At 37.6% G+C, this 144,179-nt stretch overlaps 2 protein-coding genes across 4 annotated transcripts; both read left to right on the top strand.

The window, feature by feature from the left end:
- Positions 1–10,565: 10,565 nt before the first annotated feature.
- Positions 10,566–27,098, top strand: ZRANB2 (zinc finger RANBP2-type containing 2; the record flags this gene model as incomplete). Of its 2 annotated transcripts, XM_079698607.1 has the most annotated exons (10): positions 10,566–10,643; positions 13,092–13,144; positions 13,235–13,343; positions 14,405–14,487; positions 19,586–19,662; positions 19,955–20,089; positions 21,252–21,421; positions 22,973–23,059; positions 25,012–25,170; positions 26,826–27,098. In XM_079698607.1, 10 exons carry the CDS (start codon positions 10,588–10,590, stop codon positions 26,887–26,889), a joined length of 993 nt encoding a protein of 330 aa, XP_079554733.1. In that variant the 3' UTR covers positions 26,890–27,098. The 2 variants fall into 2 exon arrangements, with proteins under 2 accessions (XP_079554733.1, XP_079554732.1); XM_079698606.1 differs by having other exon boundaries at positions 10,588–10,643; positions 13,092–13,343.
- A 13,913-nt stretch (positions 27,099–41,011) lies between these two features.
- Positions 41,012–118,225, top strand: PTGER3 (prostaglandin E receptor 3; the record flags this gene model as incomplete). Of its 2 annotated transcripts, none has more annotated exons than XM_079698377.1 (3): positions 41,012–41,905; positions 76,410–76,589; positions 118,006–118,225. In XM_079698377.1, the coding sequence occupies 3 exons, from the start codon at positions 41,012–41,014 to the stop codon at positions 118,099–118,101; spliced, it is 1,170 nt and encodes a 389-aa protein (XP_079554503.1). The 2 variants fall into 2 exon arrangements, with proteins under 2 accessions (XP_079554503.1, XP_079554504.1); XM_079698378.1 differs by lacking the exon at positions 118,006–118,225 and adding an exon at positions 115,379–115,474.
- Between the last annotated feature and the right edge of the window lie 25,954 nt (positions 118,226–144,179).

Raw genomic sequence — 144,179 nt, 5'->3', positions numbered from 1 at the left:
AATACTTGTTCCTTATTATGCATTTACCGTCAAGCATTTTACATGCGTCATCTTGTTTGAAATTCACACACATATGTAACATTATCCCCATTTGACTCTGATAAAACTGAAGTCTGGAGAATAACAATAAGAATAATCACAGCAGACACTTACATGGCACTTACAATGTGCTAGACACTCTTCTCTCAAAGAGTTTAAAATATAGTACTTATTTAATTCTGACAAGAACAAAATGATGTATTATTATTCCTACTATACAGATGAGGAAACTGAGAGGTAGCATTTTGACCTTTACTGTGAAAGTGAAGAATTGGTCCCTCTATGTTTTTTAAAATTACTTCTCCCGTATCCACCCTGGGGCCATGTCAGGTCGGGGAGGGGAAGCCACTGGTGCAGGGCCAGTTTTGTCAGCAGAGCAGAAATTCCAGTCCCCAAAGCAAATGATTTTAACCACTACTCTAAACTGTGGAACAATTTAAAGTAGTCATTCCTTGTTTATTGCAGCAAATGTCAGCAACATGCTTTAACTATAATAGCATTCATCACAATCAAACATTTTATTGCATACCCAGTAATATAAATTATGCACATTTGGTATGCAGTGGGAGGGAGTCAAGCCTGCACAATTTCACACTGGTCAGGCTTGTGCATAGTTTCAATGAGGGCAAAAAAAAAATTCCTTTCTTCATGTGTTCTACAAATATTGAGCGCTATGTTCCAGGTACTAACGTTAAAGAAATAAATAAGATTTATTCACTATCTATGAGGAATTTGGGACATATAAAACAAATAGGTAATTACAACCTAAAGGGATAGTTGCTAAAATAGAGTTTTGCTTTCTAAGCCAAAGCCAAAGCCACAAACCACTATGTGTTACCTTGCCACACAGCCCCAAAAGAGGTTACATACAGGATAGAGCTGGCAGAAGAAGAGGAAGGTAGAAGAGCATTCCTCCTTACTGATAGGGAAAGATGGTTAAAAATACTGTTATAAAATGGTAGAGATGACCAGTTTGCAGGGCAGAAATAGAGAACAAACGTATGGACGCCAAGGGGGGAAGGTGGCGGGGTGGGGGTGGGGTGGGGGTGGGATGAACTGGGAGATTGGGATTGACATGTATACACTAATATGTATAAAATAGATAACTAATGAGAACCTGCTGTATAAAAAAATAAATACAATAAAATTCAAAAATTCCAAAAAAATACTGTTATAACAGTTGCAATCATATTTAAAGTTCCAATAATGTTTCTGTGTGAACAACTAGAGGTAGAATTCACTTTCTCTCCCCATCCCTTACCCACTCCCCCATCCCCAGCCCCAGCCCCCTTTAATTCCCTCCATCTATCAGCTCTCATTGTCTCTCCTTGACTTCTTTTTGTGAGTGGCTTCTCTCTCTATATTGGCTCTCACACTCCCATTTACCAGCTTCGAAACTCAAATGGAGAGAGAACTTCTCTCTCCCAACATTCCTAATCAAATCCTAGGTAATAATTCTGACTGGTCTTTCCTGACTCACATATTCATTCTTCAACCAATCACCATGACCAGGCAAGCTAACACACAGGATTGGATTATCAAATCAGACTCACAGAAATCAGATTTTTACCTAGCATCAAGCTTTACTAAAAATTCCAAGAGTACAGGCAATCAAGAGACAAAGATAAAGCAGTGAAAGGTCTGGGGCATTCTTGCCAGGTCCTTCCTATCCACTAGCCCAGAATAATAGACAAGACCTGTGTGAAGCTTTGCAGATTGTTATTTCACAGAGTGAAGCATGTAATTTCTAAAACATCTCCATTTTATACCTCAGAGAGTTGTGTAGCTTACATGACATTCTCTTGGGAGGCCATGTCCCATAAATCAATAGATTCCAGATCTACTTACTGTAAGCAATCCTTACCAAGGGAGAGCCTACTTAGGGCATTCTGCAGATAAGGCTCCTCCTCCTGTCTAAAATCATTACTCTATTTACCTGGAAGTCCAGTTGAGGAGATTAGACCAGATCACCTCCCTTCTTTGTTTTTTCCTAGTGCTATCTCTCAGGTAAAGTAAGGGAATGTCACAGGCCAGCTACTTTACTTCTTCCTCCCCTTCAGGAGACCAGGCATTCTGATTGGATGGCCTGGGACAAGAATCCCACACTGGGCTTGGGGTTAAGGGGAGCACGATGATTGACCTTCTCCCCCAGAAGCACCTGGAGTATGAGATTGCAACAGGAAAGCACATTAAGCAGATATAAACTGTGACTGCTTTGGTCCAGTCTACTATCTGTCCAGATAACAGACTTTTAAGATTTCTAGCAATGTACAACTTTCCTGATCCAAAACTTTATTTTTCTCTAGATTCTAGCTGTGAAAAACTCTCCAGTTATGTCCTGTGGCTCAATGAATGAAGGCAAAAGGACAAGTAGTGACAGCAAAGAATGGGAACAACTAGACCCAATCTTGTGGTCTGTGGGAAAGTCAAAGAAATGCCTAATAAAGCCTCACAAGGAATCTTACAAAGAATATCTCAAGCAAGTATTTTCCATCCAATTCTCTTAATGTCCTCACATCCATTTGCCTACAGAAATTCTAATACAGCAACTGAATTTCTTTAACCTTAGGCAGGGGGCACAAGCAGCTACCCTACTGACCTAATACTCCAACAGGCAATTTTTGTTTGGCTAAAACAGTATTTATTTTTAGGTTAAATTGGAATGTCTCTGAATAGTCTGTCACAGTCTCTTTCACTACCTAGTGTCTTTCACTGGCCTGCTCTACTCATTTATGCTACTGTCTTGTCCCTGTAAACATTTGAGGTTTTTTGAGCCATGGTTTAAGGTCTTGACTTGGCTAAACTGAAAATTCCTTTGAAAAGAATGTATACTTAAATTGTTTTTAGTTATTTACATCAGTGTAATGCCCATAATACTCTCTAATTATGCCCATACTACACTTACAACACTACTTCCTATCTCTTTACACATCTGTATTCATTTGCAGTCTGTGAGTTCCTTAAAGAAAGAGGCTGTGATATCGTCCTCTTTGTAGCTACATCTAGCCTTGCCTTGTTGAGTGAATGAATAAAGTAATGAATGAATATGCTGTTAGCATCAAGCATCCCATTCCTCCTGTGACATGGGACACCTGTGAAGTCCTGTGTCAGCTAAAACATCTTATCTTTGTCATAGATTGATGGCAGACTTTAACAAATTTTTATTCTGATGATTTTTCCCACAAATTTGCATGTAATCTCAGTAATTACCCACTTTTTTTTTTAAACACAGGTGGTGTAGAAAGTACTGCATTAAACTTGCAACTGACACCTTATACTTGCTTTGCCTTTCAGCCTCCAGCAGGGCCAGCCTCCTTGACCTAATTAGATTTTCCACTCCCACATGGCTAGTAAATACTATAATTAATTTATAAAGGACTCTGAAACACCAGCTGGCAATAATTTCCTATTGCACAGAACAAAAAGAGTATTTAAATTGTAGGATATCTGTGAAATATATATGTGTGTATACTTACATCTTTTAATCCACTGAATTTCCAGGAATATCAAATTGTAAAGTGTACTAAGTAAACAGTGTTTAATAATTTCTTGTCATTTCTTTCAGCACATTAATTTTAAATTGTAGAAAGAAATCTGTGCGACCAAAAATTCCTAGAGACGTATGTTTGGCGTATGTGAGATTTGCATGTCTATGAATATTCACACACATCCCAAGCACTATAATAAACTATGTTGTTCTTAAAAGAATGTGAAGGAGAAAAAGGTGGACAGTTAGTTTAAGGATTTCTCAATGCCTTGAGATAGTGACAAGTGTAGTGACCATCTGCTGGAGTATTTGCCTATTCAAGAGCTGTGGTAGGCAGAATTTTTAAGATGGCTCCTAAGATTCTTGCTCCCTGGTACACATGCCCTGTATTATACCCTACCTTTGAGAGTGGGCAGGACCCACTCTCAAAGGGAGTCACTCCTTTAATTAGGTATACTATAGAGCAAAGGTGATGGAATCATTTCTCCCAAGATTACATTATGTTATACAAGACTACATTTGTGGTGATGGTTGTAATAGTAATGGTAGTAGCAGGAGCTGCAGGAACAGACTGTAAAGAAATCCTCCTGCGGGCTTTGGTAAAGTAAGCTCCATGTTGCAAGAGGGCTGTGTGATCAGGGCCTGAGGGCCGTCTCTCAGAGCTGAGAGAAAATCCTGGCTGACATTTGGCAAGAAGACAGGAACCCCAGTCCTCTAGCTACTAGGAACTAAATTTTATCAACAACCTGAATGAGTTTGGGAGATGACCCTTAGCCTCAGATGAAACGGCACCCCCAGCTGATACCTTGATCACTATCTGGTGAGACCCGAAGCAAAAATAAGCCATACTCAGACTTGACTAACAGAAACTGACAGATAATGAACTGTGTTGCTTTAAGCTGCTAAATTTGTAATCTGTTAACATAGCACTAGAAAGCTGATATGAAAACCAACTGCCACCCCACAAGTGCAAGTCCCAGAGCTTCTCGGGGACCTGGTGGATCCCATGCACAGTGAGAGGGGGGTATTGTCGAGAGGGTCCTAAAAGGGAGAAAAAGGGACTGAGGCCAATAAAATCCTGGTACAGATTTAGGGTGTCCTGCCCAGAAGGGCCTGCTAACCTGGCCAGTCCCCAGCAGACAATAGAACATTTTAGGGCTTCCATTTCCAGGACCCACACAAGACTAGGTTCTGCCTCCCAGGCCCTGCCAGATGGTCCCAGGTACCACAGAGGACTTAGAACATTTGGAGGAAGGTTCTCCAAAGTGTCCCCCACACCCCATCCCCCAGAGGTGTAGGGCTGGGTTAAATAGTCCCTATTGCTCAGGTCTAAGGGTGGTAACTGCATCTGTTTGTCCTGGAACTAAGTAGCAGGGGAAACTGGTCCGTAAAAAGAAAATTATGTGTAAGCAGAGACAGCTACAAGAGAGGAGAAAGCATGCTGCTTGGATGAGAGGTGACTTCTTTTAGTCTCCTTCTGAATCTGTGCTGTATTCTTGCCTTCCTATTCCATAAAACACCTTCTCTTTATAATATTAATTCCCTTCCCCCTTTCATGATTTAAGCGATTTTATTTTTATTTTTGTTACTTGCAAGCATACAGAGCTCTAACACAATATTCAAAGCCAGATTCTTAGCTTTGTAGATTTGGAAACTCAAGTTTATCATTTCCACCAGGGCACATTATTAACCTCTTGGGGATCAATACGTTAAGAGGACCCATAAAAAACTAATATGCACCTCAGAATGTCAATTTATCAATCTATAAAGAGAGCTATATCTAGAAAGAAAAACTTGTATGGAGAATTCACTCTGGGTATTTCACCATGGTAGGTTAAATGCACTCAGGAGACGAAATTACCAATCACAGGGTTGTTTGGTGAGCATACACAGTTGTCCCCTGGTGCCCTCGGGGGTATTGGTTCCTGAACCCTAGGCAGATACTAAAATTGGTGGATGCTCAAGTTCAATAGTTGGCCTTCCCGTCCACATCCGCAGATTCAACCAACCTGGGTTGTGTAGTAGTGTGTTTATTGAAAAAAAAATTGTGTATAAGTAGACCCATGCAGTCCAAATTCTTGTGTTCAAGGCTCAATGATAATTAGAAGAGAATGAGTAGTCTTGAGGGATTTTTCTTTCAAGTTAGGATAATTGAAATTCCTTCTCAACTCTAGGAATATTTCTCTTTGAAAAATTAGTTGTAGTCCTTGAACTCAAATAGCTTTCTATTCTGGTCATTGCCAGATATATTCTTATATTTTGTCTACTGTTATCCTACACTTATTTCAAGTCACCTTTCTGTTAACATATGATTCTCCCAGAAAAATTTTACTAACTATAGTTGATGAACTTTTTGGAACGTTAACTGCATGTTATTCACCACCTCTGGCTTCTATTGCCTGTGAGCCTTTAATTGAATAATAATAACCATTATTTATTGAGTTCTGTTTATCAGGCACCTAAGTGAGCTTTCTCACTTAATCCTTCTAGCAATTCTAAAATACTGACACTATTACCATCGTCTCTGTTTCCTAGATGAAAAAGCAAAATACAAATAGTTTAAGTGATTTGCCTAAGCTCACATAGTTAACAAGTAGTAGAGCTGAGATTTGAACCCAAGAAATCTGACTCCAGAGTCATCATGTATTACAACTTATGGCCTTTCACAAGGTCCTTACAGTTTCTAAACCTTGATTTCTTATCTGTAAACAAAGCTAATAATATCTTTCCTAGGGGCTCCCCTGGCAGTCCAGTGGTTAGGATTCCATGCTTCCAAGGCGGGGGTGGGGTGGGGTCGGGGTACGGGTTCCATCCCTGGTCGGCTGGTCAGGGAACTAGGATCCCACAAGCCGTGCAGTGAGGCCAAAAAAAAAAAAAAAAAAAACTTTCCTAAAGACTGCTGGGAGTCTAAATGTGACAATGGATGTAAAGCTCTTAGCACACTACCAAATATACAGTAAACAGCTATTATTAAAATAATTCCCTCAGGAATATGGATTGGATTTGGGAGATTCCTGTTCACCTTAATATCACAAACACAAACCAGATTTTAGAGTGAGTTAATTCTATTTTCAGATGGCTGATCTAAACAATCACATGCTAATCCTTCCAACCTCAATTCCAAATGATACTTTATTACCCAATTTCTAATTCTGAGTGCCTTCTGAAGGCCACAGCCACCCAGCTCTCCATCTAGCACATATTGCTCTAAAACTCAGTCACAACTTCACACACTCCCCAACTTTGCCTAGGGTAACTGCTGTCCTAGTTACCTAAGAAGTGACTTTCACTTTCCACAAATTCCCAGATTAAAATTAGAGAATTACTTAGTTATGAGTATTAAGTTCACAGATTTATTTATTTATTTAAATTCCTTGTTCTTCTGAGTAAGACCTACTTATTTCAAGAACAAACATTTTATGGTTGCTTGTTAAGTTATAATTCCAGATATTTTATAACACAAGGATTGATATATTATAAATTTTTAAAAAATTCTGGTCAGTTAAAAAAACATTATTTTAATATATTTCAATTGTAACTCATGCAGTGAATTTAAGATTTGGAACTTTATAAAGTTACTTTTCATTGGTTTTGAACAGTAGATTTTTTTCCTGCATGTGTCTGAACATACAAGAACAAAATCTGCTTGATTTTTCTGTATTTTAAGAAAATTCTCTTAGTTTAGAAATGTAAACCTCAGAAGTTAGATCATTGCCACCTCAAACCCCCAGTTAACTGTACAACCGAGAACAGATCTTTTCTTAATAGCTTTGTAACACATCTTAATATGAGTTATGGCGGATTCGACATCCCAACTGCAAGAAACCTCAATCGCCATTAGGGCCAGAAGTTATCCATGTATCAATCATACCCAGGATGTCACAGGGGGGTCTGTGATCACTCCCTTTGCCCCTAAAGTTAGTACAATATTTAGCCAGGATCTACTGAATGAGAAGGATAGGTGGGATATGTTGAAATGGGCAAACTTATTTATTTGTTTACACTTATTGAAGTTTTAAGAAAATGCCTAAATCATAAGTGCCACAGTTAAATGAATTTTTATAAAATGAACATACCTATGGAACCAAAACCCAGACCATGACAAAGAATATTACCAGAACTCCAAAAAGCTCTTCATGTCCCCTTTCAGTCATTATCTCCTCCCCACTCCCTAGGGTAACCATCATCTTAGATTAGTCTGGCCTGCTTTTGAACTTCATGTTAATGGGTCATATAGCATGTGCTAGTGTGTATCTGGCTTTTCCAATTCAATATTTGTGTGTGTGTGTGTGTGTGTGTAAAAGCCATACTCTTCAATGTGGTTGCGATTTGTTTATTGTCATTGCTGTATATAGAATTTCACTGTGTGAACATATAACAGTTTATTTACCCAGGCTACCATTCATAAGCAATTAGGAACTTCTAGTTTGGGGCTATTATGAATAGTGCAGCGATGAACTGCACTGCATTATATACATCTTTAGTGAACATATGTGCCTTTCCGTAGGGAATATACTTGGGAGTCGAACCTTATGGTCATAGGGTATGCATATGTTCAGACTTAATAGATTCTGACAAACATTTTCCAAAGTAAACGATCAACTGACACTTCCACTAGCAGTGTATAAGAATTCTATTTGTTCAACACCCTCTCTAACACTTGGTATTGTCTAAATTTTTCATTTTAATCATTCTGATGGATGCATAGTGGTAATTCGTATTTCCTTGACTTACAGTGTCAGCCAAAATGGAGTAAGACCACTACCACCTATCTTTCCTACTGATTACAACTAAAAGTTCAGGGCAAAATACAAAAAGCAACTACCTGAGGACTCTGAAAAGTAAACAAAAACAGGCAGATTGGGGAGGAGAGTGAAAACTTAGAAAAATGCCCTGTGTGTTTTTTTTTCTACTTTCTCTCACAGCTTTGACCTGAGGTCTGGCACCCAGTGAAACTGTGGTTTCACAAAGGAAGCAAAAACAGACAGAAATCCCATATTTCTAGCCAGATGAATGGGGAAAGGGAGCTTCTGTGAGCTAAAGTCTGTGGGGGAATACTTGGCTTTTTTCCTCCGTTTTTCCCTCTGGGCTTGACCTGAGAGTTAGGGCCTAGGCTTGGACAGCTACAACCCCAAGAAAAACCCTGTCTTTCTAGACAAGGAAACTGGGAACAGGAGCTTCTGTGGTCCAAAGAATTTGGAGGGAATTCATGTTTTGTTTTGTTTTGTTCTTTTCTCTCACCTCTTTGCTCCAGTGTGGGCCCTAGTCAGATGCTGTAGCTATGGCACAAAGCTAAAACTCCAAGAGAAACCTCATATTTCTAGCAGGAAAAGGAGACCCTTCAAAACAAAGAATATGAGAGGAATATCAAAAAGGGGCGAGCTGGAGAAGGGAACTCCTTAATTCTATGTATGAATCCACATAAGTCCTGTGCTCACACCTGAACTGACCATCTGCAGGGCAGACAAAAAGCTGCACAGCAAAAGATATGCTAACTGAACTACAATTTAAATTACTACCCAAGTTCCAAAATATTCCTGAGTGTTCTATGTATAGAACAGACTCAAAGAGCACAATAAAACCTTTGAAAACTGAACTGATATGGAACCAGCACCCACAAGTGAGACTCAACTTGAGATTCGAACTGAACTGGATTGACAGCCTCCTAAAACAAAACAAAACAAAAATCAACATTCCCCAAAGACTTTTATCAGGACCCAGAGTCTATGCAACATAAAATCAAAATGTTTTGGAGAAAAATCACAAGTACTCGGGAATTCCCTGGCAGTCCAGTGGTTAGGACTCCGCACTTTCACTGCCAAGGGCCTGAGTTCAATCCCTGGTTGGGAAACTAAGATCCCCAAAGATGCGCGGCAGAGGGGTGGAGGATCACAATTTCTCAATATTTAAAGAACTGGAAAAATATGGACAGCTTTTAAGGAAAAATCAACAGCTACCAACTGCTAAATAACCAAGATGTTAGCTACCAACTGCTAGATAACCAAGATGTTACAATTACCAAAGACTTTAAAGCAATTACAATTAGAGTAGATGAAGACATTGTCTCTAGATATATGCTGTACTCTAGAAAAATTCTTGCATTTTTGTGTCCGAATTAATGACAAAACCTGTGAACCAGAAGGGATAAACTGTCACAGAAAGTAACATTACCAGTGTAGAGCAGTAAAAGTAAGTACAGCTACCTACAAATGTATGCAACAACCTAGGATGATTTAAAAGCACATTGCTGAACGAAAAAAAGTTGCAGACGATTACATAACAATAAACTATCCTTGTAAAGCTCAACCGTTTATCAAAGTTAACATACATGTACACAAACTAAATTTTTAAAAGCAAAGGAATAAACCCAAAATACACGAGAGTGTTACCTCTGGAGGAAAGCAAGGGAACAGAATGGGAAAAGACAGGTAATTTTAACAATACTGGCAATATCCTAGTTCCAAAATTGCTGGTTGGTTCCCATGTGTACAATGCTTATCTGGTATACCTATTTACGTACCCCAAAACAATAAGTGTCTAAACGACATCCTGTGTCCATGGTGACAGAACAGAGTTCTCGAGCCTTTATTAAAATAACTTCTCCAGAAACACGAAAAGCCCACTACACCTCAACCTCTTAACGCAGGCAGAGAAACCCGCCTTTGCCAGCGGATCACCGTCACTTCCGCCCCCGCCTCCCTAGCTCCGCCCATCTGATCAGAAGTACTTTCCTTTCGGGTCCTCCCGCCTGTAGGGGGCTCTCGAGGCTTCTAGTGCCACGGAGGCCTCCCGCCTAGGCTGTCCCGGCGGCGCCTGTTAGTTTAGCTCAGAGAATTTATTTGCATTGTAAGTCTTTCGGCTAGGAAAAAATCTCACAGGCATATTTTTCTGGAAAATAACGTTCAAACTCAATCCCGGCCGAGTGTTCTCACTGTCAAACCTTGTCGCAGTGGTGGGAAGGAGTCAGGCAGCGTGGGGACAGCCCCGGAGTGCCAAAAGTCCCTGGCCCTCTTCCTCCTGTGAAGACGCAGCTGCGGCTGACTGTGGTGGCGGCGTCCAAGATGTCGACCAAGAATTTCCGAGTCAGTGACGGTGACTGGATTTGCCCTGACAAAAAGTGAGTTTATGAAGGTTTCCGAATTGGAACGGGGTTGATCGGTAGAGGCTTTCTCGAGTCGACTGGGCATCTTCCGTTTTTACGGTCTCTGGTACCACCAACCGGGTGGAGGCGGCGAATTGCTGGCTCCCGGGCGGGAAGGAGGCTCTTAGTCTCCTCACTATGAGGTCTTTCGGGAGCTCGGGAGCCTTTGTTTTGAGTATGTCTCCAGCGTTTCCTAGATCATGTCTCTCCAAGTCAGCCCGTCGTTTTCTGGAGGGAGATGGCCGCCCTTTTGCCCCACACTCCACCCCCCGCCCCCGGCCAAGTTTCAGCTGTAAGGAAATCTCCCTAACCGTGGCTACCTCGGTGTCTGATCTCCCCCACGTGACTTTTCCCTGCAGAACTTGACTCTTGTTCGCGGAAAGATTTCTTTTCTTGAACTCATGTTTTTGCTTCTCATAACTCACCTTTCTTTTCCTCCAATTTAAACTTTCCATACTGTTGATACTTTTTCCTCCCGAACACTATCCTCTTTTGGTTGGTGACATTCTGATTTTTTCTTTATTGACCCTTAATTACCCCACAAAAATTGGACCTTTCCCCTCGTTAGAGCCGAAACACATGAGGCTTGTGTTTTTGCCTGCTCAGCCCTGGAGAATGCCTGCTTCAAAGAAGCACGTGTTTTAGTAGCTCTGCTGAAACCAGTGTGCTCTGTTAAATCGTTAGTACTATTTTATTGACGGGTCCTCAAGTAGGTCTACCTATTTGGAGAGATAAGAAAATTACTACGGAAGGTAATTGTCAAAAAAATGGAATGCACAACTCGTTCCAAAAAAAAACCATTTGATTTCTTGTCTCTAAGCTAGCCACAGATAGCATGTGGAGTTCATGGTAGTAAAGAATAAAAACTTTGAAGCAAATAAACCTAGGTTTAATTCCAGTCCTATTGCTTATGGATCATGGAACTTTAAATAGGTTATTTAACTTTGCTTTAAAAAAAAAAAAAAAAAACCTAGGGTGGAAGAGCTCCCTTATAGTGATATAACATAGACTGTATGTGTAGAGCAATAAAATGTAGCAAATACTGATTGATAGCTATGGATAGTAGTTTTAAAATCAAATGTCAAAGGAGAGTAAGTCCTTATTTCCCCAGCATTTGTCTTCTATTCATATTTTAAGGAGTTTAAGTGAAACATCATGTTTTTTTACATAAAAAATTGATGGCTCTCGAATGCATAAAGATTAAGATGACTTGAAGGGTCTCAAGTCTAACCATTTTGAATAGAACAAACAAGTGACTTTTGTGTTGTTGGTTACTTGTAGAATAATGTGCTTTTGACAGTGTCATTAATGACAGTATATTCAAATATTTGAGGTAGGTTTTTGTAAGAGCGTGCATTTCAACTCAGTTACAAATATATGAACAGGGTAACTTCTACAATGTGTATAAATCCAGAAAACATTTTCAGAATATATTTTCAATGCTTATTGGAGTCATAAAGATATTCTTTAGGAGGAAAAAAACAACCTAAAAATTAATTGGAGTGCTTCAGTTTAGTGTCCATTCTATATTTCACAACTTTATTTCATGCTAGTATAACACCTAAAAAATAATCAGCATTTTAAAATTTAATCTGTACATGTTATTCAGAGCATTTAGCATGCTTTTACTGACATGCAGATGCACTGTGAAGACCATGTTAGTGAACCCAGTAAGTTTTTTGGTTTTGTTCGTTAAATATCAGTATAAAGTGATAGGTCACTTGATGTGTTGAGATTATTGGTTGTAGTTTTTCAACCAGGTTTCAGAGGTTGATAAATATCCCCGAAAACTCAGTTTTCTTTTAATTATTGAACCTGTTTATATTTTTAATCAGCACAACCTATCTCCCTTTGTTTTTTACCATCCCACCTCCTATTTCTAACAAGAGTATTTTATTAAGATCTGTGAAGCCGTATCTGACTTAACTCATTTTCTCCCCCTTGGTTCACCCTTAGGATTTTGTATTTCTTATAATTCTTATTGTATAATCTTATTTTCTATACGAAGAATTACTTTAAAGTTTTTTTGAACCCCTGGTGCTTCATCAGTAATTGTTCAAGTGGACTCACATCTCACTTAAGCTTTGTGAGGGGATTTCATTATAATTAACGATATGTGCTAATAGGACACTGAGGCACAGAGATCCACAGTGACTTACCAGGATCACATAATTGGTAAGTGAAAGACTGGAGTTTCTTATTCTCGACTTGTGACTTCAAATCTTGTATTTTTTCCACCTAAATTGTGAGGGTTGGTTTTTGGGGGTTTTTTTTGTTAACATTGACATTAACATGAAAAGAGATGGTGGTAGAAGTTCTGGACCCAGGTATATAGCGAGGGCACATTAAAAAGTTGTGTAATAAGATTTTTAAAATTATATGTTTAGTAGATGTCTGTATAAATATTTTTTACTTTATTTTCAGATGTGGAAATGTAAACTTTGCTAGAAGAACTAGCTGTAATAGATGTGGTCGAGGTAAGCATTTAAGGAAGCTTCCTTTAAGACTGTGTATACAGATCATTTCTTTATTTTCCCAGATTCATACTTCATTTTTCTATTCTTCAGAGAAAACAACTGAGGCTAAGATGATGAAAGCTGGAGGCACTGAAATAGGAAAGACACTCGCAGAAAAGAGCCGAGGCTTGTTTAGTGCTAATGACTGGCAGTGTAAAACGTATGTGTTTCAAATTATCGTCCTCACTTTTTCCCATAATAATATATCTAGCCACTACTTGTAAATATTACCTACTCTCACTAGTCACATTGACAAGCCAAAGTAACCTTTAAACTAAAGGTCTGTTGATTATTATTAAGTCTATATCTGACATATAGTATAAAGAACTTTTAAATTGTATTGTTTAATGGTAATATCAGTTGTTACTAAGATGAATTATGTATACCAGTAAACAGATGCTTAAGGTGAGCTAACATTCAAAAAAAAAAAAAAAAAAAAAAGAGGGAAGGGTATTTAAAAGCACTAAAACATTTCTTTCTGTTAAAAAAAATCTCAAAAACTTTTAGCCTGTATCATTAGTGTGAAATATACCACAAAATTTATTTTGCCTGTTTGCACAGTAATTTTAGAATCATAAGTTGCATACCATAGATAATTATTCCTAATTAGGTAGGTTTCTTAATATTTTTGGTTTTCACATGCTGTATTGATTTTTCCAATATCCATCTTTTCTGTTAAGCAGATGAACCAAATACACATGAAAGAAGACTGAATCAGAAGAGGGTCTTACACAAATTTCTGGTCTTACAGATACTAAGTTAGTATTAGATAACTTTCCAGCAAGATTAGTTGCTGAATTTGGGATCCAGTGCTTGAACTCATTATGCAAAACAAAAATTTTTTAACATTATTTGGAAGGTATAACCTAACTCTTGAGGTGAATTTGGAGACTGGGAAATTAGTAGAACCTTTCGTTTAAAGTGGTATTTTTCCCCCCTATGATGGCAGACTCTCTATAGATATAATTAGTCATTGATTTCTCATAAAATGACAATGGCAGTCTTCATGCTGTATAGGTTTTGCTTCTCTGCTTAAGTAGTTGAGTCTGTTGGAACCATACTCTCTCCAGAATACGTACATTGGTACATTTTCTTTGTAGCATCCTTAGTACACATTCCTTTATGATAGTGAGTTCACCCTACTTTTTATTTTAAAATTTTAAAAATTTACTATTTGTCTTATGTTATAGTCTACTAATTGGATATTTTTCACTTTTAAAGTTGCAGTAATGTGAATTGGGCCAGAAGATCAGAGTGTAACATGTGTAATACTCCAAAGTATGCTAAGCTGGAAGAAAGAACAGGTAATATTCAAACACAGTCCAACTAAATGATTTTAAAAGAACTAAACATTGAAATTAATAATTGTACCACTTCATAAGAGCACAGTAAATGAAGATTGTTTATTCTGCCCTTTTTTTGCGAGGGGGGCCGCTGCGTTGGGTCTTCATTGCTGCATGCGGGCTTTCTCTAGTTGCGGCGAGCGGGGGCTACTCTTCGTTGCGGCGCACGGGCTTCTCATTGCGGTGGCTTCTCTTGTTGCAGAGCACAGGCTCTAGGCACACGGGCTTCAGTAGTTGCGGAGCATAGGGTCAGTGCTTGCCGCACGCAGGCCCTAGAGTGTACAAGCTTCAGTAGTTGCGGAGTGTGGGCTCAGTAGTTGTGGCTCGCGGGCTCTAGAGCGCAGGCTCAGTAGTTGTGGCGTGCAGGCTCAGTTGCTCGGCATGTGTGATCTTCCTGGACCAGAGGTCGAACCCGTGTCCCCTGCATTGGCAGGCAGATTCTTAACCACTACGCTAGCAAGGAAGTCCCTGCCCTTATATTTTTTTACCTTGTTTTTTTTCCCCTCATCCACAAAGTCATCTTTTGTTTGATAATTTCACAATTTACAAAGTACAGTGTCAGGAGGCCTTATCCTTACAAGTAGTCGACATTAGGATAGTTTTAGAAATGCTTTATTCCTCACTCTTTCCTCTGCTGGTCTAAATGTTTGTTATTAGTAATGATAGGGTAGTACCATTTTTTTAATTCATTTGATATCCTAGTATGACAAAAAAGAGCATGGGGCACCATTTAAAGTAATTGTCTAAAGTTTAGGCAATAATTATCAAATTTGGCTATACATTAGAATCATTTGAGAAACTCTAAAAATCCAGATTCCAAAACAGAGCTATCAAAGCTCTTTTGGGGTGAGTCCCAAAAATCTGCAGGTGATTCAGATAGTGTTTGGTAATCATTGGCCTAAATAATAACCTATCATTGGCTCTGTGTGTTGTCAGTGGTGGGGTGAAAATATTTGCTAAATAGAATATAGTTTTCCCATTATCATCAGTTAGTGCAACCACATTATCAGTGTACTTCACATCCGATTTTATCATTCAGCAACTTGTACAATCAAAGGCTCCATTCTATATATATAGTCACCTTGTCAGACCTCGACTTAGTAAACTATTTCCCTGTTTTCTTTTCCTCTCTGACTTTAGACAATTCCATGCTCTGTATAGACTAAGACCTTTTAAATAAGGGTCTCCCTTTATTTCCTTCCCTTACCTCTTTAAGGTTTACATTTTTTCCCCTGTATTTTTAATCTATCCCCCCCACCCCCTCTGGTTGTTTATTCTGTCTCCTTTTTGGTTTTATTTTCGTGGCCACAGAATGTTTGGGTTCTTCAAGGTCCAATTCCTGAGCTCTCTTTTTTGCTCTATATTTTCTAGGCATTTTCTTCTAAGCCCTAAGTTTAAGTGAGCATTGGCACACCAGTGAGAACCAAATTTATGTCTCTAGCTCAGACTTCTTTGACCTGTATAGTCAGCTGCCTATTCAACATCACCATGTAAATGTCAAACTCATTATATCCAAACTGAATTCATGATTTTCCCCCAGGACGTGGCCCTCTTTTAGTGATCTCTTTCTCATGATTAGTACCACCCACCATATGCTTGTTACATAAACCAGAAACTTAGGTGTCCTTCTTAATAACTCCTTCATCTCTCCTGTACCCCCAAAAGCCTTTTCCATCATTACCCTAGGCAGAGATACCACTATATCTTGTTTCTTGGAAAAAGAGCCATCTTGTTGGTGTCTGTACATACTCCCCTCCTGCTCAGTTGCAGCCAGGGGTTTTTTGTTCCAACCTAAAACTCCATTTGTGTAAAACCGTTTTGATTGCTTTTAGGATAAAGTCCAAAATCTTCTAACAGTTTTAAAAATTGTAATTCCTAAAAGCCTTTTATTTATTCACATTCTCTTTGACCTATTTTGTGACTTCTTTAAAAGTTTCACTAATGCAGGAGCTATAGTCTAACAACTGAAGTTGTCAAAGTTTGTTTGATAACCTCACTTTCCTTTACTCATTATCTTTTTTCTGTCATTCTGGTGTCTTGACTCTTTCCCATTTCCCCATATATAAGTAGTTGTCTTTTGCTGGTCACTGTTGAAGATGTGAGCTAATACATACTGTTGCTCTCTAGTTTCTCTTTACTATTTGTTCTGTTTACTAATTAATCAAAATACAGAATAATAGAATTTTCAAGGTAGTATCTCAGTTCTTCCTTTGAAGTACATGTTATATTCATCCCCTTCTCTCTTCATTTCCATTGTCACAACCCTAATTCAGGCCAGTTTTAAATCTGTGTTTGATCCTTTACTGGTCCTTGCTCATATTTTTCATATTTTGAGACAAATTTTAAGATATGATTTTTATTTTAACACTTGCTAAAAACATACAGAGGTTCTTGGTTGCTTGTGTCATCTAAATTGTATTATTTTTAAAAAAAGCAAAACTCATTCTTTAAATGGTACCAGAATTGTGGCATTTCCTATACTAATATATTGAAGAAGTATTTTTTGGCCATTGGGCAAGGTTCTGGGGATACTTCAGTGAGCAAAACAGACATGTAAAGGCAAGGATTAATGAAGTCTTTGAGAGAGCAATGTTTAAGCTAAGAAGTGAAAGTAGCAAGTTGAGAGATCATTCTAAGCAAGAACAAACAGTTTGTGTGAATCAGGCCCTGAGACTTGAAAGAATTTAGCATATTGGATGAATTCCTAGGAGCTCCAGAAATCACTTCAGAAATAGGCAAAGGCCATGTAAATCATGGTAAGGAGTTTTATTTTGTTCTAAATATAATGGGAAGTAACTGAAGGATTTTTGCCAGGGTGACACGTCTAATTTTCTTTAAACATTACTGGTTTATGGAAAAAGAATTAGGGGGTGGGAGTGGCAAGAGTGGAAGCAAGAAGACCAATTTTTACAATATTCCCTGAAGAGCTTCAAACCAGTAGAATGAAGGAAACACACATAAAATTTAAGCCAGTTATTCCTGTAACTCACTTATTATTCAGTAGAAATGATGCTGAATTTTTTTTTTATGATAGAGCTGCTATATTTCCCACGTATAGGGAAAGAGTTCGTGAGGTGTATTTGTTGTATGGGTTCAAACAGCATACCTTAATAATCTCTTTATTGTTAGCAGATTGTTTAGGTTCTTTTTCTATGGCCTATGTGAGAGAACATGAAAATAGCTTTGTATTTGCTATCAAACTCACTTTAAAGTAATTTTACTTAATACCTATGCAAAATCTACCTATATGAATTACAGTTCACTTTCTAAATCTTGGTATAATTGATTCTTTAGCTCCCCATATTTGCCGTACCATTTTTTAGCTTTAGATTACTGACTAAACAAAGACCTGTACTAAAAGCTTATTGATTTTAAATAGGATTGTTTTAATATGTTTACATTTCCACATATAAATATTTATATTTACATAAATATATATCCAGTTTATCAGGCATTTTTCTGCACTGGCCTTAAAAACAATCATTCTGTTGTATCGTATTTTTCCTTTTTTTTCTTATGTGAATCATTTTCCATCTAGATCCCATGAATTTTTTTGTCTTAATTTTTCACCAACTTCGAAGTATTTTGAGGTTTAGGTCTTTACTATTAGTCATCTCTTACAATTTATTTATCAAACTACTCGTACCTTAGTCTCAGGACATACCGATAGAATATTAAACATATATGTAGAGACAGGAAGTTGTATTGTTGAATTATAACTTTCTACAGTGTTTATATTCCAAAATTAACATTGAATTTGAGCTGTTTTGAGGTGAACATATACCCAGTTGTACTTGTTTCTGTTTCTATATATTTGATACTCTGAAAAACTAGAGCCACGATTTTACTAAGGAAAAGTTGTTATTGGTATTTAAGACACTTTTCATTTTTGTATCATATGCATAGAAACAAAAGGAAATTCTTGTGTATTACAGTTGGAGTCTGTTTTGTCTCCAGAACAAGGTAGGAGGAGGAGGAAAAAAGGGATGATATCAAGTGATATCCAAGGATAAACACTGATACATTGCAGTTTTCACTGGTACAAAGTACAGTGAAGAAAGGAAGGATTTTGTATTAATGTGATTTTTTTTTTAAGAAAGTTAATTTTATTACATTATTTTATTGGGGCAATTACATGCTCTCTACTGTTTGTGGCTTTTTTATGAAATGATGAGAGGGTAAGTGATGAGTTTTTTTTTTAATGTCCGTGATTGACAGATTTAAAGTCACAAATCTTGAATTTTTAAAAATACTTCTTTGTCTGTAAGTTTATTTAACGTTTTGCTGGTTCATTAAATCCAGGAATCACTCTTTATGTGCTGGTACTGTTCTGAAATATGAGGTAGTTAGATTACATTACTTTTAATCACATCTCGATCTGTCAGTCTAAATTGTAGACGTTAGTTGTGACAGCAAACAATAATGGTTTGCTGATCCTGATTGCTTTTTAGTAGCATATTTTCAGTTGAGAAGTTACTGGCTTCTTCAAAAACCTGAGTGACTTTTAACTGTATTTAAAACCAATTTGGATGTCCTTTATTGTGTCATTATATTTGTCTATATAATTAAAAATTTTCCAAGCTCTAGCTACATTTTAGCCCAGCAAAATTTCAGTGCATCAAAAGATTTCAGACCATTTTCAACTAGTAAACAGTAAAATTTGCTAGTTGGTTCTTATTGAACCCTCTTTTCCCAGAAGAATTAGGATAAACTACAGAGGAAAGTCCTTTTAAAACTTGGTTATAGCAGAGGTTTAAGGAGATGTTTTCCACCCATATGTTCCATGCATTACTAAAGTCATATAGGACATTTTGAAAATGAGAAGAGCTATAAGTGTAGCCACGGGACTTTTCCAGCTATGGTATGTAACTTTTAGACTGTTCTCTATAGTGATTTGGTGGTTTTTTGGGTTTTTTTTTTTTGAGACCAGTAATTTATTAAAGTGTAGACAAATGTCTTTGATAAGATTTTCTTTTTTTCTGTTGCTTGTGATTCTGACATGTTTTTGTTACTTTGATGAATTGTTATAAGATAACAGTATATGCCCCCCTCTTTTTAGGATATGGTGGTGGTTTTAATGAAAGAGAAAATGTTGAATATATAGAAAGAGAAGAATCTGATGGTGAATATGATGAGGTAAGCATACATTAGTGTGCAGGTTGAAAGCAACTTAGAGAAACATGTTAGAAAATACCTTGCAAAAGGAAAACATTAAATGTATCTCATTTTTGTAAGTACACTTTGAGTCTTTTACAGCAGCTTACCATTTTGTAGGAAATCCTAATGGACTTAAACATATAATTGACATAAAAATGTATATTAACCAACATAAAAATGTATATTAACCTAAATATATAAAAGTAATTTCTTTGAAAAAAAGTATTTAACAGTTTCAGCTAACAGAAGTATTATGAAACTTTTTCTTTAGTTTGGACGCAAAAAGAAAAAATACAGAGGGAAGGCAGTTGGTCCTGCATCTATTTTAAAGGAAGTTGAAGATAAAGAATCTGAGGGAGAAGAAGAGGATGAGGATGAAGATCTTTCTAAATATAAATTAGATGAGGTAAATTATTTCCTTATATTTCCCCTTTGTCTTACTCAGGCTATGGGATAACATATGAATGTCTTTGACAACCTTTGGCCCATGGTGAAGATGTGTTCTCCAATGTAATCATTTGTTTCCACAAAGATTTTGAGCTTCTGCTCTGCCAGGCATTATTCTGACTCCGGAGATACAATAGTGACTGAGACACAACCACCCTTCTTTTAAGGGAACTTAAATTCCAGAGGGGGAATGACATAAATGAACAAGATAATTTAGATAGCAGTACTGTGGTGTAGACACATGGTGTGATAGCAGAGCATTAGAAGAGCTGCTTTGGTTTTAGTGGTTGGGGGATTTCTGAGGCAGTGGAATTTGAGCTGAAATTTGAGTGACAGAATGATATGAAGGAGCCTGCTGTAAGAGCTGGGGTCAGAGCACTTTTAAGGCAGGGAGAATAGCAAATAAAGTTTCCCCTAGCAGGAAACAAGCCAGCACCATCCAAAAAATCATACATAGGCTAGTGTGGTTAGAGCAGAGGGGAGAATGTAATGGGGGGGGGGTCAGCAGCCACATTAGGTCTGGTGATGTTTTTTCTGTGGGGCCTGAGTGTAAAATTTTATGGATGAATAGATCCAGATTAAGGGTACTCTGGGGACTGAGCATAAGATGCCCTTGAATGCAGCTGAACAAATCAATGCGAAACAAGTTTTAAAAACAAACAAATGTATATTTATCTGATCTGTGTTTTAGAGTGATGACTGTCAACATATTGAGATACTTGGGAGGCAGAATGGATTGCAGTTAGGGAGACTACCTAAAAGGTTATGGTAGTATACTAAAGAATGAAGTTCTGAACTAAGACTAAGGGAGCTGGATTCAAGAACTTTTAAGGGAGTAAAACTGAAAATTCTTGACAGCTCATTTGGAAATACACTGTGATGAAAAAGAAAATGAGTATGACTTCTACATTTACTTCTTTTACTGTCTGAGACAGTCATTAAGTCTCTTTAGCTGAGGTGAGGAATTAGTAGTCAGATTTCAGGACTGAGAATGAATTTGCTGAGGCGTTAGCTATATAATAAATCCATATGGAGATGTCCAGTACACAGAACTATTCATCATTCCTAGATAGCATGGATATCTAAATGTCTAAATATAATTGACTCTGAGTTTTCGTTAGGATGAGGATGAAGATGATGCTGATCTCTCAAAGTATAATCTTGATGCCAGTGAAGAAGAAGATAGTAATAAAAAGAAATCTAATAGACGAAGTCGCTCAAAGTCTCGGTCTTCACATTCACGATCTTCATCACGCTCATCCTCCCCCTCCAGTTCAAGGTCTAGGTCCAGGTAAACGGGTACAGGTCAAGGGTAACACCAGTCAAAATGTCAGTATCTAACTTCTTTACTTATAAATTTTGTTTTTCTTGACTAAATAAGCTTTCCTTTCATTTCAGAGTTTTCATTCAAGTCATCTTTTTATAAGATAATTTTTTCTGTCTTAGTGCCATGAAGTTATTGTCCAGTATTTTCAGAAATACAAAATTTTAATATGAAACTACCTTAGTCCATTTTAACACCATGCCTTTTATTAAAATAGACTTTAAAATTCAATTAAATCATTATATATAGTGATATTGAGTTATCTAAGGAGATGGTTTACATTTAGAAATTTTAAAGTAAATAAAGTAAAGATTTATATTTCCACTGATGATTTTAAACACTAGTACAAAAATTTTCTAGGCATTTAAGTTGTTGCTTACTACACAGTGTTTTATTTGGTATATGTGTTTTGAATAAAGAAGCAAATTCAGCTGTATTCTATTGTCTTAATGCTCATACTTTAGAGCTGTCCAGGAATAAATCAGAAGACTTAATTTGTGTTGTACTTGAATATTATTTTGTTAGTAATGTAAAGTTTTAATTGAAAAGTCCCTCGTTGTGCAAGCAACAATAAAAATGAAGTTTTGGTTGAGAAAAAGCAATACCTTATGTAAGCAATCTTCCCTTGAAGAACTCCTATTTAGTTAGGTGAAACTATGTGCAATGAATTTTAACTGTATTTGGGAATAAAATATTAGCTAATTGAGTAATTAATAATTAGATAATTGTTAATTGAGTACTGTAAAGCCTGAAAGCTTAAAAGAGTGATTATAAAGATAATTTTAAGGTAAAAATTATTGTTTTTCTGCAGATTATTATTTTCAGGGACAAATTAAGTGTATAAATTAAATGAAATTTATTTCATTTGTTGACTTTTTAAATTCACATGGACCATTATCTCCCCTATGTCTTTTTTCAGTAATATATTTATGTAAAACAGTGACAGGATTGTCAATGTAGTTTCTCTTTAATTCTCTAACCTTTGAGTAGACAGAAAAACCTGTGGATTTAAAAACGTACACATATCAACATTTAAGCTTTATGCTAGATAGTGACTAAGAAAATAGAAAGATTTTTAAATTGGAAAAGTGAAATTGATGGAAATATTTCACAGAAGTTAAATATAAACTGCAACATCCAGTATTCCTGGATGTGTAAGTCCCGGGATACTTTTAAATATTTGTGAACATATAAAGTATTCAGTGTTAATAAAGTGATAATGCTGGACGTTTTTATTTGTACAATCTCGAATGATTTTTAGAGAAGTTTTGTCAAACTTGGAAAGTAATAGTTGATTATTTTCAAAAATTATCTATTACCTTAAGTTTTGGCATAAGTATTAATACAGAATAAAAGTTTAAAATAAACCTTAAAATACTGTATTTTGAAAATATATGTCCCAAATAGTATTCTTAGTATATGAAAATGAATTCTAATACATATTTTTCTTTCAGTGTTCGTATCACAAAGCTTAATTAAGTGGTCCTGGAAAAAAAAAATCCTTCCATGTTGTTCCAGGTCCCGTTCAAGAAGTTCTTCCAGTTCGCAGTCAAGATCTCGTTCCAGTTCCAGAGAACGTTCGAGATCTCGTGGGTCGAAATCAAGGTGAATGAGGTAGCATCTCTCTGTAAAGCAGAGAGAAAAAATATTTAAAGGCTGCAGAAGGCGTTGCTTTTTTTCCTCTTATTTTGCTTCTACTTGTCAATTTTATTTTAGCATTAGAAAACTAATGCACTTGCCTCAGCTTAATTTTCTCACCGTGAGACGTTTCCATTGCCAGCAGTGTGCCAAGACATTCCCATGATTGAATTAACATGGTTATTTTGCATTATGCAAGGTTTGCTATTTTTGTGCTAAACTGTGATGAAGTAGGAAGATGGAGCCAAGTCTTATCACCAAATGTCTGTTCATTAAAGTTATTTTGCAGTAGTAGTTAAAATAAATTGAGTTATGCAAATAAAAACTTTACTCCATATTTTAAAAGGAAGAAAAATAACTGCCTCAAAACATTTTATTTTGCATGGCAATTGTTTCAATATTTATAGAAACAATTTTGTCATTTATATTCGGTGAAGTTTCTGGAGGGTTTTATTTTCATTTATCTGTAATATAACACAGAATATTGTACACAGTATGTATAGTATGTAAGAAATATAGACACTTTTTAAATTCCACAAATCAAGAAGTTTGGTTGGTTAGTCTAAGTAGGGTGTGATGTTAAAGTAAGCATTCTTGTTAACTTCAGGTTGCATTTAGTTAGACGTGCAGAGGGAAAATAATTTGTAGAGAAGCAAGTGAGAAACTAGCTTTTAGCCTCTTGAAGTTTTTTCTAGTCTTGGTCAAAATATACTGCCTTTCTTTTTAATTTAATTTGTTTATCTATTAAAGGCAGCTAACGTGAATAAGAGAACAACGAAAATTCCACTTGTGTGGAACTACACTGAAGTGTAGTGGTAGCTATTTTGGTAAAAATAATTGCTTAATAGCTTATTTTAGAGCCAATCTGTAGCATTAGAGGGCAACTGTAATTTGAGAACATTAAGGAGAAAAGAATGGTATGCGCACTTGTATTAAGCCAATACAAAATAGAGAGCAAGTGAGATTATTGTTATTATTATGTATTATCAATGTTTCATTTCTTTTATTTGAGTGCTTCTTAGGTGAAGATCCTTAAGTCCTAGTTCCCTTTGGGAAGCACTTTAATTAAGGTTTACAGAACAGCCTTCATATTCTTTTCAAACATTTTTTTCATTGCTTATAACTTTCCAAAGAATTCTCCTTTTGGGCTTTCTGATTTTATTTTAAGCCCAAAGGTGAATTTTTTGGGAAGTTTGAGCTAAATTACTTCAACCAAAATATGTAAATGAAGAAAAAAATTGTATTTAAACATTTGCGCATTTACCTCTGCCTGAAACATGTGAATGTCAACACTTCATACTTCATGGATAGTAATCCTTCATAAAAATAAATATTGTTAATATAAATCAAGTTTTAAAGTTATTTATTTTATTTTCCTTTGAATACTTAGCGATTTAATAGCTACCGTTCTTTGTCATTTTGTCCCCCTATTCCTGCTTTTTCTACAGCAGCTTAACTAATTAGTTGCATAATTCCACAGCGAATTGTTATGCTTACTTTCCTCAGGAAGTTGTATGATACATATTTTTTTCCCCAAATGGAAGGATGTAGTTTCTAGACATAAAGTCATGCAAATGCCCACCTGTTAGCTTTGCTATTTATGTATACTTTAAAATGAAAGCCTTAAATTTTAAAAGAAGTATTTAATTCTACTTTAATACATTAAGCTGGTTTTTAATTGTAAGTAATGAGCACTTATCTTAGAATTTTTTAAAGTGATGAAATTAAAGTAAATTATTTAAGTAGAATTATTTCATGGTTGAACCAGAAGTCTTCTGTTGAGTAAGCAGTAAGTATTCTTTCTTATAAAATTTTTATAGTTATAAATTCTGTTTGTTTATTTTTGGAGCTATTAACTAAACCATCTGCCTGATTTCTTCTTTTAATGAAATGTTTGATTTGTTTCTCAATCAATGAAGATCCAGCTCCAGGTCCCACAGGGGCTCTTCTTCCCCACGAAAAAGATCTTACTCAAGTTCATCATCTTCTCCTGAGAGGAACAGAAAGAGAAGTCGTTCTAGATCTTCTTCATCTGGTGATCGCAAAAAAAGACGAACAAGATCACGGTCACCTGAAAGGTTTGGGTTTCTGTAGAAATAAGAATGGGTGTTCTTAAGTGTGTTTAATAGAGTAACTGAACTTCTCAGTCAAGGATTAGATTTTCATTATCTCCTTCATTCCCACTTTAAATTATTCTTTTCAACTTTGGACTTCAAAAAACAGATAATTACTTTGTTTATCCTTTGTGCTTTGATCAGGTTGTTTAGAAAAGATCAAACCACTCTCTTCCACTATTTGATCATTTTGTTTAAATTTTTATTTTCATATATAATTATTATAGCCAACTCTCGGTTATTTCTGTCTCTTAAGATTTTAATTCAGAAGCTGTGTGTTGACGTAATTTAGAGGTTGATTTTTATCAGTATTTATGCTCTTGATTTTACATTAAATATTAGAAACCGTAGGATTCTAGGGCATCTAATAAGAAAATTAACTATTACAGATCATTGGAAATCTGTCCTAATTTAAATATGTATAAATGCATTTCCACAAGAAATTATTGTTTCGTGCCCTTTATAAGGAAATTGTTCTTGTAGCTAATACATTTTTCATCTTTCAGTCCAAATCCTTTTTTCCCTTTTTTTTTTGTAGAGAAAGACCTTTACTAGATTACTTAATCTGTGTTGACATTTTTAAAAGTGGGAAAGTGTGTCATCCGTCAGCCTTTTCTGCAGCAGACTAATTAGTTATTCGGATTTATTATTTTTCTCTTGGTTCTCAATGTCTACATAGTCATTTTAATGGCTTCCTTAATAATCTTTGCAAATTTTTATATCCTTTCAGCTTGTGAAAGTAAGGATTAGATAAAATCTGATTCTTGCTGTGTTCAGTGCTAGGATTACCTCTACTTGTACATAATGACTGGTTTTGCATCTTCCCATTTTGTAGTTTAGATATTAAGGTTACACACAAGTAGTCTCATTTCTGTGCATTTGTTCCTTTGTAAGAAAATTACTCCATACTTCAATGAAACTCATTCTGTTGCTTTTTTTCCACGTCTGCAAATTTTTATCTTAGCCACATATAATCCCCCTAGTTTGTTGTCATCTAAACTTAATGAACATGTTCTCTATTCCATAAGCCAGGTGATTGGTGAAAACACTAAACAACCCTGAGCCCAGGGCCAACCCCTCGGAACACCACTACTTTACCCAGGTTGATATATTGCCTTATTCATATTAGCTGCATGAATATAATCCTGTAACTAATTTGTACAATCATCTTGTGTGACCTAGATTTCCAAAACATAATTATTTATGGATATATATTTGCATACACAGAAGCCTTGCTATATCTATTTTACATATAGATTACCACATTATATACAGTGTATCACAGAGAACGATTAAGTCACGCTGCCATCACCAAGTTTATATGTCTTTGTTGTAGTAATCTGTAGTTTTATACAATTTTGCAAGGCTTTCTTTCATTACCTTAAATAATTGAGAGGTGGCTATATTGAGAGATTTTTAAATTATGATTGCACTGCTACTGGGCTCATCCAAGGTCTAAGTACTAGTTAATTTTATGTGTATAAGTTTATATCTCAGATTTTAATTATTCCTCTTACCAGTGTAATGAGGTTTAATTTTTCATATTCTCAAAGTCTTACGAATGCTGATATTCAGCTCCAGCTTACCAAATTACCTGCTTTCTCCGTTATGTCTTACAGGCACCACAGGTCACCTTCTGGATCATCCCATTCTGGTTCCCGTTCAAGTTCAAAAAAGAAATAATGAATTAAAATTTACATCTTAAAAAAAAAAGTCTAGTACAGTGCATGAAGCGAAGCATATTTTTTAAGAAGTTGGTGTCTTACTTGGTCAGAAGTGCTAAATCTGCTAGTAGAGGTGCATGCCTTTCATTGCTTTTCAGAACAATACAGTTGTGTTTATTTGTGAAATTAAAAGTAAATGGTATTTTAAGCCATAATGTCCCAAAATAGATGCTTTGTTTATCATTTGTTATTTACAACCATCTCAGCTATAACAAAGTACTTTGTTTTTTAATTTGAACTCTTGTTTTTCTCATCTCCAAATATGAGCATTACCTAGGCTTGTCTGGACTTTGGGCATGGAAGCAAGACCGTGGTAAAGTAGTTGGAAACAATCTGTTTATGTTAATCCGGGAAAAGGAGTCAACCTGTTTATGTTAACCTATGTCGAAGTGATTCTTATTAACTAGTTGTAAAACAGTCAACTGGAAATTTTTTTATTTTGAAATTCCCTATGTTAAGGGTGCCTTAGAATCATTGTTTCTCTTTTATCCAGTTTTACTTTTTGCACCACCAAGTTTAATACAGAAAAGTTTTGTGAATTGGAGAGGAGAAAGGTGTTATTTATTTCTCCTTTTCTGACACGTAATTTTGAGCAAGAATGCCAAACAGTTCATCTCTACTAATATGGTTGATGAGAAAAACATCTTATTTTTAAATGTTTAATATTTTTAGGAGCTTTGTGTGATATCCTTTAAAAATCTAGTTATCACATTATAGGGTAGACAGTTAAATCATAGTTAACGAGGAACAAATTGAAGAACGTTTTTGAAGTATATTTCTCTTTGGGTGAAAGACAACAGACGTGAATTTAAGTGAACATTTGCTTTGAGATGTTTAACTTTAAACACATTGTGTAAAATTTTCTTCTGAGTTATAAATGAATGCTTATTTCCTCATGACATAAGCAGAAATAATTGTTCCTATTCACTTGAAATTACTTATGGCTTAAAATACTTTCAAGGTTTATTTCTCAAAATTAAAATCTGGTCATTTGAGCTCTGTTCTGTCTTCTGGTTTTAAAAATGGTTTCTCTTAACAGTATCTTCAGTGACAGTGCAAGGTAAGTATATTAAGGGAAGTTGACAATTGTGCTTGGGAACTTATTGTCATGGGGATCAGTATCAGTATCCACATTTTTTGTTTTGGGTGGGGGGTTTGTTTGTGTTTCCTTAATATTAATGTCTACTGCAACTAAAAATTAAAATGTTTTAAGGTACTTAGTAGACAGAACAAAATTATATTTGTTTTTTATTTTGAAATGAGTGATTTTTCTCTTCAACTCATCTAAAGATGAAAGCGAAATAGCTTACCTAGAAATATTTTGATAATATTTTTACAGTGAACTTCCCCTGCTTTTTTTATGTCTTAAAATTTTCTTTGCTACATTTACTGTAGGTTGCACAAGAACTTTACTCTCTTGTAATTGTGCCTCAGACTTCTTGAAAGTCCACCTTCTAAATTGCCCAGATGATCTTCTAGATTCTACATGTTATCGTTGGTTTATTCTTGTGCTTTCTGTATTTAAAACTTTGGCTGTACTAATAAGTAAATGCAAGGTTATAAATTTAGCTAATAGTAGTTTACAGACAATTCAAATGATTATGATTTTATTTGGTTTAACTAAGCTGTACTAGTTCATTTCATAAGGAAATGATGCTGTAGACAAATGTAAATAAAGCTTGTGAGTCAAGCATCAAGTGGTGTTTGTTAGAAATAAATTAGAATTTTTAAGCTCTGATTTAATGTTCATTTTTAAGCTTTTTACAGTCTGGTTTGTTACTTTTGATTGTGCATCTTAAACTCCCTATATTCACTTACCCTTTATGTAAGGTCACCTTATTTTTATATATGAATGCTTGGTTTAAAACATCCCAAAGCCATGATCACTATAACCTTGGGCACTGAACAATTTTTGTGACTTTTTTTAAACAGAAGAGTACCCAAATTTGTTGAATATTTTATACCAGAACACAACCTTTTTCCATGTGGCAAAAAACATGCCATAGTGTGCTTCCATTAAAACTGTCACTTTATAGCACTTAACAAGTATCCCTTTTAACTGCCAAGGGTTCTTAAATTTCCATGTGGAATCCTTCATCTAAACAACATTGAATGGTTGGTATCTGGTAACAAATGTCCAAGTTCAGAGCAAGCTCTAAGCATAAGACCATCTCTAGGCATACTTACCAAGGTAAAACTAATCTTCGATTTTTTTTTTTTTCTCATGTCTTCTTGACATTTGGCATCCACAGCTAGTGTTGTAGATGCTGGTGAGAAGGTAGGGAATTTCTCCCTTCTGCCCCACCTAACAATCTTGACATAATCGTTAGTTGTTTTGTTTTGTTTTTTAATAGAAATAGCATTATAGCTTTCCTGAACTGGAAATAGTTTTATTTCTGGAAAACAGTGGAGAGTTTTAATTTAAGGACAATTTAAGGTATATAATAGTGATTTGCAGGCTAATTCTTCCTGTCACCTTTACATACTGTAGTATATCATCCCCTGTTTTACAAAAAGGAAGATTATAGTTTAAGGAAATTAAAAACTTGCCCAAGGGAGCCATAGGAGTAGCATAATGGGGATTCAACCCCAAGTCTGATGGCAGATTTCAGTATTACCTCTAATAACAACCAAATAACATGTTTGAGAAGATAGATGTTAAGCCAAAATGGTCAGATGTTTTTTAATCTGATTTAGTAAGAAGGTGTTAATTTCAGTCATTTACAGGTAGGTAGATTGGTAGACAGGCATACTATTTTGAAATAACTTTAAATATACAGAAAAGTTGGGAAGGTTGTATGGGGAGTTCCCATATACTCCCACCCAGTTTCCACCATGGTTAGCTTATTACCCTGTGATTTTGTCAAAACTAAGAAACCAACATTCATGTATTACTATTACTTACAATCGAGATTTTGTGTGAATTTCAGCATTTTTCTGTTACTCTAATCCAGGGTACCACATTACACTTTTTTGTCACATTTCTCCAGTCTCCTCTGGACAGTTTCATTCTTTCCTTGCTTCTGATGACTTTGACAGTTATGAGGAGTACTGGCTGGGTATTCTTTAGAATGTCCCTCATTCTGAATTTGTCTGGTTTTTCTTGTGATTAGACTGGAGTTGTGGGTTTTTAGAGCAAATACCACAGAGGAAAAGTGCCCTTCTCACCACATCATGTCAGGGATACATGATATTCATATGACATCACTGGGGATGTTAACCTTCATCACTTGATTAAGGTGGAAATTGCCTGAAATCACCATTGTAGTTCATTTTTTTCCCTTAATTTATTCCATTTTTGGAAGCAAGTTACTAAGTGTAGCCCACCTTCAGAGTAGGGATAGGGAGAATTCAACTCTACCTCCTGTGGGGGAAGGCTGTCTACTCATATTTGTAATTCCTCTGTTACAAAGATTTGTCTCTTATTTATTTACATCTGTATGGACTTCCTCAGATTTATCCTTTAAGTGAAAGTTCAATGCTATGTTATTTTATTGCTCAAACTGTTTCCAGCTTTGGCCATTGAGAGTCCTTTGACATGCCTCCATTCTCCAATCAAATGGAAGGAAGGAAAGGAAGAATTGTTAAGAGGGAGGTTTATCATCAAGTAGGTGAGGGAATAGAATCTAGACCTGTGGTGGTGGTAGCAATGATAGCTTTGACCTTATAGTATCAGGAAGGATGAATCCAGGTAGCATTAGAGCCAAGTTTATAGTCACTGAGAGTGACCAGTAAACACAGTTGTTTTTTTTTTCCCCAGCCACATTGAACCACATGGATAACTTACAGGAGGGTAGAGGGTGTTGTAGCATTGCACACAGATAAAAGATGAACCTGTGATAACTCATAGTTCCCAAATGCCTGTATTTAGCAAAATAAAAGGTTCTAGCATAAGAAAAATATTTACAATAACTGGTAACTTCCTACATACGTAAATGAATGATTAAAGTGTATCTAAGATGAAGAATGCTATACAGCATTATCCAAGAGAATAAGAAGACCTGGGGTTTGAAGCTAAAATATATATACGACAACCCCTTTCCCATAATCTCAAATCTAGTGGGGGAGTGCTCTTATAAAAATACTTCACGGTAGAAATAAAGTCTGCTAAAGTGGCAAGAAAATCAGTCTTGTCTGAATGAAGACGCAAACTCTTAAGGAATTGACTTCAGCAGTCTTGAAGGACAAGTTTATTGATGAATAAGGTGAACTTTAATTTCTATCTACACTCTTTCCCTGGAGTCAGAGAACCAGATTTGAATTTTTTACTTCATGGTACCTGTATGACCTTGGACATCTTTATGCCTCGCACACAAGTATACAGCAAATATTGGCTATTAATTTCACTCCCTACTTATGTTTTCAGTTATTTCATATATACTAATACTCAAATGTTTATTTCCTACTTCTTTCTACAGCACCAGATCCATTTCTCTCACTGCCTACTGTGTATCTCCTTTTAAATATCAATTTCACCATACCTAAATTCTCCCCGTGCAATCTGTCCATCAAAACTAGTATATTTTACATCAATAAACACCATTATCAGTGACTTTGGGGATCCTCTTAGATTTCTCTTTTGCCTCCCAACTCCATACCAAATAAATCTGATATACCCTAGAATCGATAGTTCTTAACCCTCAAGCCTGCACTGCTCCATTACTGCTATCACTGCTTTGGTTTATGGGCTAAGATAACTACAGTTGCCTCCTAAATGGTCATTTGGCCTCCAGTCCTGTCTGGTATACATAGTAGGTTTTCCACAGTATTTGCTAAATGCCATTTAACCAAGCAGTGATCCTTTCATTACTCATACCAGAGTGGTCTTATTAACAAGCAGTTTCTGTTCATGTAATTTCCTTGCTTAACATCTTTCCTATGGGTTTCAGGATTAAACTGAAATCCTTTGTGTCACCGTCCCTGCCCCCAGCCCTGTCAATTCCAGCAAGCTTGGGCACATAGCCTATATAGCTAGCCACATGAGCCATGCTGAGCTACTTGTGATTGATAGATTTTCATCCACGTACAGTCTTCCTATGCCTGAAATGCCCTGCACACTCCTCATTACCATCCCTTTTTCACTTGGCCTTCATGACAATTCAGAACACTAGGATGCCGTCCCTGGTTCCTGAGTTTCCATAGGAATTAGGTGAATTTCTTGAAAGGCCTTACCCAGTATTTCTAGCCCTTTCAGTGTTCTCTCACAGCAAGCACTCGGTGTTTGACAAGGGTGTCAATATCTGTCATGTTTCTTAAGAGGTTTTAATAATTTTTTTTCCTCCAATGCTACTAATAAATACTTATTCTTTACTGGAAAACATTTGATTGCAGGAGTTTTTTCCTGAAGTTATATCATGACAGCCAGTTACCAAACAGGTCTCATTTTTTTTTTCTATTGAAGTTTAATAGGTCCATTTCTTCACAAGCTGATAAGGTTTGAATTTACTTATCCAGCTATGTTTCAGTGTAGTATAGAATCTAGAATTTGCATGTAAACACTGTTCTTTGTCCTCAATGTTCTATTTAAAGTATGCCAACTTACATTTATTGTAAACAGCTTAGATAAGGTTGGAAACAAAGCCTCACTGGTATACATTTTGAAATCTGTTTTAGTTTCTTTTTATATCACCAAGGACAGAAGCACTAAAAATTATTCTGGAAGTAAGATTTTTTGGTTAATTATTGGTTTTTTCCTAACATGTCTCTGCAAAAATACAAACCTAAGCTACTTTGCTTATGAATTGGTAAATTGAGTTCCTTTAGAATGTATGACTCTTGAACGAAGTGCATTGGGGTGCATCATATGCAAAATAAGCAGTGAATTTAAAAAATAGCCTTAGTGTTCTGGTGTAGGACCAGATAATAGAGGTCAAAATGGTTTAGTATGTATTAAAATAACTGTCATAAATGTACTTGGGTCTTTAGAACAGTAAATGTATTACGTACTACTAACCATGTTTAATAAGTTTGGCTTTAAGGCCTTAAAAGCTTTTAATAGAAGAAAATAGCATAAAATACTATGCATTGATAACTACACCAGTGAAGTTCATTTTACTGGCAAAAATGATTGGGACATTTATATGAGAAAAGTAAATTATGAGTTATTTGCTCATTAGTGAAATGAAAACCTGAAAACAAAAATGGAAGTGGTTTGGATGAAACGAGTCTGACAAATTAACCTTTAATTATATTAATCCTCCTAGTGACATTACCTCTGTATACAGTCTACCTGTTGACTTCAAACCTGCTGAAAATGTTGCCTTTTCAATGATTAAATACTTCACATCAGAATTCTGAGCAGGGAAGATAAATCATCTGCATTCTTGTAATTTGGAATCTGTGGCTATTAGAGCTTAAGAATTTTAATGTGATTCTAGTGACCATGATCAGAGAAAATGAAATATTTGCAACTCTGTAAATGTTGTGGTTGGAATCACAAAATTGCATTGCCCTTTATTACACTGTTCTTAATACATTAGAATCACCAAAAAGGAAAGGTCAGAAAGTGTTTAGTTCATTTTCTACCAGAAATGAAGAGCACGTAAGTACTTCTCAGGCTACACATTCAGTACTGCAGTACCTGTAGTACTAAAACCCTACAATGGAAAAAATGCTGAGAGAAGATTGGGACATTTCACTTGTAATAGTTACGTTTTAATATTTTCCCCAAATTAATAAATGAGTTTAAATCCTTTCAATTAAGTTAAATCCTTGAGTTTAAATGCTTCTCACAAAGCATTCCATATCAAGGTCTAAGCATAGACATGAAAATTAGAGCAGAACTATTCATAATCAAATTGTTTAAAGCCTGTGATAAAGATGGAAAGCAGGGCTTCCCTGGTGGCACAGTGGTTGAGAGTCCGCCTGCCGATGCAAGGGACACGGGTTCGTGCCCCGGTCCGGGAAGATCCCACATGCCGCGGAGCGGCTGGGCCCGTGAGCCATGGCCGCTGAGCCTGCGTGTCCAGAGCCTATGCTCCGCAACGGGAGAGGCCATAACAGTGAGAGGCCCGCGTACCGCAAAAAAAAAAAAAAAAAAAAAAAAAAAAAAAAAAATAGAATACACACCTATATAGGAATTTTAAATGACTTTATTTGGGGAATAATTTTAGATATATAGAAAACGTACATACCTTTAAAGTGTTAATATTTTACATTACCATAATACATTTGCAAAAACCAAGAAATCAATATTCAAACATTACTGTTAACTCCAGAGTTTTTTTGAATTCCACCAGTTTTTCTACTAATGTCCTCTTTCTATTCCAGGATCCAGTAGAGGGTGGTACATTGCATATAGTTATGTCCCCCATTTTCTTCCTGTTTGTGACATTTTGTCATTCTTGTTTTTCATGACCTTAACAATCTGAAGGAGTACTGGCCAGGTATCCTGTGGAATGACCCTCATTTGGGGTTAATCTATTACTTTCTTTTCGTGATTAGACTGGAAAGATTACTACAGGAGTGAAGTGCCTCTCCTCATCACATATCAGGAGGTGCATAATATCCACATGACATTACTGGTGATGTTAACCATCACTTGGTTAAGGTAGTGTTTGCCAGATTTCTCCATTGCAAAGATACTATTTTTTTCTTTTCATACTATATCATTTAGAAGTACAGGCATACCTCGGAGATGCTGCAGGTTCGATTCCAGACCACCACAATAAAGCGAATATCACAGTAAAGTGAGTCACACAAATTTTTTGGTTTGCCAGTACATATAAAAGTTACGTTTACGCTATACTATATTAAGTGTGTGATATCATTATATCTAAAAGACAATGTACATACCTTAATTTTAAAATACTATATTGCTAAAAAGTACTAACCATTCTCTGACAATGCAGGATTGCCACCAACCTTCAATCTGTAAAAAAATGCAGTATCCGCAAAGCTGAATAAAACAAAGTACAATAAATTCCTGAAAGTCATGAAGTCAAGCATACCCTCAAGGCACAAGGGGAATTATGCTTCAGTTCTGGAGGGGGGGGGGAATATCTACATATATTAAGGAGGTTTACCTCCTCTTTCCCATTTATTTAATCAGTATGGACTTAATGTATATTTATTTTATATTTGGATTACATTTAATTTTTGGTAATACAAGATGCTCTAGGCTCATATTTTCCCTGCCACAGCCATAAATCAGCCATTTCTCCAAGGAGCCCTGGTTGGTCTTACTGGAGAATGATATTTAGAAAGCAAGATCTAGATTCTAGGCTATATGGGAATTTATTATTTGATAAAATGGTATTTCAATTAGGAGAATTATGATTTAGCTAATAAATGGTGCTAGCTATTCATATGATAACCCATCAAAAAAATTAAACTTCCGTCTTATTACCATTTGCAAAAATGTACGAATTTAAATCTATCTGATTAAAAGGTATGACTATTAAAGCAATATTTTCCAAAATGTAACTTGAGTGTAGAAATTAAGAAGGAGAAACTTTCTTAACTTTCTTAAGCAGTAATCCTAAACATAAAGGAAAAGAACATTTTTCTGAATAAATTTTTTTACATACGGTAATAGACATTACACAAAAAGTAAAAAAGGAAATGATAAGGTAGGAAAATGAGAAACAGGCGGTGTCTAACTATCCAAGGAGCTCCTGCAAATTAATAGCATAATGATAATCCAATAGGAAATGCACAAAGATCAACTAGTCAAAGAGGAAGTTAATAGACATGTGAAAATTGATTTAACTTCACTAGTTAGGGAGATCCAAATTAACAGTAAAATATTTCATTCAGATTGTAAATATTTCAGACAGCAATAATATACAGAGCTGGCAAACAGAGAAGCAGAAATCCATGTATTTTGAGTGCATATATCTTTTAGCATAAAGAAAAATCTGAAGGAATACACCCCAACCTGTTTATATTGGTTAATTCGGGAGTGAAAATGAGGACGAGGTAGAAGGTATCATTAACCTTTAAAAATGTAATCTACATGCTGTTTAAACTTTTCTTGCTTAGCTTATTTTGTTAAAATAAAATTTAAAATGATAAAATCAAGGTAATTAAAAAAAAAAAAAAGATTGCAGTAGATTAGGTAAACGATGGTAGTGGCCTGAACCAGGATAGTAGCTGTGGAGATGGAGACAAGTGAATGTACCTGAGATATATTTTGGAATTAGAACTAGTATTACTGGATGATGGATTGGAAGACAGTGATAATGGAAAACAAAGACTCAAGGATGGCCATTGGATTTCTGGCTTGAGTAAGTGGATGGTATTATTATATACTGCAATGGGGAAGCCTCAGGTAGAACCAGGAGTGGGGAAGAAAATTTGAAGTTCCGTTTGAACATATTGAGGTGTCAATGGGCTATCCAAATGGGATGACAAATAGTCAATTGGATATATGAGGCTGGAATACAAAGGAGAAGTATAGGCTGCAGATATAAACTTGGGACACATCAGTCCTCTTCTAAGGATTTATCATGTAAAAATAAGCCCCACAGATATACACACCAATATATACAAAAATGTTACTGTACCATTGCTTCTTATAGTAAAAATTATAAATAAGCCAAACATTCAGAAAAAAAATTTTAGGTGATTCTTGGTATTTAAAAAGATTATGAAGAATGTCTATACAAACTGACCAAAGAGATAATCACATTTTGTTAAATTTTTAAAAGCAAAAGACAAAAAAGTTGCAGGAGTACTTCCAGTAACAATAGGTAGGTAAAGAAATCACAAGGATTTTTCTCCTGTTTTAATCTAGAAGATTTATAATTTTAAAATTAAATGTAATTATACTTAATGTATAATCCATTTTGTGTGTGGTGTAAGATAAGGATTGTATTCATTTTTACTTGCATGTAGGTACTGTATCCAGTTTTTCCAGCACCATTTGTTGAAAACATTTTTCTCTATTGAATTACCTTAACACTTTGCTGAAAATTAATTGAATTTGTATTTACGTATGTGTGTATACATATCTTTGTATCTATATCTCTGTATATATGTATCTATAAAAACAGATATACTAAGAAACAGCAGCAGCTATCACAGGAGAGAAAATGTTGGCATTTTGAATTCAGGCACTGCCAAAAGAAGCCCCCCAAATCAATAATCCTCAGAAGATAAAAAGTGAAATCCACGGTCACTACAGTATACGAACTTCAATGTCCAGTTTTCAATTAAAAATTACTAGGCATGTAAAGAAACGAAGAAAAGTTTGCAGAAAAGGCAGTCAATAGAAAATGACTCAGGGTACCCAGATGTTTGATTTAGAAAAGACTTAAAGTATCTCCTTTATTTTGTTGAAGTGCTAATTATATTGATTAATGTTTGAGTGCTACATCTACCTTGGGTTCCTGAGATAAATCTTATTTGATCATGAAAACTGTACATATTTTTTCCACTTTTTCATGAAAACTGTAGATTGTTTTTAAAATTGTGTTTCCTATAAGATCCTACCTCCATGGCAAATCACAAAAGCCACTGAGATTAGCATTCTTTCTTCTGTTATTTTGGGTAAAAAAAAAATCAAGTGTTTTGCACTAAAATATAAACTCCATAAATGTAGAAACTTTTGTGTTTTTCTTTTGTATCCCTAATGACTAGTATAGTGTCTGACATAAGAGTAGGTGCTCAATATTTATTGAATAAATGACTTAAAAACCTGCTGAATTTAGTAGTTGGCTCTGTGGAGTAAGAATTGCAGAAAAGGGCCTGATTTTATGAAATTAGTTATTAATTTTTTATCTATATCTATTTTAAGATTTCTTAATAGAAGTTCAGTAGAAGTAAATAGAATAAATTCATCAACACTAGCTAAATATTGACATATGTCGTGAATTTTTATATTTATTTATTTATTTATTTATGGCTGTGTTGGGTCTTCGTTTCTGTGCGAGGGCTTTCTCTAGTTGTGGCATGCGGGGGCCACTCTTCATCGCGGTGCGCGGGCCTCTCACTATCGCGGCCTCTCTTGTTGCGGAGCACAGGCTCCAGACATTCAGGCTCAGTAACTGTGGCTCACAGGCCCAGTTGCTTGGCGGCATGTGGGATCTTCCCAGACCAGGGCTCGAACCCGTGTCCCCTGCATTGGCAGGCAGATTCTCAACCACTGCGCCACCAGGGAAGCCCTGTCGTGGATTTTTAAATGTAAGATACAAGAGGGGATTTAAATTTATGGATTAAAATTACTTCTAGGGCATAATATCGGTTAAAAATATATAATGGGTGAATACATGCTTTAAAATCTTTAAAAAGTTTTTGAATATGTGGTCTTTCAATTATCTGACTCTATAATCTTAATCCTCACTGGTCTATTGATTAAGCAGACACTCAAAGGAAGACAGAATGACCAGTTACGTATTAATGATTTAGGCCCCTGCGAAAGATATCAGAGGTCCCTAAGCAAAGCATATATTTGTTATTTACAAATTGCATAGCATGTTATTAACCTTTTGGTCACTAGAGGGTACTGGTGTTTCAGACCAACACAATTCAGACTTTTTCTACTCTGACACCAAAAAAATGCCAATCAGAATCCAACTGCCAGCATTCTATTGTGTGACTCTTCAGATCCCCCAAATTACTTGTTTACAAAGTGAATAGCTACAACTTAGGATGGGATGAAGCAAAACACCAAAAGGAGGAAAGTGTTACACAAAAGATCTTAAATGCAACACATTTAAAGCATTGGTGTAGAGGTGAGTTAAGAGAGGCTAACACTAATTCTTTGATAACTGTATGTCCTTATGCTTGTAACTCTTATGAAATCTAATTTGTGTATACTGCAATGGGGGAAACAAAAGTTTCAAAGAAGTCAAATATTCATAAATAAAAATGAGAATAATTGTTGATGTAACTGGAGATTAGCTTTGCTTTCTTTGATGTATGAATCATAAAAAGGTCTTAAATTTTAAAATAAAATACATAGTTACACTAGAATTTTATCGCTGTAACATTAAATTTTGACATGTACATTCATCCCATTGTTTTGGATAAAGCTTGTATCTAAAAATACCATCAAAATAATTTTACTTTTCAAAGGACATTTTAGAAAAACATTTTCCCAAGTGTGGGTTTGAGAGTAATTAAAACTAATAAGACAAAAGTTTGGGGAAACATTTAAAAGGTAAACCACTTCATTCCTTCCTAGCTATTGTTCTCATTAGAAACATGACATTTTAAAAGAGAAATAAATTTCAAAAGTGTAAAAAAAATTTAACAGTAAAACACAAAGTGAAATTAGTGATATGATTAATGTATGTTGTTAAAATAGAGTTTACATTACATTTTTGCTTTTTTTTCCTTTAAAAACTATATAGCCCTATAATGATTTTTTTTTCAAGCTCTCCTACAGAATCAAAGCAACAGCATAGAAAGAAAGAATGCAGGGGAACATATTCCATTCTCATTTCTTACCACTGATTTACACCCAATAAGAATATCAACATGAATAACTGAACTGACCGGGGCTTGCTCTGAAAGTCAAGCTGAAGTCTGAGTAATGGTCTTCATAGTGCTATATGATTAGGTCTACTTTCTTAAATATGAGGAAAAATGAAGTTTGTAAAATTTAAAATCTTTTCATTTCCCGGTCAAGATGAAGAGGCAGAAAAACCAGGCATTCCCTAGATTTGAGAACAGCTGGTCTTACCACTGATTTTCACCTGTTGAGAGTGGTTATGGTACCTATGTAAAGAACACTGTGCTTCAAATAAGAAGATGGAGACTGGAGAATTGCTTAAAGACTTGGGCACATCCTTTTAACTTCATGGAGCCTCAGTTACCTCACCTTAAAAGGGGAATAATAATAATAGCAACAGGACCTTGGAGGCTGAAAAAAAATGGGAAAATTGTTGTGAAACATAAAATATAGGCTTAGTAAAAGATGTTACTAGGCGATTATGCCCATTTTCACTAAATGTGAAGGCCTACATAACATCTAAATGCAGCTTCCAGTCCTAATTGCATAGGAATGGGCCAGGGGTGGAGAAAGGTGGTTGGAGACTTTGTAAGAACTTGCCTTTTTCCTCCGCCCCACCCCGCCTTCACTCCCAAAGGCAAGCAGCCTTTGATTTCAATATCTCAGATGCACTGAGATAGTGAAAGAGCGAGGTAGTGAGTGGCTGCCACCTGCCTCTAGCCACTTTTGCCCTAGCTAACTTTTTTTTTTTTTTTTTAATGAAAGGGAAGAATTTAGGTGGGGGATGGGGGTAGGTTGGTAGTTGGGATTTCTTTATTTTTGAATTCGATCGTCTGACTTTATTTTGTTTTCCTGTACCTATCCCTTTAAATCTCGAGGCACTATTAGTTTTATAGTTTCAGTGCGCCCCTGGGGAACTTGGCCCGCTCATGATCATGCTAGAGTCCCGAAGCAGAAAGGGAAAAATGTTCAGGCTCATCTATGCAACGGGAGAGTGGTCTGCTTAGATTGCTCAGCGTCAGGTGAATGACACTTGTCAGGGTTACAAAAGAGTTTCAGGAGGAAGACCTGGTTCTTGCACAAGCGTCTGTGGATGGAGAAGGAGGAGGGCCGGCGCTCAGGTCCGCCTTGGCAACTTGGCTGAGGTGGGGTAGACCAGGGAGACACTGTAGCCCCCGCCGCCCACGGACGCTCCTCTGGCAGAGAACCGGAGGAGGCGCGGAGCCGGGCACGGCGGCCTGGCTGGGCGTCCGCTCCGGCCAGGGTTTGGAACATTTCGAGAGGAGTCCTCCGGGGGGTTTGCCGAGCCCAGGCGGCCAAGGCATTGGTCGCGCAGCAGCTGAGAGAGGCGCTCAGTTTCTGCCGCATCCCCTCCCACAGCACTTTGGCCGACACCCGCGGGCGCCCCGCCCCCCTCGGGCTTATAGAACCGACCGGGCACCTCCGCACGCCTGGAAGCCGGACGATTCCCGGAGCCGACGGCGCGCCTACCTGTGTCTCCTGAAAGCCCCGCCGCCGCCGCCGAAGTGGCGAGTGAGGCGGCGGCTGAGCCCCGCATCATGGAGGGCAGCTCCGCCGCGGCCCCATCCCCAGTCGCCACCGATAACCTCCGCCTCCCGCGTCCGGTCTGCCGGCTCTCGTCGCTGCTCTCAGGGCTCCGTCCCTTCCTCACCTCGAAGACAGTATGAAGGAGACGCGGGGTCACCCGAGTTCCCCTTTCTGTACGCGCCTCAACCACTCCTACCCTGGCATCTGGGCGCCCGAGCTCTCCGCTGAGGCGCGGAGCAACCTAACGCATCCCGCGGGGTCCGGCGAGGGTTGCGGCTCAGTGTCCGTAGCCTTCCCGATGACCATGCTGATCACTGGCTTCGTGGGCAACGCGTTGGCCATACTGCTCGTGTCTCAGAGCTACCGGCGCCGGGAGGGCAAGCGCAAGAAGTCGTTCCTGCTATGCATCGGCTGGCTGGCGCTCACCGACCTGGTCGGGCAGCTGCTCACCAGCCCGGTGGTCATCGTCTTGTATCTGTCCCACCAGCGCTGGGAGCAGCTCGACCCGTCGGGGAGGCTGTGCACCTTCTTCGGACTGACCATGACCGTCTTTGGGCTCTCTTCGCTCTTCATCGCCAGCGCCATGGCCGTCGAGCGGGCGCTGGCCACCCGGGCGCCGCACTGGTACTCGAGCCACATGAAGACGAGCTCCACCCGCGCCGTGCTGCTCGGCGTGTGGCTGGCGGTGCTCGCCTTCGCCCTGTTGCCGGTGCTGGGCGTGGGTCAGTACACCATCCAGTGGCCCGGGACGTGGTGCTTCATTAGTACCAGGTCAGGGGGCAATGGGACTAGCACTTCGCACAACTGGGGCAACATTTTCTTCGCTTCCTCCTTTGCTTTCCTGGGGCTGTCAGCGCTGGCCGTCACCTTCGTCTGCAACTTGGCCACCATTAAGGCCTTAGTGTCCCGCTGCCGGGCCAAGGCCACGGCGTCGCAGTCCAGCGCCCAGTGGGGCCGGATCACGACCGAGACGGCTATCCAGCTCATGGGGATCATGTGCGTGCTGTCGGTCTGCTGGTCGCCGTTGCTGGTAGGTAGTTCCAGGGCGTGGGGAGTTCGGGGTGGGAGCGTGCGCGCCGGCGGGCAATGGAGACTTTTGGAAATGTCAGCACCTGCAGGGATGTGTTTGCAAGCACAGAACTTTGGAGAGGGCTCTGCCTGTGCCATCCTGGTCGCGGCTTCAGAGCTGAGCTCCTCACTTACTTGCTGAGCCCCTTCCAAGTGCCAGTCATCGCATTAGGCTCTGGTTGTACACTCATGGAGACCACAGGGCTGCTCACGTTCTAACCGGAGAGAGTAAGAGGATACCCAGGTATCATTTCAGTGCTCGTGCAGAAATAGAGGTTTCTCCTGGGTGCATTGGGAGTAGGATGGCGATGACAACGGTAGCTCGGTGCTCTGGGTTTTCTCCTATTTCAAATACCTCTCGCATGTTGAGTCGATTTTCAATCTGCAGAAGTACTTTACCTGCGACCCACTGCAGACAGGCACAGCCGTCTTGCAGTCTCTGAGCCACTGCTTGCCCTCCCGGAGCAGCCGGCGCTCACGTTGCTTACAGGCTTACTCCTGAAGGGAGGCAGGAGAGTGAAGAAGCATCCTGCCGCTCGGGCAGCCTCAGCCCTTTCGAATTGTGCTCTACCCTCTCCCTCTAGGAAGTGCTTGAACCGACAGTCAGCCAGTGGGCCCTGAGACCTGGTAACTCCCCCTGACCAGCCTTTGCTTGTCCTTGTGGCTACCGCGCAGGGCTGATGGCAAGGCCAATCCTGGGATGGGAAGTAGAGGTTCCTGCACTTCCCGGCTCCCCACGGGGGCCACAGCTCGGGAGCAAGTGAGTTTCCATAACCTCCTAGTCTAACGCTCTCTCTTACTTTTGTACTTTCCATGTTTTCCTCTGGGATACTTTTAGCTAGACATTTTGTATAAGTGCTGTTTACTAATTCCTGATGAATGGTTGCTTTTTTAGGCCCCAAGCAGCCTGGCTTAGTAGATGTTCCTGAAAGAGCGATCGGGTCACTGTGACAGGGTTATAACAGATGATATATTGGACCTGGAAATTTATTAGACAGTTGTGAAAAACTCCTGAATCCCATGGCACGGTTTTCAGAACCCACCCACGTATATTTTTTCTCTTTGTTTTCTTTTCTTGTCTTCTGTTTTTTAAATTTTTTGGACGGGCCCAGCGGCACCCAAGATCTTATTTCCCCCCACCAGGGATGGAACCCATGCCCCCTTCACTGGGACCATGGAGTCTTAACCACTGGACCGCCAGGGAAATCCTGTAGTCTTCTTTTTTTAATTGTGATAAAATACACAAAACATGAAATTTGCCATTTTAATGACTTTTAAGTGTACAGTTAAATGGTATTAAGTACATTAACATTGTTGTGTACCATGTATAGTTTTAAATCCCTGGTATTTTATAAGAGAACTTAGTTCCTTTTCCCCCTCACCCTCCCCTGCATTTGACAACAAAGATATTACAAAATACCTGTATTTAACTGGTGTAGTATATTTAGAGCAGGAGTCTTGGCTCCCAATCAGTAATAGGTGGTGACAAGGAGAGTTATGTTGGAACCTCATAGCCCACAAATCGCTGTAAGGTCTCAGTTCTGCATTCTGGGAGCTAGAACTTAGACTGATGTCATCACCATGGCTTATCAAAGCCAGCACCAATTTTAGACATATTTACTTCTGTGGTGTGTAGGTGGCCAAATAGAAGGAAAAAAAGTTCTAAATAATAAGCACTTTGCTAAAGTTGATAATTAACATAACCTTAAAGGCAAACAGAGTATTTGAATTTTTCACAACAGTCATTTGAGACCAACATATCTGAGTTTGTTCTATCACACTCTTTATATCTGTACTCTATATATCCAAGAAAAAAGGTAAATGATACAAATAAAATGCTTACTCATACAGTTAACCAGACTTATAGTTGACTTTTTTTTAAGTAGAAGAGAAACTATGTAGTGTGGTTTTTATTTCAAAACTTTGATCCTAATATGATGAGCATAGCAGCCTTAGGAAGGCTTTAGATCAGTTCTGAAAATTGCAATCTAGGATGGCCAAACTCACTCTCTTAAGAAAGACTGTATTTGGAATTCATCTTATTTAATTTCAATTAATAGCTGCAATTAAAATATTTGTTGGTTTGCTGCATTTTATCAGATACTTTATTCATTCAGTTCTCATAAAAACATTAAACAAAATAAATTCAACATGTCATCATATCAAAGAGAAGAAATTCGTGGTTTCCAAAATAGGTATTTTTTAAACTAAAGGAAATTATTCTATCTTCTGTTTTGTTCACCATTGAAATTAAATCTCCAACTATCTTCAGAAAGATCTACAGTACAAAGTTGGAATTTTTTCAAAGGAAAGAAACTGGCAAAACTGCTTTCTTAATAGGTTAGGGAATTATAAGAATGAAAACACTAGAATTTAGTGAATTGAATTTTCAGTGTATTAATGTTGAAGTGAGAGATTGTCTTTTATACTTTTTTCCTAACTATAAAATATAGATTCCCTATTAGCTTTCTCTGAATTGGGCATAGGATACTAATCTAATTGTCCAAACTCCTTACTTAAAAGGACCCTGAGTATATCTTATCTTGGAAAACTATCATGACTATAATATTCAGTTGTCATTGCTGAAAAACTTAGCAGAATAAAGATACCATAATAAGAAAACATCCCAACTGCTACAAGTTCCTGCTATGCAAATACTTAAATTGAGAGTTTATCTATGTTGCAAACAAAAGCCTTTTTACCTTTCTTTTCCCAGAAACTTTACAAAGTACAATAGAAAATGTGAAATTAAGTGAGACTACAGTGGGAAATGATGTCACCGTTGGTAGATGAACTACAGTTCTTAGTCGATATTTATGTGAGACATCAAATTCTGTTGGAATCAGACAGTTGACTCAGCAATGCAATCTGTTTGACTTATTATTTTTGTTACATTTTTTAATGAACTACACTCACCAAATAGTCCAGTTGTTTGACATGACAGACAAGTTTCCAGAAGCAGGAATAACCTGAAGCTGTTGTTCAGAGGAAGTCATGACTACATTTTATACTTTTGTACACCTGGTACTCCTCAAACAGGTAGAACGTGGCTAATACTGTAGCTGTCTTAAAAATAGTAGATATAAAGCTAACTATCAACATTGTGAAAAGAGAGGTATGAGGAACAGAGTTTCTTGTCTACAACTTTGGAACTGGATAAAAGCAGTCTTAGAAACTTTTGCCTTTAATCTTGAACCAGCAAATTCCCTGCTCAACATCCACAGATGCCGACAGGGATGTTTTGATTCAAGGAGATATTTTGCAATATAGATGTAAGTTTTCTTTTAATTTAAGGATATATTTTGACAAAGGAAATTTGTCTTAAATATACTTCATGTGATAAATAGATGCAATACATTATTTTACAGAAGTAATGCATTTTATAGTATTAAAAAGTATTATTAAATTGCTAATTTTCTCTGCCTATTAATTTCTGCCATGTTCAGGATGTTGCTTCAGGGAAAATGATTAAACATGTGAATCGACATTATAGGAAAAAACTTCTATAATTTGTTTTTATAAGAATTGAGATTACTCAGACTTCTTTTTTTTTTTTTTTTTGGAGTTTACTACAATTTAAGCACTGTGGAAGGGATATTAAGTAGACTTATTAACAACTGGTCAAAGCATTATAATCTGTTCAGAGAAGTAGAATTCCCACATTTATGAATGAAAAACTTAGAGAACAATACAAGATTGGATGTAATTAATAGTGCCTTTGGCTCTGGGAAGAAAGTCTCTCTGAATTTGCCAGAGTAGGCTTCCAGGAAGAACTGGGATGGCATAGCTTGACCTCATGGCTGAGAATGTGTGTGTCTGTGGACCCAGCCCATGAATACAGAGGGTGCACAATGGAACCACGGGAGGAATGGTTTGAAAAGGTTCCTGTGGCCGGATTGAGGTAGTTAGGATGAACATAGGATGAGGACTGTGTCCTTTTGCCAGTAGACCATAGAACCTCTATTTTGGGTTTTTGAATAGGGGAATGAGTTTTAAAAACATTGGCAGGGCTGTAGTGTGTGGATAGATTTGGACTGGAAAATGGGAAAGTGAGATCAGTTACAACTTGCTTCTGCAGGTGGGTTAGGCTCTAAGGGTAGATACCTTGGGAAGAGATAAGTCAGAGAAAGAAAGGTAAGAGAGAACTAATGCTGTTAGAAATGGTCAATTTAAGGAGTGATTGATTCACCAAACATTTCTTACACATCTACTGTGTCCTATTCTTTGCGGTAAATATTTTCACATATATTACCTCATTTAACTGCATGCTGTGAGATTGCCACTATTTTCTACATCATTCGGATGAAGAACTCAAGTATAAAGAATATTAGAACCAGATTTCTAATTCAAGATATCTGACTCTGAGTTTATTTTTAATTTTTTGTTGTTGTCACTGATCTGTTTGTTTAGCTTAGATAAAGGCCAGGAATTCTAGTCCTAATAGTAGTACTGGGCAAGTTATGTATCCTCTTATGTATCCTCTACCTGCAAAAGTAGAGCTAATAGATATCTAAGGTCTTTTTCCATTTGTTATGCTCAGGAGAATTATGAGAGATTTGGGAGAATCATGGTTTAATGATCCAGAATGGAAATTTGGGAAGGAGACTGCCTGGTCAATTGTTTTTTTGTAAGAATGGGGGCTTCTAGGGTTTCGGGACACCATGCATATGGAGATGGCAGATTATCTAAATGATATATCCAGAAGCAAATATAACTTGAAAATTAATGGCATAAATCAGGGCTTAAAAATGTAGATTTTTAAAATTTTGAGTTTGTCAGAGAGAGCCAAGAATTAAACAAATTCTTAAGCCATCATATTTGAAGAAATTCAGATGGTCTAGAGTTGTAGCATAATTGTGACTCATTAGCCTTTCTCTTTTGAAAAAGCTGTAAAGGTCAATAACTCAATTATGAAAGTTTCCATAGGATCAGTTTTCTGGGAATAACACTCAGGAATATGCGCTACAGGCATTTGTAACAGAGGATGATTGATGATTCGTCTGGGGGAGCTGAGAGGTAGTAGTGAGGGGTACTGGGTGTCATGTTTAAGTTTTTAGTCCTTGCCTTACAGTGTGGGGAAGCAGGGAGGGAAGTCCTCCCTCAAACTCCTCACATATGGGTAGCATTTTTATAATCCACCATGGTTCCACATGCATCTCATTCTTGTCTCGCAACTCTTAAGATCTACAACTGTAGCATGTCACATTCCGAATCCCCCTTTTCCCCTCAATTCCTTATCATAGAGGTAAGTAAGAAGTTTGTATTTCAACTCCTACAATGCTTCTTGAGGATTATTAGATGGCCTCTCAAGTCCCCCTTTTCCCTAGAAAATTCCAGTTTTCATAGATTAATGAAGGTAACTAAAGAAGGAACCTAATTTTGGGGATTCCTCTTATATCTTGTCTCTTGAGCACATGTCAACATTTTATAGTAAACATAGTAATTCATTCTTTTGTTTTGTTTTGTTTTGTTTTTGTTTTTTTTTTTGCGGTACGCGGGCCTCTCACTGTTGTGGCCTCTCCCGTCGTGGAGCACAGGCTCCGGACGCGCAGGCTCAACGGCCATGGCCCACGGGCCCAGCCGCTCCATGGCATGTGGGATCTTCCCGGGCCAGGGCACGAATCCATGTCCCCTGCATCGGCAGGCAGACTCTCAAGCACTGCGCCACCAGGGAAGCCCAGTAATTCATTCTTACATAGAAATGACAGTTGAACAGTGTGTGACTTTTTTCATGAGAGGGACACATGCACACGGAAGTAGCACTGTGGAATGGTGAATCTGTTCCCTTTACTCAGAACAATTTTGTCTCCATTTTCCCACTTTACACTTCACCACTCAATCATTCAGCTATTGCTGCCGAGCAGTCACCCATCTTGGACTGGTTAAGTTCCCAAGTTAGCAGCCACTTTGTTAGAGGAGCCTTGCTTGATCCTCTCTAGAGGATCTTATTAACTGAATATCTGAGCACGTAAATCAAAAGACAGCGTCTGGTCCCAGTGACATACGTAATTCATTGTGTGACCTTAGACAGTTTACTTGATATCTTTGGGAACTATTTTCCTTTTTTTTTGTAAAATAAGAGTAAAAACACCTACTCAGCCTATTTTACAGGATTGTAATGAAAACCAAAATAAATGTATGTGAAAATAATAGGGAATATTTCTTCCATATTAGGAATACTACTATGATGTTTTACTGGATGATAATGTTGACTTCTTGTCTTCAGAGAGACCTTCCCCCCAGGAAACTGGAGAAAAGAGACAAGTGATGTTTCACAGCTTGATTAGTTATAGTTAACTGGTGGGGAAATGTGGTGGAGAATGTGACTTTTCAGAAAAAAATAAAATAAGAAAAATGGTGCATAAATTTTTACAAGGTACTGTAATTCATTCCTCCTCTTCTCCCCCTGTCACCATCATTCTTCTGCATTCTCTCAGCTCTGGAATGCTTTCCCCCACACAGCTGCCAGGTAACCCTCTAAATCTAAAACATGCTGGATCCCATCTCACCCTTCTCTTGAACCTGGAGGAGTGCCCACTACCTCGTGCTCTGAAGGCCTCTGTCTAGAATGCGTCTCTTGTCTTTCCAGTCAGGGATGTGGTGTGCTCAGACCTGTCCTCGTGTAAATGAGTCAAATTAATTGTGCATGTAGTTGCTCTCCTAGGTCAGATTACTCTGCAGACCTCTTAAGGATAGAGCCTGTGCCTTGGTTGTCCTCATCTCTTCACAGGTGATCAGGAATGTTGGGATTGCACAGAATCTCCACCACTGACTCACAGCCCAGAACTGAGTTCACACAAGCCTTAAATCAGACCACAGTGTGAGAAACACAGAGCTGTAAACTGCCTCACAGTTAGACCAGGTCCTGACAAGACATTAATATTATTTTCAATCTGCAAGTAGCACAAAGTGTAATTTTCCCATCCAGTGGCCCTCCCAGACTCTTGGGCAACATTTATAAGGAGGACATTTCAGTGGCTGATCTTGTCACTTATTCAAAATCTATATATTATTTTACCATACTGATATTTATGATAGGTGTTTGAGGACTGTAAATCTAAAAATGAAAGATGGTAGCAGAGACAAAAGAGGAGGCTCGATTTTTCACACTTTAATTCTGTTAGAAAGAAGGAAATTAGATACTAATTAAGGTAAGAGTCATGTAATATAAGTATAGGATAAATTCTACACCAAATAGCATTACTATTTTTAAAAATCTTGATAATACAAAGACAGAAGGCCAAATTGGAACTGGAAGCCTATTTATTTTAAGCAATTATTGATCTAATAAAAATAAAGTATAATTTTAAAAATACACTTTCTACTAATCTTTTATTTCCTAAAAGTAAATTTGATTTTTCTGACCCTCTTTCTGAATACTCAATGTGTCATTTTCTGTGGTTGAGAATATGCTGCTGTTGGTGAAATTCATGAAAATTTGGAAAAAGGAGTATGTTGTGAATGCTGAAAGAGAGATTCTGAAAGATATGACACGTCTTGAAAAATTCACCGGACAGTAGAATGGAGCTTTCATTGTGGTCTTGATGTATGAAATTTCCCTGATAACATCCTGCTACCAAACACCTTGTTTGGGTCAAGTAGAGCACACACATCCGTATTTCCCCAAATAGACTAGTGCCTCAGCAGTCAAAGGCACAAACAGCAGTTAGTGATTAAGTGACCTCTGCCTGTGTTTCATAAGAAGAGCAAGAGAATATGGTTGCTTTCATGTCCTGGCTATTGTAAATAGAGCTGCATGGACCTAGAGTCTGTCATACAGAATGAAGTAAGTCAGAAAGAGAAAAACAAATACTGTATGCTAACACATATGTATGGAATCTAAAAAAAAAAAAAAAAAAAGTGGTTCTGAAGAACCTATGGGCAGGACAGGAATAAAGATGCAGATGTAGAGAATGGACTTGAGGACAAGGGGAGGGGGAAGGGTAATCTGGGATGAAGTGAGAGAGTGGCATTGACATATACACACTACCAAATGTAAAATAGATAGCTAGTGGGAAGCAGCCACATAGCACAGGGATCGCCTCCGTGCTTTGTGACCACCTAGAGGGGTGGGATAGTGAGGGTGGGAGGAAGAAGCAAGAGGGAGGAGATATAGGGATATATGTATATGTAGAGCTGATTCACTTTGTCATACAGCAGAAACTAACACACCATAGTAAAGCAATTATACTCCAATAAAGATGTTAAAAAAAAAAAAAGAGAAAGTGATTGAAGAAGCAGGTGAGGGCCATAGAATAAGGCACTGGAAGGCAAGAGCCCAGGGTTCTCGTCTTGGCTTTTTTACCACAGGATAAAAGTCACTGTATCTTTCTGGTTTTCCCTTTCCCCATCAGTAAGATAAAACAGTTATCACTCTAAACTTCCTTCCGGTTCTGACTTCCTGTGGCTCGAAATAAATAAAATTATTCCTTTTGGACATACTATATTAAATATGTGGGGGAACATACCCAAAGACTTCTTAAGAAAAATCATAGAAATGTATGCAAATGGACAGAGTAGATCATGCATTCTGTTATACAATTATTCTGTGAATATTTACTGCTTGCTACGTGCCTGCCACTCTGGTGATATGGTGGTGACCAGGGCTGACGTGTACGGTTCTAGGTGCTGAATGGTTACGTGGCTCTAGGGGTCACTCTTCACATCATGTTCTATGTGAATGACAGTCCTTGTGGAGCAGGTTGCCATCTGTGCTGTACTTGGTAGCCCTGAGAGTAAGCCGAACAGACATGTTAGCTTCTTCCATGAAGCTTTCAATCCACTAAGGTAGACCAACCGTGAATAAACAATCCTTCCAATAAACAAATGTAACCAGTCTGATGGATCATTACCCTGGTTGCTTTCACTGCCACGTGGTACAGCTTTTGCAGGTTGGCCTTGTCTGGGCTGAAGGGCAGTGCTGGTCCACTGCTGCTGTGAGGCCCTGATGGAGCACGTCCCTGTCCAGGCTGTAGTGGGTCTGTGCTTGGGCGCAATCATTAGAGAGAACATTAATTCACACCCATAACTTCAGCCCTGAAGCTCATCAGCAATTCCCTGGAGTGCAACCACTGTGCTAGAGGGTAAGGACCCAGAGAGTAGCTGACCTCAGGCCACATACTGCCTGGAACCAACCTTCCCTCTTGGGTCCTTAGGCTCTGGGTTGTACTCAGATCATCCCCTCACAAGTCTGTCTTTCTCTTCCAGTAAATTTTCTTTTAAGGCTTTCCATGTCTTTTCCCTCTACTGAATGTAGCCAGAGTTACTGTGCTTTAAGTTTCTTGGCTTCAGATATTGGGAGAGGAGGTTAGATTTCTCAGCCTCTTTTTTCCAGAAAATATGATGGTCTACCTCTTCCCAAGTGATCAGCAGTTTATACCAGGTGTGTTGCATGGATTTTCCTTTGTTGTACCACACAAGTTTCCACTGTGTAAATCTACTCATTCTACATTTACCAAAGTAAATGTTTCTTACTTCTGTAACATCTGCTCCAATATGACTTGCTCTGCCCACCTGAACAGAGAAGAGGGGGGCAGCTTCTGACATTCACTTACATACATCATTAAAACAATGGGTGTGTTATGAAGGCAAGAAAAATGTGCTTTGGGAAAGTGTCAAAGAGCACCTTCTCTTGATGCATTGGTGGATGCAGGTGTGGCTAAGGAGGGCTTCCCTAAGAAAATGACATTTATTTTGAATCTTGCAAGATGTTACTTGAGGAAGAAAGAGCAGCTTGCAAAGCCATCAGTGTAGGAAAGAGCTGGAAGCATTAGAGTAACTTAAAGAGGGCCAGATGGGTACATTAGAGTGAGTAAAACGGGCAGTGCCTTTAAGGTGAAGCCAGGGAGGTAGACAGGGCCAAACCATGTAGAACCTTGTCATTTTTGTTTGGGAGTTTATAGATTTTTATCTCAAGTATGATGGAAAACAACTAGCTTTGAGTAAGGGAGTGATTTGTTCTGTTTTGTGTATTAAGAAGATCACTCAGGTTGCCTTATGAATTAGAAAAGTGAGGCATCAGAGCCCTTGAGTACTGAGGTCAGTTGGAGATGTAGAGACATTAATAAGGATAAACTTTTTTCCTTAAGTGTTGCTTTGAAAGAAGGAGGGACATAGCTTGGTATAGAATTGGCAGTGGGAGTGAGAGTCAGTGCAGAAGCACAGAGGGAAAAATTGAGCCAGGTGTGCCGGGAATGGTAAGTAAATCTGTTTTTGTTGAAGTATGCTTGAGAAAGTCAAGAAATATTATGAGTTAAATAGGGACTAAGGGTTAAGGGAGGGAGGAGTGCGTTGGTAGATTGCCTTGAAAATTAGAAATAGGAATTTGTATTTCATCTTGCACAAGTTGTATTGCTTGTCTATACTTCTGTTGTACGTTTGTAAAATAAGAAGGTTGACCTTATAAAATCTCTTGGTTTATAAAAGGTCATTTAGTAAAACAATTGTTTTGTTTGATTTCTTTCTAGAATATTCTTGGTGAAATTGTCCAAGCTTTGTTTGAATACCTTTACTTATAGGAAATTTATTGCTTTTTAAGGGGCACAAAAAATTTTCTTAGAAGCAAGCATTGTGCTAGGCTTTCTTTCTTTCTTTTCCTTTCTCTCTCTCTCTCTCTCTCTCTTTCTTTTATGGTCAAATGTAATAATATATGTAAAACACTTAAACATCATATCACACTAATAAGCACTTAATAACTGTTAGCTTCATTATCCTACTTCCAACTTGTGACAGATACTTCTTCTCCTCAGTTTCCAGAAGTCACCACTATTATGATTTTCCAGAACACTGTTTTAGTATTGTTTGTGTGTATATGACAAAATGGTGTCATATTATGCATATTATTCTGCAGTTTGCATTTTTTCAATTAGCAGTGATGTTTTGTGATTTATCCATGTTAACACAAATGAATCTAGTATATTCATTTTAAGTGTTTTTAATATATTATATAAAATATAAATACTATATATTTATTGTATAATACAATATATACAATATAAAATACTACTGTGTATCATTTCCTTTTTTCTTCTATTTTAAAAATTTATTTATTTATTTATCTATCTATTTATTTATTTTTGAGGATCTGGAAACAACATTAGGCACACAGTAAATTCTCACCATCTAACATATTCTTTTATTATTATTATTAATTTTTTTCTTTTACCTTTTGACCCATTTCTCTCACCTTCACCCTCACCTCTCTTAACCACCCATCTGTTCTTTCTGTCTCTGAGCTTGGTTGTTGTTATTTTTTTAGATTTTACATGTAAGTGAGAACATACGATATTTGTCTTTCTCTGACTTATTTCACTTGGCATAATGCCTTGGAAGCCCATGCATTTTGCCACAATTGGCAAGTTTTATTCTTTTTTCATGGCTGAGTAACTGAGTAATACTCCATTGTGTGTGTGGGTGTATCTTCTTTATTCGTTCATCCATCAGTGAGCATTTTGTTTCCGTATCTTGGTTATTGTAAATAATACTGCAGTGAACATGAGGGTGCATATATCTTTCCAAGTTATTGTTTTCGTTTTCTTCAATAACTACCCAGAAGTGGAATTGCTGGATTGTATGGTAGCTCTATTTTTAATTTTTTGAAGAACCTCCATACCATTTTCCACAGTGGTTGCACCAATTTACATTCCACCAACAGTGCACAAGGGTCTCCTTTTCTTCACATCCTCACTAGCTCTTGTTAATTCTTACCTTTTTAATAATAACCATTCCAAGAGATGTGAGGTAATATCTCATTGTAACTTTGGTTTTCATTTTCCTGATAATTAGTGATGTCGAGCATCTTTTCATGTGCTTTTTGGCCATCTGTATGTCTTCTTTGGAAAAATGTCTATTCAGATCCTCTGCCCATTTTTAAATGATTGTTTATTTGCTATTTAGTTGTATGAGTTGTTTATATATTTTAGATATTAGTCCCTTATCAGATATATGAATTACAATATTTTTTTCCATTCAGTAGGTTGCCTTTTCATTTTGTTGATGGTTTCCTTTGCTGTGAAGAACTTTTTAACTTGATGTAGTCCCACTTGTTCATTTTTGCTTTGGGTGTCAGATTCAAAAAATCATCATGAAGACCTATGTCAAAAAGCTTACCACCTATGTTTTCTTCTAGGAGCTTTATGGTTTCAGGCCTTACATTCATGTTCTGGGCTCTTTCTCACAAATAATTTTCTTTATTTCTTACAACAACCCTATGAGGTTCCAATATACAGGTAATGAAGAAACCAAAGCTAAAAGAGGTTGAGTGATTCATTCAAGGTAACACTCAATATAAGCAGTCAAACTGGGAATCAATGGCCAAGCTCTTTTCTCCAAGCCATGGTGACTCAATGTAGCCCAATTCATCTTGAGTTGTTCTTTCTATTAGAAAATTTTAATTTCCCTTATATTGGTTGAATTGGAGTGTTGCTAATTCTAGTCCTTGGTTTATGTGGAACAATACTAAATTTAATTAGAGATATTTTTTATTTTTAAAGTTATATGACACTATACTTCTAAGTTAGGTATCAAGGAGTTCTACCAAATCAATGTAAATAAACAGTAAAATAACATGAAATTATCTTGACAATGTCAGGGGCAGGAGCCATGATGTGTTAATTCATTTAAGTGACACTTTATTGAATATCAGTTGTGTGCATGGCACTTTGCTATAACCTGAGAGAACAATGGCATGGTCCTTGTCCTCAAAGAATGTGTTGTTTACTGAATGATTCCCTGGAGAAACTTGAGGTTGTGACTCAAAAAAGCAACATTATTTTCCATTGTCAATTTTGAATATAGGAAAAAAGCTGGGGACCATTCAGAATTTATCCATTCATGCATTCAGTGATTGTTTATTGAGTAACTACTATGTGTTAGGCAGAGTTCTAGGTGCTGGAAATATAGTAGTTAAATAGGCAGACTAGTTTCCTGCTCTCGGGGAACATGCATTCTAGTGGAAGGAGAAAGTGAATCACTAAATTAGATGAAAGCCAGATTGTGATAAATACTGTTGAGAAAATAAAGCAATGTGATGTGATAGAGGGAGGCTGGAAAACTTTTGTAGATGGGGTCTTGAGAGAAAGCTGCCTCTTAAATGAGAGGTAATATTTAAGCTGAGATCTGAGTGAAAGGAAAGAACCAGGTATGAATGATCTCCAGGAAGAACATTCTAAGCAGAAGGAACAGCAAATGTCTTCACCTCAAGGTGGGCTCAAGGGATAGAAAGAAGTCCAGTGTGGCTGAAGTGAGATGAGCAGGGAGAGAGTAGAGTGCCATGAACTGAGGTCAGAGACCGTGTTGGGTTCCAGATTGTGTGAGGCCATGCAGAGGAGTTTTGATATGATTTTAAGAGAACACTGGAAGACTTGAAGCAAAGGAGTGACATTATTGGATTTACATTTTTGAAAGATCCTTCTCAAAGCTCTGTGAATACTGGATTGCAGAAAGGCCAGAGTGGGAGCAGGGAGACCAGATAGAAGGTGTTGAAGTTCTCCAAGTGAGGGACGATGACAGCTGAGGTTGGAGTGGAGAAGTGGATATATTCACATAGAGCATTTTGGAGATAAGAGTTTACAAGACATCCTGTGATTTCTCTAATCCTTGTCCTGTAACTATGACAAGAAATAGGGTCCTGTCTTGCTCTCTGAGCCTCTGGTAGGGAGGTGGCTCTCTGTCCACAAATGACTTTCCTTGTGACTCCTTAAAATGAAAGTGACCACTCCAGTCTTACACAGCTAGCAATGGGCAGATTTAGGATTAAGTTCTATCTAATGGGCGCTATTTTTTTTTTTTCTGAGATGTGAATTGGAATAGTCAGAGAGAAAGGGAAATAAGCAAAGTTTGCTTATATAATAGTAGGATGTTATAAGAATGATCCCCAAAGAAGATCCAGACCAAGCTAAAGCAAACTAGTTTAAGAAAAAAAAAAAGGGTGGGGGGAGGATTTCTTGATTTACATAAATTGCTGGGGGTGCCCAGAGTGGAGGAGGCCTTGTGGAAGACAGAAGCCAGGACTCTCTCTTTCTGTATCTCTCACTTTGACTTCTTGCCTGTGTCAGAATCTCCAATTCAGGCTCTGCTTCTAAGGAACCAACCTAAAACATAGGTTTGCAGCTCATTGGCCAAGTCCCATATACTTTTTTTCAGAGCTTTAAGTTAATAGGTTTATATTTACAGCCTGCATGTAGGGGTTTAATTTTGCCTTTGTAGCAATACAGTATTTCAGTGACAATGTCTTCTTGAAGGACTGTTTCAACAAATTTCTTTTCGTTCGTTCGTTCCTTCCTTCCTTCCTTCCTCCCTCCCTCCCTCCCTCCCTTCCTTCCTCCCTCCCTCCCTCCCTTCCTTCCTTCCTCTCTTTCTTTCTCTCTTCCTCTCTTCCTCTCTTCTTCCCTTTGGCCCTCCCTCCCTCACTCCTTCTTTCTTCTTTATTATTTTTTTTTGTAAGTACAAGGAGTTTCAGGACCGCACTTCATCTTCAAAGACTACTGTGAGTTTTGTTAAGCTATGATAAAAGATTTAGGCTCAGAGAATTGTCCAGAAGTGAGTTAATAGTGTAATGTGAAGTTTCCAATGGAACAGAGGTAGCTGTATAAGGCTCTGAAAGCTCACAAATAAGCCATCAACACCACAGTGAGGCAACAGGAGAAGAAAAAAGAAGCTCTTTCTTGATTTTTCCATAAAGGGTGAATTGCAGTCTGGGTTTGATGTTAATCTGGTGACTTTCTCTTTATAAATCAGTGGATGTGCTAACAGCCCACAGGCTGGGTGGCATATTTTTTAGTTTACTTAATGGTAATAATTTCCTCCAGAATAGATTAAGGACTTGCCTGGATCCAGAAGTAAATTTCTTAATTTCTTCACTTTTGTTCTATAAAAGATATTAGGGAACATCTTGATTTTTTTTTCCTTTAGCATCTATTTGTAATTAAATTCTGCTGTAGATCAATTTCAGGAAGTGCGGGAATATTCTCTGACATCAGATCTCTTGTCTTCTCCCTCAACTTGATTCTTGGTCACAAACAACAGAATCTGACTCCAAGCACAAAGAGCCTATGTGAAAAGTATAACGGAGGGAAAGCTGGCAGGCCAGATTTGGAAGAGGCAGGACACAGACTATTCTAGATACTGAGCATCAGGCCGCACTGCCAAGATCCTGCTGCAAAACAGTTTGCTGCATGCTGCTAGGATGAACTATAAGCTCCATTGCTCTTTGTGTCTCTGTGTCCTGGGGGCAAACCTGACTGCTTTTTGCCCACCAGCTATAGAAGGGGTCACTAGAAGAAGGATCAGGCACGTGTAACAACTTGTTTTTGAAGTAGGAACTGATAGTGAGAGGTATATGCTGAGATTTCTCTCCCACCCAGAATATATAGAAAAAGTTTGTCAAAATTGGGGCATTCATAATAAAAGATGGGAGTTCACTGTTATCATCAAATTCATCCTTAGAAACATTATGACAGTAATGTTGTATCTTTCAAGTCGTGTGTGTGTTGTGTGTATGTGTGTGTTCATGTCACTTATTGAGGAGTTGGAGTGTAGTGAGACTGGTGGAGAGGAAGCTGAAGAGACCCACAAAACAAAAGGACATATTTATTGAATGCCTACTATATGCAAGTACTTGAGAATTAGTTTATTATCTCATTTAATCTTCACAAGTTTATCAGTTTGGTATTTTTATCCCCATCTTTCAGTTGCACATACTAAAATTTAAACAATTAAAAAATTCTCCCCAATCCTACCCCTAGAAATTGGTAGCAGCTAGATTTTTTATGCTATAAAAATCTCTTTCACATTGGTTGTCTTTTCTTTATTAGTTTACTAAAACGTTTTCAAGTTACTTCATTGAAAATGTCACCCAAAAGAGAACAGATTGATTGAGAATAGTCAATAATCACAGAAACTGGATGGGTCACATAATTAAAGGTTTCCTGCAGTATCTTCATTCATTCATTAATTGATTGCCCTTCTTAGGAGCTTGGGTTTCTAGAGAACATACTGTCAAAATCCCTGTAGAAATGACAAGAAATTTTGCTTGTCCTACAACAGACTGTTAAAGGATTCCATTCAACATGATACCTAAAATTTAGGAGGTTTTTTTCCATTAAGGGGCAGCATCAATTTCATCCTCTCTGTCTCTTCAGGTTTAGAACACTCACATACAGTGGTAAAGTTTTACTAGGCAAACATTTTTCAGCTAGTACAATTCACAAATATTATTCTTTTTACTAAACTATTTATAAAACAAATAAAACTGTTTATTGAGTTCTCATTGCTTAGTGGGAAAGTGTTTGACTAAAGTCAAAATTAGAAAATTTGTTTTGACAGTCTTAAAACTTCTAGCATGATACAGTACAATTGGGATTCTTGCAAACCCACTTTCGTCTTTTTCTTTTTTTTCTTATAATTATAGAGAAGAAAAAGAGCCTGAACCTTACTGAACCTTAGTGTGTTCACAGTGACTCTCTAACATGGAATTCAGGCATGTTTCCATCCAGTACCCTCTCACCCAGATTAAAAGGCTTCAGATTCCTTAGTTTAATCCTTAAGATCTTGGATTTGGCCACATTTACCTCTCATTTTCCATTCCTCCCCCAGCATCCCTATCTTCAGTCATAGAAATCAATCTGAAGTTCCTAGAATGACTTGCACAATTTCACACTTAGAAGTGTCAACTCCGTATTTCAAAACTCTCCAGAAACTTCTGCCGTTTTAGGGGACAGAGCTTCCCTAATCCTGGAGACTGATTTAAATGCCCTGCTTCTATACTCCATAGGGCATGCACATATCCTATTTACTTAATTATGCACAGTTATATTTACAATTGTCATAGTGTTTATTATGACAGTGAGGATGACTGCCCACAGTAGACAAGTGCTTGCTTTACAACAGGCACTGAGCTTAGCATTTCACAGACATAATCTCATTTTCTTCTGTCAACAACACTACAAGAGGATACTCTTATCTCCTTTTTCAGATGAGGAAATTGGTTTTGAGATGTTAAGTAACTTTCCCAAGGTCACAAAGTTAACAAAAAGCAGAGCTGACCTTAAAATCTAGATTTGTCTGACTTTATAGCCTATGCAATGAACCGCTAAATGAAATGGCCTCCCTCTTGTTAATATCCATTTATTTGTCTGATGTACTATAAACTGTAAACTGCTAAAGAGCAGAGACCTTGCCATATTTGTCTATAAATCTTCGTAGTCCATAGCAGGCATTCAATAAATGATCGTGGAATGAATGAATTGAAGTTGCAATAAACTGAAGAGGACGCTAGATTTGGAATCAGAAAATTGAGGTTTAAATTTGGCCTTAAGAGTTTTACATATGTTACATGGTTTTTAATCTTCGCATAAATTTTTCAAGGTAGAAGATATTTATCTATTTTATTTTATTATATTATTTTTTCATTTGCTGGGTAAGCAACTTGCTTTAAGTCCCACAGTTTGTAAATGGTATTGAGCAAGTCAAACCCAACTCTTTTTTATTCCAAAGCCACCAGTGCAGCTTGTTTTTAATGAATAATGGTACTAATTTATACAGTAAAACTGTGAGTATTTTTTAAAAAACATTACACCTTTCCTTTTATTTGTTAACTTTTATTGTTTCCACATTGTTCTTAGTAATAAAAATTCTTAGAAAGACTGAAAAATACAAGGATGGGAGAAACAGCATTGTTTTTGTAAAACAAGAGAGAAGTTAATTAGAAGCAGTGGGTAGAAGCACTAGAAAACAGCTGTTCTAATGCCTGGTGTCCAAAGAAGAAAAAAACAAAAAGGATATTTGGAAAGGTGCCCTGGGGATAACAATTAAACAATGAGGAATTTTAGCAACAATAGGGAAACAGTAAAACTAACAAAGGAGGGGAAAAACTTGCTTCAAAATATGCTCAAAAGTTTCAGTATATTTATGTTGCCCTCAGTTGTTATTAGAGATGGTATAATATGGTGTCTTCAGATAAAAAACATAACTGCAAACCCAGAGTTGGGGCAGCCTTCAGAGCTGATTAATCCAGAAGCTCAGTATTGTCATCCAGCTTGCCCCTTCTTTTGCAGTCTGGCCTCATCCTATGGCTTGTTCCCCTCAGGTAGTAGGATGGTTGCTAGTACATGCTTCCTAGTTCACCTCTAGCAGGAGAGAGAAGCCATGTTTTTTTCTATGGCTCTCCCCTAAAAATGAAGAAACTTTTCCCCAAATGTCCTTAGGGAACTTCCTCATGGGATTCATTTCCTAGTATGGGGTCATATCATCATCCCTGATCCAGACATTTCCAGTAGCTAGGGGTGGGGTCAGCCCTGAAGCACTTAGTCTTCAATGCAAATAGATGTGCTGGAAGAAGCGGAGATGGGAGACTGGATTTTGAACAGGAAACCAATAATGGACACTATAGTGATGACATTTATGCAGTTTAATTGAGAGGAAACAGGTGGAAGGCCATCAAAAAGTATAAAGCACTAGACCTGCACTGTCCCATATGGTAGCCCGGAGCACTTGGTTATTGGACATTTGAATATCAATACTCCAAATTGAGATGTAAGTGTAAAATACATATCAGATTTTGAAGATTATGTACAAAAAGAAAGTAAAATATCTCCTAATTTTTATATTGATTACATGTGGAAATAATATTTCAGATATATTTGATAAATTTAAAAATATTAAAATCAATTCTACATGTTTCTTTTTACTTTTTAAAATGTGGTTACTATAAAACTTAAAAGTATACATGTGGCTCACATTTGTGGCTTAAATTATTTTCTTTTGGACAGAGCTGCATTAGACCAATGATCTTCCAATTGTTTTATCTGGGAAAACTACTTCAATAAGTATCTTTAGAGTAACACAAACAAACAAAGCTGTTCTGGTTCAATGGAGTGGGGAGCTGGATATTTCCAAGTCCCAATAATATCTGTTCACTAATTCCTGCAAAATTATTCTTGAAAATATTTACATCAAATATAGGTTTTTAAATGAAATCAACAAAAGTCCCTAAGATAATAACAGGAATAATTTTACAATTACTCCTATTAATTTTTTAAGATCTCCCCTGGGAGATTAGTACTGCAATAAAACTCCTCTCGGAACTCACAGGTTAAGGAGAGAGGGAGCTAATGGATTCAGGTGTTGGGATCTGTTTATCTTCCATAGAAGCCTATAATTCTCATAAGAGTTTGGTATTTGAGTCATGGGAAAAATAGATTTCTTCCTCATGTTTGCTTGATTCTGGTTCCTATTATTTACTTTGCTGTTGGACCAAATGGTATGAATCCAACGAAATCAACAGATGAGAAAAAAGCAGCTGAATGGGGGAAAACATAGAAGATGAAGAGGTTACAAGCTCCATGTTCCTGCATTACATATAATATGAATTTAATCTTCTTCAAACTTTGCTCAAATCTGGTAAAAAATTATAAGTGTTAACTATAATTTATGTGATTTTGTATAGTCTGATTTCCTGAAAATGGAAAGCAGAATCTTTTCAGAAGAGCATTTTGAAAAATAAAGTTTATCATTTGTAATGCAAATATCACATGGTACTTGATGGTGTTCATCTGCCATCTATACAGTGCCTGAAAGGAAAGAGTGATTGTGAAGATGTATTACAAGGGTGCTACATAAACCTTAATGTATGATGGAGTCAAAAAGGGACTTGTACCTCTACTGGACATGTCAAGTTACCATTCTGTCGTGTGTCATAGCCACATTCTTCCTCATTGGAATTCATGTACTAGCTAAGAGGTGACAGTGAAGGGACTTTTTATGCTTCCTTTTATTATATTTAACATCTGAATATTAATAATACCAAAACAATAATAACTAATACTTACACAGTACTTACTGTAAGTCAGGTTACAATATACGTCCATATCTGTTAACACAGCAAACCTGGAAGGTGAGTGGGTTGCAGGAATCAATATCTTCAGTGCTGCTACTTGGAAACCCAAAAGGATAGTCATCAAAATTTTTGGTTGTCACTTTCCCCCCTCACAAAGGCCAAGCAATAAAAGTGGAAGTTAAGCCCAGTTAACACAGTTCTCTTTAAAAAGGTTGAGGCATTGGAGGCTGAGCTTCCTGTCACAATCAGGAAATCATAGAAAGTTCTTCTTAATGTCAAAGAAAAAGGATGCCACTGTGTGTCACTTTACTCCCCTCAAGTTGTGGATCTGGCATTGCACAATTACCTAGCCCCTATTTATAGTCAGCAGAACGAGAGTTAACTATAAAGAAAGCTGGTAAATTTTATAAGGGAGTGTTTTGTGTTGGGAAAAAGAAAATAATGTCAAGAAGTTCCCATGCTAATACTAAAAGAATATTATATATTCTTTTTCAGATTCTTTTCCATTATAGGTTATTACAAAATTTTGAGTATAGTTCCCTGTGCTATACAGTAAGTCCTTGATGGTTATCCATTTTATATATAGTAGTGTGTATATGCTAATCCCAACCTAATTTATCCTGCCCCTACCCCTTTGGTAACCATAAATTTGTTTTCTATGTCTGTGGGTCTATTTCTGTTTTGTTTTGTTTTTATATTTTTTATTTTATATTGGAGTATAGCCAGTTAACAATGTTGTGATAGTTTCAGGTGCACAGCAAAGGGACTTAGCCATACGTTACATGTATCCATTCTCTCCCAAACTCCCCTCCCATCCAGGCTGGCACACAACATTGAGTAGAGTTCCCTGTGCTATACAGTAGGTCCTTGTTGTTTATCCATTTTAAGTATAACAGTGTGTACATGTTGATCCCAAACTCCCTAACTATCCCTTCCCCCCATCTTCCCCCCCTCATAACCATAAGTTCATTCTCTAAATCTGTGAGTCTGTTTCTGTTTTATAAATAAGTTCATTTGTATCTTTTTTTTTTTCAGATTCCACGTATCAGTGATATCACATGATATTTGTCTTTGGCTTACTTCACTTAGTATGATAATCTCTAGGTCCATCCATGTTGCTACAAATGGAATTATTTCATTCTTTTTTATGGCTGAGTGATACTCCTTTGTATGTATATATATATGCCACATCTTCTTTATCCATTCATCTGTCTTTGGACATTTAGGTTGCTTCCATGTCTTGGCTATTGTAAATAGTGCTGCAATGAACATTGGGGCACATGTATCTTTTCGAATTATAGTTTTCTCCAGATATATGCCCAATATTGGGATTGCAGGATCATATGGTAACTCTGTTTTTAGTTTTTTAAGGAACCTCCATACTGTGCTCCATAGTGGCTATACCAACTTACATTCCCACCAACAGTGTAGGAGGGTTTTCTCCACACCCTCTCCAGCATTTATTATTTTTAGACTTCTTTGATTTTTATTTATTTTTTTATTGAAATATAATTGACATACAATATTATGTTAGTTTTAGGTGCACTATGTAATGATTTGACATTTTCATACATTAATAACCATCTGTCGCATACAAAGTTATTACAATATTATTGATGATATTCCTTATGCTGTATATTATATCCCTGTTACTATTTATTATATAACTGGAGGTTTGTACCTCTTAATCCCCTTCAACTATTTTGTGCTCCCACCTCCCTCTCTTCTGGCAACCTATTTTTCTCTGTATTGATGACTCTGTTTTCTATTGTTTTTTAGTCTCTATTTCATTTATTTCTTCTCTAATCTTTATTATTTCTTTCCTCCTAATAACTTTGGGTTTTGTTTGTTCTTTTTTTTCTACTTCCTTTAGGTATAAGTTTAGATTGTTTATTTTAGACTTTCTTTTGTTTATTTCCTGAGATAGAATTGCATTGCTATAAACTTCCTTCTTAGAGTTAATTTTACTATGTCCCACAGATTTTGAATTGTTGTATTTACATTTTTATTTGTCTCCAGGAATTTAATTTCCTCTTTGATGCTTCAGTCCCCCATTGGTTGTCTAGTAGCATTTGTTTAGCCTCCATGTGTTTGTATTTTTTGCAGCTTTTTTCTCCTAGTTGATTTCTAGTCTCATTCTGTTGTGGTCAGAAAAAATGCTTGATATAATTTCAGTTTTCCTAAATTTATAGAGACTTGTTTTTTGGCTAGCATGAGATCTATCCTGGAAAATTTTTCAGGTGCACTTGAAAAGAATGTGTATTCTGTGGCTTTCAGATGGAATGATCTATATATATTAAGACCATCTGGTATAATGTGTCATTTAAGGCCAGTGCTTTCTTATCAGTATTCTGTCTGGCTGTTCTATCCATTGATATAAGTGGCGTGCTAAAGTTCCCTACTATTATTGTGTTACTGTCAATTTTCCCCTTTATTTTTGTTAATATATGCTTTATGTTTTTAGGTGCTCCTATGTTGGGTGCATATACATTTTCAATTGTTATATCAATCCCTTTATCATTATGTAATGTCCTTCTATGTCTCTGCTACAGTCTTTTTTTTAAAGTCTATTTTGTCCCTTTTATAAGTATTGCTACCCCACATTTCTTTTTGTTTCCATTTGCATGTGTGTCTTTAGATCTGAAGTGTCTTTTACAGGCAGCATATATATGGGTCTTTTTTTTTTTAATTCATTCAGCCACTATATGTCTTTTGATTGAAGCATTTAGTCCATATACATTTAAATTAATTGATAGATAAACTTGTTAATTGTCTTCTGGTCATTTTTATAGGTTTTTTTTCTTCTTCTTTTGCTCTCTTCTGCTGTTATTTGATAACTATATTTAGTGTTATGTTTAAATCCCTTTCTCTCTTTTGTGAGTGTATCCATTATAGGTTTTTTGTTTGTGATAGCCACAAGGTTCATGTTTATTATGTTATACATGATTATTTTAAGTTGATGATCTCTTAAGTTCAAACACATTTTAACAACCCTGTACTTTTACTACCCTCTACCACTTTTAATGTTTTTGACATCATATTTTACATCTTTTTGTTTTGTGTATACCTTAACTACTTATTGTGGATATAGATGATTTTACTATTTTTGTCTTTTAACCTTCCTACTAGCTTTATAAGTAGTTGATCTACTACCTTTGCTGTATATTTGCCTTTACCAATGAGATTTTTCCTTTTGTAATTTTCATGTTTCTAATTGTGATTTTTTCTTTTCTTCTTAGAGAAGTCCCTTTAACATTTCTTGTAAAACCAGTTTAGTGGTGCTGAACTCTGTTAGCACCACTAAACTCTTTATCTCTCCTTCAAATCTGAATGATAGCCTTTCAGGGTGTTAGTTTTTTCCTGTCATCATTTTGAATATATCATGACACTCCCTTCTGGCCTTCAAATTTTCTACCAGAAAGACAGCTGATAGTCTGATGAGAGTTTCCTTGTACATACCTGGTTGCTTTTCTCTTGTTACTTTTAAGATTCTCTTTATATTTAATATTTGCCATTTTAATTATAATGTGTCCTCATGTGGACCTCTTTGGATTCATCTTGTTTGGGACTCTCTGCTTTTTGGATCTGAATGTCTGTTTCTTTTCCCAGTTTAGGAATGTTTTCAGCTATTATTTCTTTAAATAAGTTTTCTGTCTTTTTCTCTCTCTCCTCCTTCTTGGACCTTTATAATGTGAATGTTGGGATGCTTGATGTTGTCCCAAAGGTCTCTTGAACTATATTCATTTTTTAAAATTCTTTTTTTCTTTTTTATGTTCAGCTTGAGTGATCTCTACTCCTCTGTCTTCCAGTCCACTGATCCTTTCCTCTGTATCATCTACTCTACTCTTGATGCTTTCTAGTGTATTTTTTATTTCAGTTATTGTATTCTTCACCTCTGTTTGGTTCTTCTCTGTATTTTCTAACTCTTCATTAAAATTCTCACTATGTTCATCCATTCTTCTGAGTTTGTTGAGCATCTTTATGATCATTATCTTGAACTCTTTACTGGGTACCTTGCTTATGTCCATTTCTTTCAGTTTTTTTTTTTTTTGAAGTTTTGTCTTGTTCCTTTGTTTGTAATATATTCTTCTGTCTTCTCATTTTGCCTAACCCTCTGTGTCTTCCTACTCCATCATCTTACCCACACCTCTGTTTTATTTTAAATATTTGCTTCTTCTATTGATTTTATAGCCCAACTCTCCGGCCTCTTCCAAGTTACTGCTGTAGCTATGAACGTTCTAGTTAAAATTATGAGTAATAAGATGTGCTTAGTTCTATTAATACCTAAATTGAAGCTGTCATCTTGGCTAATTATAATAACAGAAAGGAAAAAAAGAGACTAGAGTCTTGAAAAAGGATAAATATTAGTGAATTTGTTCATTAAGTGAAACTAAAATCTGTTACCCACAAATGGATAGGATACACTCTACTATTATTATTCATTCATTTGTTAATTCAAAACTATTTATTTTTTAAAGATTATTTATTTATTTATTTATTTATTTTTGGCTGTGTCGGGTCTTAGTTGCGGCATGCAGGATCTGTGTTGAGGCATGCAGGATCTCTCACTGTGGCTCGCAGGGTCTTTGTTGTGGTGCACGGGCTTCTCTCTTGTTGTGGCGTGTGGGTTTTCTCTTCCCTAGCTGTGGCACACAGGCTCCAGGGCATATGGGCTCTCTAGTTGTGGTGTGCGGGTTCCAGAGTTCATGGGCTCTGTAGTTTGTGTCACACAGGCTCTAGTTGAGGTATGCAAGCCCAGTAGTTGTGGCATGTAGGCTTAGTTGCCCTGCGTCATGTGGGATCTTAGTTCCCTGCCCATGGATTGAACCTGCATCCCCTGCATTGCAAGGCAGATTCTTTACTGCTGGACCACCAGGGAAGTCCCTCAAAACTATTTATAAATCTACAGAGTAATATATTCTGGGCTAGGCCTGTCCTGAGATATACCTAAAACGATAGAAGTTAGCCCTACTCTTGTAACAATTTTCATCTACTAGAAGAGGCTGGCAATTAAGCAACAATATAAAGTGTGTAGGAGTGAAAAAAGTAGTCAAGAATTTTGGGAGTACATATTGTGAATTATCTGCTAGGCTTTTGGCAGGGGAAACAGCAGATAAATTGATTTTTCAAATATACACAAAAAATAAGTTGGAATTAGTCAAGAAAAGAAGAGGAGAGTGAGAGTTATAGGACCTAGGGATCCACATTTATAAAAGTCTAGAAGAAAGAAGAACTGGCACTTTTAAAGAACTCAAAGAAGTTCAAAGGAATTGGAATATAGATGTGGGAGTAACAAATGGTGAGAATTTAAGCTAGCAAGCTCTACAGGGGCCAAATGATAATGAGCCTTCAATGCCCATTTTAAAGGGTTTAGACTTTATACTCAGGGCAATTAAAAGCCATTGAAAAAACTTTTCAAAGTGGAATAACACAGTCAAATTTTCATTTCAGCAACATCTTGTAAACAGCACGGAGGGGCCCAGAATGGAAGCTAATGAATCATGTAATAGACTACTGTGGTAGTTTATATAAGAGATGATGATGGTCTGAATTTAGGGTCAATGGGAGTGAAAATGAAAGAAGTGATAGATTTTAAAAGTATTAAGAAGTTAATTGGAGAATTTGTGATTCATTGGATGTGAGGAATATGACTAATGAGGTGGAATGAGAGAGCAAAAGCTAGACAGAGAGGAGCATACAGAGATAAATAAATCAAGATGAACCAAGGATAACTCTTCAGTTTCTGTTTCAGGGGACTGGGTTTACTGAGACAGAGAAGATTAGTGGAGGAGCAGCTTTGAAGAAGATAATGATTTCAGTTTGAACCTGCTGAATTTGATGTGAGACATCTAGGAAGATCTGGGCTTTAGGCAGCTAAATCAATCAATCTGGAGCTCAGAGAAGAGGTACAGCCTAGAGCACATAGATGGGTTTTGAAGTTATTGGGCTAGAAGAAATCACCCAATGAGTTTATGCGTAGAAGCTCCCTCCCATTATATGATATAGGACGGAAAAATGCTAACACTTTCAGGACGGATGGAGAAATAGGAGCCATAAAGGAGACTGCAAAGGGGCACTCAGAGAGGTACCAGGAAAATTAGTAAGAAAATCAGAACAAATGATAATCTGAATATTTGAGAATATTTGGGTAATGGCAACCTGAACTTATTTGGCAACTTGAATCTTAGGGAAGAGAATGTTTCAAGAAAGGCTGGTAGGTGTCTGGTGGATTTCAAAAAGCCCTTCTTGAGGATTTATGGGCACTGAGGTCAGGCTATAGTAGGTTTAGAAATAAATTTGAAGATAAAGAGGATAGACAACTCTTTGGAGAAGTTCAGCTGTAACTTCTGGAGCAGTATGTGTAGGGAGGTAAGAATTCCACAAGACGTTTTATTTTCTCAAGGTAAGATAAATTTAGATATGTTAAAATGATAATGGGAAAAAGCCAAAAGTTAAAGATAAAAGAGGAAGGAGATAATTGAGAAAATAAGGCTTCTAACATTCATGAAGGATAGGATCCAGGGCACAGACAGAGGTTGGTCTTAGCTAGGAGACAGGACACGTCTTCTGTTTGAACAAGAGGAAAGGAGGAATGGAGAGCTAAAGATGCTGAATTTGGTCCTAAGAAGGTGAAAAGACCCTAAACAGCTTTTTTTTTTTTTTTCTGTGATGTGAATTAGGACAGTAGAAAATGTGTAAAATAGCCACTGTGGTGAATGAAAGCGTGCGCGCGCGCGAGAGAGAGAGAGAGAAAGAGAGAGAGAGAGAGAGAGAGAGAGAGAGAGATGAACTACCTAGGGAATGAGATAAGGAGGCTGGGGATCATGGATTCAAAAAGAGATCCCAGTGTGCCCATATTTACCCAGTGCCCATCCCAAGCACATCATGTGTCTATTTGGATCCCCCTATGAGGTAAAGTTCTCCCACAACACAGATCTAAAAATGAGTGTCATTTTGACACAAAACAAAGTTAAATAAGAAGTTATATCAGGTTAGAATCACAGTATTAGCCTGTGTTGTATACTTACTGTGGTACAGGAGGGGATGCTTTTGCATATCATGGCTGTACTGTCTATGAATCTCAGATGCCAGTACTTTACCACTAAATATCACATTCCCTTTAATAAACCAAACTGAATTTTCTATTAAGTTAAATGTTTTGACCCATTGTAAGAGTGTCAGACTGTTTACCTATTAGTTGTTAAATTAGTCACACATTGACTACCTAAGAATTCAACTTAAAATGACCACGTGATGGTTCTAGGATGGATTGTGACACTAAAATTTTACCAATAAATTATATAGTAGGTTATATTTTATACCTAAGCTTTCAAGTACTCTAATATTAATGCTTCTATTCGAAGTGTGAAAATAACACATTTGTTGTGGAGAATTTGGAAAACAAAGAAAAATATAGATAAGAAAATAGAAATCACCCTAATTTCCTAGTCAGAGGTAACCGCTTCTAGTATTTTTCTATATATACACACAAAATTGTTTTTTTAATTGGATTATATTATGTAATAAACATTTGTTTTCACTTTTAACATCCTGAACTTTTCTTCATTATTAAATATTCTTCAAAAACATGATTTTAAATGTTAACATTGGAAAACATACTATATATTATGCACATTGAGAGATGTTCCATAATTTGAACATTGTCCTATTGTTGGCCATTTAAGTTTTTAATTTTCTTTTATATTGAGGAGAATATCCCTGCACACAAAACTTAGCCCACATCTCTGATTCCTTCCTTAACCATTTAGCTGCTCTTAATTGTCACTAATACTGTGGTTCTCTCTGAGTGTAAGATAGTAGGATAGAGCATTTTGGGTTTAAATGAAACTATATTTTGGAAGAAAAAAAAACTATCTTAAGTCTAAACATTTTAAACATTAATGTTCCTTAAACCTTGACAAAGACATGTTGTCTAGACTCTCTCTTGACACCTGAGATACAAAAGTTTGAAATATAATAAAGATACCTCTTCTGAAATGAGTATTACAAAGCTAATCTATCATCCATAATCCAAGAAATGAATGTTTTTATAGAGTAGATTTTACCTTCCCCCTTTCAGCCATAATTTGAATACTTGTTACTGACATTTTTTTACTATTCTAATAGAAAAATAAATATTTTTCTAGGCATATGTATTGAGCTATACTGAGCCACACAGATTTTACAATTCATACTAATTGAGAGAAGAAAGTAATTCCTAGGTACCAAATAATCTGGTGGCAGGCTGCAGCCTTCTTTACAATTTTGAGTTCCCTTGTGTAGTGACTGGATAATAATTCTGCATTACCAAATATTTTTAAAGTGCAAATTTGAAGGTTTTTTTGAAATAACTCTACTAGGTAGAAATTTAAGGAAAGCAGATTTATAGATCATACATTCATTTCCTTGCACTATTCCCCTAAGTGTCCCCTATTCTTTCTTTGAACCTCAAAACATTCTGTTCTAGAAACCTATACAGTAGTGCAGTAGCCTGGGACCTGGGGAGAGGTATGCTGTGTAGATTGAAGGTGTTAATTATCCTTACCTCATTTTAATTTTCGCAACTGCACTACTAGATGGAGAAGATGCTTAGTAAGCATGTATTAATCATGTTTTAGAGAAGAAGAGAAATCAAGATTCAAAGTTAGGTAACTTGTCCCCAAACTAGAAGCAGAGCTGAGTCAGATTTATGGCAGGTTTTTAACTCTTGATCAGTGTGTTTCCCTAAGCCTGAACTTCTAAAATATCTCCTCCTAAAGTTTCATGAATTCTTGTCCCTTGTCTTCTTACACTGTCCACTTTCTAACTTTGTAGTTTTCCTCTCTCTTCCATTTCCCAAAAAACACATTTGGGATTTTCCTGCAGAAGAGTTTTGTCTTTTGTTCCACATCTTTTACTTTTCAGTTTATTTTCTTTTTCAAATTAAATCCTTTTTCATTTTCCAGTTTTGCCCCAGAATTCATCAGAAAAAATTTAGCCATAGAAGTATATGTAAGAGACCATCCAGTCCAACCCCATGGTTTACTAGTAAATTTAATAAAGCACAGAGAGTAAATGACTTGCCTAAAGTCATAATTGATGACAGAGCCAGGGTAGGATTTGCTTCTTCTGATTCTTAGTCCATTGTTGTTTTGAAACATTTGATAAAATTGCATAATAGTAAAGATGAAGTAATGCAACTTCTAGTAACTTTTCTTAATGTGTATGAACTGTTTATTTCCAACTTTTCCAGATTAGATAAAGAGGAGAAGCTTCTGAAACAGTCTAGAATGCTGAGATGATTTGGCAATCTGAGAACAGAGTTGTAACCAGATTGAAAAGACTACAATTATTTCTTAAATCTACAGTGAAACTTCTTCTTATGAAAGTCCTTCAAATTATGTAATTAAGTGGTTCAAAGCTCCCAGACTGGTTTCAATGTATTATAATGTAGCACATTTATCAAACTATACAGGGAGTTTCCAGTGGAGCAGGTTATTCTCCCATAGCCTGACAACCGGAGATTACGGAAAACAAAACATCATAAATAAAAATTGGCTGTGAGGAAAGTTCTCTTACATATTATATTAGGAATAATCTGGAAATGCATAAAAACCATGTAATGGAGCCTAAGAGAAAATAAAAATTTTACTCCCTCCCCACAAATTAATTTTTCTGGGTTTTCTCATTATCATTTTCAATAGATATATGTGGCCTATAACCCAAGGCATTTTTGAACCAAGAAATAAAGTACTGAAGGTTTTTAAATGTGTACTTTTAAATCCTACTGCAGTAAAATAAAATCCAAATGCAGAATATTAAAAACAATCTTCCGGGGATTCCCTGGCGGTTCAGTGTTTAGGACTCCATGCTTTCACTTCCAGGGCCTGGGTTCAGTCCCTGGTCGGGGAACTAAGATCCTACAAGCTGTGCAGTGTGACCAAAAAAAAAAAAAAAGTCTCCCTGGTTAGTGTTTTTGTACATTTAAAAGATCATTATCGCTGGGGAAGGGACAAATCGGACAAATCTTCCTTTAGGATGGAGAAAAGTAGTTGCCCTTGACACTAGGCAGGGATGGAGAATTTAGGGGTTACTGATGTAGTTGTGTTCCTCGCTATCACGGTACAAAAAGAACTCTCTCTTCCTGCTGATAACCGGAGGAGAGGCAAGAGTCCTGGGAGAGTCACATGGAGCCTGGAGAAGGTGCTGACAGAAGAGGGGAAGCTCTGTTTAACCACAGCTGGTCTCACGGCTCCCTTGATCAGATTGTTATATGAGGCTGTTTAGAAGGAGCAATTGTGCAGCGTGTTTGTTGAAAAAATAGCTTCAGTGGTGGCCAAGCATCCTGGTTTTTGTTTGTCCCTTCTCCCTTGTAGAATGGGACTAATAGGAATAATCTACCAGAAGTCTATATATTGATGCCAAAGTTTTGCTCCCAAAGTCTGATCGTCTAAAATATATTTGAAAAAATTCTCATCACTGTTCAGCTCCTTAAATAGAAGGACGTCTAATATAGGACACCTAATATCAAGGTGTCCACAGGGCTCTATTCCCTGCTGGAAGCTCTACAGGAGAATCGGAGACTCCTTTCCTTGCTTTTTTCATGGATGTTAACTTGCATTTATGTTTAAAATTAAACAAGGAATTAAGAGTTCTACTTCCATCCCTGCTGCTGTTTGGAAATGGCAATATCATGTTCACTGCCTCTAATTCCAATTATCTTCATACTACACATCTCATGAGTTCTGGGAAAGCTCAAATGTCTCTTCCCATGTGCCAGCTATTGCTTACAGAGCTTGGTTTCATAATTTCATAATCACTGCATTGTCAATAGGAAATTACAGTGAACTAGCCAATGTAAGGCATATGAAACCTGTATTAACCTAATAAAAATAATTTTAAATTATTAGCCTCATAAAAACTAATTTTTAAATAATCAAGGACTGTGTAAAATGACTAAAATCCCATTTTAATAAGTAATTTTGTGAATTTTCCTGATTATAAAAAGTTGGAGAAATCCAATACTTTATTTTGTAAAAGAAATGAAAATGTAACTTAAGTGAGTTTTTAAATCATTCTAGATGAAGCTCAGAGCACTTCCTGAAAGACGGTAAGTGGTCAAATATATTTAATTATTGGATGAGGTAAGGGACTGAAAAAGTTAGCACCAATATCTTATAAAAAGAAGACGAAAGAATTAATAAGCATGTGTTTTTCTTAAAGGAAACTAAACTGAAAATGTAGTTTTATACCTTTTGGTCAAAGACTGAGATCTAACTGATGTAACTTGAATAACAGGAATACATTTTTACATGTTGCAAATATAGAAATTGAGATAATTTAGATAAGAGTTAGGATGAAGTTTACTTTTACATTATTTATGTTAAAAAAAAGTTTCCTAAGAAAGTGCACAAAGTAAGGAAAATTGCTAGGATGTTTTATCTGTGAGAGAGAATAAGTCGTTTTCAAGCTCATACCTCCCCATCCCCTTTCAGCATTTGTTGAGAACTCACCCTGTGGGTGTATTAGTTTTCTATTGTAGCTCTTTAACAAATTACAAACTTGGTGGCTTAAAACAATACAAATTTATCTTACAGTTCTGTAGGTTGGAAGCCTGACATGGGTCTCACTGGGCTAATATCAAGGTATGCACAAGGCTGCATTACTTTCTGGAAGCTCTGAAGAAGAATCAGACTTGTTTCCTTGCTTTTTTTTTTTCTTTTTCTTTCAATTTCTAGAGGTCATCTATAATTCCTTAACTCGTGGCTCCCTTCCTTCATCTTCAAAACCAGCAACACTGCATCTCTCTGACCGTTCTTCTGTGGACCCATCTCCCTCTGACCACAGCTGGAAAGGTTCTCAAATTTTAAGATCCCGTGTGATTACATTGAGCCTACACAGATAATTCAGGATAATCACCCCATCTCGAGGCCCTTAACATTCATCACATGTGGGAGGTAGTGTTCAGTTCACAGGGCTCTGAGCCAGCATCAGAAGATACTACTGTAGATCTATTTATTTTAAATAATTTTGGTGTGTTTAGTGTATTCATATCTATTAATGAAGGGAATAATCAACTCCCTTTAAACAAAAGACTTTCCTAAATTGCTTGAAATGTTTTTTGTACATAAAAATTTTTAAATAATTTAATAATTGTTTAATAATAATTCCATTGCCTTCTGCAAGTCTACATATTTTACATAATTTAATTGTAATAACAATATAATTTTATATACATGATAGTATCTTGCATTCTGTTCTTTTCACTTACTTCATATATATATTATTAGGCAAACAGGCTGTATTTGATTAAACTTTACTCCTCATACTAGAGATTTATTTGTTTGCAGTTTCTTACTAGATTAGATAATTCTTCACTTAGAATTCACTTATTTGTCCAGCTTTTTCCTTTTATTGAATAAATCCCTTGGAAAAAATTTCTTTGAAAGAAATTACAGAGTCAGAATGTATGCCTACCCATTTTTCTCTTCTTATTTGTTTATAGAGCCATAATTTTGTTCAGGTATTAGGTGGTAAATTGGTCAAGGACCAGGGTGTAAGCCCCAGAGAATGTATTTGTCTTATAAGCCAAATCTGGAAATTTCCATCGCCTTTGCCAGTGATTGGTTTAAGAATTACCTGTGACTCAATTCTGTCCAGTAAGACCGAGCTGACGTTTTTATAGCTGGTGAGGATTTGATCAGAGGTGAGATTTAGAATGCTGAGAATCTGTGTAGTGCTGACATCTATTTGCACCATCGGGGTGTCTGTTATCACTATAATTCAGATGAGAGGATGAGACTGGAACAAGAGCAAATGGCAGTGCAGAGGACAAGGCAAAAGAAGGATTCGAAGGTGACTCTGACGTGTTGAGCCAGGGTGACTGTGTAAGAAAGTGCCATTGTTGGGATAGTAGGTATGTGGGTGTTTGGGATGCCCAGGGATGTTGGGACCCCTTCATTTTGGGGTGTGTGACCTGAGGACAGAACATCCAAATAAATGTGAGCCTTAAGAGAGAGACATTTGGGGTTCAATAGAAATGTACCGTGAGCAACAAATACAAGCCACATATATAATTTTAAATTTTCTAGTAATGTCATTTTTTAAAAAGTAACAATAAACAAGTGAGGCTAATTTTAATAGTGTACTTTATTTAACACACTATATCAAAGATAGTTTCATTTCATTAGTCATTACATATCCCAGAATCTCAATTTTCTCCAGCCATGTTTCAAGTGCTTAATAGTCATGTACGTCTAGAAAGACCAGTTTAGGAGCTGGTAATAAAGTCAGCACCTTTCTTTGTTTGCAGGTGTGAACCCATGTTTTGGTTTTTCCTGCTTTTTTTTTTTTTTGCTGTTACGAACAATGCTGTAATGAACAGTCATACACACAACTTCTGGTGCAGCAGTTGGGGCAGTGTACTCTTGGGAGTGGGCCTTGTGCACAGCAGCAGCGGAGACGGGCCTCGTTGTCTTCCCAGGTGGCTGCTGCAGCTCACGCTCCTGCTAGTAAAATGCAAAAGCACTCACATGGCTCCACATCCTCACTGACATTTGCAAAAGTCACGTTTCATTTTTGTCGATCTAGTGGGTGTAAAATGGTTTCTTACTCTGTCATAATATTCATTTCTCTGATGATTAATGAGCTTGAATACCTTTCCAGATCAATTTGAACCTTCATTTTTTTCTCTTCTGCAGAAATCACAAATATTTATTCATTCAAATATAAGTATATTTACATTATGTATGTTATAGATGTCATATTATTTTTGTATATGGGTCGTATATTCATTTACAAATAGTTATTGAACACCCTCTGCTAAATACTGGTCTAGGTACTGGGAATGAACTAGTGAGGAAAAAATGATATAGTCCCAAATTCTGCCTTCATGGAGTTTACATTCTAGTGTGTGTGCAGTGACCAGGGAGAGACCAAAAAAAGGTAAAATGCTGTCTGACGTATGTCAGTGAACCTGGGTTTAAGTCTGGCTCAGCCATTTTACAGCATTAAACCTTGGTTTCTGCCATTGTAAAAAGGAGATGTCAATAATATTTATCTTCTATTGTTTATTAAATGCATATAAAGAACTTGACACAGTGTCAGGCAAATTGTAAGGATTCAGCAAATGCTAATGACAATAAGAAGAAGAAGAAGAAGAGGAAGAAGAAGAAGAAAAAGAAAATATAACTACTATTTTCCCCTTTCTTGCTTCTATTTTTTCTTCTAGGTTTTTTTTTTTCATTTTTTCCAGTTACAACTACTGAAGTTTCAGATTACATATGTTTTGGTTTTTTTGAAGCATTGGCTCTCATGTAGGTGTCAACCTCCTGGTATTTTCTGCAGCAAGACAGATGACTTTGGCTAATTTTGAGATGTGTTGTTTTCTAACTTCTTAAATCCCAAGAACCAAGAGCCTGAGTACATGTACTTTTAAAAAATCTGCATCACGTTGGATAGGCAAAAATGTGGGAAAATCCAGAGGAATATCTTATATAATTCAGGGCTGTGTTCTGTGAGTATAAATCTTGCTTGAATTAATCATTTCAATCCAATAACCAATTTATTGTTAATTTATGTGCAAAATACCATGTAGGGGAGTTGCATATGACTTTATTAATCTTTGGAATAATAATTTGTCCCTTTTTCTTAGATAATGATGTTGAAAATGATCTTCAGTCGTACATCAGTTGAGCACTGCAAGATGTACACAGAAAAGCAGAAAGAGTGCAGCCTCTTCTTAATAGCTGTTCGCCTGGCTTCACTGAACCAGATCTTGGATCCCTGGGTTTATCTGCTGCTAAGAAAGATCCTTCTTCAAAAGTTTTGCCAGGTAGCAAATGCTGTCTCCAGCTGCTGTAATAATGGAAAGAAAGTACAGACTATCTCACTATCCAATGAAATAACACAGACAGAGGCATGAAAGAACTCTTAATCAACTTGCATGTTCACAGCTTTTGACAACAAATAACCCTAAACCTTACTGTGAACTTAGGCATATCTGGCATGCCATTGTTTATGCATTGAAGTAGAATTTTTGATATCAGGCTAAATGGTCTCAGAAGCATAGATAATCTCCTATGTGCCAGAAGTATTCAAACACAAAAAAAGGAAAATAGATTAATAATAGTCTAGTGTTTGGGTGACTCTGTCATTTGTAGCTGAATATGTGATTATTTATTAGGTGAAGACTTTTTTTTATATATAAATGATCTTGGTCTGTGATGGGGGCGGGATGGGAATAGTTAATATTCTAGTATTCTGAATACATGGGGAATTTAACGCACAGATCGTTGAAGACAAGGTTTGTTTTTGCTCAAAGACCTTGGCCTTCTGCTTTCTCTTTTACTCTCTCTCTTTCTCTTTCTCTCTGTGTCACTTTTATTCCTCTTACACTTTTTTAAAAAGTTGAGTTAGGATAAAAAAAAATCTGTAATGTATCCACAGTGTTCCTTAGTACTGATGTTATTTAAATATTGCTCAATATGTAAATTAGCTGTTAACCTTACAAAGTTTAAGTTTTGGTTGGGTTGGTAATTAGGTTTATTCATTATCTGAATCAGAGTCAATTCCATTTATTTCAAAAATGGTAGAGTTTGTGACCATCCAAATTGCTAAATGTTCTTCCTTTTGATTACATTTTTAATTCCTACAAGCCTGCAGAAGATTTGTAAAACTGTGCTTGGGAGCCAGTGAAGTGATTTTTCAAAATGCTATTTAAGGACTGATTTGAGCACTAAATATAGGTACTCTGGCTAATTATCTTCCCTGATTTTCCACCAAAAGTATTCTCTTCAGTATTTTGGGTATTTAAATACTAACTCTTATTCTAAGACCAATAAATATTTTGAAGCTTCTATAAAGACTTTCCATAGTTTGACCTATTTATAGGATTAGTAAATTAATAATATTGATCCCTCACAGCACTTTCTCTGCCCTCTTCTCAAAGTAGCTCTATCTAAATATTTATTCTTAAAATGTTCCTCTCAGGGTCTACATGTGTACAAACCTTGATAGCTAAGCTTGATATCTTTTTGGCACAAGTAGGTCACTACATTAAGTTTTGAGAATTACACTTAAAAAGAAGATTTCCCCAACAAACACAACAATCTTTCAAATCAGACCTACATAAAATGTTCTTCATACTCTTTAGAGCATTCATTTTGCAAACTTACTAACATTTTCTCATGAAGATTTTAATTTGATTTTTCCTTTACTGCTTTCCTAGTTTTAAGAAACTTGAGATTTATTTATACTCCTTTATAGTAACTACATTTGTGTTTGTGTTCAGTAAGCATTTGGGGAAGAATTAATTTTAAGAGGTACAAAATATCTATTAGATTAATATGTACACCACTCTAAGTCAATCAGGAGGAATCAATTTAAATGACCATGTCAAATTGAGTGAGAAGGCAAGATCTGCTGGGAGCAGAAATAGAGACACAGATGTAGAGAACAAACGTATGGACACCAAGGGGGGAAAGTGGCGGGGATGGAGGGGGGGGTGGGATGAACTGGGAGATTGGAATTGACATATATACACTAATATGTATAAAATAGATAACTAATAAGAACCTGCTGTATAAAAAATAAATGAATAAATATAATTCAAAAATTCAAATAAAAGAAAAAAATCTGCTGGGAGCACTTTTGTAACTCATGATCATTCCACTAGTCTAGGTTTTGGAAAAAATGATGATAAATAACCTATACTAAAACCCCATTATAAAATCTCTCTATGCCATAGAATTGGATTATCCTACAGGTCACCTCATGGAGGATGAAACAAAACTACATACTGTTTTTTTCAGGAAAAAAAGTGTACTTAAATGATCTTATAGTGAATAGGTTTTACCTCTTGAGTGGTCCTCAGACCCTAGGTTTAGATATACACATAGTGTAGACCCAAGTGGTATGAGCTTGATTGGGTTATTTCTTCCAACACCTACTACAGCACTTGGAATATAGAAAGTGTTCAATGACTGTTTGTTCAGAGAATGAATGAATCATTATCTGCCGAAACCAAGTGCACATTGGTGGGGCCCCACAATATGGTTGAAGCGCTTCATGCCATTACAGACCATCAAGCTGATAAAGTGAATGATCTCTGCTTGTTTAATTACAGAAACACAAATTTATCTTCAGATGTGCAGTGTCATATTGCTGCATAACAAAATGCGTTATTTGTATTAATAATTTAAGAGACTGCTACTCCCAAGTGGTAATTGAGATTATTGTCAAAGAAATATCACTTTTCATCAAACCACAGAAATGCATAAAGACAAAACAGCCTAAAACTCATGCTTAACTACAAAACAAATTCCTGCCCAGGGATACATGGTAGTTGTGGATGATGGCATTTTTTGAACAAGCTTGAAAAGGAATCTAAAAAAAAAAAAAAAAATGGTTCTGAAAAACCTAGGGTCAGGACAGGAATAAAGATGCAGATGTAGAGAATGGACTTGAGGACACAGGGAGGGGGAAGGGTAAACTGGGACGAAGTGAGAGAGTGACATGGACATACATACACTACCAAATGTAAAATAGATAGCTAGTGGGAAGCAGCTGCATAGCACAGGGAGATCAGCTCAGTGCTTTGTGAACACCTAGAGGGGTGAGATAGGGAGGGTGGGAGGGAGACGCAAGAGGGAGGAGATATGGGGATATATGTATATGTATAGCTGATTCACTTTGTTATAAAGCAGAAACTAACACACCATTGTAAAGCAATTGTACTCCAATAAAGATGTTAAAAAAAAGAAGAATTAATGAATAGGTAAATAATTGAAACAAGTAATTCTGGAAGAAAGATCTGGACATAAGAGGCTATCTTTTTAGTAGAGACTTTAAAATATAATATTATTGTCAAAAAAAAAAAAAAAAACAGGAGATGGAAAAGGAAGAATTATGTAAGCAGCATGTGAGTTTTGTTATGTAGGCAGCCCTTTGTTAGTACATGGAAAACCTGATAAGAAATATAAGTCCTAAATGATATCAGCCTTTGGATGATAGCTGAAGTTAGATTTCAGAGATGTTGTTCAGAGGCCCTAGATGTGGTTAGGAAGTAAACATCTAAAGTCACTGCAGAGGAGTATGTCAGTTTCCACGTTTAAGTTCATTGGCCTTTAAATTCACTCGCATATACTTAGTTTATCCATGCATATATCTGAGCAGGAAAAAAAATGCATGCATAAATTATGAGAATTACAAAACTTCTCAGTATTGGTTAAAAAAATAAATAGAGACCTAGGAAACTAAATAGAAAGTAGTGAGTGAATTCAATATAGAAATATAGGTAATGTCAGCTGTCGTAGATTTTACGAAGCAGTTTTGATTTTCCAGTGAATTTATACCGCTATGTTGTGTCACAGAAGAGAATGATGACACATCAACCAATTAGAACAGTTTACTTTTCAAATAAAATAAGTATGGTGGATATCTTTAAAATATTTTAAATTGAAGAAACAAAATGTGTTATCCCAAGATTTATCAAATTTACCTAATGCTATATATGAAGTTATTTTAAGTAAGCGTAAGCATTTAATCATGCCAGATTTAAATGATTGTCAATTTTTTTTTTTTTTTTTTTTTTTTTTTTTTGCAATACTCGGGCTTCTCACTGTTGTGGCCTCTCCGCTTGCAGAGCACAGGCTCCGGACGCGCAGGCTCAGCGGCCATGGCTCACGGGCCCAGCCGCTCTGCGGCATGCGGTATCTTCCCGGACCGGGCATGAACCCATGTCCCCTGCATTGGCAGGCAGACTCTCAACCACTGCGCCACCAGGGAAGCCCCCATATAGTCTCTATTTTATAATTCCTAAAGTGATGATTCTATTAAAGGCTTATAATTTATACAAATTGAGTTGTAAACCATTACATTATGATACCACAAGCCAAGTACATTTTGATTCTCTAGAAATGCAGTACAATCAGACATATACCATATTTATTCATATATAAGTCACACATTTTATCTATTGAGAATGAAAATTATTTTATTTTCAGAAGTTTTACATCAATCTGTTTCAAATCATAAACAACTCAAATATCCACTGGAATGTTTATTTCTTCATTAAGAACGAGACTGTTCCCCGAGTGCCCTTGTCTCCAGCCTGTTTTTTCCATTTTCTCACGGAGAAAAAGTAACAGAAATATTTACTATGGTGAAGCTGGGATTGTTTTTAAGAGAGAGAATGGTTTCACATTTCTAATATGCTAACGTCCTAATATATGAAACGTCTGAGTCTGCTTTTTAATATCTGCTTTGATGAAATAATTTTATTGTGGGAGTAAAGATAAGAAGGAAAGAGATTACCATCAGATACAAATTGTCCTTTTCAGGCTTTTTGAGCATTTTAGAGATGATAGCACTTCTAAATTTTTTAAAGCAGATCTTAAATTCTTTTTTTAATTGTTTTAGAATTAGAATATTTTGGCTTTTTAATTAAAGTGAATCAGATATCTAGCCAAAAGCTAGCCAATCACCAGACTTTAATAGTTATTTGAAAATAGTTTATTTCTATGGTTTTCAGTTTCTGTAGAAATCAAAGCTCTAATGTCCAGCAGGAGAAAATGTGTATGACTTACTGATGGACTTCAATGTTCTTTCAGCTTTTGAGAGGACACTCATATGGAGCCGGCATGGAGGGTGGGACAGAGAACAAAGAGAAAGAGGTGAAGGAAAACCTGTGTATTTCTAACTTGTCAAGATTCTTCATCCTTTTAGGCCATTTCACAGAAGCAAGGAGAAGAAGAGGTCACATTTATCTTTTCATAATTGAGCATCAGTAGGACAAAGCGAGGAGTGGCCAGTGTTCTTTTCTGTAAGAGTGAACGTTAAATTCACTCAAGTCATCACTGACTGCTAAACTCTTTTTCTTCCCAATCTTCCTGCATACATATGAAATATCTTACCTTCTCCCTCTTCTTTAACCAAACAATTTTGTACAAATAGCATAAAGTTGAACATTTCTTTAAGGAAACAAATTAAAAATAGGCACTGATTATTTTGATCTGTTTACAACAAATGAATATATTATTTTCAAAATGTATCTAAGTAAGAATTGAAATCATTGGCACTTTAATCAATCATGAAAAGCTCAGTATAGAAAGTGTACATTTCTCCACCTCTCCTACTCAGCATCCCATCCCTACACACTTGGTTAAATGGGAAGGTATACTGTTGTCACCTTTATGTAGTTAGTTATCTTAAGTGTATTTAAACATATCTTCCAGTATGTTTTAAAGGGTAGTCTTCAATATGGTGGAGACAAAAAATAAAAGAGACTATGAAAAGTACTTCAGAATTTTGATGGCATTCTAGTCATAGCTAGTCTGTGTACTTAACAAATGTACATTATTTATGTTGTGCTTGTCAATGGAAAATAAAGTCAAATGTTTTGAAATGTCCCTGTCTTTCTTTCCTGATGCCAACTCATGTCAGGAATGTTTTACTTATAATCACATTAAGCATTTTGCTAAAATCCTATTTGATGTGCTTTGTCAAAATAACAGCACAATGTAATGCAATAGCATCATCCTATCTGTAACATTTAAATCATTTTGTTTTATATTCCATAATAACATATAGTACAAATTATCACTGATGTGCTATAAACTTGAGAGGTGCTTTTCAATATGATACCTAGTCATGTTATAATCTCAGAATTTTTGTTTTTAATACAAAAGCACATTTATAAATTATTCTAAACTTAGTTCTACTTTCTTGTGGATTTGAATATAATCTACAGGCAGCTAACATAAGAATTGCCCTTGTTCATAGTCAGCTCCTTCAGCAGACTTGTACCTGTGTATTGATGTGAGCTGATTACTGGTAGAGATGTGTTGGGCTACCCCACTACCCTATTCCATGTGCTTATTCAGCTCAACTCTACTTCTTCCTCCCTCAGTGACGGGAGAAATTCTGTAGAACATAGATTGCAAAGCCAAGCTCATTATAAATAACACACCGAGCTCACCCTCCTTCTTCCTAAGAAAAGGCATTTAGGGAGAGCTCTGCCATAAACCCCTGACCAAACCTTTTTTTTTTTTTTTTTGGCTGCACTGGGTCTTCATTGCTGCACACGGGCTCTTTGTTGTTGTGGTACATGGACTTCTCTAGTTGTGGTGCACAGGCTGCAGCACGCACGGCCTCAGTAGTCTGAATAGTTGTGGCACACTGGCTTAGTTGCCCCCTGGCATGTGGTATCTTAGTTCCCTGACCAAGGATCAAACCTGCATCCCCTGCATTGGAAGGTGGATTCTTAACCACTGGACCACCAGGGAAGCCCCCGACCAGATCTTATGATCTCTACAGTCTTTGTCTTGTAGCATTTGAGGTAAACATCATGGCTATCTTCTGGTACACCAAGAATTTCCACTACAACGCTGATGAACCTACATGCCATGGAATGACATTGCCCAGTTTCATGTTCTCAGAGGACAAGGAGTCAGGCATCTTTAGATATCTAGGAGGTTGTTGTGCTCACCTAAAACAGTCTCGAGTAAACCTATTTTGGAGGAAGGTACTCAGAATCCAAGCCAATCCTTCAGACTTGTTATTTTCTTCAACATATATTTGTTGTGTACCAATTATGGGCTAAGCATTCTGGTAGGCACTAAGACACAGGGCTTTAAAAAACAAACAAACAAACCCAGCTTTCAATGAATTTATAATCTAGTAAGGGAATAGCAAATCATTTGAACAGAGCTGCTATTGGGGTAAGCCTATGGTAATGAAAGCATATGGGGGAGGTGATGCTGAAATAAGAAATAGTTTCTTGTAGGAGTTGACATTTAATCTGCATTTTGGAGAAAGGAGTTGGTATTAACCAGGAAGGTGGAGGCACATTTTAGGATATTTTTTCACTCCACTCTGCCCAAAGCAGTACAATTTCTAAGGCATTCAAACTGACTAAATTCTAGTGGCCCTGTAAAAAGTGTGGGTCTGAATCGTGCATACCTCTGTAATCTCACAGAGTGGGGAAAAGTGACTTGGCCTTAGGGCAGGATTTCTGAACCATGGAACTCTTGACACATTGGGGCAGATAATTTTTTGTTGTGGGGTGTTGTCCTGTACATTGTAAGCTGTTTAGCAGCTACCCTGGCCTCTACTCACTGGATGCCAGTAATACCGCCCTAGTTGTGACAATAAAAAATGTCCCCAGACATTGCCAAATGCAGCATGGAAGACATATTGGCCCCTAGTTGGGACCCTCTGCCTTAGGGCAAGGGCCATGGCCACTAGGAGGAAGCTATGTGTGAGGGTTTTCAGGACAAGGCCATCTGTGGAATCTTGGTCCTGACAGGCACCATCTTGGCATTTCTCAAGGAAGCAGGCATTAAAATGCCAGTTTGTGTCTGACTGCACAAAAATGTGGCACTACCACTACAGCAGTGCCCTGATCACCATGGGCCCTGATCCACTTCTGTAATCACATAAACCTATTCACAGACAAAGAGGTACAATTTCTTAGAAAGTATCATCTTTCTATTGATGCCTCCAATCCCTATTTTGTTCTTGATAAGAGGCCCTAGGGTTATATATCTCTCAAAGGGATATCTAAAGATGGTCCATTTCTCTCAGGACCTCGAAAATCTGTTATAATTCCTCTTAATTAAGTTCACATTTCCAGGCAAGGTGCGTTAGTAAGAGAGAACTGATTTACCAAATTCTGTCTTTTATGGAATTTTTGCATGTCTGATCTGTGTTACAGAGTTGTAAGAGCTTTATTTAATCTGAGACATAATTTTTATCAAAGAGCAGTCAAACCTGGGGCAAATGTCTCTTTACAGCCTGTGCTTTTCTGAGTTCATGCCAGTCTGTAGTACCTCAGGTATAGAGCTATTACCATACATTTTGCTGACAGAGTTCAAGTCATGATCTCTATAACTGACATTTAAACTCTAGTTTGCATGAAATGGGAAGTTGAAAAACTTAAACCACAAATCTGACACAAAATTAAAATGAAAACAAAGGTACTCATTAGTTTACTGTAAATTTCTGAGGCAAAGTAGGGAAGGTCTATGGATAATCAGTGCTTATGCTTAATATTATTATGCAATTTTTAAAAAGAAGTCTTTGAGTGTAACATGCAAGGTTGTTTGAATTCAATTTTGAAAAGAACATTGGAAGAAAATAATTCTGAAACCAGTACAACCCATTGAGGCCTTTTAAAATTAAATTTAACTAGAAGTACCCAGTGGAACACTGGTTCTTAAACAATGTGGGGTCAGAGACCCCTCTGATAATCTGGTGAAAGTTTTGGATCCCCTTCTCACAAAAAGCACAGAGAATTTTTTTACAGTGTCAGAGATTGTGCAGTTCTCCTAGAGTCTGCCTACAGATGTCTTGGAAATTTATACACACAGGTTAAGAATTCTCACTGTGAGAGAATCTTTGTGATTCAAGGAACCTCACAAGTGTCCATGTTTGGTTTGAAAACTAAAATCGAAAACCGCAGCTAAATCAACATAATTACTTCCCTGTGAATGCCAAAATTCCTTGACATCTCATGTCAAGGAATGACATGCCCATAATAGTCAATCAGCATAATGCCCATAATAGTAAATCAACATAATGGGGGGTAGAATTATTAAAAGGAACTGCAATCATTTTTAAAAATTGCCATCATGTGGGGAAAAGAAACAACACAATCCCAAACAGAATAGGAGCAATATAGGTTACTTGCCAAAAACAGGTTGAAAAATGAAAGGACCATTTTTTGAAAAAGAATTACAAGTTATCCAATAACACATTAGCCTTACACAGAGTTTTAGTTTTGCCTTGTGTTGATCCAGCAAGAGAGATTTAAAACCAACTATTAAAAAAATCAATTAAAATAAATCACACCTCACCTGAAAAATGCAATCTCTAAAATGGTTAGAATCTAACTTCCAGTTACTTTCTGTTACATGACTTTATGTTATGTTATGTATATGGATAAATATATTTTTACACTTCTGCCTGTACTATAGTTTTGTGTTGCTATTTAGAATGAAAGCAGCAAGGAGGACCTATTGATTGAAACTTTCAGTAAAATGCAAGGCATACACCTGCAGACCTTCTTACAAATGTAAAATTAATGATGCTTTAAGCCAATTCTTGAAGCTATTACTGGAATGCAGTATTGATGTTTATAGTTTGTACTTCTCTAGAGGGAAACATCTGGAGCAATTAATGACATTTATCTTTGCATTTTTCTTGCCTTATTGAGGAAAAAAGTGCCATCTTAGAGCACTGAAATATTTATATTTTGGAAACCTCACACTTTGATATCAGAGCATCCTACACTCTGGATGTGTGTATGTGAATTGGACGTGTATGTATGTGAATTGGACAGCTGTACATAGTATGCATGAAATTGCAGGTTGATTTTCATAAGTCAGTGGTTTGGACTCTTCTCCTTAGAAGATCCATGAAAAGCCATTTTTAGAGGAAGAGCAATTGCTCTTTGTTACTTATTTTCAACATTCCGTGACCATTAAAAACATTTTTTTTTGCCTGGCCTCTTTATTTTAAGAATTGCAGTGACAGAATTAATTTTTACTTGAAAAATTTTGGAGAGATAATATTCATTTACTGCCAAGCTCTGAAGGGGAACCGCTGCCTTAAATGTTTTGCAGCCCTAGTTAGACATGCATGGCTCCTCTCCTTATGACAGATTTTCTCCCACCATAGCCATTTTGCATATTTCTGCTACTATCCCTTCAGCAGAACTGTCATTGAAACCTAAAATAATTCATTTATTAATTTAATTAATTAATATTTGACCACTACTAACAGATTGCATGTTTAAAGTATTTTAAAGCTTTTTTTTTTTTTTAAGAAGATGTTGGGGGTAGGAGTTTATTAATTAATTAATTTATTTTTGCTGTGTTGGGTCTTCGTTTCTGTGCGAGGGCTTTCTCTAGTTGTGGCAAGCGGGGGCCACTCTTCATCGCGGTGCGCTGGCCTCTCACTATCGCGGCCTCTCTTATTGGGGAGCACAGGCTCCAGACGCGCAGGCTCAGCAGTTGTGGCTCACGGGCCTAGTTGCTCCGCAGCATGTGGGATCTTCCCAGACCAGGGCTCGAACCCGTGTCCCCTGCATTAGCAGGCAGATTCTCAACCACTGCGCCACCAGGGAAGCCCCCTTAAAGCATTTTTAAAGCAACATCATTTCTCTAAAATGTTCTCTAAATTTTAGTGGGTCATAATGAAAAAGAAAAACTCCCAGTGTTGGACAAGGAGTCAGAACACTTAAGTCTGTTTATCTAATTTGCTATTCAGTGGTTGTTTTCCCTTGACAATTTAGTAAACCTCTCTGAACTTGAATTTTCTTATCAGCACAGGATTATTAGGATTAAATAAGAATGAAGATAAGGACACTTTTGAAAGCGCTATACAAGTAGGTAATGGTTAATATTATTTTATTATCTGGATTTCATCAATGGAACATTAAATTTAATTATGATTTTTCTCATCTCAAACCACTATAGTACAGTCTGGCTAACTTAGTATTGGGCATTCACCAGAACACACAAGTGATATTAGAAGTCTAGTTATGGTCCCACATAGGGAAAGATACATAGCTTCTTTTAAGTTTATTTATCTCATCTGTACAATCAGAGGTTGGTTAATCTATGTGTTATCTTGTAGCTGAAAAACCATGATTTTCCTTTCTTTCTGGAATGTCATGCAGCTCATCTTGTCAGCTAAACACAGACAAGTTTTTCTCTTTTGAATTTTGATAAACAGCTCATAGGAAATCTCTAGGTGACATAGACAGAAGTGCCTATAAAAGGTTTCTGTTCCTTTTCTCCCTAAAAAGAATTTTTAGTTTTCCAACCTCCTTCTCCTATGAGATTGTCCTCTTACCATACTGGAGGATCATTGAATTCAGGGGCCATGCCTTCTATTTCTTAAGTTTTTCTGCCTCCTTTCCTTTTCCTCCTCATCCAAACTACCAAATCTGATAATATTGATTGTTAGATGACAGATCTCATTTACTTATTTATTTTTGGCTCAGGAAATATTACAAAGATTAGATTGTGTAGATTTTCATACACTTGGGCTTATCAATGTGTGTGTGTGTGTGTCTGTGTATGGGATGTCCATTATATCTCAAATGTGTATTTCTTTTCTTCAATGTTTCATTTTTAATCACAATGTTATGTTCATCCCTTTAAAAAGTCAAGTGGCACTAAATGCTTATTATGGCAGCTGAATGGATAAAGAAGATGTGATACACACACACACACACACACACACACAATGGAATACTACTCAGCTATTAAAAAGAATGAAATTTTGCCATTTGCAGCAACATGGATAGACTTGGAAGGCATTATTCTGAGTGAAATAAGTTGGACAGAGAAAGACAAATACTGTCTGATATCACTTATATGTGGAATCTGAAAAATACAACAAACTAGTGAATAAAACAAAAGGGAAGCAGACTCACAGATATAGAGAACAAACTAGTAGTTACTAGTGGGGGGATGGGGCAATATAGGGTTGGGGATATATAAAAGTGTTATGGGATTATATGAAATCATGTGTGTGAAACTTTTGAAAATTGTAAAGCACTATAGAATTTAAAGAATCTTTCATTCAGTTAAAAAAAAAGCTTATTATGATACCCACACTCCTCATTCTAACCCTCCCCCCACCAGCCTGCTCTCCAGCTTTTTTTCAACATTTCTTCTGAAATATACCATCATATTTCTAAATAACATATTTATGTTTTTGTATCCTGCATAATCAACTTTGGACCTTGTAGGCTGATTTTCTATTTTGCTGGATTTAACTCTCTCCTCACGCATTGTCCCATTACGGTTCTAACACAATTTTATTAAATCAGAATTCAGTGTTTGCATTTTTATGATAATGTAAATATTCTTAACTGCAGAATCAGTAGAAGTGTCATCATGTTTCTTTTCTTGGACACATTTTTTTATTTTCTAGAGTTAAGAACTTATCAAGTTAAATTTGCTTAACTTTCTTTGTGTTAATGACCAAATCTTAACAGTTTTCCAAGTGCTCAAACCAATCAGATAATCTGTACCTCCTTTAGAGCCTAAGATATTTTTTAAAGTTTCTCTTCTTTTCAGCCTATTGCCTCTTTTTTATTAGATATGCTGTTTCCTAGATTCCATGTCTTGATGTATTTCTTTAATAATTCACTCTTTTGATCACACCAGCTTTAAAATGGGCTTTTGGGGCTTCCCTGGTGGCGCAGTGGTTGCGAGGCCGCCTGCCGATGCAGGGGACGCGGGTTCGTGCCCCGGTCTGGGAAGATCCCACATGCCGCGGAGCGGCTGGGCCCGTGAGCCATGGCCGCTGAGCCTGCGCATCCGGAGCCTGTGCTCCGCAACGGGAGAGGCCACAGCAGTGAGAAGCCCGCGTACCGCAAAAAAAAAAAAAAAAAAAAAAAAGGCTTTTTAATAGAAAAAAAATAAATGTAAGAAACCAAACTCCTAGAAAAGAAAATGATTTTAAATACACATGAACACTAACAATAATAGTGATAATAACAATAGTGGCAGATATCATTTTATGAGCACCTATATATTATATATGTTATCAAATTCTCATGGCAATGCCACAAGGTAGGTGTTATTACCACTACTTTCCAGATGAGAAGTCTGAGGCTCGGGGAAGGTAAATCGCGTGGCCAAGTCCACAGAGTTAGTGAGAAGTGTAGCTGGGATTCTCACCTGATTTCAGGTTAGAATGTAATTGTTGTGAATTCACTTAGTGAAGAACTACTACTATGATTATTTTCTGAAGCATCAAGTTTATCTGGAAGAAATCCTCTAAGGCCCCATGAAAGAAAGGCTTTGACTCTGTTCTGATGCCTGGGCATTTTTCCTCAGCCAGAAATAATCTTGGGCAGCAGTGGGAAGGTGGTTTTTCCAACAGTACTGATTAGATTCAGCAAACAAGATTTTCAGCAAAAATGTAGTCCTTATGTCCAATTTGGCGTGTGCACACTACTGAGAATATTCAGACCTTCCCTGTTGGATGCAGAGCTGCTTCTGCAATGGAGAGAATATCACCACTGGCAGCACAAAAAGAGGGCACTTCCGCTTGCTGCCTATGCCTGTGAGTTTGGCTAAAAACTAAGAGCTTATCATGATCTGGGTTACTAAGTAAGCATCTCTTTCCGTCCTTTTTTTTTTTTGTTGTTGTTTCTTTTTTTTTGTTTTTCCTTTCATATTTTCTCTCCTGCTTGTAAGGTAACTTAGGATCAGGCTTAATGAGAAGGTGTTTTTGCTTCCTAATGACACAGGGACTCCTGGGAGAATTTGTAAAATTCAGGATGGGCCAGAGGGAGAGCCGGCCATTTGTCTGCAGTGAAACCATTCTGTTTATCACCTCCTCCTGTTTAATTTTGAAATTTGCTCTAGCTTCTTCCTGCAAAATACTATGCAATTTCATAGCAGAGCATATTTTATCTTTGAGAAAGAGAAAAGCTGTCCCCAGTTTTTGAGTCTTTCTTCCCTTGTTGCTAGCAAGCAAAATCTATTTGGTATATTTGAAATTTTATCCCTTCACAAGTTTTCTCTTCAACTGGCTGCTCTGTTTTCTTCAGAACTGGTCAGGCTGATTAGAACAGTGCAAAACATTTTGCTCAAGGGAATAAAATCTCAGCATCTCCAAAACTTGAATTCTATGTTTTCAGATGAATGCAAATGGCAACCCACCTACAGCAGTTTAACTTGAAAAATCAAAAAAAAAAAAAAATCAGTGCATCTTGGAATTTATCTTTGGTCTAATTTTGCACTTTACTATTTCAATTGCAACAATAGTCAGCAATTCTCAGGCATCTCAAGGGTCGATTAGCATCTATTCAGAACAGGCTTAACCCAATTACATGTAAACCTTTATTAAATTTTTTTTTTTTTTACTGACCCAGTAGTTAATTAAACCAAATCAAATGAGCCACTGCTTAAGGCAAATGTTTGAAGGGTAAATTCCTTCTGCCTGCCAACTTCTATGTAATTTGCATGAGAAATGGAGCCTGAAGATCTTCATAATGGTTTGTTGTTAATAATAATATAACTTTTAAAATAATGTAGTAATTTACAGACCTCATTTTAGGAAAGTAAGTTTTAATGAGAGAATGGGTTCAGAAAGAAAAAAAGTAAAAACCGTGGATGATTACATTGCTTGAAGTTTCTTAATGGGAAACACCATTCTCTGTTTCATTGGATGGAGAATGATACACTCAAACTTAGGGGATCTTTCTCATTTGCATGAGACCACCATTTGGAAGGGAGAGAGTGATATCCTTGGAGAAAGGCAAGAGGCAACTAGGAAGCCAACTAGATTAGTAGGAACTTCGTTTGGATGAGAAGTGTCATGGTCAGATTACCTTCAGGGGTATAAAAGTATGTGTTTCAGAGTCAGACCTGGATCAAAGTTTGGGTTAATAGCTATGGAACTTGAAAGTAATTCCTTAAACTCTCTAAGATTTTGAATCCTTATATGAAGAATTGGGATTTTTGCACTTACTTTATAGGGTAGCTGTGAAGATTAAATGTGTAAATATTCCAGAAGAGTGGTGGGTATGATAAATATGCAGGAGTCGTTGTTATTGATGCTGTATTAATAGTAGTAATAGTAACCACAATAGCAATCTTAACTGCTTGAGGGATCCATAAACCATATTGGGAATGTGGAAAAAGACATCCCAACCTCTGTACTAATTCCTTAATATAATTTTGGGAGACCCAAACATATAGCATTGTGTTTGAGAGGATGGGAACTGTTATTAGACTAAATTTGGTGGCATATCCTAGTTCTGTTAATTTATTAGTAGGCTGACCTTAATCAAGCTAATTAACCTAAACTTTCTAAACTTCAGTTTCTTTAACTATAAATGAAGATAATAATGTTATCTAAAGTTTAACAGATTTATTGCAAAGATTCAATGAAACAATGCGTGTACAAGTGTTTACCTAGCACCTGGCACATAATAAGCATTCAATAAATGGTTATTATTATGTTATAAATTATTATCACTAATATCAAAATCAAGCTCAGTTTCCAGCTGAGGCTGAATGTCTTCACAAGCATACAAATTTTATTCAAACTTCTCAAGACTTAGGGTAAGAAAATAAGGATGTGAGGCAATTCCCTGGTGTCCAGTGGTTAAGATTCCATGCTTTCACTGTCAAGGGCCAGGGTTCAATCCCTGGTCAGGGAACTAAGATCCCACAAACCACACAGTGTGGCAAAAACAAAAAAAAAATCCTTGGTCAAAGTGATTTCATTGCATGAAACCGGTTATGAAGTGGCTAAAATATTTGAAATGGTAGAAAGAAATTTGTCTGAATTTAGCTGTTGAGTGTGCTCTGCTTCAAACCCCATTCCTATGTGCTTTATGTTCTGCCTTATGTGACACTAACTGAATCATAGTTGGATCTAATCTCAAAGCCAGCCTTTCGAGGTCTGTGTTTACCTTATTAGTTTACAACATTTTTTGAAAACTCTACTCAGGAAAACAAGAATGTGATATTAAAAAAAAAAAGAGCAACAACAATTATTTTCCCGTTAAATTGGAATATCTGGTGACCTTATTATCAATGATTTTATTGCCTAGGGTATCTGATTGTCCTCATTAAACATGAAAAACTGCCAAGATTATTAATTTGGTCAAAGTCAGCTTGTTATCTACTCTGATAATTTTTTACTATGTGTAAAACATATATTTTAGAAGAATAAACTGAACATGAATAATAGTCAGCAAATTTTTGTACATTACCAATCCTACTTAGTGTTTCTTTTTAAGTTTCTTGACCAAGAAAAAAGAGAAATATACTTTAAAATATAGAAACAAATAATTGAGTAGGTGATTAAGGAAGCTTTTAAAATTTGAAATAACTATAAAAAATCAATACAATTGCATCAATAAGGAGTTTTGTTTTGTTTTTTAAATCAACTTTTTTTAAATCAATCAAGAGGAATTATTCTCAAAGAAAGACTTATTTCATTTTCAGAGGGTGGGACAGAATAGGTCATGTTTTCCAGTTAAAATTAAACCTAAAGGAAACATATTCCTTATTTATTCAGCATGATCCTTAACTGGGTTAGAAATAGTTACATCTTTTTTGAAACACAGAATCAGACACTGCCATCCTTGTTGGAAGTGTTGAAATCACTGGCAACATTAATTGCTTCCTGAAGACGTCATTTCCATGTGCCACTGCCACCTGAAAGGTTTATAACATCCTCAGTGAGAAAGCAGTAGGCATCCTTATGAAAAGAGTTTGGGGATTCAAAGACATAGATTTGCAGCCTAGTTCTTGACTTAAAGGCTACATGACTGGGCAATATTTTAATCTCTTTCCACCTCTGTTTATTCATCTGTAAATTGGAAATAATGATTCCTATCTCACAGTATGGTGAAAGGAAACAAGATAATACATGTAAAAAGCACAGTAGAACTCAATCACTTATAGCCAGTATTGACATTAAATAACACTACTTGCAGTTGCAAAAATGCATTTATGCTACCTTTAGGAATAATATTAGTTGTAAGTGGTAACAATAAAATAATACTAATAAGTAATACTTAAAGAATTCTTTTATAATTTCTAAAGCATTTTAGCATATGTAGTTTTATTTGATCAAACTTTTAGGTAAGTAGAGAAGTACTGTTATTATTATCACTTTATAGGTAAAAACTAAGACTAAGAGTGGATGGATATAAACTTCCAGTTATAAAAAAAATGTCATGGGGAGGTAATGTACAGCATGGTGACTTTAGTTAATAATACTGGAATGTATATTTGAAAGTTGCTAAGAGAGTAGATCTTAAGAGTTCTCATCACAAGAAAAAAAATCATAACTATATGTGGTGGTAGATGCTAACTAGGCCTATTGTGGTGACTATTTTACAAAATATACAACTATAAAATAATGTCTTACACCTGAAACTGATGTAATATTGTGATCAATTATATCTCAAAAAAAGAAAAAAAGACTAAGTGTAGTGTTTGGGCTTTGGAGTTAAGCTTCAGTTCAACTACCACCTCCACACTTGCCTAAGAGTGACTTTCATGCCCTTTCTAAGTCTCAGTTTTCTTATTTGGATAGTGGAGATAGTAGCAGTGCCCTCAAAAAACCTTTGATGCTTTCCCAGTATCCACTGTACAAAGTATGAATCTTTTCACTTCTTCAAAGCTCTCAGTAAGCTAGTCCCAACCCACCTTTCCAGATTTATCTGGCAACACAGATTCCCAGTCTTCTGGGAATCCTTTCCTCACACACATTATGTACTTTCACAGTTCTGTTTCTACGTTTTCTTTGCTTGACTGGTATTCTTCTTTTTTTTTTGCGGTATGTGGGCCTCTCACTGCTGTGGCCTCTCCTGTTGAGGAGCACAGGCTCCGGAAGTGCAGGCCCAGCGGCCATGGCTCACGGGCCCAGCTGCTCCATGGCATGTGGGATCCTCCCGGACCGGGGCACGAACCCATGTCCCCTGCATCGGCAGGCAGACTCTCAACCACTGTGCCACCAGGGAAGCCCCTGATATTCTTCTTAATGGAAAAAATGCTACTCATTCATTAGGGCCCAGCTTAAATGACACCTATTCTAAAAATTCTTTCCTAATGCCTCATTTGGAATTACTAAGTCTCCCTTTGTGCATCTACAATACTTTATTTATGCCTCTGTGATTACTTCTCCCTGCTTGACTTGTATTATAGTCAGTTATGCATGCTTCTAGCTCTCCTACTGGACTATTAGCTCCTTGAATGAGAGACCACATCTTTTTAATCTTAGCATCCCAGGCCCTTCCATTTCCTCTCCTCCCGCAAACTTTGAAGTGTAGACACATAGTAGACATAGAAATATCTTTTAGATTGATTTAAACGACCACAGTACAAATAGTACAAATCAAAAATGCAAGAATTTCCAAGGAGGAGTTTTAAAAAAATTAAGGCTTACATAACTTATCACAGTGGTAGATATACAGTACATGTTTCAACAGATATTTGTTAACTACATTAGGGACTGAAATTAGAGATGATAGCATCCAAACTTTTGGCATACATGTCATTCAGAATGACCCTTATTCCTTCCCAGTAAAAGGTCCCTTGGTGCCATCATTGGACAAAATATTAAATTGGAGAGACCATTAGTCTCAGTGGGTGCAACTCTTCTTATACTCATGATAAGCTTGTAAGGTAATGTGAAGGGAAAACCTTGCCTGTGTTGATTCACCTATCTGTTGATTCATCTGTCTGTGGAATAACCCAGGGAATGGGCCTGCTGAGAGGCAATCGTCCAGGCTGGCAGAGAGAAGAGAAGGCAGCTGTGGTTAGCAAGATAGTATGAGAAGCAGAGCAGCCCTTGGCTGCATGGTCTAAATAGTCTGAGCTTTGGATCCCACACGCTTGCTCCTAGCCCTTTTGGAACACAGCTGTGGAGTCAGAGGCTGATAAAGAGTGAAAGAACACTTTCTTTCCAAGAATGGAGAGCTTTTCAAGAGAAAGAAATTCTGACCAAATTCTCCTTTTGACCTGCAAGGAAGCTGAACTGGGAACTATCAGCCCAGCTCCAAGGCTTTGTTTGTTTAACACTTGGAAACAGTTTTCTGCTTCCTCTCAGTACTCATATCAATAGACCACAGTTTCCCCATCAATTCTACTTCTCACTCACTTCATCTTTCATTCACCCACTCACTTCTTCTGTCTGCCTGTTACTATGCTGGGCCACACATGGATACAGATTGCCCTCAAGGAGCAAAGCATGAATGTCACACACCTCAAAGACTGAAAAGCACACCTGAGCAGCCGCCATAGGTCATTCCTGAAAAACTCTGCCCTGAGCCCTTCAGACAGAGACAGCAGATCTTACCTCCACTAATGCTCCTCAACCACACCCAGGCTTATTAAGGCACTGCAGCAAAAGGAGAGTCTGTTGGATGTTCTAGCCTAACCATACAAAATATAAGTTGCTGCCTAAGACTGGCTCACTTGGCAATTTGTAGTGAATTTCTAAGAAAGAGAGTATGGCACTAGGGGTCCTCTAGTTCAGGTACCAGAGGTGTGTTCACCAGTGATCCACGTGCAGGCAGGCACTTTACAAAGCAAACCAAAACCACGGGATCTTCCTTGGTTTCTCCAGGATCTTTCCCTTTAACAGAGACATCATCTGTTACATCTTCTGCTTTTTGGGAAGAACACGTAACAAAGGTAGGACAATGATACTGAAAAGTAAATGAATTAAAGACAAATGTGTTCCACTGTGCAGAAAGGAAGTATGAGGTTCTTTTTCTTTCTCTTTAAAATATTTATTTATTTATTTGGCTGTGTTTGGTCTTAGTTACAGCATGCAGCATCTTCTTTGTGGCATGTGGGATCTTTCATTGCGGCACGTGGGCTCAGTAGTTGTGGCGCGTGGGCTTAGTTGCCCTGTGGCATCTTAGTTCCTCGACCAGGGATCGAACTCACATTCCCTGCATTGGAAGGCGGATTCTTAACCACTGGACCACCAGGAAAGTCCCAGGTTGAGGTTCTTAGAGACTACCTGGAGGTGGGAAGGAAGTATATCCAGCTCTAATATCTGAATTTGCTGTTAGAAGAGGGAGGAGTTCAACACTGAGGGGCTAACTATGTACTTTAATTGAAGTAAAAGAAAAAATAAAGTCAGTGGAATTTATTTTCAAGTATCTAATGGAATTAATCTCAAAGAGTTCTGCCCACAGTGATGTTGGAACTGTTTATGTTGTGAGCCTTGGACACATTTTGCTATAATATTCAACTCAGCCTCAATGATCATTCATCAAATGCTTCCAAGATGCCAGTCACTGTGCTAAGTGCTTAGAAACTCCATTTCTCATTACTGTTTCCCTGAGTGGGATTCATAGCATAGGGTGAGTCTTTAAATGAATATTTCTTTATTTGCTTGAGACCTAAAGGAAATCAAATGAAATGATGAAATGCTTGCTTGCCCTCTTTTCTGACTCTAACTTGGGTTGTTTCCACTTGAGAGCACTGTAGAGAGGAAGGCGTATTTTGAGATTTTACTACTAGGTGTGTCTACACAATTGGTTGCATAGAATCCTACAGCTGGAAGAGGCAGAAGAGATTGGGAGTCAAGAGAATTTCAGTTCAGTTCAACAGAGTCCTATCTACAGGGATGACCCTGTGTGTGTGTGTGTGTGTGTCTGTCTGTCTGTGTGTGTGTAAGGTGGAATTAGGGGCAAGGGGTGATGGGTTGGACTTTGGACAGTACAAGACCAGCTATCTGTATAGCCTGAGCTCAAGATCTCTCTTTTGTCTGTCATGTCTATTAGGCTTCTAATTGGAATTTCATTAAAAAATTGTTCTGCTTCTAAAAAAACCCCAAAAAACAAAAAGAACCTGTTTCTTCTACACGCTACTCTTAACACTTATGACACCAAATATGAGGTTTTTCTCCCCATATCAATTTCTCAACGCCAGCTGGGTATCCTGCAATTCAATTATGACACTAAAGATTTTTAAAAGCTCTCGTGACCCTATAGGACCCATCATAGGATCTAAAATCCCAGAATTATTATTCCTTTACCCAAGAACATGGAAGACCCCATCTTAGGAAGTAAATGCATTATCTGGGTAAAAATAAAATAGTAAAACGCTGTCATTCTCTAATATCTCAGAAACAATTATTTCCTTTGGCTCTAATTACTTAGTAGAGCCTCACAAGAATGAGACTTAGAACACCTAAGCTTTATGATGAGTTGGGTATAGGATTTCTTTAGAAAACTGAGGAAAGCCATGAAGGCTAAGAGGGGCCAAGTTTGTAGGGAAGGTACTGGTGAGAGAAAACATAGGCCTGAAACAAATATGGCCCCTTTCAAAATCCCCTTCTGGGCACACATCAGAGACTGAGGCACAGAATAAATCTCCCTACAATTCCCAGAAAGGACTGGGGCCCAGTCTACGTGTGCTCACTCCCTGGGTAGGTCGTCCTCTCCTTTCTCACTCCACATACATCCCTTATTCCCTCACCTTCTGGCTCAGATACTATATTGAAAGTCACAGTGAAAAAGAAAAGAAATAAAGCAAGTTTATAAGGGAAGACAGAGTTTGGAGAGGAGACAGGACAGGGGATGTCCTATCAGTCAGCCTTGATGATGGTGAGTGGCAGGTGGGTGGGTTTTCAAAAAAAAGCAGTTAGATGACTGGTCAGTTTCTCTTCTCCCATATGTTTCCTTGTACTGTTAGCTTTAAAATATGAGGCCAGGGCCAGCCCCCAAGTTCACGTCCTTGTAGAGTGTCTCATTTTTCAAGATCATATTGAAGAGGGAAAGTTCTAATGGTGTGTGTGTGTGTGTGTGTGTGTGTGAGAGAGAGAGAGAGAGAGAGAGAGAGAAGGCAAAGAGAGAGAGAGAGGTGGAGTTGAAGTTAGGTGACTTTCACTGCTAATCACATGGCAGCCCCACTCATCTAGTTTGAATTGGAAGGGAGCCTATGAAGTGAATCACAATCCAAAAGGCAGTTCTTGACAATCAAATTCAAACAAGCTACTTTCTTTTGGGCAAGAAGTTCAATCTCACTTTTACTACCTGTAAAATGGAATTATAACCTTTGTTATTTTGCTCCATGTAGATCTCAGATAATCTAGTCTTTTTATTGCTATGAACCTTCCTGCTATATAAATAAAATAGTGGTGTGGTATACTTCAGCTAGTTAAATACATTGATTCTTTGATAGTTAAGAAAATGCTTCAGTATTTTGTAGGTCCAGAGTCTTTTTTTGTGTGTGTGGTACGCGGGGCTCTCACTGTCGTGGCCTCTCCCATTGCGGAGCACAGGCTCCGGACGCGCAGGCTCAGCGGCCATGGCTCACGGGCCCAGCCGCTCCGCAGCATGTGGGATCTTCCTGGACCAGGGCACGAACCCGTGTCCCCTGCATCGGCAGGCGGACTCTCAACCACTGCACCACCAGGGAAATCCCCAGAATCATTTTTATGACCATTGATAATTGCTCAACGCTGTGAAATGTTCTGTTATGTGAAATTCCTCGATGCTGAATTCCTGGTTAAAGGGAATTTGCTGCACAGAACACTTAGATTTCAATCAGTAAATGATATATTTTAACTGCACAGTCTTCTGTAATTAGTTAATAAATTTATTTTTATTTTCAATGTCTGTCCAAGTGCTTCTTATATGCTGGTTTCAAAAGAAGCAGTTGTTAAGTTAACCAAACACCCATTCCCAATAACATCCTTTTAGCTTAAATTCTTGCATATATGTAGCCCTTAAAAACTCAAACATCATAAAAACAAATTTTTTAATACAGAATCATGAAAATGAGACAGTTAGAGAAAGGAAGTTAATGTGGGAAAAGAGTCACTTTCTAAAGTTAATTATCCTAGAAAGTTGAAAAGAAAATGCCTCTCCCAGTGAAACTTAAGTAAATACCAAAATGATTTTAGTAACACTGATAACACTTTGACATATATCGATTTCATTTGATTATCCCGACTTCCCTATGGGGAAAATGGGGCCAACGTTATCATTATCCCTATAACATAGATAAAGAAGTGGAGATTTATAAAATTTAAATAAGCTTGTCCAGGTTTAGAGTGAGTTAGGATTCAAGCCCAGCTCTTATGATTTCAGTTTCTGAGCTCCTTCCAGTGTCACCATCGGTGTTGTAAACACAGTACAGGGAAGGAGAAGATCTGAACTATGCAGTCTTATGATGCTATGCCACCTTTCCTCTTTGAAAATGCAGAAATACTGTACACATTTTGGGAAAGTTACCTGCAAATAATTTGAAGTCATCATTGAACTGCTGGGTACATCCTATGTTAGGGCCAAAAAATCAGTCTCCTCATGTCAACTCCTGAAGCCTTGAGGATTGCACATTTTAGATAATGGATTCATTTTAGGCTAGACATGATGAAAACACTATTAATCTCCTTTTATTAGTATGCCTTCTCTCTGCACCACTTCAGGTTTTCTCTTGACAATTGCCTAGAATTTACACTGGCTAATGCAATGGCTTTATGTTATGCATGTTAGGTTTCGATGGGTTGCAAAAAAAAAAAAAAATCTAAAATAACAATAACTAAAAAAAAATAGAAGGATATTTCTCTCCTACTTATATAAACTCTGTATATAGTCCATCCAGGGCTGATCTGGCCACTTCCTCATCATCAGAGATTGATGTTATTTTTAGCTGTCATTCTTAGTATACTGACTCATGGCCCAGTATGGTTGCTTGAGCTCTAGCCACTAATCTGCATCCTCCTTCCCGCTTTCATATAACTGGCCAGAGTTTAGTCACATGGCCACACCTAACTGGGACAGAGATGGAAATGCAGTATTTAAATTGTTTCTCAGCTAATAATCAGGATTCTATTATAAAGAAAACAACTGGCAATCTCTGTCACAGTCAAAGAATGGTTCCTTATTTTTATGTACCTTTTAAATTATTATTATTATTATTATTTTTGCGGTACATGGGCCTCTCACTGTCGTGGCCTCTCTCGTTGCGGAGCACAGGCTCCGGATGCGCAGGCTCAGCATCCATGGCTCACGGGCCCAGCTGCTCCGCGGCATGTAGGGTCTTCCCGGACTGGGGCACGAACCCGTGTCCCCTGCATCGGCAGGCAGGCTCTCAACCACTGTGCCACCAGGGAAGCCCTAAATTATTTTTAAATTTTATATTTATTGAAACATATTTGACATATAACAAAGCATAAATTTAAGGTGTACATGTTAATTTGATCCATTTATATATCATGATATGAGTGTCATTGTAGCAATAATTAGCACCTCCATCACACTACATAATTATCATTTTTTTAATGGTTGTAATAACTAAGTTCTAGTCTCCTCGCAAGTTTGATGATTATAATACAATAGTGTTGTCTAGTACACTATACTGTGTATTAGATGTCTAGAGCCTGTGACTACCTGTTGCAAGTTTGTACTTTTAAACATCTCTCCCATCCCCATGACCACCATCCCCTGGTAAACCACCACTTTACTCTCTGTTTCTATGAGTTTGCCTATTTTAGATTTCACATATGAGTGATATCATACCATACTTTTCTCTGTCCGACATCTCATTTAGCACAATGTCATCGGGATCCATCTGTGTTGTCACAAATAGCAGGATGTCTTTCTTTCTCGTATTACATGACTTTCTAAATGTCTTTTATGTGTATTGGTTATTTTATGTAAAAGAATCTATCAAGTTTCTGCCCGAGGATCATAGTTATTATATTATTCTACTATATATTATACTATATTATTATTATATTATTAAGAACAAAAGAAGCTGAATACTAAATAATTTGCTATATTATTTTGTATTTAAAGATAAGCAACAGGCTTTGAAACTACTTTTATATAAGATCCAGATTCCAATTGGCCAAATTGTGACTAATGAGACTTTAGCCATTTTTCTTTGCTGTCATCACTTAGAGAAATGGGAATGTGTCGAGAATTTAGACTTATCATAACCATTAAATACGTATGACTTACAGCACATAATGAATACTATTTAATTATATACAGCTTATAACATTTTTATTGATGAGTCAAGATTTTCCTTCAATGCCTCGCATGGTGTCTTACGCGTAGACGATATACAATCAGTGAGTGCTGAATTGAATTAACCTTCACTACTCTATGGAATTTACTCGCCTGTTGGATAAAAGACCCTTGATAGCATCTGCTAGTATCCAATCATTAGCCTCATGACAGTGTTATTCTGGTGCTGATTTAATTTGATTGTATTGGATGGTTGTGGTGGTCCCTATGCATAGGAGGGACTGCAGGTGATCAGGTAACTTCATAAGAATGCAAGTGTTTTACCTCAGACAGTGACCACACCTGTAGCTTCAGGGACTAGAAAATCCTCCGGAATGCCCAAGTGCGTAGAGATCAAGCAAAACAGCTCTGAACTGGAGGATCAGGATTAATTTTTCACAAAATCCATTACTCAGTGCAATTACCATATTTATGATAGTTTTTAATCTTATTTAATCTTTCCCAGCTATCAATTTGGTAATATACGATAAGAATGCATTTGATTATTTTCTTTTTATTTGAGCCATATGTCCTGTGATTTACCTTTTAAAAACTGGATGTAAAATTGCAATGAGACCTTCCATTGACTGTCTCATTACAAGTTATACAACAAAACAACACTTGCAACTATTATTAGATTTAATTTGTCTTTAGTTGTATACTCCTGACTTGTTTAGAATTAGGATGGGCTTCTTTTATTAGTCATCTGGGCACTGTTTCAGCTTCCTTCTTGATCTCCCTTATAATGCCTTAAACTGGAAAACAAAGGCCCATAGTCACAGATTTAAAAGGTGGTCACTGTATTTAGTTAGTGCTATTTGCATTTGTTTGGCTTTTGGAGTCTCTACTTTTGCTAAAGTCTAGGGTGATAATTGTACAGTCTAAACTTAGTTATTTTTTAAATGTCTTTAAAAATCTTCTGTACAGAACAAAACTTCCTTACAAGACTATGTTCTCTGCTGGCTGGGTCAGAGGCTGGGAGGTGGGACAGTAGAGGGTAGGTTCTTAAACTTACAGTTGAAGGTATGTTGTCCATCTGTTTTCTCAGTTTGCATTAACTCAGTCTCTTTGAGGGATGTATTCTTCATGGTTTCTCCCAGCTCCTTCTTTCCTTAGCCAAGATGGCATCTGTGTGAAGAAACTTATATTCCTTCATGACAATGGGGGCAGATAAAGAGAGGCAGCTTGTCCACACAGAGGACCTGGTTCTGTCTGCTGGGTCCTCCCTACCCTCCCTAGAGTTGATTTTGGTCTTCCTGGTTGCTGGGTAGCTGCTAGCATCCCCCGTTGATTCAGGGCTGCTGAAACCTGTGAACTGTTTCCTCAGCACACTTGAGCCCTGTGGTCCTACTTTGCTGACTCGGCCCCATTGCTGTCTCACTGGCACAGCAGACCCTCAAGGCTCTGCCACTTCCTTCCTCTGGAAACTGCTTTGGGCTGTCCAACCCATAGGAACTGCTATCTCTGCCAGGGTGTCACTCTGGTCCTAAACATAGCAGCTCCATGGCAGTTCCTCTGGCATTTAGCTTTCTTCTCTTTTCCATGAACCCCAGGGAGACTCTGGGGTACCTTCTCTACCATGTGAGGGCTGGGGGCACCAAGACAATCATCATGGCCTCTCTCTGCTATTCCCTTCCCCAGAAGTATCCATACATGTGTGCCAGGGCACACTCTGAGACTGTGTCCTCAAAGACTTGTAACCATCCCTTCTTTCTACTTGAGGTTTCTATTCTTTTGTCACCCTCCCACTTGTGGGGTTTGATGCTGAGGCAGTTGTGGTGGAGAAGTAAAGACATCTCTCCTGCTTCTCTTCCTATATCATCCCCACCTCCTAGCACTAGAAAGGCTTTTGACTGCCTCCATGCCATTTCTTCCTTCTTAAATTGGTCCCATTTGCCTGGGGCTATGATGATGGAACGGTTTCCATGGCTGTGGGGAGGAAATGGGAAACAATACTTTTACTGATACAAAAAATAATTAGGAGGTATTTAAAGCTTCAAAGAATATTGTTGTTTCATCAAAATACTTCCCCTATTTTTCTGAACTACACTACTTCATTTTTTCCCATCTTTGAAAAAATAAGTTTAAAAAATATTTTCCCTTCCTTTCAATTGGAGAGTAGGTTGTGAGTTCCTAGCTTACCTTTATTTTCTCAGTAATTTTGAATACTTAAAATAATTTTGTTATTTTGATCAATCTAAATAATGTTATTATATAAATGAATTAGCAACATAACAGATAGCTACAATAGCTAAGCCATACAGTACTGTATACCCAGTAACAACAAGTTTTCATTATTCAAACCAACAATTATGGGCATTAATAGGCCCCTGTCCAGCTCAAGTTCTCCATGACAATAAATCCCTGCAGGCCAGGATTTTTCAGGAACCAGGCTCAGATTAAAGTCCATGTCTGGGTATAGGGCTATATCCTCCTGGTTCTGAGAACCAGAAAACTCCAGATGTGGAACAAACAGACCAAATTCAATGAATCAGAGAGCAGCAAGGATGGTGTAGGAAAGGGTTAGTCTCTAGTCTACTATCTTGTTGATGCCAATCAATTGTTCTTCCTTTTGCATGGTTTACCTTTATAGACCTGGGGAGTGCATACAAGATAAGGCAGGTTGTGAAATTGACCAGGTGTGCATGGTTATCACCAAGCTTAAAGAAAAAAAATCTCCCTTATACATACATAGTGCATCATATGTCAGCCAGCAAATACTGACTAGTGCCACTCTGTGTCATACATCATGCTGGGCTCTTTGGAGTTAGCTAGAGACTATTTATAGTACAGGCCCTGCTTTTAAAGGACTAGAATCTTAATGGAAAGATCATGCATTCATTCATTCACTCAGCAAATATTTATTGAGTTCATCCTTTGTTCCAGGCACTGTGATATGTGGGCACGATGCAGAAACAAAATAGATGTGAACCCTGCTTCCATGGAACTTACAATCAGGAGATACTGATACTTCTAAGTGACTTTGGCTATGTCTGAATAACCCCAATTCTAGCCAAGTGGAAGGAAGAATGCTGCAGCCCACTCACAAATGATGTTCCCAAAGTGGGAGGCCAGGTGTAAGACTGTAATAATTTATCTAGCAGCTCTGTGTGATTATACAAATTGCTGTAAATGTACCTGGTAGAATAATATCACTGAGGAAAAGTTCCTCCTGAGTTGGTACCAGAGGCAGATGTATGGTTAAGCTAATGAAGCTCAGGCCTCAAAGCCCCTCATTTCACAGGCCTTTTCCAAGGTCTGGTTTTATATTCATTTCCTTAAAGAAAGTTGTATATTCTTCAGGTTCTGCAAGACTGGATCCAGTTCTCTCTGCTATGGTACCCAGGTATGCATGGAGAAAGTGGGATTTGACCTAGCTCTTGAAAGAAAAGTAGGCTGTGCGTATTCCCCAAAAGAATGAGAGCCCAACATATATACAATGGACTATTACTCAGCCATAAAAAGAAACGAAATTGAGTTATTTGCAGTAGGTGGATGGACCTAGAAACTGTCATACAGAGTGAGGTAAATCAGAAAGAGAAAAACAAATACCATATGCTAACACATATATATGGAATCTAAAAAAAAAAAAAAATGATTCTGAAGGGCCTAAGGGCAGGACAGGAATAAAGACACAGACATAGGGAATGGACTTGAGGACACAGGGAGGGGGAACAGTAAGCTGGGGCAAAGTAAGAGAGTGGCATGGACATATATACACTACCAACTGTAAAATAGATAGCTAGTGGGAAGCAGCTGCATAGCACAGGGAGATCAGCTCAGCGCTTTGTGACCACCTGGAGGGGTAGGATAGGGAGGGTGGGAGGGAGATGCAAAAGGGAGGAGATATGGGGATATATGTATATGTCTAGCTGATTCACTTTGTTATAAAGCAGAAACTGGCACACCATTGTAAAGCAATTATACTCCAATAAAGATGTTAAAAAATAAAACCCAAAGTAGCCAAAAATAAATAAATAGAAATTAAAAAAAAAGACTGGGAGCCCATTCAGGATGAGGAGAATTGTAGGGACAGTGTACAGGGTGAATTGGAGGGCAGTGAGTTGATTGACGGGCAGTAAGAATTGCTAAAGTAGGGATCCGATTACCAACTCATCAGCTAAGGTGTCTGCAATGGCCAATGTTGTTATTTAGTCTCTTTGCGATGTAAAAAATGGAGTACCACTCAGGTTAGCTCAAGCAAGGGGAGGTTTATTATAATGGAATATCATGTCCTGGAGTATGTAGGCTGGAGTTGGAGGGTAGATCAGGATCCAGAGAATCAACTGTTGGAATAAATGAGTTCCTTGCTAATCCTCCGCCATCATTGGACCTAGCTATTTTCTACATGTTTGATCGTGTTTCCATTACCAACTGCCAAGTCTTTCTCTCCAATATAATTTCTTAACTTTATAATTTTTCTTTACTTACAATATCTGCTTCCTTGTGACACTGGTCCTGCTGCTAACTTCCTTATTTTTTCAACATTTCCAAATTCAGATTCTCAAGAGAGGAAATATCTGCCTTGTCAGCTCATTGTTCCTTGACTGGCAAGGCTATGTCTTAGGTTTATATACCTTGTCCAACTGGGTTTTCCTGGGATATGCAGAATCCTTGTACAAAATATGGTAGCCTGTGGATGTGGATGCCCCTTCAGTGGGGCTGTGAGCAGAGGAACTTCCCTTATAAGGGCCTGTAGGTGCAGGTGGTATAACGAATGACATGTCCAATGTAGCTGAAGTAGCTAATACTTCCTGAGAGCTTACTGTGTGTCAATTTCTATTTTAAGCACTTCCTATACATTCTCCCTTTTAATCCTACTGATAATATTATGGGGTAGAACTACTTCTGTTCCCATTTAACTGAGGAGGAAACTGATGCCCTGCAAATTCAACTAACTTCCTCAAGGTCACACATCTGATAACTATTGGAACCAGGATTCTAATCAGGTATGTTTTAGAATCCATTTTTTTCCGATGCCATAGGCTGAATGTGGGATTTTATGAGGGGTGGGTTATAGCAGAGACTAGCGGCAGAGAAATCACTTAAGGGACTAAAGAAGGTTGCAGTGACACTGTGCGTGAGTAATAAAGGAGGAACTAAGAAAGATGCAGAATGGTTAGGGAAGAAAGGATTTCCCAGATACATTAAAAAAAAACAAAAACAAAAAAAACAAGAATCACTTGGATTTGGTGATAAGTTGGAATTGGAATTTTGAAATAAATATTCAAGTAAAATGCATTATAAGTGCCCTCCTAATGAAAAAAAATCTAGTTGGAAAAGAGATTTAAATTTTCTTAGCAGTGGAAAAATGACTAAATTGGCTCTTGGGAAGTATAGTATCCAAAGATTTTATCAAGGCTGTGGAAGAAACTATTATATTCTTCTTACAGAGAAGTAGTATTCAGTCAAAATTTCCCCGCCTCTGGATATTACCCACAAAAGGCTGGCTAGATTTCAGGGTATTGAGAAACTCTCGTATTTCATTTATATAATGTAAGCCAGATTTCTGAAGAGAAAACTCCCCCCCCCCTCTTACTTTGTAGCATGAAATAAAGAAAATTTCGGGGGTGAGGTACAACCTCAGTGTTGATATTCCAGCTTCTCGGAGTCTCCTGAGAAGGCAGATGTGAGAGCAGATGTTGCAGGCATTGTAACAGGTGTGGCAGAGGGGTGGATAGTATTCCCTGGGAGCCAGATGTTAGAGCAACCATTGCTCCCTGTAGAGTCTGGGATGCTCCTCCCAGAATGAGATTTTTTTTTTTTTGAATTTCACTTTATTTTTTATACAGCAGGTTCTTATTAGTTATCCATTTAATACATATTAGTGTATATATGTCAATCCCAATCTCCCAATTCATCACACCACCACCATACCCCCTGGCCACTTCCCCCCCCGTCCACTTTCCCCCCTTGTTGCCCATACGTTTGTTCTCTACATCTGTGTCTCAATTTCTGCCCTGTAAACCAGTTCATCTGTACCATTTTTCTAGGTTCCACATATATGCATTAATAATACGATATTTGTTTTTCTCTTTCTGACTTACTTCACTCTGTATGACAGTCTCTAGATCCATCCATGTCTCTACAAATGAGCCAATTTCGTTCCTTTTTATGGCTGAGTAATACAGAATGGGATTTTTAACATTTAGCCTTCCTTCCTGCATGAGGTTTCTGGCTACCAGTTATCAGTCTGTAATCCCTCAAATTGTGTCAAAGTCTTAGACTTCTTTGAGGTGGGAAGCCGTTCTGCCTCCTCAGCTGCTGCCCAGCTTTACCCAGTCTTAGTCCCAAAGTGAAGTGCCCATTACTGCCAGCTGCACTTGTGCTTTTCTTTCTTTTTTCTTTTTCTTTTAAATTTACTTATTTATTTAACTTTGGCTGCATTGGGTATTCGTTGCTGCACGTGAGCTTTCTCTAGTTGTGGTGAGCGGCGGCTACTCTTCGTTGCAGTGCGCAGGCTTCTCACTGCAGTGGCTTCTCTTGTTGCAGAGCACGGGCTCTAGGCGCGCGGGCTTCAGTAGTTGTGGCACGCGGGCTCTAGAGTGCAGGCACAGTAGTTGTGGTGCATGGGCTTAGTTGCTCCACGGCATGTGGGATCTTCCCAGACCAGGGCTCGAGCCCGTGTCCCATGCATTGGCAGGCCGATTCTTAACCACTGCATCACCAGGGAATCCCACTTGTGCTTTTCTGACTCCTGTACATTCAAGCATCTCTTTGTTCAAGCTTTCCCCCTCCTCCCTACCAATTCTTTTCACACCTTATACCTCTTGATGAAACCTCACCTCCCCAAAACAAAAGCCACTTTTATTTCCCTTTCTCTGAATTCTTAGGGTTTCTACGATCTGCACTATTGTGAGGAAACCAGTGTGAATTACATTTAAGGTCTATTCTCTTTAGAACACATTTTAATGTTTTAGAAGGAGAAAAAGGCAGAATGCCTTTAAAAGACTAGGTTAAAACAGAAGCATTGGAGGTCACATAGCCGAGTTTCAGTGTAATAGTTTTGGACTGTAAGGCTGTAAAAACCTGAAGATGAAGTTCTACTGAGGAGGAGATTGTCAGACATTAGAGCCTTTATGTAGCCTTAGCTGCTCAGTCTCAGGGAGAGCATGAGGACCATCGTTAGAAAAAAGGCGCTGCACATACCTCTTTCATTTCTCTGAGAAGAGAAAGATGAAGGGAAGGAAAGCTTTGAAGAGTAAGAAGCAAAAATGCTTCTTCTTTTTTTTTTTTTTTTTTTTTTTTTTTTTTTGCGGTACACGGTCCTCTCACTGCTGCGGCCCCTCCCGTTGCGGAGCACAGGCCCCGGACGTGCAGGCCCCGGACGCGCAGGCCCAGCGGCCATGGCTCACGGACCCAGCCACTCCGCGGCATGTGGGGTCTTCCCGGACCGAGGCACGAACCCGTGTTCCTTGCATCGGCAGGCGGACTCTCAACCACTGCGCCACCAGGGAAGCCCTGTTTCTTCTTCTTGCTAGTGTGGAATAGGAGGACCCAGAGTAGAAGTGATGCCCCATTCCGAGACCAGCAAGTGCATAATGACAGTAGATAGTGCACCAGCGGTACGCATTTCCTTAGAATGTTGCTGAAGCTTCCATATCTATCTTTATCCCTTATACAGAATAATGAACTGATTTTTTAAAAATCAGAAAGCAATATTTTTACTGTTAAGTAATGAACTAGGAGCAAAAGGCCTAGTTTCTAGTCCTGGATCTAGGTCTAGACCTGAGCAAGTTACTTAACTTTGTTGAGCTTTTATTAATTTATTTATTTTCATCTCTAAAATGGAAACAATATCCACCCACTTGCAGACACTCTATGTAAAAACACATAGAAATCATTCATTTAAACATTAAACAGTAATTAAGCTGCATTGTGGCAGGCTCTGGTCTAGTCACTGGGGGTGCATCAGCGAACAAAAACAGATAAAAATCTCTGTCCTTGTGGGGTTCACTGATTAGTATAATTGGCCAGGTCACATTTTAGTTTTTCACACTGCTCAGTTATCCACCTCTTTCTTTTTTTATGAAACAAGTGTTTGCTGAATAACTGTTATCCTCTGGGGGTGTTTACAAGTGAATCAAATCTATAGATTGATTATAGGGCCTTATGATGGAACAGAAATAAGGAGGCTGAATTCCAGACAAGACTTTGCTGCAAGCTAGCTAGCTCTATTTTTTAGTTATAAAAAAATAACTTTGTCACATATTTGCACTTCAATATTCTAAAATTATATTTTATCTCCTGGAGTAGGTCAAATTCTGCCCCTACTGACTTACATGCTTTACTTATTTCTTTGATCGATTAACCCCTTTAAAAAAAAAATTACTCATTTTATTTATTTATTTTTGGCTGTGTTGGGTCTTCGTCGCTGAGTGCAGCTTTTCTCTAGTTGAGGTGAGCGGGGGCTATTCTTTGTTGCAGTGCGTGGGCTTCTCTTCTTGCGGAGCATGGGCTCTAGGCGCACGGGCTTTGGTAGTTGTGGCACATAGGCTCAGTAGTTGTGGTTCACGGGCTTAGTTGCTCTGCGGCATGTGAGATCTTCCCAGACCAGGGCTTGAACCCGTGTCCCCTGCACTGGCAGGCAGATTCTTAACCACTGCGCCACCAGGAAAGTCCCCAATTAACCCCTTTTTATACATCATGAAAATACAACATTTAGTTCAGCCCTCATCAGAATGATTTGTTCATTCCAAATTAATGAAGTTTCATTATACTTGTATAAAAAGAGGACAATCTTGTAAATATTAGATCTTAGTATGCAGCATAGGTGTATCTAGCTCAAGTACTACAATACCAGAGATGATAGTAAGTTCCAAAGTTTCCAAGAGACTAGTTTTACTGTCATTGGGATGAAATCCAATTATAGAGGAAGTGTAGAATGTAGTTAGCATGTATTCTGGAACCAGACTGTCTGCATTTGAATCCAGGCTCTGCCACTTACCTGTGGGTGGCCCTGGACAAGTTATTTTACCTTTCTTTTCCTCGGTTTCCTCACCTGTCAAGTGGAGAGACAATAGTAGCACAAACTTCAAAGAATGAACACTTGTCAAATGTTTAGAACAGAGCCTGACAAAGGGAAAGAACTTTATAATTTGGGGCTCTCTTTTAGGAGGGAGTTGAAGGGAGAGGAAATAAGAGTAGCGGATATATCATGTAGAGAAGCTGGTGGTAAAGGGAGCGAGAGATTGGACCACATTTACAGAAATGGGAAGGGACAAGCAGTCAAGAACAGGTGTTTGTTTATTTCCCAAGATAAGGGAAGCCTATGACTTTTGAAGGCAGTTGAATAGAGCCAGTGAACAGTAAGTTGGAAGAGGGAGGGTTAGGTATAGGGGCAGGGTGATCTATAACAAGGACACAGGTAGTTAGAGGTGATGGAAGGTAAGTAATCATCAAATAGTTTTCTCTGTGTTCCTCAGGAATTAAGCTAGCCTTTATAATATATTACAGGTCTGGCATTGAAATTCTGAAGACAATAGATCAGACCATACACCTCAGCTGTTCAGGATCAAACAGTGGATGGGGAGAAATTCGTGAGATGATGCAAAGTAAACAGAGGGAACTTTAGCAACATGCTGAAGAGTAGTCTGCACTCTGTGGTGCATCTGGGTCATTCTGAAAGGAACCTCACAGACAGACTAATGCAGGGTTCACCAGACAGAGGCAGGGTGGCTCCAGGAACACAGGCATAGGGCATGCTCAGCCAAACCACTAACAACCAGGGTCCACCCACAAGCCATGGCAGCAGACCCAACAACTGGGTTGTATTCAGGTGACTGGAATGGCCACTTATACATCTATCTTTTTATTACAATTGCCACAGGAAAATAATTTGGTCCAAGAGTCAAATTCAAAGTGAAGATCACACACACACACACACACACACACACAAACAGAGTCTTTTCTATCTTAACAAGAATCTTAAAAAATATCCTGTAATAAGGCTGAGTAAATAAAGCTGCTTTAACTGAAAATTTTGGGGTTCTCATACCCAGAGAGAGGACCAGCTTTGCTAGCAGCTTGGGTATTATACTAATTTGGTAATTTGGGAAGAACACACAAAGCTATAAGCTTAGCTAAAACAAGAGGAAGATGACTTATTTTGAGCTGGACAGTATCTTCATGGTGGTAAGAGCTAAGACGTCTAAGAGAGGCTCATTAGTGCCTGTACATCCTACACTCTCAGGAAAGACTCATGCTCTGATGTGGATGAAATTCAGGGTCTTAAAGGGGTAAAGCATTAAATGGATTAAACGTAAAAGAGTTTGGCATTGCCTGACATAAATATTTCTACCTTTTTTCCCTTCCACCCAAAGTAATTCCCTTTTAAGTATTGCTTCTCAATATAGGTTAAGAAGTTTTATCCCTAGCTAAAGGGAGTCCAGGCATCAGCAGCAGGAGTGAAGAAGATTATTTTTAACAGGACACCCCGCTGAACAGAGCTCCCCAATCTACACACACGGGCAGTCTCCTCCACTACCAGCTAAACTTAACTTGCCAAATATTTGCTTGGAGTGTATCCCACATGACTGGATCACTACGCAGAACCTGTCGGATCCCATACACAAGTTCTATACCCGTCTCCAGCTTCTGCTTGTTTTGCTGCTAACTGTTCACACCAGTACCTTCAGAGACTCACCCACAGGCAGAACCAGCATAACCTATGAGTTTTACTCCTCCCCAAAGCAGCAATGACTTATGGGTATGGGAGTAGGAAAGCCCAATCCCTTCGTATAGAGATGGGATAAACTCTGAAGTATAGTTTACCCTCCAGAGTTTCCCAAAGCTTCAGACTGAGACTGGAATTACCTAAAATCTCACTACATCATGGCTTCTTCTCCTTCTCTGTCCTACTTTCCCACTCCCTTACTGTTTCTCCTGGGAGTACATCCTTAATAAGTCACTTGCATACAAGCCCTTGGTTCAGGGTCTGCTTCTGGGAATACTCAGCACAAGACAGTCCTCACTTATTATTCATTGATTTATTCATGTATTCATTCAAAAAAGTGCACTGAGTGTCTAAGTGCTTTCATCCCAGTCCAGTGAGTTAGAGTGATATATAGTTAGGTGAAATGTAACCATGGATATTCTCAAGTATTATATGGGACATACAGAGACTACACATTTCTAGAGTCAAAAGAAACTTAAAATAGGAACATATCATCATGCCTGATAAAGTGATTTCTACCTAGTAGGTTCTTATGTGTGCCAAAAGATTTGGTTAGTCCTTGGCCTCATAATGTTGACCACTGAGGAGAGCCAATCATTCTTAGAATGCTGTTTTACTCACAAACATTTATTGGGCTCCTGCTATGAATCAGAAAGTGAGAAACCGACACACTCATAAGTATTGGGTTTGCCAAAAAGTTTGTTCGGGTTTTTCTGTAAGATGTTAAGGAAAAACGCAAACGAACATTTTGGCCAATCCAGTACAATATAATGAGATAATTACATCTTGAATAATGTATACGATGCCATGGTAATATGATAGAAGGAAAGATACTTTTCCAAGAAAACAAAAGACTGGATCTTGGAGGAAAAGTACAATTGATTCTGGACAGAAGTAGAGAGAGGCATTTTAGAAAGGGAATAACAAACTCCATAGTAAGTAGGTGTAAAAGAACATTGGCAGGTTTCTGGAAGGGTGAGTAGTTTACAGGATTGAATCAAGGGTCACACGAAGAGGAGAAGCAGGAGATAAACCCAGAGGTGGAGGTTGGAACCACTCAGTGGTGCACCTTAGGTACTTCAGAACTTTATCCTGTAGCAGTGGGGAACCTTCAAAGATGTTTAGGATTTGCCAAGGTTTGCCTTGGAAACAATAGGATGTGTTAGAGAAAAGAAAGACTCCAGTCAGAAACACTAGTTAGTTAGAAGGCTGTTATTAGGTTAAATCAGATATAATTTCCAATATCCAACCATTTTTGATCCAACAAAAATGTGAATTTCATATAGTTCAGATTGATACACTGGACAAGAAGAATGAGGGTGAGAATCTGAACAATGACGTGAAGACTGGAGAGAAGGAGTGAAATAAAAGAGACACACGGGAGAGAAAACTGGCATGAAATGCAGGGGCACAGTAAGCTGCAGAATTAGGTGTGACCATGAAGCAAAATTTTGTAATGTGAATGATGGAGTGAATCATGGAGAATGTCCATAAGGGAGATGGGTTCCAGCAGGGGAGGAGTTTAGGGAGTGGAACAAGGCACCATAGCATGCTTCAGAACTCACGGCTCTTCACCTATTACCTTGCAGTGCCTCATTTCTCTTTAGTTCCTTCTTTTCCTGCTACTTGACATTGGACAGGCATATGATACCCAAATGCCTACTATTATATTTGCTCTTAAAGTTGGGCCAACAAATAATGCAATCCCATGTGTATTTACTTAGTTAAAGCAGTCCTCTAAATGAGAGCCTAAGCAACATGACAGCAGGAAGAGAAACTTAGCGGTCCTCTAGTGAAGGGACCCAATCTAACCAGATTGCTCTTTAACATATGAAGGGTCTTCTCATACAGGGGCACACAGGGGTTTCTGAAAGTCTCAGAGAATGAAGAGGAAAACCTGTTTTGTTTTTCTTTTCTACTTTGACCTCGACTCTGACCACTCTTCCAGATCCACAATGTTTCTATAAAAAGTGTCACTGAATATCTTCTGTTTGCTCTGAAATAGATATTGGCCAAATTATATTTTTTTGTTGCAATGAAGACATGTCATTTTATTGTCCTTCAAGTAACACTGCCTTCCTAAAACAAAAAATTGTCTATTTGCTTAACACAGTCAAGAACTGGAGAACCACATGTCTGTCTGGACATTTTATATAATGTCACACCACTTGGGTTGGACATGCTATTTAAGATGATCTTAACTATACTCTTGAGAAAAAAAGGACTCTAGCAATCTGATAAAAAAGACTGACTAAGGATACATTGAATTCAATTTCTTTTTGTTCTTTCTTATAACAATTTCTTCTAAGAATTTCATTTCACTTTGCTAGTTCTTGTAAGAGAATTACTAAGAAATGTATAAAAAGGAAACATTTTTCAGGTATATTTTCTTTTTATGTATTTCAACTTTGTCAAAATGTGTATATTTCAATATTTTATTGCATCGAATGAATTTAAGCGATTATTTGTAGAATGCTGTTGAGGGATGGGCCTCAGGGCAAATTATGCAGCATTGTTCATTCAGGCCACAAATACTTAAGGACCGTCAGCTATGTGCCAAGCACTGTGGTAGCTGTTGGAGATGCAGTGATAAGCTAAACCAGGCATAGTTTCTGCTCTCATGAAGCTTGTAGCCTAGAGAAAACAACTCATGTTAAACAAATAATCACACAAATAACTAGTCGTTACAAACTACAATGAATTCTTAAAAAGAAAATAATTGGTCACACAGTGGGAGACCAGTCCTAGTCAACGGGGTATTCTCTGAGGAAGTGATTTTCCAAGTTAAGACCTAAAGGACAAGTAGTAGTCAGCCAGGTGATGAGGGAACGGAAGAGCACTCTGGGTAGGGGAAGCTTCAAGTGCAAAGGCCCTGAGGTAGGGAGGAGGATGACCCTGTTTGTGATGTTCCTGGACGGCTAGTGTGGCCTGAGCACACAGTAGCAAAAGGTTCAAAACAAAGCTGGAGTTGCAGCCATAAGCTAGATCAAGCAGATAATGTTAAGAATTTTGATCTGTACCCTAAGAGCAACAGGAAGCCACTGAAAGCTGGAGAGTGGTAGAATTAGATTTACCTATAAAGATCATTTGAAATCAGTGAGCTTTCATTCGGCATGTAACAAATGCTGTGATAAATGCTCTAGGGCTCCCGAAGTCACATTAGACCGATTTCTGCTCTCAAGTAATGTCTGGTGTGTCAGTGTGGGAAAAAATAGAGTGTGGGTCAAAGCACAGAGGTAGGAATGAGACAGTCTCGGGGAGATAATATCTAAAACATCTTTGTTTACTCGGTAATAACCGATGGGCATGGATGTATGGATTGGGGCTCTGTTGTTTTTTTAAAAATGTTCAGGGAAGTGTCATCTGATGAAAGGAGTCATAATCAATAATTCGTCCACTGAAACCCTCTGTCTGTTCACAGATCAGGCACCACACAAACAACTATGCATCCAGCTCCACCTCTTTACCCCACCAGTGTTCCTCAACCTTGATGTCGAGTGACCACTTGGAAAGGTGAGATGTAGAAGCGGTCTGGATCTACAGCTTAGCCCTCCCTCATCTCTCTGTTCTGATCCGAGTTCATGTTACAAAGGCAGAATACCTCTAAGAATTAAAATGCAAACTAAGCACACACATCTGATTAAGGAGGACTAGATTCCCCAGAGGAGCTACTGTTGTTTTTTACAACTTCACTTACCTTTCCTCCAATTAAGAACTTTCTGAGACTGGCTCCAAGCTGCTCTTGGAACTGACCAACTCTCATGTAGTGAAGGAGCCTGCACGTCACTTACTTTTCATAGTAAGAACAGTCTCCAGGAGTATTTCTTAATTTTTTTTAAAATTGAAGTATAGGTGATTTACAATGTCATGTTATTTTCAGGTCAACAGCACAGAAATTCAGTTATACATACATATATATATATATATATATATATATATATGTGTGTGTGTGTGTATATATATATATATATATATATATATATATTCTTTTTCAAATTCTTTTCCCTTATAGGTTATTACAAAATACTGAGTATAGTTCCCTGTGCTATACAGTAGGTCCTTATGGCTATCTATTTTGTACATAGTATTGTGTACATGTTAATCTCATCCTTCCAGGAGTATTTTAAAGCTAAGTGACCCCTGTTTCGCTTAGGCACCAGAACTCAGCATGTTTACCATATGTTTAGCACACTGCTACTTACCCTTTCGATTATATCTGTTTTGTATAAAACATATATTTCAATGAATGAACACTACAGAAAACAGAACATAATGCCAAATGTGATGCAAGTTTGGTCAGACTAAATTTCGAGCATTAGTTTCCTCCCTCAAACATTTCCTTTCAATATTCTTGTTACCGACGGTACGGTAAACTGAATGAATAATCTTCTGTGTATCATTGCATTGTGTGATCTTTTTTGTTTTAATGAGAGCATGTAAAAAGTTTTAATTTATTTTCAAAGATAGCACATGTCTTTTCAAATAAGTTGAACTCTTCATTTTTACTGGAAAGTCAGCATGTTCATTTTATTTCATTCCCTGGGTACAGCTGGGTACAATAGCTCCTCTACTCAATATAAGTTGTTATGACATGTGGACATTCAAGCAGCTCAATTTCTTTGACCATTTGTTTTACCATAGTGGCAGTAACTGAGAGATAATCAATTCTGTTCTTCAGGGCAAGATCTAAATGTGTTTTCCAATAAATACTGTGCAACAATGCCCAAAGGATAAGAATAAGCTGGTTGCTTCTGGAACATACCTCAAAAATCACAAGGCCAATAAAATTTTTACTCAACTCACTTTTATGATCTTATATCCTTCCCCTGGATATCTGCCTGTAATATACATATTACAGGCATTGTTTTGCTATGAACACAGATCCCTTGGAACAAAAAAGAAGGGAAAAGAAGGGAGATAACCAGCTCCCATCTCATTATTGGTACGTTCATGCTAATCCCATTTTTAATTTTTTAAAGTAAATCTTATCATACTTCCCCTCATTATATAAATAAGGCAGGCTCTCTATAGAAACTTTGGAAAATAAAGAAAATTAGAAAGAAAGGCAACTTACTAAACTTTACTTTCACTCCTCAAGAAAAACCCACCATCATTTTCGTATATTTCTCTCTTCATTTTCCCCTACACTTTCCTTGATTTAGTTTTACATACTTATGATAATATATACTCATTATTGTGTCTTGTTTTTTTTACTTCATTTAACATAAAATAAGCATGCCTCAGATTATTTACAAATTATTTTTAAAGTAACTTTAATATTTATGTAATAGCCTATTAAAAGAATATACTATAGTTTACTTAATCATTATGTGTGTTTACATTTGGCACCATGATGAATAGAGTTGTATCTATTACCCAAAGACTGAAATGCAGAATTAAAAAAAAAAAAATTGTGATTGCTTTTACCAAAAGTATACTTTAAGGAATAAATAATGTATAAATTTTTAATATTCTTGAAAGATGCCTATCGTCTGACTGCTTTCAAAAATAATTACTAGAGATTTAAAATTTCTTCAGCAATGTGTGAGAGTTTCTACTTTGCTTTATTCTAACCAGCACCGTATGTATCTTAAAACACACACACAATACTTTGTTGTTTTGATAGGAGAAAAATTGTATTTCATGGCTCTTTTAATCAGTACTCTTCCTGATGTTTTTAGAGTGTGGTTATATACTGATTAGGGCTTGTTTTTAAGACAAGATTATTTGACCATTCAATGTTTATACAATTGATATAGTTTTATAATTTGATTATTCTTCTGGATTATAATCTTAGAAACCAGAAAAATTGCTCAGAATGAAGGCATACACTTAGCATAATTAAATGATCCAGAGGCTAACATGATCCAAAATCCAGAATTATTTAAATTGCTTTTATTTACAAAACACAGATGTAATTACTTCAAATGAGAATGTTTTGATATCTAAGACATTATATTTTGCACTTACATCTTAGTCCTCATACCATACAAAAACAAAAGTATTCCTATCCATGCTTATTATATCTTTTTTTCTTTATTCTAACAGATAATGAAAGAATGGAGTTGGACTTTTTATTGCAATTCCTGCTTCCCCGAGTTTCTGTATTTCTTCCTACCTGAGAAGGAGAATTTTATATTTTGATTAGGATTGTTTCTTCTTTTTCATTTTTTAAAAATTTTAATGTTTTTTCTTGTCAGTAATATCCACTGAGACCAAGTTCATTACTGTAATATGTGTCTTTGGTATTAAAAATTGGTTTCTGCGACTGGATTTTGAGTATATATTTAAGAAGCTGGGCACGATTGCACAGATGGTGACTGGTGAAAAAATGAGAAAAAGAAAACCTCATCCTTCAGGAGTTTTTCCCCCAAGTTCAAACCATTATGTGAATCTCAACTGATGTGGATATCTTTACATTTTATGGTAGTTTTGATTTTACAATATGAGTTTGAAAAATCAGTAAAAGTTTTTCTCAGTGAAAAGTCAACTTACTGAGAGCAAGAATTCAACCAATAAAACATAAACTTCACAAGATAGAAAAGGATGCTAAATGAAGGCAGGAGGGTACCATGACCAAAGATATTTATGCAAAATGTGTGATTAATGTTTTGGAGATATGTTCTTCCGGGCTAAGCTGGGAACTAAAAGTCCTTAAGTCTGTATTCTGGTTATGTGTCATTTAGTAACTCAGGAATCAGCATAATTGTTATTTCTCTGTCTTTGAAGACTGAAAGGTGTGATGCAATGAAGGGCTGTCTTGAAATGTCATAGAAAATAATAATGAAGCTAAGGGGTGAACTGTTGAGTTGGAGCATTAAAAAATCCAGGTGCAGCCTCCGATCCACCACTATCAATTCAGCATTTCTTACAATTTTTTCTTGGGTGGCATACAAAAGAAAAAATTAATAAATGACATAGTTATCAACTATCAAGTTTTGTTACTTTTTTATGAAATAAAAGGGTCTAGTTTGTCTGAAATAAGAAATTCTGTGAACTTTAAAAAAATACTTTGAGTCATCTACTATCTCTCAGCTAAGGTGCCCTTACCTGCTCATAAATTCAACCAACATTTCTTTCTCTTGTCTTTCTTTCCCACTCCCTTCCTCCTTCTTTTCCCTCACCCCATTCACTTAATTCAACACATATTTATTGAGTGTCCCTTCTTTAGGCACCTAAAGGCCATGCTGTCACCTACGAGGATATCTTGGAAAGAGATGATAATATGGTATCAGTAGTTTTACAATAGGAGCCTATAATGTGACTCCATTGTCATTTCTGTCAATAAGATGAAACCAAAATAGTTGAATCATTCCTTTTGGCTAGTTGAACCAGTGTGAATTAGCTGCAAACTACAATTATTTTCATTAAATATGTATTGAAATTCAAGCACCATGTAACTGGCACGAAACTGATGCTGTACACAATCCCTTTATTCAGGTTTAAATTCAACATATTTTATTGAGCAAGTAGAATTTGCAAACCATCATAGGAATATCCATACTCCTGTTACTTCTATCTGTCCATCATCCAGCTATGTGGTTGTCTAGCTGTCATCTATTTAGTATTTTATTTTTACAAAAGAGGGTAAAGTTTACAGAGGGCTTGCCCAATGTCACTTAGCTAACATAAGTAGGAATTCAGATCCAAGTTTAAGTTTTTTGATTCTAGGTTTACTGTTCTCCCTACAGCACAGTGGGATGTGAGACTTATTACAATGATATTCCATTTATAAGACAATGTGATCTAGTAATAAAAGTATGGGTTTTGGAATCAAACTTGGATGTAAATCTGGCTGTGCCACTCATTAGCTCTGTGAACTTGAGAAAGTTAATTAATTTCATTTAGTGTCAATGAATTAATCTGTAAACTAAAGACAATAATACTTACCTGTGGGGTTATTGTGATAAGGTACGTAAAGTGAGTGTAACACAGTAGGTACTCAATAAGTATTAATTGTGATTAATTCTTTATCTAGGCTTACCTCCAACTGTATAATACGAGTTCTAACTTTCAACTCTAAACTGGCTTCCTGACTGTGTGGGTTGAAATGTCATGGACAGAATCAACATTATGTAACAACAAATCCCTGGATGTTATTCTTCTTGATTCTAATACCTCATGGTTATTTTTGCCCACACAAAACCTACTCATCTCCCACATGTTCGAATCTCACCTTGTCCTTAGGCTTTGGATAATTTAAGTACAGAAGCCCCTCCTTATCTGTGATTTCAGTTACCAGTGGTCAAGAGCAGCCTGAAAATATTAAGTGGAAAATTCCAGAAAAAAACAATTCATAAGTGTAAATTGCATGTCATTCTGAGTAGCGTGGTGAAATCTCCTAGGGTTCTGCTCTGTCTTACCTGGGACGTGAATCATCACTTTGTCCCCCGTATCCCACTCATTAGTCACATGGTAGCCTACTCAGTTATCAGATCCACTGTTGAGGTTTGCAGTGCCTGGGTTCAAGCACTTAATATGCTTTTTACTTAATAATGGCCCCAGGGAATTCCCTGGTGCTCCAGTAGTTAGGACTCCGTGCTTTCTGCCACCAGCCTGGGGTTCAATCCCTGCTAGGGGATCTAAGATGCCCCAAGCTGCAAGGTGTGGTCAAAAATAATAATAATAATAATAATAACAATAATAATAATAGCCCCAAAGCCCAAGACTAGTGATGCTTGGCCATTCGGATATGCCAAAGAGAAATTATAAAGTGCTTCCTTTAAGTGTAAAGTGCTTCCTTTAAGTGAAAGTTCTCGATTTAATAAGGAAAGAAAAAAAAATTTGTTGAGGTTGCTAAAATCTACATAAGAAGAAATCTTCTATTCTTGAAATTGTGAAGAAGGAAAAAGCTAGTACAATAACTATTGGTTATTATCGTTAATCTCTTACTGTACCTAATTTATAAATTAAACTTTAAAAGAGGTACTTATGTATAGGAAAAAACATACTATATATAGGATGCAGTACTATCTGTGGTTTTAGTCATCCACTAGGGTCTTGGAATGTATTCCCCGAAAATAAGAGAGGACTACTATGTCTTTGTTATCTGCTTACCTCTCTCCCCAGCTCTGAAGTTATATAGTGCTCATTTCGATAATTACTATATTATTCTCTAAATATTTTCATTCTGCCTGTCTTTTTCCCTTGACAAAATTTTATTTCACGGTTGACAGACACATTTCTTATATTTTCTTCATGGGTCTCATAGCACTAGTACAGTATTTGACACCACAAAAAATGGGCTGTATAGACCTGGTTCCTGACTACATATAGACCTATGACTTTTGCATTAGAAGAAATAAACTCCTGCCTACTTCTATCAACATTCTATTGCAGAGCCAGTGATTTCATTCAGCACCACTGCAACCCAGTGTGAAACAAAATAAACAAAAGCAAAAAAAATCCAGCTATGCTGTTCCCAAAAGAGGTTGGGACAGGGTAATGTGAAGAGGCATGCCAAGCCATGCTGAGACCTCAGAGCCAGGGCAAGGAAAGGAAACAGGGAATATTAGGGTTAGAAGACTGAGCTTCCATCAGAAATTATATTTATCCAAATTCTCCCAAGGAAGGAGGAAAAAATTAAAGTCATTATCTTTTGTATGTAAATGTGTATATGTATCTTATAAGGGGATCTTTGTCCATGAAGTATATGAAAATTCAGACAGTGTTGAATTGGTCTACATTTTTAGTGTCTACAAGAACGACTTTTAAAAATTAAATAAATAACGAAAACTAGGTTATAAGGAAACCGTATAAGCTACTTAAAAGAATAAAATTTTTTCAACATCTTCAGTAGTTGGAAGCACATTTAAAAGAAGTCTATTGTTAAGATAATTGTAATTATTCAGACACCTTAAGGATCTGAATAAAATATACCTTGCTTGATATGCTTTTAATTAATTACTATGAATACTTAAATGTTTAACAGCTGTCTCAAAAAATATTTGTGCTTATGTGTTTCATTAATCCAGGCTTTTACTAAATATTTTAATTCAAAATATGTCTAGGCTTACCCCATGGATTAAAATGTTTCTCTCTTTATTCATGTTCTAAGACTTTATTTTATTGTTATCTGAAATGCTTTTTCATATAAAAATAATTTGTACAATATGCATTTTTAAGAGCTTTTGTAGTTTTTTTTTTTAATACTCAACCATATTGTAAGCCCCTTGTGGGCAGGACCTCTGTTTTTGTACCTACAGAGCCTGGTACTGTGGTAAGCACATAGAAATTGCTCAATAAAAACTTGATGGCGAGTCTAAGTGGCCAGACTGCAATCTACATGAGTGATGCCTATGACACTAGGTATGCACAATATGGGGAAAGGTAGCATTTAGTTGACAGTTGATTCTTTGTTTACTTTTCCTCTTTGATGTGCTGTTTCGGTCAGTCTTTAAGTCTGAGTTGTTCAGAGAGTCTTCTTTAGACTTCTTGAAGAAAACAACTGTAAATATTTGTTGAATATGGGGTGATTGCTGTTAGAAAAAAAAATAAATGAGATAAATAGAAACTACATATAAAACTAACTTGTCTTTTGGTTAGCTAAGTTATTTCTTACGTTGGTATATGAGCTGAATTTTACTACACTTAGAAGTAAATGAAGGTATTGCTGAAGATATATAGCCTATGGAATAAAATGAACATAATTTGCACATATGAGGGCAGTAGAAAATTTTCACTTTATGACTTTTTTGAGCAAAGTATAGTGTTTTCCTTTTCGAACTAAGTATACCAGAGGCATAGTAAATGAATAACTGTTATTAGCTGATTTCTTAAAGAAAGTTAGTGGTTGCTGATCATGGTTTTTTATCAGTGTATTTAACTTATAATTGAAATATTAAATCTTTTTAAATGCTTTGAAAATAGACAAGAAGCACTTATTCAGAATTACTTAGAGAAAATAATAAAGAATAAAATTGCAGGTATACATAGAAAACATGAGAACTTAATAAACACTAAAATACTATAGCACAGGAAGGGCAGAAGAGATTATACACTAAAAAACCACAATGCCACGTAAAATACAGGGTTAAACCAAACAGAGACTACCAATAGAAATTCAGGATTAAAACAAAGGGATGTAAATTTGTTATAAGACTAGACAAAGTATGATTTAGTAATAAGTGCTCCATAACTACTTGCTGATTGTTGTGGTGGTGGTGGGAGAGGCTCCTGCTTCTGCTGGTAAAGAATAGAAATAGATATTCAAGCAAAATTAAGTAAATGTCATACTAAGAGAATTTGAGGGAATAGGGAAAACATAGTAATATTTTTTAATAAGACTTTGGAAAAAAAGTAAAGATTGAGTTAATCTTTTTCTATATATCTAACCTTCCTTTAAGTTCTGTTAATCCTACCAGTATTTCTCAATTCTCTTCATCATCACTGCCATGTTTGCCATCTGAATTACCCCAGTAACCCATGTCCTGATTCTGGTCTTGGGCCCTTTAATCATCCTCCACATCTGCTGTCAGAGTAATATTTTCTTAATAAAATGAAAACCTGTTTATGCTATTTTCCTTCACAACATCTTTAATCTTTTCCTATAGCCTTAGGGATAAAGTTAAAACAACTTAACTTAGTCTATGGGGCTTTCTACAATCTAGTCTCTGCTGAGCCTCTGGTCTCCTCTTCCACATCCACCTTGTTTTCCAACAATGCCAAACTGCTGTCCAACCCTTTTGTACTTTTCTCATAATGCTCCTTCTCAGCTGGATACTCCCTTCTCCTCTTCTGTACATGATTAATCCTAACTCATCTTTCATGAGTTTCCACTCAAGTACCACTTCTATCAGGAAACCTTCTTCTTGATAAAACGTCCATCTGTGTTGTAATTTGTTGGTGTATTTTCCCATCTTCTCTGCTAGCCAAGGCAGGGATATGTTTTTCATCCCTGAGTCTGGTGTATGGCATAGAACTGGTATTCAATAAGTCCTTGCCGGTGAAAGAAAGAACAGAAAGAAGATGTGAAACAATCAGCAATGAGACTTCGAGCAAAAGCAAAAGTTCAAGATAATTCAAAGTCCAAACTGTCTTTATGTTACTTAAAGCAGGTAATTAACCACACTTTCTGAATAACCATCCAATTGTTGACTTTCTGGTCATAGAACTAGGTTTGTATGTACACTTGAGGTTGGCAGAGATTCTGTGGAAGTAACTGACAAAACTGAGAAAGAGTACCACAACCTTATCTCACTTGACTGCACTTTAGATGCAATCTTAGAAACTCAAGAAAAAAATAACAAATTGAAATATTGCTCTCCAACTTGATCCTGAATTTCTTCAAAGGCAGAATACTGTAGTCTTGCAGAGACAGCTCAGGCTTTGAAGTTGGACAGTTGGCCTTGAATCCTGACTGACACTAGCTAGTCATGTGACCTTGAAGATTCTATATTTAATCTCATTTAGCCTCAGTTTCCTTGTTTGTAAAAGAGTAACGAACACATTTTAGGGTTTCTGAAAAGATTAGATATGATATGTTTGAGGCCATTATTCTTAAGACCACTGTAAATCCCCAGAGGTAAAAGATGGTCCAAAGAAAGCCATTTACAGGATGCCTCACTTTTGAGTAAGTGGCTGGAATTTGGATCTGAGGAATTATATGTGTACCAAAGCAGCACATAGGCATAGTTGGGCCCCAATCAATTTTACTACAAGCTCTTTGCAAATCCCCAACTACCCTTTAAACAGTTAACTTGAATTACCATCAACCAGCTGCTGAACCAATGAGATTTCCTCTGCAGGTGCCAGCAAGAATATTCCTGCCAAAAAAAAAAAAAGAGAAAGTGGTTTTGAAATAAAACTCTTAGAGTATAACTCACACTAAGTACTTGTGAAGTTAAAGAGGAAACAACCTGAGGCTAGAGACCCCATTAATATTGGAAGCAAGACAAGGTTATGGGATAATAAGGAGCAAAAGAGAAGTATTAGAGTTGCCAGTAAAAGCTACATCACCTGGGCCTATTTCAGTGTGGGCTCTGGACTACATCACAGTACCAGGTCCTGTTGGTATTAAGAAAGACTTCTCCCAGGGCATCTGTCCGTGAAGAGAAGTGCAGTTCTACGGTTGGCCTATAGGCAGTATCAATAGATTAGGGTTACAGAACTCAGTGATTGTGCTATACTTAACTTCTCATACAACTATTGCCATATTGTGAAACCCACCCATTGGTACCATGTGGGAAAATGACGGATGCAAAAAGGGAATTCATGAAGACTTGGTGCAGTGTTTCTCAAACTTGCCTGATCATACTAATCACTCAAAGTTTATTAAAATAGAAAATATTGGTCCCTTCCCTGGAGGTTATGAGTCAGAAAGTTTGGCATGGGACCTAGGATTTTGTATTTTGAAAATAAGCTTCTCCTAGGTGATTCTTCTCAACAAGCAGATGCGACAACATTGATGCAGTCCAGTGGTTCTCAAAGTACATCGCTAGACCAGTGCATTAGCGTCACCTGGGAATTTATTAGAAATGCAAACTATTTGGCCTCATCTGACCTACTGAATCAGAAACTCCAGGGCTGGAGCCCAGCAATCTGTGTTTTAGAAGCCCTCTGAGTGATTCTCACACACACTAAAATTTGAGAACTCCTTATGTCAAATGTGGTCCAGAGAGCTTGAAGTTGGGAGCATAGCTGCAGTTTAGGAAACTCACTTGATCCAGATTCTCCTAGGACAAGGAAAGTCATGACTTCAATCCAGGTGCTGACTGCTGCTTTTCCCTTGACATCAGTCCTCCTTTTCTATTTTCTAAAGAGTAGTTTGATTTTGTGGATTCCTTGGTTTTCCAAATGATCAGGGTAGTGCTCCTCTCTCTTTCCTGATTACAAATATACTTTGTTATTTATTTTCCTACTTGAAATCCTCCTGTTGCTTAGCTCCCCCCTTAAAAACACTGGCTGAATGGCCAGTTGGCTCTAACTATTTATGACTGAGACTCACACATCTATCAAAATGCTTTTTAATATTCGTATGTACCCAGCCAGGGGCTACGATATTTCTTTGGAGGAAGGTGTAAGCAGATAACACACTGTCTTCTTCTCTCTTCTAAGTCTCATCTTTTTTCACGTTATGGAAGGCTAAGGCAATGCTGAAAGACACTGTCCTTTTTTAAAAACATGTCCATCATTTTGAAGGCTAACTGGGAACACCACTAATGTGCAAAATATTCTCATTTAATGTATAGGAACAGAGATAAAAAGGGAATCACTGATCAGCCAAGGAGATTATTTGCTGCTGCAGCAGTGAAAAAGGTGTATTAGTTTGCTAGGGTTGCCATAACAAAGTACCACAGACTGGAAGGCTTAAATAACAGGATTTATTTCTCACAGTTCTGGAGGCTGGAAGCCCAAGATCAAGGAGTTGGCAGTGTTGGTTCCCTCCATCGACTGTGAGGGAGATTCTATTCCATGCTACTCTCCTAGTTTCTGGTGGTTTGCTGGCAATCTTGGAATCCCTTGGCTTGTAGACACATCGTCCCACGTAGCGTTCTCCTTGTGTGTGTGTCTCATGTCCAAATTTCTCTTTTTTACAAGAACACTAGTCATATTGGATTAGGGGCCCATTCTACTCTAGCAGGACCTCATCTTAACTAATTGCATCTGCAATGACCCCATTTTCAAATAAGGTCACATTGTGAGGTGCTAGGGGTTAAGACTTCAACATATGGATTTGATTGGGGCAGGGGGAAGAATTCAACAATAACAGAATGGTTGGTTGATTCAGGGAGGAAGCCAAATCTAACCACCAAGATCACAAGACCTAAATGATGCTGCTTTGGGGATTTAATGGGTTAGGAATAAATATCTCAATGACACATGACAGCCCTGGCTCCAATTAGGAAAGACAATTCAAAAATGATCATATTTCTAACACTGAAATATCTGGAAGTTTTTCAAGATATAAATTAAAAAACCCTGTAAAAAGCTCATAAAACAAGTGGTGGGAAAGATATTTGTGTTTGTACCAGGTTTTAAATGAACAAATTAGATGAAAGTCAAATTTCTCTATTTATGTTGGGAAGAATGGGAACTTGTAAGAATTCCTGCACTTATGTTATCAACTCAGATTGATTTCATTGCTTTGAATAGTCACATTTTTACTCTGGTAAGTTCCAAATCAGAGCAATATACTCATCTAGAGGTTGAAGTTTGAAGGGAAACCAAATGATACTCATTTAAAAGGGGATAATTAAGGATTTACAAAGTCATTTGAACAAGTGGGCATTCAAACAGGTATATGATATTATTACTGAGCCCAGAGGGTAATGGTGGTCCAGCTACTGCCTTCTTGAGTCAGCTTGTTTATTTGGAGATTTTTATTTATGATTTCATGCCTGTGCACGGATAAACCTTCAAAGGAGCATCACAAGCAGTGGTACCTCTGTTTTATTTGCTAATTGAAGTCTCATCTTGGGTAAAGGGTCAAGTGCCTGGCCTAGTCTCTTTGATGTGTAGGTCTGACTGTTGACACCAGGTCATGTGGGTGCTCTGGAGGTGTCTAAAAGCTATTCATGATCACACAGATCATCGTTCAGTGTTAATCAATTCCTGATTTACAGGTTGTGCCAGTAAAATTCCATTGGCTGTACTTTTTCATTTCATCGCTGTATTTATGTATGCCCCAAATAGTTTTAAAAAAAGAAAAATAGTGGTTGAAAAGACATGGACTTATGTTTCTGGGAAGTGATGCAATAGTTTTTGGAAAAATAATGAAACTTCCAGCATATTTCTAAAGTTCTTTTTTGTATCAACACTTCTTGCTGTGTTTTCTCAGTCACAGTGGAAGATTTTGCCAACACCCAACTGTGTTACTAATCTAGTACACAGCTGAACAAATCATTTTCTTGAAATGGTTCCCCAGTAAAACCTAATTGTAAGTGCCTATAATTACCTAGGGTATTTGTCTATATACCAATTATTGTCAGAAATAGAGGGAACACATTGATATGATCCATTTGACAACACTCACCACGTACTTAAAAATTTCACATTTCACATTTCAGACTCTGAAACTGTATGAGAAACTAAGCCTTCTTTATGGTAGAGATAACTGCCCAAACCCATAGAGGTTCTCCTATTAGGTGAAGATTGAAATATCTACCTGAGGTGGCATAAACAGCAACATTTCAGCCAAGACCAGTCCAAGACTGGGTACTGGGAAATCCCTCTGTCTCACAGGTTTGCATTAGGTATCTGGTCAGTTGTCTGAAAGACAAATGTATAATTGTGTATAGTGATGAGATTAGCAGCCTTAAAATATATTTCTGAGAAAATTTCATCCATTAATAAATGACAAAATCAAACAGGGCTAAAAGTCTTTCAAGAAGGAGATTCCACTTTTGGAACAAATGACCAGTTTCTAGTGATATTGTCAGAAATGTTATAAAGAGGTTTTATATCTCTTATGTCTCTACTGGGGAAAGAGGTCAAGGGCAGGATAACTCCAGAGCCTTCCAATCTCTGCTGATAGAACAATATCAGATCATTCAGAGAAGGAAAAGTATCTCTACCTTATTTTTTTATTTTTTTTTCTACCTTATTTTTGAATTGTTTTTCTTAATAGGGATTTTTCTTTCATTCTTTCCCTCTCTCCCTCTCTTCCTTCTTTCCTTCCTATATTTATTAAGTTAATAAAATCTTGACTGTGTGTTACTTGGGAATAGGAATCAGAGAACAATGTGAATCTATATGATGCAAAGGGAAAAGAGAAGTAACACTTTCTAAAATTTACAATATATAAATGCTTTCTATTCACTATCTCATACAATACTCACTACCATCCTATGAGAAAGTTAATGTAAACTTCCATTTTAAAGATGAAAAACTTGAGGCCCATCTCTAAATTAGGATTTAATTACCTTGTTTTCCCAACATATTAGATGATCAAACCAGTGTTCAAACCCAGGCTTTCCTGGTTACAAATCTTGTATTTTCATTGTATCTTTCAAGATGTTTCCAGTGTTTAAAATTGATTGGGAAGAGATAGAATATTAGAAATTATATTAGCCACAGAAAATAATTATAGCTTCTTTTTTTAATATAAATTTATTGATTTTATTTATTTATTTTTGGCTGCATTGGGTCTCTGTACACGGGATTTCTCTAGTTGCGGTGAGCGGGGGCTACTCTTCATTGTGGTGCGTGGGCTTCTCACTGCGTTGGCTTCCTTGTTGTGGAGCACGGGCTCTAGCGCGCAGGCTCAGTAGTTGTGGTGCACAGGCTTAGTTGCTCCAAGGCATGTGGGATCTTCCCTGACCAGGGATTCAACCCATATCCCCCGCATTGGCAGATGATTTTTAACCACTGCACCACCAAGGAAGTCCCTATAGTTTCTTAAAGAAATGATAGGACTTAAAAATTTTGCATCCTTCCTCATTTCCTTCTCTTTTTATTCATGTAGGAAGAGATGAAAATTCTCTGAAACTATGGGTATTATTCTCAGCCAGAACAAATTGCTATACAGGATACCTCACTTTAATTTTATTTTCAAGAGCATGTTTATAGTTTTTTTTTTAATCCTGATGTATCTTCTTTCAGTTACTTTATAAATGTAGAAAGCATAATTTCACATTCCCAAATATATGACTAAAAAGAAATATCTTCATTTTATAATAGCATGTGCTCTTAAAGTCAAGAGACATTATCAAATTTGCTCCTCCAGGGACAGAAAAAAAAAAAAACTGTGATAGTAAAAAGGAGAAAGTGTGTTAGAATTGAAATCAGAGGTACTGGTTTTGGATATATACTCCTCCACTTCCCATCTATGTGAATTTGGTAAATGATTTAAAAGCTTTAAGCTTTAGTTCTATCATCTGCAATGAGGCTTAATGTGGAGATAGCATGTAAAGGCACTGTGAATTTTCAAGTCATGCAAACACACAGTACTCGTCCTGCCAGTCCCTACTCCTAAGCCCATGGAAGATCCTGCCAAACTATCATGGTACTTTTCCCAGCAGATTCTAGACAGACTCATAAATGGAAGCCTTATCAACGTCTTCTCTAAAGACTACCCAGGAGACCTACCTGGCTTAGTGGATCTAACAAGTTTGGGGAATCCTCTTTGCCATCCTGGGTTTGGGTGAAAGGTAGTATCCCACTGCTTTTCACCTGAATACCACGAGATGAATACCACGTTGGAGCTTTAGTTTATTAACTCAAGTTATTTCCTGTGAAAATGCAGCTATTTTAATGAATGATTTAATGAGTGATACATACCTTCCTGGAAGCAGTTTGTAACAGCAGAGTTGGAAGAGGGCAAAGAAAACATCAGGGTACACAGAGGGAGAGAAAGGCATGCTCATGACTAGGAAGAAGCTTGCAGGGGGAGAATAAAGGGGAAGCGAGGGGATAAATGGCAATTTTCCCCCCATTTCTGCAGTCTCTTCAGATTCAGTCCTGCCTACATGGATATATCCTTCTAGACTGTTAGTCTATTTACCATTACTCCTCCCCAAAATAGCTATTTTCATTGAACATCATCTATGGTTTGGCATCCTGCTAGGCACTTGACATATTAAATTTTCATAGCACAACTATGCTATTATCTCTTTTTTACAGCTGAGAAAAAGAAGGCTCAAAGAGCAAGTAAGGTACAGAGACTGGATTAAAACCAGGTCCATTTCAATCCAAACCTCCTCATTTTCTGCCAACTGTACTGTCTGTCGTGCTTCTCTAATTTGGAAATTTGTATTTTCCTTCATGTCAAGAATGTGAGGAAACCTATAGCTGTCAAAGAGATGAGGTTATGTAGCAGCAGCAACAACAACAATACACCTCTAAATCTTAGTGTCTTAAAACAGCAAAGTTCTTTTGCCCTCATACAACACGTCTGTTGAGGGTTAGTTGGGGAGACTCTCTGCAGGTCATCCTCATCAGGGACTCAGGCTAACAAAGGCTCTGAACATCACTAGACCCTGCAGTGGGGGAGGGGAGAACTGTATAGCAGCTCTTAGCTACTTCCAGAGCAAGGACTACGTCATGCCAACCCAAGAGAATGAGGAAGTACAAGCCTATCATGCACAGAGGAGAAGAAGAAATGGCAGTACTGGTGAGCAGAATCTCAACAGTAAAGATAGAATAATAATAAAAATCAAAACTGCAGAAGTACTGAGTTTATAAAGAGCAAGGTCCTTTCCAGCTTAGCTTTTGAACACAAACCTGCTAATTTCAAGCCTTATTCACGTGTTGATTTACTTGGCGAGGTGAGAGATTATCAGCAACCAGTCATTTTAAATATGGGCAGAGACAGGCATATTTTTAACAAAGCTGAAAAAACAGTTTGGTCACTCAAATTATCCAATTAAGACTTATGGTAAGAAGAGCATATGGTTCAGAATTGCTACAGATTGCTGCTTTAGTCAATAGAAAATTTTCCACATGTATGGGGATAACTCAGCACATCCTTGGAAGAAATGCAAGAGTATTTTCACATTTTGTACAGAAAAAATATATTGGAGTGCTCATAGAATGTGGTGCCCCTTTCAGATGAAATGAAGTTTTGGGTTTGTGAACTGAAAACCTGTAAATTGTCCAGGTAATTAAAGAATATTCTAATTCAAAATCATTTGACTGGCAAATGCTTCTACTTTTAGGACTCTATGAAACCTACATTGACCTTGAATTAATAAAGCAAAGAAGTGTGATGTAGTGGAAAGGGCTTTAAAGAAAGCAGGGTTCATAACCCCATCCTGAAACTACTATAAGAGTTTAGTTAATCTCCTATTCTTTTAGGCTATTTATCATCTGTTATGTGGGGGATATTAATAAATAAATGTGGCAAGTACTACTACAAAATATATCTCTACCTCCAAAATACATCTTGATACTGTTCACTTCTTTTCATCTTTAATACTCCTAATTCAGGAGAAACTCACCTCTCAGCTAAATCACCACCAATAGCCTCCTAATGATTTTTCCATTTCTGCTTTTGCCTCCAACTCAGTAGACATAAGAATCTTTCTTATCCCAGGGCCTTTGCACATGCTACCCGACTCTTTTTGCTATTTCCTATCTTGTCAGCTCTATTTCTTCCTTAGATTAGCAATTAAATCCTTTCTTAAAGCAGTCTTTCTTGATCTTCCTATCTGTGGTTGTTTCCTCTTATCACTTGTTACTTCTGCTCATTTGTTTCCTTCATGGTGTGCCCGTCCTAATTTGTCATTTGTTTGGTTTTTTTTTGTCTGTTTACTTCCTTGTTTTCTGTACTAGAATGTGAGTTTCACAAGGGCAGAGACTGGCTTGTTCTTGTTCAGCCTTGTCTCTAACAAGCACAGTGCTTGCCACATCGCTGGTGTTCAAGAAATACATGTGCAATGATATAAGGAGCTGTTGTGAAGAGTAAGTGAGATAATTAAGTGCATAGTTAAGTACCTAGGTGGCGCTCAGTAAATATTGGTATTCCTTCCCTTTCCTTTACTAGTGCTGCCCAGTCAATCTCCACCTTTTCTAACCTACACATTTCCCTGCTGAAGGTACACTGGCATGTCTCCCCATCACATATGAATGTCCTAGAACTCTAACTAAATGCAAATGATACTGAAGTACAGAGAACAGAAAAGGTTACTCTTGGCTTTGATATATTTGTCTTTAAATACATCTGTGTTTTTGTGAAGTATGTACTGACATCCTTACATGACCTTTTCTATACCAAATTTGGAGATTAGTTATCAGCTAGCAAACACCTATTTCTTACTATCTCTTCCTACAGCTGCTACAGTATCTTTATATTTGTCTTGAGCAATGGTAAGGTAAAATTATTTGAATCTTTTGTGCCATTTTCTCTTATTTAAAAGTGGAAATGAAAATATAAACATACATAAACTGCTGATTAAAAAGTCAGGTTAAGAATACGATTAAGACAAAGGTGAAAATAATTAAACATATAATGAATGGTTAACATTTAGATTTTATTGGACACATTGAAATTAAAATGATTAATACTGCATTTAAAAGGAAAATAATAGATTTAAGGAATAACATGAAATGCTAGAATTTATCATCAGATATTATGTCTGAAAGGTGAGGCATAATTATGAAACTTATATCAGTTTAGCTCTGTGTGGAACAGAATCTCACTCTAAAATACACTTCTTGCATGTTTGGCTTTCATTGATGTTTTTAGTCTGGTTTTGTCTGAAAGTAGTAGTTTTCTAATGGAGCGTGCTCCTTTTTCTCCCTGAAAGATGGATGATCCCACTCCCTCACTTTACTTATGAGGAATTTATGACTCAGTGAGGTGAAGGAATTAGTCCTACAGGCCTGTCTTAATTCTTCTTGATCAGTTGCCTGAATTACTTTAGAGTCGAGCTCTGCAGGTAGAGAGACCAGTATTTATTTAGAAGAAACTCCTCACAGTTCTGGACTAATATTCATTTATAAATGGTGTCCATACACAGCAAAGGAAACCATAAACAAGACCAAAAGAAAACCCTCAGAATGGGAGAAAATATTTGCAAATGAAGCAACTGACAAAGGATTAATCTCCAAAATTTACAAGCAGCACATGCAGCTCAATAACAAAAAAAACAAAAAACCCAATCCAAAAATGGGCAGAAGACCTAAATAGACATCTCTCCAAAGAAGATATACAGATTGCCAACAAACACATGAAAGAATGCTCAACATCATTAATCATTAGAGAAATGCAAATCAAAACTACAACTCACACCAGTCAGAATGGCCATCATCAAAAAATCTAGAAACAATAAATTGTGGAGAGGGTGTGGAGAAAAGGGAACACTCTTGCACTGCTGGTGGGAATGTGAATTGGTACAGCCACTATGGAGAACAGTATGGAGGTTCCTTAAAAAACTACAAATAGAACTACCATACGACCCAGCAATCCCACTACTGGGCATATACCCTGAGAAAACCATAATTCAAAAAGAGATATGTACCAAAATGTTCATTGCAGCTCTATTCACAATTGCCCGGAGCTGGAAACAACCTAAGTGTCCATCATCGGATGAATGGATAAAGAAGATGTGGCACATATGTACAATGGAATATTACTCAGCCATAAAAAGAAACGAAACTGAGCTATTTGTAATGAGGTGGATAGACCTAGAGTCTGTCATACAGAGTGAAGTAAGTCAGAAAGAGAAAGACAAATACTGTATGCTAACACATATATATGGAATTAAAAAAAAATGTCATGAAGAACCTAGGGGTAAAACGGGAATAAAGACACAGACCTACTTGAGAATGGACTTGAGGATATGGGGAGGGGGAAGGGTAAGCTGTGACAAAGCGAAAGAGAGGCATGGACATATATACACTACCAAATGTAAGGTAGATAGATAGTGGGAAGCAGCCGCAGAGCACAGGGAGATCAGCTCGGTGCTTTGTGACCGCCTGGAGGGGTGGGATGGGGAAGGTGGGAGGGAGGGAGATGCATGAGAGAAGGGATGTGGGAACAGATGTATATGTATGACTGATTCACTTTGTTATAAAGCAGAAACTAATAAAAAAAAAAGTTCAGAGAAAAAAAGAACTACCATATGACCCAGGAATCCCACTACTGGGTATATACCCTGAGAAAACCATAATTCAAAAAGAGTCATGTACCAAAATGTTCATTGCAGCTCTCTTTACAATAGCCCGGAGATGGAAACAACCTAAGTGTCCATTTTCGGGTGAATGGATAAAGAAGATGTGGCACATATATACAATGGAATATTACTCAGCCATAAAAAGAAATGAAATTGAGTTATTTGTAGTGAGGTGGATGGACCTAGAGTCTGTCATACAGAGTGAAGTAAGTCAGAAAGAGAAAGACAAATACTGTGTGCTAACACATATATATGGAATCTAAGAGAAAAAAACAAAAATGTCATGAAGAACCTAGGGGTAAGACGGGAATAAAGACACAGACCTACTATAGCATGGACTTGAGGATATGGGGAGGGGGAAGGGTAAGCTGTGAGAAAGTAGCATGGACATATATACACTACCAAACGTAAAACAGTTAGCTAGTGGGAAGCAGCCGCATAACACAGGGAGATCAGCTTGGTGCTTTGTGACCACATAGAGGGGTGGGATAGGGAGGGTGGGAGGGAGGGAGATGCAAGAGGGAAGAGATATGGGAACATATGTATATGTACAACTGATTCACTTTGTTATAAAGCAGAAACTAACACACGATTGTAAAGCAATTATACTCCAATAAAGATGTAAAAAAAAAATGGTGTCCATTTTGGAGTGAGAAATATTTACCAGTGTACAGCCAACTGTTCTAGATGCACAAAAAGAAAGACCCTCAAGGTATCTTCTTCACTTGTTTTCTTCTTCATTGATTGCTTCATAGGCAATAGGATGTTTACTTCCATCTGCTCTCCTTTAAGATTGATGAAGGTCAACCTGTGGGGACCACATCTTGTGTGTCTAAAACAATTCTTCTTCGATGAATCAGGTCTAGAAGAATGTTTGTGACTTTCCTACAAGCCTGCTGTTCTCCTTAACTTTTGCCAGATTCTGCGGTAATCTACCTCTTGACTGTGACTCATTCACTCTCTAGATTTGGCTTGTCCTGCAGTCACCAAAATTGGCCATGTTCTTAATATTACTCTGGATATGCAGAATGGGTTTTGGAATTATGCCCATATTTCCTAGCATTTGATCCCCAACAAGCCTATTTATTTTTCCTTCACTGAAATTACCATCCTCATTGCACTAGCCTCATTTCAAGTTCTCAATGGATTTGTGAACTGCTAGAATTTATTATCAGGTATTGTGTCTAAAAGGTACAGAAATCTGTACTGAACAGAGCTGCTCTGGAGTACACAGAGCTTCACTTATCTGTGCCATGTGTGTCTCTTAACATATGACAACCTGACCAAAATATGAGCAGCCCTGACTGGAATGCATCAGTGACCACACAGCTCTTAAGCTAAATCTCTGTACAAATGTCCTTGACATTTTTTTCTTTTCAGTTAATGATGCATATCACTGCTTTCCAAACTCTTTTACAAAGCTTACAAAATCCATCCTGACCTTTATCATTTGTCTAACTTTACCATCCCTCCTTCCCTTAAAATGTACTCTTCTGAACTACTTTACAATCCTTGACTCCAATTTTAAACATGCCATTCCTTTTTTTTTTTTTTTTTTTTTTTTTGCGGTACGCGGGCCTCTCACTGTTGTGGCCTCTCCCTTTGCGGAGCACAGGCTCCGGACGCGCAGGCTCAGCGGCCATGGTTCACGGGCCCAGCCGCTCCGCGGCATGTGGGATCTTCCCGGACCGGGGCACGAACCCGTGTCCCCTGCATCAGCAGGCAGACTCTCAACCACTGCGCCACCAGGGAAGCCCCATGCCATTCCTTTTGTTCGGACTGTTCTTCCGTCCCCACTCAGTATCTCAAGTATACGCTGGTGTTGTGGGACACCTGAAGAGGAGGTCCTCCATCTCTCTGGACAGTTTAGAGATGTGGGGTTAATTTGATGTTGCTTGACTATTCATTTCATTAAACATCAGAAAACGATTTAGGGCTTAGGGAGAAAGGGGAACTGTATTTCACGCATAGAAAATGATGAAATACTAAACTTCTTAAGGGAAAAGATCTTAACTCTAGCGACTTAAACTGTTCCAAGTGTTTTGCACAGAAACAAACATTTTGTATCTTTATACCTGTAGGCATGTCCGTGTGTGTACATGTGTCTGTGTGTGTGCGTGTGTGTGACTCCCTCCCCGTCACTAAAAACTTTTCTCTCAAACCCTTTACTCCACACATGAAGAGACATGTGGAGTAATGTGGATAATGTATAAATTATGTCTGAATATTTTCCAATATTTAACTCTAAGAACGTATTCTAATACTGGCAGAGCCTTTGAGAAACACGCTATAATTCATCGTTTTTTTTTTCTTTATGATAGCTATAGATAGAGAAAACATTTCAGCAGAACAACCATCCACAACAAGAGCAGAATTGTCAGGAGTAGCTCAGCTCCCATCTGGGCTCTGGTCCTTCCTTTAATTCACACCTGACCTCTATCTAGTTAGCAGCATTTAAAGATGAGGTTAAATTGTAGCAAAGGATGCAGAGAGTTGTAATACCCCCACTGAAGATACTTTCCGATTAGTAATCTAAAATAGATTAGTACTAATATATTTGAGTGGATATTAAACACGAGCTGGCATCTCACCCACACTGCTTCTTCATTGGCTTTCCCTGGTCACCCTGTCTCCATCTTTGAGGTACAGAGATTGAGGACAAAGATCTCTGCAGGAAATGTGTTTACTTTGTGACAAACATACAAGACATTTTTACTCAAGAATTGAGAATTGAACCTGATGTGCATGTCTCAGGTTGGTAAGAAAATGGAGAGAAAACTTAGATTCTATAACACATCTGTAGTTGCAATATCATCCTGAAAATGCAGTAACTATAACAACGATTTTACAAATCCTCATTCAAAGGATCCCAATTTGACCAAGATCAGAACATTCACCTCAATTTTCAGGCACTTGAACAAGGAACTCATAATCTTGATTAAGCCAAGCATGTGGATCGATTTGAGAAATTATTTACAATTCAAGTTCAATGCAGCTGATCATTTTTCTTCCTCGGTTCATGCAAGGCCCATTTCAGAAAAGCATGCTTATCTGTTTCTATATAATTAAAAAATATCTTGTTCAAGAAATGAAGTATATAAAAGAATTATCAGACACACTTGTTAAACTAATTGCATGTGGAACTGTGTTGGTCTCCAGTCTCTGTGATTAGGTTGTGTCCCTCCACTTTCTTTAAATATTACAAAAACGAGTGTAAATTAGTATGCAGCTATTTTCAGATTAGTGGCAACATGTAAAGCTAAAAGATTCATGTTCTGTTTTGCAGGGAGTGTTGGTTTTGTATGATAGCATTTACTTGTTCCCCCCAGCAGTGAGGGGTCATCAGGCTCTTTCTCAGGCATTACAGGAAAACTCTACTGTTCCATTACACTCACTACGTCTTCAGCCCCGATGAAACCCATGATTGTGTTCTCTGGTACTTACGTTATGTTTTGATTACTATGGACATTTAAAAAAAATAATTTGGTTCTTAGGATTCCCAAGCACAAACAATCATTCATCCTATCAAAACAAGACAAACCATAGCATGTAAAAGTATAAATTTTTAGAACACTTATACGCAGATAATTAAACAAAAGTGTATGGAGTGTGACTGTTTCTAAATGATATCATCCTGCTTATTTGAGTTGCAAGTACTCAACACTGATGAAGCCATGCGTGATCCCATCAGCTTTGGTAAGTCCCAGCAGTGCAAACTGAAGCTCGATAATCCCAGTCTACAGCAGTGTGAGAACCTGAGTTTGTGTGTGGTCCGATGCAAAAGTTAATTTGTGTTAATTTTCTAGACATATGGAGCTCCCCTTTACTTTTGGAAGCTGAGAGAAAGTAAGTTTGTTGAGCACCTACTTTAGCCTAAACATGGTGCTAGATATAGTCACATATGATATCATATTTAATTCTAACAATCACCCTAACAGTAAAAATTTGCATCCCTATTTTACCAGTGAGAACTAAGTCACTCAGCAGATAACTGACTTCTCAAGAACATGCCGCTGAGGCTAAGATTTAAACCCAGGTCTGAGCCCCTCAAGTTTATTCCTGTTCTCATTTATCATGCTACTTCAGGTCACCAAAACCCTTCTTACATAGTTATACCTGGAATGATATAAACCTGCCCAAGGACATGCAGGAGCAAATCAACAAGGGAAAGTAAAGTGTAGCAGTATGTGAAACATAAGAGCTGTGACCAGGCACACATGATTTCTGGAGCAAAACTAGTCAGGACCCCAGCCAAACGATCTGGGGGTCAGATTTGGGCCACAGTCACATTGCAAACAGGAATGTCAAACAGGAAAACTACAGCAGAAGTCCAGGTATGCAGACTATGCAAGCAGGGTGGGCTGTTGGGGAGAGCTCGTGAACACTCAGGACCTTCCAGACATACCAGCTTTATAGCAACAGGTTAGTTTCAGAACCCACAGGCTGACTGTGGATCTATGCCTGCTATTGTATGATATTTTGTGTGGATTATCTTAATTAAACCTCACCACAGCCATGAAGAAGAAAAATTATTTGCCACAGTTTAGCCTGGCTAAACTGTAGTGGTAAAGAACATGGACTCTGGAACCAAACTGCCTGGGTCTGATTTCTGGCTCTTAATGGCCTGTACTCTCTAGCTAGGGAAACTTACTTTTTCTGTTACCTAGTTTCTTCATTTGTAAACTAGGAGGGATAACGGTGCTCACCTTTTTGGGTTAAGAGTCTAAAAAGCCTCAAATAGTGCCGGGCTCAGTGTAATTGCTAGACAAGCGTTTGGTAAATAAAGGAGGGGACTGAGTAACTTGCATAAATTCATAAAAGTAATTTGTGGTGGAGCAGCGACTCAAGTCCAGATGGCATGAGCCCAGAGCCCAGGTCATAGTCCATGGTATACAGAGTATGGGTTCTGATGGGTACACTCAGACAGCGGTGTCTGATTATGCAAATGTGGGACCTCAGCAACTTCACCTGTGAGGGGTCTAGGGAAAGCAGATGCCAGCACGGTCCTAAGATTACTTCTCATTTCTCTCTCATCCCATATTGGCTACCATCTCTATGGAAATCATGACATATCGGAAAGTCATTTCAAAATCTCCTTTACCTAAGACACTTTCTGGTGTTGGATGTACACTTGAGATATTTAACTTTGCCTCACTGAATCCATCTCATCTAAATTCAACAATATTTAGTACTCTCTACCTTCTGAGTCCACAATGGTGGACTCTGGAGAGAGGTTTCAGGGCAAAATATAAAGAATCTTACTGAGTCTGTGTACACCAGTAATTCCTTCTCCACGATAAGAAACATGTCAGACGTTTACATCATGCAATGAGATTTTCAAAGGGCCATTAGGTGTTTTATTCATGCACTTCTATGAATCATGTATTTTAAAAGATAAATATAGCTTTTTTTCTGTGAGGAAGGAATTGCTGTTTTGTGAATATTTTCTTGTTAATTTGACAAGAAGCAAACAATAGCAATACAGAGCTACATCTGTACAGTCTCAGCACTACATGAGAATGGAAACTTTTGGTAAAAAAACATTTGTACCTATGCCAAATCAAGTCAGATTAGGTTGTATAAGATCTATTGTCCTATGACTCCAAGTCTTTGGACAACATCCCAATTTATTCCATTGGAGTCCTTTTCTCTGGATTTCATATGCATAGACACACACCTGGCAGGCAGAGACACAGTCTGAATTTGAGAGCAAGCATTTTGTAGTAAACACCAAGTCCCACAGTTCTAAGTGACAGCAAAATCTCTCATGTGTCGCTTTTCACAAAACTGCAAAGCTTTAAGGACAACATTAAGTGAAGGGTCTGCAGTAGGGTGTTGGGGTACATTTTCTTGGACCAGATTTTGTGTCTCACTGTTGTCAGTTTCTCTGAGTTAGAAGGGGCCATGTTTAGTTTTGTTTACAAGCTCAGAAAATATAAGAATTACAGAGAGGACCTCCAAGATGGCGGAGGAGTAAGACGTGGAGATCACCTTCCTCCCCACAAATACATTAGAAATACATCTACATGTGGAACAACTCCTACAGAACACCTAGTGAACGCTGGTAGAAGACCTCAGAACTCCCAAAAGGCAAGAAACTCCCCACATACCTGGGTAGGGCAAAAGAAACAAGAATAAACAGAGACAAAAGGATAGGGACAGGACCTGCACCAGTGGGAGGGAGCCGTGAAGGAGGAAAGGTTTCCACACATTAGGAAGGCCCTTCGTGGGCAGAGACTGCGGGTGGCGGAGGGGGGAAAGCTTCGGAGCCCCAGAGGAGAGCGCAGCAACAGTGGTGCGGAGGGCAAAGCAGAGAGATTCCTGCACAGAGGATCGGTGTGCCGACCAGCACTCACCAGCCCGAGAGGCTTGTCTGCTCGCCCGCCAGGGTGGGCGGGGGCTGGGAGCTGAGGCTCGGGCTTCGGTTGGAGCGCAGGGAGAGGACTGGGGTTGGCGGCGTAAACTCAGCCTGAAGGGGCTAGTGCGCCACAGCTAGCTGGGAGGGAGTCCGGGAAAATGTCTGGAGCTGCCGAAGAGACAAGAGACCATTGTTTTGGCGTGCGCGAGGAGAGGGGATTCAGAGCACCGCCTAAACGAGCTCTAGAGACGGGTGCGAGCCGCCGCTATCAGGGCGGACCCCAGAGACGGTCATGAGACACTAAGGCTGCTGCTGCCGCCACCAAGAAGCCTGTGTGCGAGCACAGGTCACTATCCACACCTCCCTTCCGGGCAGCTTCTGCAGCCCACCACTGCCAGGGCCCCGGGTTCCAGGGACGGCTTCACCGGGAGAGCGCACGACGCGCCTCAGGCTGGTGCAACGTCACGCCGGCCTCTGCCGCCGCAGGCTCACCCCTCCCTCCCCCCAGCCTGAGTGAGCCAGAGCCCCCGAAGCAGCTGCTCCTTTAACCCTGTCCTGTCTGAGCGAAGAACAGACGCCCTCCGGCGACCTACACGCAGAACCGCGGGAGCTGTGCGAACAAAGAAGAGAAAGCGAAATCTCTCCCAGGAGCCTCAGGAGCAGCGGATTAAAGCTCCACAATCAACTTGATGTACCCTGCATCTGTGGAATACCTGAATAGACAACGAATCATCCCAAAATTGAGGCAGTGGACTTTGAGACCAGATATAGACTTGGGGTTTACTTTCTGCATCTAATTTGTTTCTGGTTTTATGTTTATCTTAGTTTAGTATTTAGAGTTTATTATCATTGGTAGATTTGTTTATTGATTTGGTTGCTCTCTTCCTTTATATATATATATATATATATATTTTCCTTTTTCTCTTTTTGTGTGTATGTGTATGCTTCTTTGTGTGGTTTTGTCTGTATAGCTTTGCTTTTACCATTTTTCCTATGGTTCTGTCTGCCCGTTTTCTTTTAATTACTTTTTAATTTTTTATTTTAATAACTTTTATTTTATTTATTTTTTTCTTCTTTTCTCCCTTTCCTTCTGAGCCATGTGACTAACAGCGTCTTGGTGCTCCGGCCAGGTGCCAGGCCTGTGCCTCTGAGGTGGGAGAGCCAAGTTCAGGACACTGATCCACAGGAGACCTCCCAGCTCCACGTAATATCAAATGGCAAAAGTTCTCACAGAGACCTCCATCTCAACACTAAGACTCAGCTCCACTCAACGACGAGCAAGCTACAGTGCTGGACACCCTAAACCAAACAACTAGCAAGACAGGAACACAACGCCCCCCTTTAGCAGACAGGCTGCCTAAAATCATAAGGTCACACACACCCCAAAACACACCACTGGTCACGGTCCTGCCCACCAGAAAGACAAGCTCCAGTCTCATCTACCAAAACACAGGCACCAGTCCCCTCCACCAGGAAGCCTACACAACCCACGGAACCAACCTTAGCCACTGGGGGCAGACAACAAAAACAACAGGAACTACGAACCTGCAGCCTATGAAAAGGAGACCCCAAACACACTAAGTTAAGCAAAATGAGAAGACAGAGAAACACACAGCAGATGAAGGAGCAAGGTAAAAACCCACCAGACCAAACAAATGAAGAGGAAATAGTCAGTCTACCTGAAAAAGAATTCAGAGTAATGATAGTAAAGATGAAGATGATCCCAAATCTTGGAAATAGAATGGAGAAAACAGAAGAAATATTTAACAAAGACCTAGAAGGACTAAAGAGCAAACAAACAATGATAAACAACAAAATAATTGAAATTAAATATTCTCTAGAAGGAATCAATAGCAGAATAACTGAGGCAGAAGAACGGATAAGTGACCTGGAAGACAAAATAGTGGAAATAACTACCACAGAGCAGAATAAAGAAAAAGAAAAAGAAAAAGAAAAGAATTGAGGACAATCTCAGAGACATCTGGGACAACATTAAACGCACCGACATTCGAATTATAGGGGTCCCAGAAGCAGAAGAGAAAAAGAAAGGGATTGAGAAAATATTTGAAGAGATTATAGTTGAAAACTTCCCTAATATGGGAAAGGGAATAGTCAATCAAGTCCAGGAAGCACAGAGTCCCATACAGGATAAATCCAAGGAGAAACATGCCAAGACACATATTAATCAAACTAAAGAAAATTAAATACAAAGAAAAAATATTAAAAGCAGCAAGGGAAAAACAAAAATTAACACACAAGGGAATCCCCATAAGGTTACCAGCTGATGTTTCAACAGAAACTCTGAAAGCCAGAAGGGAGTGGCAGGACATAATTAAAGTGGTGAAAGGGAAAAACCTACAGCCAAGATTACTCTACCCAGCAAGGATCTCATTCAGATTTGATGAAGAAATTTCACATCCTCGCTGGCACTTGCTTTCTCCCTACCTCTCTTTGTGTTGCAAGAATGACTGTGTATGTTCATAAGCCTACAAAACGGATATTTGTTTTGATTTAGATGGAGACTCACTGCACTAATTTATTTATGGTTAGCTGAGTTTTGTACTTTTTGTGGTTCTGGACCACTATAATCCATTTTGTCAGTGAACAGAGTCTCCGGCCACATCAACAGTTCATTTCTGATAAGGAAGGAAAGGAAAGTTTGCTCCAGGCACACTTATATGCCTACTCTGCACACAACAGTACCAGGGATAGAAATATGAGAAAGATATGGCCTTTTCCATTAAAAAGCTCCCCATTCGATGGACTTCCCTGGTGGTGCAGTAGTTAAGAATCCGCCTGCCAGTGTAAGGGACATGGGTTCGATCCCTGGTCTGGGAAGATCCCACATGCTGTGGAGCAACTAAGCCTATGTGCCATAACTACAGAGCCTGCGCTCTAGAGCCTGTGAGCTACAATTATTGGCCCCCACACCACAACTACTGAAGCTTGTGCGCCCAGAGCCTGTGCTCCACAACAAGAGAAGGCACCACAATGAGAAGCCCGGTCACTGCAATGAAGAGTAGCTACCACTCACTGCAACTAGAAAAAGTCTGCATGCATCAATGAAGACCCAATGCAGCCAAAAATAAATAAATTAATTAATTGGGAAACAAAAAAGCTCTCCATTCTAAATGGAAGACCGCAGTCGAAGATAATGTGTACAACAATAGTATGAATAAGGATTCACAGAGAAGAAATTCATTCATTCATTCATTTGTTCACTAAATATTTCATGAGGGCTAATTATGTGTCAAACAAAATGATGTTTTGCCCAGATGTGGGATCAGGAAAGATTTTGAGCACAGAAGTGC

Source organism: Hyperoodon ampullatus (assembly GCF_949752795.1).
Source record: "Hyperoodon ampullatus genome assembly, chromosome: 2".
Classification (NCBI taxonomy): domain Eukaryota; kingdom Metazoa; phylum Chordata; class Mammalia; order Artiodactyla; family Ziphiidae; genus Hyperoodon; species Hyperoodon ampullatus.
This window is presented reverse-complemented; position numbering and strand designations above follow the sequence as displayed.